The 144,179-nt window shown below is 41.9% G+C and overlaps 3 protein-coding genes, 1 long non-coding RNA gene and 1 pseudogene across 12 annotated transcripts; 2 read left to right on the top strand and 3 right to left on the bottom strand.

Moving 5' to 3' along the window:
- Nucleotides 1–2,489: 2,489 nt before the first annotated feature.
- LOC141372733 (uncharacterized) lies at nucleotides 2,490–7,156 on the bottom strand. The gene is made up of 3 exons (XR_012378134.1): nucleotides 6,828–7,156; nucleotides 5,536–5,604; nucleotides 2,490–4,270 (listed from the first exon to the last, which is right to left on the bottom strand). It is a non-coding gene; the product is annotated as an uncharacterized lncRNA (long non-coding RNA).
- A 41,495-nt stretch (nucleotides 7,157–48,651) lies between these two features.
- RDH10 (retinol dehydrogenase 10) lies at nucleotides 48,652–76,787 on the bottom strand. Its single transcript, XM_025870725.2, has 6 exons — nucleotides 75,722–76,787; nucleotides 73,822–74,057; nucleotides 53,833–53,931; nucleotides 52,455–52,600; nucleotides 50,533–50,664; nucleotides 48,652–50,429 (listed from the first exon to the last, which is right to left on the bottom strand). The coding sequence occupies exons 1-6, from the start codon at nucleotides 76,008–76,010 to the stop codon at nucleotides 50,306–50,308; spliced, it is 1,026 nt and encodes a 341-aa protein (XP_025726510.1). The 5' UTR covers nucleotides 76,011–76,787; the 3' UTR covers nucleotides 48,652–50,305.
- An 850-nt stretch (nucleotides 76,788–77,637) lies between these two features.
- On the top strand, nucleotides 77,638–81,296 carry RPL7 (ribosomal protein L7). Of its 2 annotated transcripts, none has more exons than XM_025870724.2 (7): nucleotides 77,638–77,732; nucleotides 78,508–78,616; nucleotides 78,929–79,095; nucleotides 80,102–80,239; nucleotides 80,360–80,469; nucleotides 80,772–80,981; nucleotides 81,239–81,296. In XM_025870724.2, exons 1-6 carry the CDS (start codon nucleotides 77,719–77,721, stop codon nucleotides 80,978–80,980), a joined length of 747 nt encoding a protein of 248 aa, XP_025726509.1. In that variant the 5' UTR covers nucleotides 77,638–77,718; the 3' UTR covers nucleotide 80,981; nucleotides 81,239–81,296. The 2 variants fall into 2 exon arrangements, with proteins under 2 accessions (XP_025726509.1, XP_025726508.1); XM_025870723.2 differs by lacking the exon at nucleotides 77,638–77,732 and adding an exon at nucleotides 77,811–77,969.
- A 4,119-nt stretch (nucleotides 81,297–85,415) lies between these two features.
- Nucleotides 85,416–112,397, top strand: CUNH8orf89 (chromosome unknown C8orf89 homolog). 8 transcript variants are annotated; one of them, XM_073892699.1, is made up of 8 exons: nucleotides 85,916–86,231; nucleotides 86,897–87,040; nucleotides 101,188–101,354; nucleotides 103,130–103,283; nucleotides 105,244–105,340; nucleotides 106,557–106,611; nucleotides 110,118–110,153; nucleotides 112,104–112,397. In XM_073892699.1, exons 3-8 carry the CDS (start codon nucleotides 101,228–101,230, stop codon nucleotides 112,250–112,252), a joined length of 618 nt encoding a protein of 205 aa, XP_073748800.1. In that variant the 5' UTR covers nucleotides 85,916–86,231; nucleotides 86,897–87,040; nucleotides 101,188–101,227; the 3' UTR covers nucleotides 112,253–112,397. The 8 variants fall into 8 exon arrangements, with proteins under 8 accessions (XP_073748804.1, XP_073748805.1, XP_073748800.1 ...); XM_073892700.1 differs by having other exon boundaries at nucleotides 101,185–101,354; XM_073892705.1 differs by lacking the exon at nucleotides 105,244–105,340 and adding an exon at nucleotides 90,653–90,888 and having other exon boundaries at nucleotides 101,185–101,354; nucleotides 106,556–106,611.
- LOC112823529 (peptidyl-prolyl cis-trans isomerase A pseudogene) lies at nucleotides 96,005–96,606 on the bottom strand (annotated as a pseudogene).
- Nucleotides 112,398–144,179: the final 31,782 nt, after the last annotated feature.

Genomic DNA, 144,179 nt, shown 5'->3' with positions numbered 1-144,179 from the left:
TCTTAAGGTACTACCTTCCCAATTTATAGGCAGAACACCCATCCCAAGAAAACATATCCTTCACTCTGGCTTTGTTGTTGTTGTTATTGTTCATTAATACCCAGGTGTTAGCATATGCTTCTGTAGGTCAGAAGGCCAGGTGGGCCCTACTGGGGTCTATGCCCTGGCTCTCTCTGGGCTGAAACCCAGTTGTCAGCTAGACTTACCTCAAAGCTCTGGAAAAGAATTTCTTCCAGGCACATTCCGGTTGTTCACAGAATTCAGCTCCTTGTGGTTATAGGACCAAATTTCCCATTTTCTTGCTGAAGGTCAACCAGGATCGGCTTCTAGAGGCCATTCACATTCCTTCTCAGGTGGCCCCCTCAATCTTCACACCAGCAACATCTTGAATCTTTCCCTCATTTGGAATTCCTCTGCCTTCCTCTTCTGCCACTGAGCTCAATGACTAGCTTATACCCTCTTTATTGAGATAACCCACTGATCATGACCTTGGATGTTGGGGCATTGTTAAATTGCTATAGAATTGTCTAATGGCTTACTCTCGATTTCTGTACCTAACTCATTGAGGACCAGTTTATTTTCTTAAATGAAAATTATTTTTTTGATTGTGTCAATTACACAAGAGATACATGATAGATACCAAAAACTCAGAGAACTGCTGTGATATGATTTGTCCTTGTCTTTAGTTCTGGCCCAGAGCTCGTAAAACCCTTGGAATTTCCTAAGTGACGAAAGGGATAAAGGTGTCTATTATGCTAATAAGGTGACTTTTGGAAAGCCACTAGGTAACCTAAGGATGGGGGCTAGTTGCCAGGGGAACAAAGCATGTGATTAGAGGGTTGGAACTTTCAGGCCCACCTCCTGACTTCTGGGGAGAAGCGAGAGTCTGGAGATTGAATTCAATCACAAATGGCCAATGATTTAATCAATTGTGCCTCTGTAATGAAGCCTCCATAAAAACCCAGAGGGATAGGATTCAGAGAACTTCTAGGTTTGTGATCCTGTGGGGATCTGGGGGGAGCGGCACACTGAGAGAGCAAGAAAGCTCCATGCCTTGCCTTGTGCATCTTTTCCATCTGCTTGTTCCTTAGTTATACGCTTTTATAATTAACTGATGAACTGGTAATCTAATCAATAAATGTTTTCCTGAGTTCTGTGAGCTGTTCTAGCAGATTAATCAAATCCACGGAGGGGGGTTGTTGGAATCTCAGATCTATAGCCTGACGATCAGAAGCACAGGGGACAACGTGCACTTGCTACTGGCATCTGAAGTTGCAGGGGGGCAATCTTGGGGGTCTGAACCTATGTAGACAGCGTCAGGATTGAATTAATTGTTTGATGGTGGGGAAAACCCCACAGATCGGAACTGGGTGCAGAGTCAGAATCGGATAGCTCAGACCCTCTTCAACCACCTTGCCACAATCTCACTATCCTTCTCTCTCTAGAAGAAACTCCAGTTATGAACCAGTGGGTATAACATCCAGACAACTTTTCACACTCTGCATACATTTATATGCACCCCTGGAAAAAGCATAGTCTTGTTTCATGTAGGAGTTTTTATACAAAAGATTACCAGGCTCTACATCCAATCTGGAAGTTGCTTTTATCAGCAAGTGGTACGTTTTGGGGGTTATCTCTTGTGGTCCATCCATATGGATGTGATTCGTTTCTCTGAACGCACTGTGCAATGTTTTATTTACACACTGTAAATAAAACATTGTGTTACACATTTATAGTTTTCACATTTGCTAGCCATGCCTCACTGGCCGTCTTGCACATGCCTCCTTGTGCTGAGGCACAAGTGTTTCTCTAGAGAAGATACCTACAAGGGTAATTGCTGGTCCAGGAGGAGGACCTCTGAATTGTAAGAGACACAGTGAAATTGCTGCCCCTGAGGGCCAGGTGAGACTAATCTAATCTATAACCCGAGCCCTCTGAGATTTCCCTTGCCCCACATCTTCACCACACTAGATCCCATCCCACTTAAATATCGCCGGTCCCACAGGGATGACCTCAGTCCTCCTGGTTTTTGTTTGTTTTCTATTGAAGTAGAGTTGACACAATGTTACATCAGTTTCACATCTATAACATAGTGATTCCACAAGTCTAATGTTATGCTCTGCTCACCACAAGTGTGCGTTCTCTGTCACCATACAAGGCTATTACAGTATAGGTCCTCGTTTTAATTTACATTTCCCTATGTACTAATGAGACTGAGTAACTTCTTATATGTTTATTGGCCATTTATGCTATATCCTCTTTAAAAAAACTATTGCTTATATTCTTTAACCATTTTAAAATTGGATTATTTGTCTCTTATTGATTTACAAGCATTCTTCATATTCTTTTTACTAATGCTTTGTTTGCTACCTATGTTGCAAAGTATTTTCTCACTGAGTTGCTAATATTTTAACATTGTTTATGGTGTCTTTTGGTGTAGAGAAATCTTAATTTTGAGGTAGAGAAATGTATCATTTTTTTCCTCCATACTTTGTATTTTGGGGGTCTGAAAATTGCTTTTAGCACCTAGCAATAAGTAACTCATCCTTCACCTAGGGTCCTAATGATAATTTCTACATTTTCTCCTCGTAATTTTAAAGTTCTATGCTTTACATTTAGGTCTTAAATCCATCTGGAAATATGGGAAGGTTGGGGGGCTTAAGTGGGTGTATCTGATGGGAGATGGTGAAATTAGTCTCTTTCATATGTCCATTTATTGAATAATCTGTCCTCTCCCCACTGATTTGAAACCCCGCCCCTACCTTCTTCCATATACCAAATACCATATACCATATACCATATACCATATACCATAAACCCTACTGTAGTCCAACTAACGTGAGTTCATCCCTTGGTGAGTTAGAGAAATTGCACCAAGTGGAGTTGTTGCACAAAGGGAACTTGATTTGCAGCAAGTAAGGAGATCACCGGGAATAACCTTCAAAGCCATGACTCCTCAAGCAAGGGTGAATGGGTTCCTTTTATTTAGGGCTAGGATGAATATTTAGGAAGGGGAGCCTTATCATCATATGTAGAGGTGGGCTTAAGGTTGCACATGTGCTTAAAGGAAACATGCCTATTCATATGCTGTGTGTCATGTAAATGAGGCTTGTGCTCCATCTTAGGCGGAGATTTCAGTATTATAATGAGGTAGTCACTGTCGATCCCTCCATGGATTCCTCCATCGCCCATCTGAGCAGGCACGAGTCAGGGGTGAGGCTCGAACTGGTCAGAAGGGCCTGGGCCACTGAAGCTCTTCACCTGGGCAGTCATTATTGCTTGAGGGGTAGTTTTGGTTTCCATCCGGGGATGCTACGCCCGTTGAGAGAAGAGCTCTTCTTGAAAGAAGAGCTTAAGGAAAAATGAGGGACAAAGGTTGGGGGAGAGTCAAAAGAACTTAAGAACTACTAATACTAGGAAGGCTTAAGAGCTACTAATAGCCTACTGTTGACCAGAAGGCTGACCAATAACATAAACAGTCGGCTAAGCCATATCTTGTATGTTATATGTATCACATACCGTATTCTTACAATAAAGTAAGCTAAGAAAATATAATGTTATCAAGAAAATCTAAGAGAGAGAAAGTACGTTGACAGTACAGTGCTGTACTATATTTATTGAAAAAAAATCCGCATATCAGTGGACCCATGTAGTTCAAACCTGTGCTGTTCCAGGGTCACCAGGACATAAAGCAGAGCACAGCCGAGTATCATAATGCCACTAAGGAAGTCGACCAAGGATGCTGAGAGTTTGACTGTGTGCCCCCGGGCAGCCTCGTTGAGCCAAACTGGAGCCAAGGAGCAGGAGAATAAGGAGCAAGGGAGAAGCCCCAGGTCAAAGGCCTTGAGGTGGGAGGGGTGGTGGCCTTAAGGATCCCATGGAAGCCAGCACGGACATGAGGGGCCAGATCATCAGGGGACTGTGAGCCACAGTATGGAGGTCGGGTTTTGTCGTCCTTGCAATGAGAAGCCAGGGAAAGGTGACGGAAGGGAAGAGCTATGTGCTTATTGGAACAGGTTCTTAACAGTAACAAATTTGGAAGTGGGTATCTTCTAGAAATGTCATTTACTGTGTGTTTTAAAAAAAATGGTAAATATTTTACTGTTTCTCCTGTTGCTACCCTCTCCTTTGGTTTCCATCTCAGTCTTTTGTAGGATAGGAATTCCAGGTTAACAGGGATTACTATATTGTCTTTCTTGAAGTCCACTGGTAAATAAGCACCATTCTCTTCATCTTGACAGCCAGGTAGCAGCTTTGCCATGTTCTTTAGCTGACGGGGGGGGGAAAGAAAAGAGTGAATAAAGATTTCGTTTTCCTTCCTCTTGGCCAGGAAATACACTCGGGCTTTCATGTGACGATGGTGAAATCTGTGCTAAAAGTCAGTGGGACCATCATCAGCTTTCAGGCACGCAGTCTCTGCTGTAAATAGAGAAGCGCCCTGGTTTTCAGCTTTGGATCTCCTGCTTCAGTACAGAGACTATCAATCAGTGTGAACCAATTACCAAGGGCTGGGACTTATTTTATTGAGCTTATCAAAACCTTGGCCAGGCTCCACAACAACTGGTAATAAAAATATTCAGTTACCGTAGAAGGGATTAAGTGTAATGTTTTGTTATGGATCAGAAACTGATTTTGAAACAGGAAGCAAAGGGTAAGGACAAGCTCTGGGTGGAAACATACCAACAACGAATCCGCATTACCTGTCACTGGGAGTGGTCTTTTCAAAACCCCTTTTCCAAACCATAAAAAGTACCAAGCAAATCTTCAAGTTTGCAAAGGGCAATGTTAAGAACTCTGGACTCAGACTGGTTCTTGGGCACTTTATTTAACCTGTAAGCCTCATTTTTCTGATCTGCAAAGTGAAAATAATTGTATCTTTTCATTGGGTGATGGGGATAAATAAGGTAACACCCTACACACACACACACACACACATATATTTGAGGTGATGCATTTTAGATTTGTGCCTGGGGTTCCTCTGGTAAACTGTTAGTCTTATTTTTTTTTTAAGATTTTATTTCTTTATTTGACAGAGAGAGAGACAGGGAGAGCAGAAACACAAGCAGGGGGAGTGGGAGAGGGAGAAGCAGGCTTCCTGCTGAGCAGGGAGCCCGATGTGGGACTCGATCCCAGGACCCTGGGATCATGACCTGAGCCGAAGGCAGTCGCTTAACCAACTGAGCCACCCAGGCGCCCTGCTGTTAGTCTTATTTCTGAGAGGAAAAGACCAGCCTGGTGGGAACAAACTACAGAAAATCTCAATGGAACTGTGTCTTAATGGATGCCTGGGTGGCTCAGTTGGTTAAGCGTCTGCCTTTGGCTAGGGTCAAGATCCCAGGGTCCCGGGATCGAGCGCTGCATCGGGCTCCCTGCTCAGCTGGGGGTCTGTTCTCCCTCTCCCTCTACCCCTCCCCACTGCTCGTTCTCTCTCTCTCTCTAATAAATAAATAAAATCTCAAAAAAAAAAAAAAAAAGGAACCGTGTGTTAAGCCTGGAGAATATATGGAATGCATGTTCCAAAACATAGTGACTAACCTTACATAAACTCCAGGCTTCTTCCAGCAACATGTACCTCACTCGCTGGCATCACCTTCACCCAGCGGTCTGAAATTGAGATCAGAGCTCATCCTCAGGGGTTCAGGGCCTCCTCCCCACCCTCACATCCCCACCCCCCCATACACTCATCTGATCTTGTTTCTAAATATTGATCACTTTTTCTCTCTGCTTTCCAGCCCTTGGTTTAGACCAGGGGTTTGCAAACTTTTTCTGAAAAGTGTGAAATAGTAAATATTTTTTGCTGTGCCAACCATACAATCTCTGCTACAACTCCTCAACCCCATGATCCTAGCACAAAAGCAGCCACAGATAATTATGTGAAAGAATAGGTGTGACTGTGTTCTAATAAAACTTTATTTACAAAAACAGTGGAGGGCCAGATTTCACTCAGAGGAGGTAGTTAGCTGGCCCCTGATTTAGACCACCAGGATCTCTTGAAGGTTAGGTGTGTGGCCCCCGGGCCTCCCTGCATGTCTGATCTAATCCTGTCACTCTCCATTTGAAATCTTTCAATGGTTTCCTTTTTTTTTTTCTTTCTTTCCTTCTTCCTTCCTTTCCTTCCGTCCTTCCTTCTTTCTTTTCTTTCTTTATTTTTTTTTTGCAAAGGGTGGTCTTGGACCCTATCATTAAAATCACTTGAGCTGCTTTTTAGAATGCAGAGTTCTAGGCTCCTCTCCAGAGCCACTAAGAGAGCATCTCAGAAGGACAGGCTGGGGGAGCTGGATATTAATGAATACCCCATGGAATTCTAATGCAGGAGTTCTCAAAGTGAGCCCATAGATCCCTGAGTGTACCTTGTGTGCTTTCAAGAGGTCTGTGATGACAGGGAAGAACCATAAAGTGTGTTGAGCACGGGAGAAAAGCCTTTTGGAGAAGGTGACCGCTGAGTAAAGGCCTGAGGGAGGAAGCATATCTCTGCAAGGAATGTTCCAGGCAGAGAGAAAGCTCCCAGGCTGGCATGAATGGTGAGAAGTCCAGTGTGGTTGGTGTGTGTGTTGGGGAGGAAGGGAGAGGGAGCAATGAGAGAGGAGGAGACAGGGCCGCAGAGGAAAGGGGCCAGAACAGATGGAGTAGGGCCTTGGAGGCCATTGAGAGACTTGGCTTTCCTCTCAGAACCAAATGGGAGCCATTGGAGAGTTTCAGGTCAAATTATGCAAGCTATTCTAGGAATTCTAGCCATCTCTTCCTCCTTCCTCACACTCAGTCTGAGCATTTATCTCTCTCTCCCTGTGCATGGCAAGTCCCTTGAGGATCCAGGCTCTCTGTCTTACCTGCTTTTCTCCATAGTGCTGGCCATGCCCAGGATCTTGTGGGGTTCTCCACAAGCAGTGATGAATGTCAAAATGCCTTTGTTTTCCTCCGTGGCTGGCTTCTGATTTTAGTTTGGTAAGAACCTCTTGAGAAAAAACAGACTTTTTCAAATAAACATGAAAAAAATACTCATTTTTCTATGCGAAGCTTAATAAATGACCTATTATCTTAAAAAAAAAAATTCCACCATCAAAAACAGTTCACCAGAGAACGAGAAATCAACATGCTTTTCTTTTGTGATCATAAATAAATCTGAATTAAAAAATTAGTGTTTTCCGGATGCAATTCTGTGGCATTAAGAAAAGCAAATCCCTCTTTTCTGTAGTGGGCCATTAGGGAGTTTCCCAATTCTCTTTTCCGCTCTTCTCAGAATGTGGCTGGCCTCCTGTGTTGACGCATCCCCTCCACCTCCCTGTGAGGATCTTTCTGGGCAGTGTTTTCCTCAGCACCATCTGAGGAAAAATTAGGCAGTCTGCACTGATCACACGAGTGGCACCCCCCTCGGCCTGACACCCCGTCACGGCTGGACCCCAGGTGCCGTGCCGCGTGGCTCCCACTCTTCATTCTGGCCCAGTATGTTCTTCCCCTCGGAGTGAACAGCCAGTCCTGACCCCCGGGGACTGAAAACCTAGGGAGACAAAACACACCTGCCACCAGGAACCGCCCTTCCCCACCCCTTCACCTTCAAGAAGGGGGAAGGAGGAAAGGAAAGGTGCCCACACCGTTTTCCAAAGCCTGAAGCCTAATGAACTCTAGTGGAGGGGATTTTAAGGAAGAAGCACATCTCAGCTCAAAGAAATCATAGTATCCTACCTATATGGATGCAAGGGTACAAAGAGCGCCTTCCCTCTGGACGGAAGGTCTGCGATGTGCTGTACCGCCCCATGGCTGGAGTTGGCGGGGTCAGTCCAGGGGCCAGCACCGTGCCTGTCATGTGGAAGGAGTGCTCTGTTAGTATTTGTTAAACGGAGGAGGCGAGCTGTTACATAATTTGAAATACTAACCTATGCGCTTCCCAATATTTCCTCTATCCTGTAACCCTCGCTCCACCCCGAGGAAGCAGCCACAGGGAGGCCGTCACTGCCCCAGGGAGTGAATAATCAGAAAACCAGGGTTTTTGAGGGAACTCGGAGCAGAAACCACCAATTTGGGCAAATTCCTTATGAATTAGATTTCCTGAGTTAGTGGAGCCTGCGTGGGGAGAGCACTCCCCCGTTGTTCCTAGAAGTCGCGCCCCAGACAGAGAGCCGGCTGCCAGAGCCGCAGGTGCGTTTGAGGAATCCGAGAGATGGGACCGGGAGGTGGGTACCAAGACTCCAGAGGACATAGCTGGGTGGCCTCACCTGGGAGCTGAAGATGGTCCCCATGAGCCTTAGGGCAGCATGGAAGGGGGACAGCCTGCCTCTGTGGGCCCAGCAGCTGAACATCCCTCGGGCCGGAGGGGACACCCAGAGAGCCAGCAACCACTCCAGCAGATGCCTTTCTATTGCTTGGAGCAGAACAGGGCCGGGCACAGAGCAGGCACCCCATAACTATTGAATTTATGTAGAGGTACTCAGGGAATACATCTAGTCTTCCACTCTTCTCTCGACTAAATTGTGACCCATTTTGTGTTCTGTTACTTGTTTATAAAGCAGAGACATTCTTTTTCTTTTTAAAATTTTATTTATTTATTTGAGAGCTAGAAAGAGAGCATGAGCAGGGAGTTGCCAGAAGAATCAAGTGAAGGGAGAGATCAGGCAGGAGGGGGATATTGAAACATGAGTAGGATTGACATGAGAGGGGCAGGGGGGTGTAGGGAAGGTATGGTTGGAGAGAGGAACTGAATGAGCAAAGAAGGTGAAGCAGGAATGACCACAGTGTGCTCCATTACAACAGACTATCAATCAGAAAGGCTGGAGCGGAGAGTTGATGTCAAGATCTACTCAAGTGACTAGAGGGAGGAGCCAGCCAACTGTGATGGTCCCCAATGCCAAGCTAAGGAGTCTGGACTTAGCATGGAGGCAGAACCCATGACCTATTTTGCAGGACCCAAGGCAAAATGAAAATTCGGTCTTCCTTGCTCCAACATTAAAAGTCTCAACACAGGACGGCAGAGCATTCAACCACGCACAGGGCAAGGCCCAGAGGGACTGCCCGACTGGTACCCCCATGACCCCCACGCTGCATGTGAGCGTTGAGAATGCATTGCAAGACTTTGAGAGGAACATGCGGGATTAGTGTGGCGCATTAGAAAGACGAGCTGTCAGTACCTTCTAGGTGGGTGGGGACAGGAAGTGGCGGAGGGATACCTATTAGGAAATCGTTGGGCTTGTCCCGGTGCGGTAAGAAGCGTACAGAGAAGGTCGGTGGTTGGAGGAATGAGACGAAGGGTCACACGTGATGTGTTAGCAGGGGTCACTGTCTCCAGGGGCCGAGTGGCTTGCACCACCTTGATGCCACCTCTTGCACTGGGTACTGGAGAAGGCTGGAATCACGGAGAGAAAGAGGAAGCATGGGAAAGGAGCTGGTTTTGGGGGGGTAGGTTGGTGAGGGGTAAGCAGGCTCACTTCTGCTGAATAGGACGTAGGGCAGGGCCTCCAAGAAGAAATGTCCGGCTGGCCGTTGAAGATGAGGAAGAAAGTTCCCGTTTGGCAATGTAGATCCGAAAGAAGTGAGAAGTGTTGGGTAGCTGTTGAGGTCGTGGGGCCACATACGCAATTTCTTAGGAATCAAGTGGATAGATAAGCAGGGTGCTAAAAACCAGTAGAGTACCTTAAAACAGTATTTTTCTACCTCCACTTAAAGGAATTGGGCAATCAGCCGTGATGTTGGAGCCAGCAGCCTGGTGGAAGGCTTTCTCAGTTGCTATTTCCATAAGGTGGCTGTGCAGAATAACAAATCTATTTTGATCTTTCAGCGATAAAACACGGTAAAAAAAAAATGCTGAAATACTGGTAAAAATTGATCAGCATTAACTGTCAAAGGGCTCTTGGGGCAGGTTCCCCAACCCTGTTCCCCCACCCCACATTTTAATGATCCATTTATTTTTCAGGCAATTCTTTCAGGAATTTGAAAGTTTAAGCAGGGGTTACATAGAGAACTAACAGGAAATGTCTCATCTTTCCAAGTTTATTGTTGAGAGTGGCCAGATGTCATTTGTTTGTGAGTGGGAAATGGGAAGTTAGATCACAGAACGTGAAATTTAAAACTCCATGCTAAAAAAAGGTGGGGGGGGGAGAGTGGAGAGGAGAAACACACACAGGGAAGCCACTTTGCCTCCTGTGACTTATGTTAACAGTGTAGTGCAGCAATGCTCACAAGCAAGATGCTAATATGAGAACATGTTTTACTGTCTGCAGGCATCACTCCCTTCGAGGTCTGTGTGCAAACAGCTGGTCTCCGCCTGGCCGGGACAGGGTGTTTGGGAGCTCTCTGCGGATCTGCTGTAATTATAAACCCCATGAAGGGCCAGGAATGGAGGCCAACGTTCTTATTGGTCATCATGCCCCAGAAAAAAGAATGGGAAAGGAACTTACAAAAGGAGTCCCTCGCTTTAGCGCTTACAAAAGCAATTATACTGATTTTTTTTTTAAATTATATTTTCAGCCTCTCTGGTTTAAACTCTGGGTCAAATACTTCCAGACTGTTCAGGCTGGCTGGCTCAGATCTGGCCCCTTGGTCTCTAATTGCTCACTGCCTCTCCCGGAAATACCCTCTCTGTCCCTTGCTGTTGCTACAGTGGGCTTTGGCAGGCTCCCTCCCTGCCAGGTGTTTTCCCCTATGGTTGCCATGGCAGCAACATTCAACAGAGGTTCTGAGGGGCTCCGAATTGACAAGCCAGAGGTGGGGCCTGAGTTCCTGTCTCCAGTCCACGATTTGCTGATCCATCTGTCTTCCTCAGAGAGAAAGCACATAGTACGGGATCGTGCTTCCTTGGAAGATGACAGGCACCAGGCCAGACTCAGAGACGTAAATTTGGAATTGGTTATTGGATCACTGGGCCAAACATGGGAAACATAGCTGAAGGGGAAGATACAGAGCAAAGGGATCCAAGAGCAGCTCCAAGGCTCAGAACTTCTTGGCCAGTTTTGCAAAGGGAAAAGAAAGCCTGAATCTACTGCTGGGCTTTCAAGGGCAACAGCAAAGATTCTGTTCAACCCCACCCCTCTCTTCCACTCAAATTATTTAACAGTTTTTCTTCCTTGGGTCCTGCCTAAGATCCTGACATCTCCAAGTTAGTCTTTTCCTGGGGTTAAATCATTAAGGCCTCATTTATGCAAATACTGAACTGGAGAAGTGAGCCCATTGGCCAGGCTCCTTGGCCATCGTGGCTACATAGGCATTTACCGTCACAGTGTCCAAGGGGTGGGAAACACAAGAGATAAGTTTTGTTTTGTTTTTTATTATTGTGGTAAAATATATACCAAAATTTTACCAATTTAGTCGCAGCGTTATGCACCATCACCACTACCCATTTCCAGAACTTTTCATCACCCCAGACAGAAACTCTGCACCCATTAAATAATAACTCTCCATTCCCCACCCCCACTCCCAACCCCTGGTAAACCCTAGTCTACTTGATGGCTCTGTGAATTTGCCTATTCTAGGTATCAACAGATCAGTCTTTAAAAATAACGTTGTCTGGCGCCTGGCTGGCTCAGTCAGTACAGCATGCAACTCTTGATCTCGGGGCTCTGAGTTTGAGCCCCATGTTGGACGTGGAGCCTACTTAATTAAAACAACAGCAACAAAAACCTTTGTTGTTTTTGTGAAAATAATACATGTTTTTATATACATGCTCAAGGAACACAGAAAAGTACAAAGGCAGAAAAGCGAAGGAAAATGACATCATAACATACCACTGTCAACATTCGCGGAACGTCATCTGAGACGTTCCGCATGCATCTAGACTTATAGAACCATAGGAAGAAAAATGCACAGTCAGATAAGCTTTATGAAAATGAGATTATTCAATGCATGGGTGTTTTAAGTTAAAAACTCAATTTTTCTTGAACAGAAGAAAAACTAATTGAAGTTATTACCAAATTTTAGGTAAGTGATTTTTTTACAGCAAAAATATTAGCTCTGAAAAATTCCTCTTTTTTAGTGAAAACGATGAAGTTGTTGGGCTCCTTATGATTTCCTGATCATGTTCCTCAACTTTGGCTGCAGCAGGTGAAACCCTCTGATGCGTGGTACTGAAGTGAGTGCTTCCTCTGTCCCGTTTCCCCTCCTCCCCAGCTCAAAATCCCGACTGTTGGTGGTGGATCATTACTCTTACCTGGTTAGGGTGATGACATTTGCATTCAGAACAGGCAAGGTGTGGTGGATGAGGTGAAGGGAAAGCAAGGGGACCCAGGAGGCCTGAAGGCGTGACGTGAGTGGTGGCTTAGCACTGGGGCGGCGTGCTTGAAACCCTCTTCATCAGAGCGGAATAATGGTACTGATGAGGACAGGTGACCTTTTTGAGGTCTTCCTACGGGCCAAGCATTATGCCAATCAAATACCTTCCATGTATTAAGTTCCTCAGTCCTAACACGTGACCTATGATCAATGCTAGTGGCTTGATATTTTTATTAGGTGAAGGGGAAGATACAGAGCAAAGGGATCCAAGAGCAGCTCCAAGGCTCAGAAGCTGAGGTTCACGGAAGGAACTTGCCCAAGGTCACAAATCTGTACGACGTGGAGCCCGGGCAGTCTGACTGCAGAGCTCTTGGGCTCTGTGTTCTCTCCACGTTGGATCTACACCGTCAGCAAGGGGCTCTTTCTAATCAGGACCCCCGAGGGTGAGATAGATGGTAGAGGGAGCCGTCAACCCTTCATGTCAACATGGCACATTCTCATGACTGATCTTGTTAGCTCTCTGTAATGTTTCCTTTTTTTTTTAAATTTTTTTCTTTTTAGATTTTATTTATTTATTTGAGAGAGAGAGAGAGAGAGAGACAGAGATAGTGAGAGACAGCACAAGTGGGGAGGAGAGGGAGAAGCAGGCTCCCTGCAGAGCAAGGAGCCCGATGTGGGGCTCGATCCCAGGACCCCGGGATCATGACCTGAGCCGAAAGCAGTCGCTTAACCGACTGAGCCACCCAGGCGCCCCTCCTTTTTTTTTTTTTTTAAGATTTTATTTATTTATTTGACAGAGAGACACAGCGAGAGAGGGAACACAAGCAGGGGGAGTGGGAGAGGGAGAAGCAGGCTTCCCGCAGAGCAGGGAGCCCCACGCGCAGTTCGATCCCAAGACCCTGGGATCATGACCTGAGCCGAAGGCAGACGCTTAACGACTGAGCCACCCAGGCGCCCCATGATGTTTCCATTTGACAGATGAGGGAGAGAGGCACAGCCCAGGAGTCCGTTCCGGGGCTTGGACTCCAGTACTAGCTTTTTTCTGTTCTGCCCTCCTCCTCACCCAGTGATTTCTGATCTGGACGGTAGTATTTGCCAATTTGAATCGAGGGGGTGTTTCCTTCAAAAACAAAAGAACTTTTGAACTAACATCTTCTGTTAGATGCCATATAAAGACAATTCAAGGGCCTTGTACTGGTTTCTTGAAGCTGCTGGGAACAAATTCCCACAAACTGGGTGGTTTAAAACAATAAAAATGTATCCTGTCTCAATTCTGGAGGCCAGAAATCCCAAATCAAGGTATGGGCAGGCTGCACTCCATGAAGGCTAGAGGGAAGCGTACTTGTTTGCATCCTGCAGCCTTCTGGTGGCCACTCATAATCCTTGCTGTTCCTGGCACATAGAGGCATCCCTGTAACCTCTGCCTCCATCTTCATGTGGCCCGCTCCTGTCTTATAAAGACACTTGTCACTGGATTCAGGGCCCATCCTAATCCAGGATGACCTCATTTCAAGATCCTTAATTTAATTACATCTGCAAAGACTCTTTTTCCAAATAAGCTCACATTCACAGGTTCCAGGCAACCGTATCTTTGGGGGAGGTATTCAACCCACAGGCTTCATTCATGGTGAATGATGGATTCTGGAGGCAGTACTCCCCCAGTTGGTGCTTTTGAGCCCATCAGTGACAGTGGACAGAATAGTCACTTGCTGGTTAAACTTCAGGCCTGCCTTGAATAGGGACATCCTGGAGGTATCAGGTGTTGGAGCTGGCCGGAGGCTAGCCACACCCACAACTGTAAATGTCTTTACATTTCACTATTAGATAAAAATTTTCTCTTTGTGGGGCTAGAAAGGCACAGCCTCACTTAGTTTCTGATTAGGGAAAAAAAAAAAAAAGCAGCAAAGCTCAAACCCCACAAGGCTGTGTCACAAGTCTATACATAATGCTTTCCTGTCTTGATCACACAAACACCCACAAAGGAGTCTCGTTCCATATTTTGAACTGTCCCTAAATTTATAGGACATATTATGAGGTTGGAACATCTGATAAATTATTTTTGGAAAATAAACTGAGGTCTGGTCCAGAGGGTACATTTAAACCTTTATCCTTTGGTCTGAGTTCACTGAGGATGGGGTGGTCTAAGGCTTGAGGGCTGCGCTTCTCAGGAAGCTGGTGCCATTGGATAGACTCTGGCTTTACTCTGCCTAAGAGACCCTTGCTCTGCCACCCTAATCCCTACAGTTCTCCTTTTCTTCTCTTTCCGGTCCTTCTCATACCAAATTTAAAGAGGCTTAAAATGGATTCTTTTTTTGATACCAAAGATCTTCCCTGGAAGGAATCTTCCTTCTTCATCATCCTGTCTACCCAGAGCTTATCCCCTCCTTGAATCCTTCTCTACTCACCTTAAACCCCAAAATTCAAGCCTTCCTCTGAAATCCCAAGGGCTTTATTGACATACTACTTACCAGTACTTGCACACGCCTCATTGCTGTTGCTGGAAGAAGACAGATGATGCAGTGTCTTGCCTTCCTGTATCTCCCATCTGTGCCCAGGACCAGCGTGACCGGATATCAGGTCAATGCTGCTTGAATGACACTGGAAGCCTCTGGTATTCCTGAAATCCCCCAAATCAGCAGGAGGATCCTCCATTTCTCAGGATTCAACAGCTTCATAAGTTTAATCCATTTTGTTTGATTTTTATTTTTTAAAAATTAATTTATTTTCTTAATTCCAGTATAATTAACATATAGTATGATGTTAGTTTCAGGCATACAACATAGTGATTCAACATTCTCTACATTACTCAGTGTTCGTCACAGTACATGTACTTTTAATCCCCTTCACCTGTTTCACCCATCCCCATACCCGCCTCCCTTCTGGAAATCACCAATTTGTTCTCTTTATTTAAGCCTCTGGGTCTTTGTTTTCTCTCTTTTTTTTTCCTGTGTTCATTTGTTTTGTTTCTTAAATTCCATATATGAGTGAAATCATATGGTATTTTTCTTTCTCTGACTGACTTATTTCAGTTAGCATTATACCCTCTAGATCCATCCATGTTGTTGCAAATGGCAAGATTTCATTCTCTTTTATGACTGAGTAATATTCTTCTGTGTGTGTGCGTGCGTGCATGCGTGTGTGTGCGTGTGTGTGTGTGTCACATCTTCTTTATCCATTCGCCAACTGATGGACACTTGGGTTAATTCTAAATAATGCTACAATAAATATAGGGGTGCATACATCTTTTAGAATTAGTGTTTTCGTATCTTTGGGTAAATACCCAGTAGTGCAATTACTAGATCATATGGTAATACTATTTTTAATTTTTTGAGGAATCTCTAATGTTTTCCACAGTGGCTGCACCAGTTTGCGTTCCCACCAATAGTGCACGAGGGTTCCTTTTTCTCCACATCCTCACCAACACTTGTTATTTCTTTTGTTTTTGATTTTAGCCATTCTGACAGGTGCGAGGTGATATCTCATTGTGGTTTTGATTTGCATTTCCCTGATGCTGAGCGATGTTGAGCATCTTTTCATGTGTCTGTTGGCCATCTGTATGTCTTCTTTGGAGAAATGTCTGTTCATGTCTCCTGCCCATTTTTAATTGGAGTATATGTTTTGGGGGTGTTGAGTTGTCTAAGTTCTTTATATATTTTGGACACTAACCCCTTAGCAGATATATCTTCACCCATTCGGTGGGTTGCCTTTTTGTTTTGTTGATTGTTTCCTTTGCTGTGAAGAAGTTTTTTATTTTGATGTACTCCCAATCATTTATTGTTGCTTTTGTTTCTCTTGCTTTGGGAGACATATCTAGAAAAATGTTGCTATGGCTGATGTCGAAGACATTACTGCTTGTGCTCTCTTCTAGGATTTTTATGGTTTCAGATCTCACATTTAGGTCTAAGTTTAATTCGTGTTGTAATAGTTGTCTTCTTTTGATTTTTATTTATCCTGGTTGTAGAAATCCCAGCTTTGCTCTTTTGAGTAGCCTACTGTTAGTTTTATTATTTAGACTTCATTCTTTTTTACAGAAAAAAAATGTAAAGCCTCACATCCTGGGGTTTGACACATTTTTATCTGTGACTAATGCTATAGTCAGAGAATCAGTATGATAGAGACTACCAGTCATACACTGCTTGTACACGGCTCCCTTCTGCTAGGAAATGAAGCAGAATTCTCGAACAACCAGGGTGCTGAGCACACTGCCCATCCAGCCTTACTCATCATTGAGTGCATGACCCTTCTTCAGTGGTCCCTGCTAATAAGCTCAGACTGGACCAACCCAAGTCAGGCATGGTTCACCGGTTTTTACAAAGATTTTTTAAATAATTGAGGTAGAATTGACATGTAACATTAGTTTCAGATGTACAACATAATGATTCAAACAATGTATATATTGCAAAATGATCACTACAGTAAGTCCAGTTAACATCCATCAGCACACATAGCTACAAAAATTTTTTTCTTATGATGAAAACTTTTTAAAAAATTTATTTATTTGAGAGAGAGAGAGAATGAGCAGGAGGAGGGGCAGAGGGAGAGAATGAGGGGAATTCTGCTCTCCCCCTCTGAGCAGGGAGCCCAATGCCGGGCTCCACCCCGAGCCCTGAGATCATGACCTGAGTGAAACCAAGAGTCAGAAGATTAACTGAGCCACCTAGGCCCCTCTCTTATGGTGAAAACTTTTAAGATTTACTTTCTTAGCAACTTTCAAATATACAGTACAGTATTATTAACTACAGTCACCATGCTGTATATTATATCCCCAGGACTTATTTGTTTTCTAAATAGAGGATTGTACCTTTTAACCACCTTCACCCTTTTTGCCCACCCTCTACCTCCCACCGATTGGCAACCACCAATCTGTTCTCCATAGCTATGAGTTCAGGGAGTTTTGTTTGTTTGCTTTTAGATGCCACATATTAGTGAAATCATATGGTATTTGTCTTTCTCTTTCTGACTTATTTCATTTACCATAATGCCCTCAAGTCCATCTGTGTTGTCACACATGATAAGATTTCCTTCTTTTTATGGCTGAATAATATTCCATTAAATATATGTGTAATATATCTTCCATTATATATATATACACACACAAACACATACACATACATACATACACACACATATATCTGACATTTTTTATCCATTCATCTGTCAGTGGACACTTAGGTTATTTCCATGTCTTGGCTATTGTAAATAATGCTGCAATGAACATGGGGGTACAGATATCATTTTGAGTTAGTGGTTTTATTTCCTTTAGATAAATACCCAGAAGTAGAATACGAACCTCCATACTGTTTTCCATAGTGGCTGCACCCACTTTTTGCTTCCCTACTAATTGTGCACAAGGGCTCCTTTTTCTCCACATCCTCTCCAACACTTGTAATTTCTTATCAGTTTGGTAGTAGCCATTCTAGCAGGTGTGAGGTGATATCTCACTGTGGTTTTGATTTGCATTTCCTGATGATTAGTGACGGTGAACACCTTTCCGTGTACTTATTGGCCATCTATATTTCTTCTTTGGAAAAACGAATTTTTAGATCCTCTGCCATTTTAATCGGGTTATTTATTTATTTGCTATTAAGTTGTATGAGATTTTCATATATTTCGGGTCTTAACCCCTTATCAGATATTTGATTTTCAAATATTTTCTCTGATTCAGTAGGTTGCCTTTTCATTTTGCAGATTGTTTCCTTTGCTTTGCAGAAGGTTTTTAGTTTGAAAAAACTTGTTTGCTTTTGCTTTTGTTGCTTTTGTTGCTTTTGCTTTTTGTGTCAAATCCAAACAATCATCATTATCAAGACTGGATGTCAAGGAGCTTACCATCTGTGTTGCTTTTACATGGATTTAATCCTCTCAACAAGCCCATATAGTGAGTGAGCATTTTAAAATGAGAAAACTGGGGCCCCGAGGGATGAAGTTAGCTGCCCGAAGTCACATAGTTGGATCTGGATGCCTGGCCTCAGAGTCTGTGCATCTGACCACTCTTGGCACCAGTGCTTGGCACCTGACTACTGTGTCAGCCTCCTGTGTCACAGGTCTGGGGAGGTGGGGAGGGTCATAGCTACAAGCTATGAGTTAAGAAGCCTACTACTTCCTGGAAGAAGTAGGAGACATCTTAACAACATTCATCTGGGACACTGTGATGTGGGGAGCAAATCACAACACATCTCACTCAGTATGACAAGAATCCCGTGGGTTAGGTCCTACACACTCTTTTTAATCCCCATTTTACTCATGAGGAAATTGCAGGTTCAACTGCCTGGATTTGCCCAAAGTCACCCAGTGGATAGGTAGTGGAGTGAGATTTGAACCTAATTCTTCTCTCCCTAAGTTGACTGTTGTCAACTTGTGTGTTCACACTTTCCCATAAATGCTGGGACAGTGCCTCCTTGGTCTGCCTTGATTGTATTCACAAAGCTCACTTCTCCAAAAGCATCTCGTCGGGCCCCGATGCCCTCTTGTCTGAAATCCCCCAAGCAGCCCTGCCTCTGCTAGACCCTGACCCTACAAGGCCTCCTCTGCCAGGCAGAGCTCACTACTGATTCCCAGCACCTGGCCTGGAGTAGGTGCTCACAAACGGCATGTGGAAAGAATGGTTGGATTTGTTCTGGGTAAGGAGTTTTTCCCAGAAAATCCCAGTTAAAATGCAAATGTGTTGCCTGGAATTTGTTTATTGCTTCTCTCCCAGGGAGCAAGGTTTTGAGGAATGACTTGATAGGACTAACGAATAAAGGGAGGGGAAGCCCTTGAGTTTAGGGAAATGCCCAGGGAAGAGGGGTGGACGCCAGGGAATTAGGAGCAGGATGGGGGACCTTGAACACTGTGGAAGAAAGATGAGGAAGCAGTGCTAGTCCCGGGAGGTGGAATAGGCTCCGCCCTCTTCAGTTGTGCCGGGGGGCTGGCTGGTTCTCGGCGCACAGTGGGTCTGACCGCCTCCGTAGGCAATGGGAGAGCCTCACAGGCAGTGTCTAAGGACCGATTCTTCCCAGTTCTGGAAAAGGGCCCAAAGTTCAGGTTTCCCTGAGGGGGTCCTAGAAACAATCACGTTGCGGGTAGAGGAGCTGGGTTCAAATCTTTTCTCCACAACCTATCTATTGGGCGGCCTTGGGCAAATCCAGTCACTCGAATTGACTACCCACCAGCACTATCCTATTAGGTCAAATCTTGGCTAGATCCTGAAAGGAGAGGGAGCACCATTGGACCCATCTCTCACCACCCCCACCCTGCCCCAAGTTCATCAAGCAGCCCCGACCCACCCACTCCAGCAGGCAAATTTTCTCCCAGACCTTTCTCTAGGCATTGACGGACATAATTATATATAATACATGAAAATTCGATCACACTCTACATATAATTCTGTGGCTTATCTTCTCCATTTACACAACTGGGCGTCTTTCTCTGTCCATTCACATAGATCTGCTATCATCTTTTGGAAAGAGTTTCGTTGTATTTCATCATAGGGCATACCAGACATACCACAATACACTAAGCCAGTCTCCCACTCACGAACAATGTAGTTGCCTCCAACTTTTAGCTGTTGCCAACGCTACAACGAACATCTCCCCACCAGAGCAGTCTTGTTTTTTAAAAGAGATTCCACCAATCCCTGTGCTTTCTGACCGTGGCTTTTACTCGGGAAGGTGCAAAACGGGAGTGCGTTTCTCCTGGGCTGGGGGAACTCAGCGTTCTACCCCCAGTGTCAGGCTGCCTGGCAAGCCGAGCCAGGCGGAGGATGAAGGGTTCCACCAGGGGTTCAGAGCCAAGGTCAGCAAGAGTGGCCAAGCATGAGAATCCGGACCCCTCGGAGTCGCCACCCCAGCTGGCCTCTCCCCTCTCATTCCGGGGAATGGAGGCACCTCTGCATCATTTTCTGTAATGCCGAAGGAAATCCCCAGATAAGACGGACACCCTCATGCTTCACAGGAGGCACTCTCCCACTCCCACGGAGATAAACTCATGAATGCTTTCTTAATCACCACTCCTAATTCTCCAGGGCCCTGCGGAGCTGCCAAAACCTCTCTCAGCTCATTTCTGCTGCTCCCGCACAGACACAGCCCTTCCTAGAAAATCATCATTCCATTTACTGTTTATTCTTGGGGCGGAATATGGTTTCCCATAAACTCTCCTAGCACTAAAGGTGGTTTTTCAGTAAATCTCATGAAACGTCCACACGAAGAGGAAAAGACATTCTTTATTTTATGTTTTCCATTTTATTTTTAATGAGTCAGAGTAAAGGAAACCATTGTCCCGTGTTTAGATAGTGATAAAAGCCAGCAAGAAACAGTTCTGGCTAGGGAACTCGGGACAGTTGGACAATCATTAACTCTAACTCACTAAGAAGTCAGTGTCCGGGCTGGGGTATGAAGAGGACAGAACTGTTGGATTGTGACACATCGGAGTACACAAGTTTGTCATATTAGTCATTTGTGGTCTTGACTTTTGCCACCTCTGAGAACCAGTGCCATTAGTTCCTTATTATCTCTAATGACTTTTTAAAACATAGCTTCATCCTAATTAATAGCTTAAATAATAGGCTTGGTGTGCTTGTATTTTTTCCTAGAGCATATTAAAATTTAAAAAATGTTGAATATTGGGGCGCCTGGGTGGCTCAGTCATTAAGCGTCTGCCTTTGACTCAGGTCATGATCCCAGGGTCCTGGGATCGAGCCCCGCATCGGGCTCCCTGCTCCGGGGGAAGCCTGCTTCTCCTTCCCCCACTCCCCCTGCTCGTGTTCCCTCTCTCGCTGTCTCTCTCTGTCAAATAAATTAATTAATTAAATCTTTTAAAAAATTAATTAATTAAAAATGTTGACTATTACCTACAATGTTCTGGAGTCCAGAACAGTGCCACACTTTAATAAACATTGGACCTGACTGGATCTCAGCTTTCTAGCCTCCTGCTGGGGAGTGTCTTCTAAGGCGAACAGAATACTGTTCAGACATGGAATTCCGCGTTACCATCTGTCTTCACATTTTTGTGCATTTAATGTGCCATAGATCCAGAAATTGGGGTTTGGGAAGGATGGAGAAATTACCTACTTATGAAAGGTAGGGCAGCTGGTTGGAAAGCTCATGAGTTTTGGAATCAGGTACCAATCTTAGGACATGGGTAAGATTCCTCATTTGTAAAGTGGGCATATTAAGAGCCACTTTATGAGGAGAAACAAAGATTACATGAGATAATAAACTCAAAGTGCCTGGTTGAGGGAAGGTATCCATACCCAGTGGTGACCAGCTTGACCATCAATACAAGTCTAGATGTGGCAATCGCCCAAGTGCACCCAAGTGCATATCTGAACCACCGGCAAGGTACAGCCCCCTGAACCAGCAGGACCTTCTCAGGACTAGATGAAGAATCCATAGCCTTTGAAAGAGGTTTCAAGTAATGGGAGGGTCAAGCTTCCTAAGGCTTAAGATAAGGGAATGGAATACAACCATGCAACCGTTAGGCAGTGGTTGGGAGGCATCCTGCATTTGAGAGTTTCCCTTGATTACTGGGGAAGCAGCAGGAGTTCTTCCCAATGTCCAGGGTGCTGAACCTCATGTGGAAACCCACAGATGACTTAGGGGGTTCCAAAATAAGGTGATATTATTTGCTAGGATTAGGCATCCCTCCCTGAAAGGGGGAAAGATGAGGTCCAATGTGAACGTTTTTGAATGGGAAAAGACAGCATGGTATCACAGTGAAGGGCATGGGCTTGGGGCTGAGTGTCAGGGTTCAGCAAAAAGGCTGACATGGCTGGAGTGGACTGAACAAAGGGGATGTGGGGGGGGTGGAGCATCTTGTGCCTGCACACACCCAGGAGACGGCACTCACAGAGACCTCGAAGGGAAAGCTGCCCTCTAGACACAGTGGGAGTGGAGTCAGGCAGAGGAGAGCCAGGAGGAAACGCTGTAGGACCTTGAAAGCCATTATAAGGACACTGACACGTAGCCTGAGATGAGAAGATATTTGAGCAGAAGAGGGACGTGGTCTGACTCACTCCATTTTGCTGAGTTTATATTAGTCATATCACAGAGCTAGTGTCTATTTCTTTAGGTCTAAAGTAGAAGCCATGTATGGTATGGTGGCTTTAATACTGTCAGAGCAGTGATAATGATCTAATTTCTGTGTCTAAAAGGAAAAGGAAACATATTACAAGTTTTCTAGTCCCAAGTAAGAGTATTCATTGATCAAGCGGCCCCCCTACCTCTGCCTGCAGAGTCTGAAAGGGAGAAGCAGATGGAGAACATAGAGGGTTATGGGGACACGGAGACCTGACCTGAGGCAACGATGTGACCTTGGGCCAATGACTTAGCTTCTAGGGATTTTCTACTTCTTCAACTATATAATGGGGATAATAATACTTGTCCACAGGGCTGCTGAAAGGAGCAAACAGAACACCCGGGAAAGCACCCAAGGTACCCAGTAGGCCCGCAACCCATGTGACTATTCTCTGAGCTGTGTGCCGGGATCGGCAGGTGTCTGAGTGTTGTTAAGCTGGGACTTCTTTCTTTGTCTTCTGGGGTTAGGATTAGAATTTGTGATGAAAATATTTCTGTCGGGGGCACCTGGCTGGCTCAGTCCTTGAAGCATCGGATTCTTGATTTTGGCCATGATCTCAGGGTTGTGAGACGGAGCCCCGGATGGGGGGCATGGAGCCTGCTTGAGATTCTCTCTCTCTCTCTCTCTCTCTCTCTCTCTCTCTCTCCCCCTCTGCTCCTCCCCACTGTGCGAGCAGTCTCTGTCTCTCTTTCTCCAAAATAAATAAATCTTAAAAAACAAACAAACAAGACAACCCAAACCCTTTCTGTCTGGTAGTGCCGGTAAACTATGGAATTGACATGGAATGGCCATTCCAGATGCATGAGCACACTGTTGGAGTGTGGCAGGCATTGAGGGGCTTTCTTAAGCTGATGTAAGTTTAAGTGCGGTGGCATTTATTGCCTTTTTGAGCAAGGGGTGGGAGAAACAAAGAGCACTCAGGCAAACCAGGAGAAGTATTAAGCATCCCCCTCACCAGCCTCCATTGCTTTTTGCTGCTCCATGCTGGTCCTCTGTCCTCCTTTACACCCAGCCCGTGGTGTGGGGTCTGCCCTCCCTGGCCCATCGGGTGTGGTGGTGGATGGGGGAGGGGATGGGAGGGCTCCACAGCAGCTGAGCAACTACAGCCCTCACAGAAGATGCGCTCAGATGTGCTGCTGAGAAAACAACTTTGCTTCCTGCAGAGACTTCAAAAGCCCACACCCTGTCTACCGCTGCACATTTTTGCAGCTGAAGGAGAAACTGCTGGAAATAGGAGTTTCCCTGATGTCATTGGGATGATGCCGACTGTGTTCTCCGGGAGACATCAGGGAGTTGGCTCAGGAAGGGTTGGGTGGGAAGTGATGCAACTTTGGACAAAGGCTCTGGGCTCTTCGCAAAGGGAGGTCAGGTGGGGCCCCTGGGTTCTGAGTTGGTTGGGCTTTCACCTGCACCGAACAGCAGTAGAAAGTTCTAGTCCTAAGAGTAGAGGGTATGGAGAGTAGAAATTCAGAGAAAAGGATGAGCAGGGCAGGTAGAGCTGTGCAAGAAGCTCTGAAATCTTCCTTTTTCCTCTCATCTCACCCTCCTTCGTCCGAAAAGAAGAAAACCTTTGTCCTGTTTCTTGGTGCTTCCAATTCCCAATCTGATTCCATTCTTCTAGGTTATGTCATCATCCCAAGGGGAATCCTTTAAAGATGCCTGGAACACTGAAAGGAACCAGGGCTTCTTGGAGAAAGAGCTGATTACTGATTAGGGCAGAAATGTCCAAGATGCGCCTACGGGATTGTGCCAGAAAGCACAATCAACAAGTGCCCGTGAGCCAGCTGGAGAGTCCTACTGGCCAAAGGTGGGACATTTTTAGCATCAAAAAGAATAATGACTGCAATATATTGAAAGGTAGAAATACAGAAAACTATGAGTTCATAATGACAAAAGAGAACACTTCCTGGTCTCCATTAAAGGTAGTTTGGGTACCAGTTCATTTCTCTGAAAACTGATAAAAAGAAGAATAAGCATGCAACCCGCCTTCCCTGTATGAACTACATTTCAGAGAAACCAAAGAGCTGATAAGGTAGAGTTCATCTTTATGTAAGAATTCTTCCCAGTGAATGCAGAAGGAATAATGGAATTAGAAAATCATGACTTTTGCAACCCCTAGTAATATAAGGGATTTAGAAATGACCATGGGTGGATGCTAAACTATCTGGGAATTTCAAAACAGGAAATCTACAACTACAGAACATCTACAAAGTATTCTTCTCCCATAAAATATCTAAAATCGAATCTAAACAAGCTTCTATATCTGCCCTATCCAATATGGCAGCCACGTGTGGCCCTTGAACACTTGAACTGTAGCTATTCTGAATTGAGATATGCTTTAAGTGTCCAATCCACATCCGATTTTGAAAATGCAGTATAAAAAAGAATATAAAATATCTCATAATTTTTTACACTAACCACATTTTGAAATGATAATATTTTAGCTATTTCACATTAAATTATTAAAAATAATTTCACCTATTTCTTTTTTTTTTTTTAAAGATTTTATTTATTTATTTGAGAGAGAGAATGAGAGATAGAGAGCACGAGAAGGAAGAGGGTCAGAGGGAGAAGCAGACTCCCCGCCGAGCAGGGAGCCCGATGCGGGACTCGATCCCAGGACTCCAGGATCATGACCTGAGCTGAAGGCAGTTGCTTAACCAACTGAGCCACCCAGGCGCCCTCATCTATTTCTTTTAACCGTTATTTTATTCCAGTGTAGTTAACATACAGTGTTATATTAGTTTCAGGTGTTACAAAATGGTGATTCAACACTTCCATCTATTATTCAGTGCTCATCAAGATAAGCATACTCTTAATTCCCTTCACCTAGTTTTTAAAACTTTTTTAATGTGGCTAGAACATATGAAATTACATATGTGGCTGGCATTTTATTTCCATTAGCCATCACATTGCTCTAAATCTTACTTAGCAGTTTACGGAACATACCGGCTATAATGGAACTAGCTAATAACACCAAGAGCAAACAATCAACCAAGTCCAGAATGTGGGGAAATTCTACCAGATCTTTTGTTATCTTTGTTAATAACGGCATTATGGTTATGTCTTTTAAAATGTGCTTACCTGTGAGGGACGCATACTCAAGTTTTTGTGGGTGAAATCATATGTCCTGTGGTATTTGCTCTAAAAATGCTGAGTAAAAAAGTGTGAGGGTTAGATGAAACCAGATCAGCAAAATGTTGATTATTGTTGAAACTAGGCAATGAGGATCGGGAGTTCATGATATTCTCTCTTTTTTAAATGTTGAGAAGTTCTAGAATTGAATGATAACTATATAATATTTATTTATAACGTATCTATAAATAATATACAATATTATATTGAAAAACACAGATATAAGTGTATGGTATGTTATTGTATAATAAAAAATTATAATGATTGTCACTGCCTCAGAAGCTGGTTTTTTTTTTTTTTTTTCAGAAGCTGTTTTTATTTTTAATGCCTGGGAAAGGTAACACACGACTGGCTTATCAGGTGAAGGTGTATGAAACCTTAGAAGGCAGAGTCTAAAGAGAATGGAAAGAAGCCTGACAAGAGGCACACCCACTCCTGTGGGTAACAGGTGGTCCCTGGGCTTCCTGTGAGGAACGAATGCAGGCAGGCAGGCCAGAGCCAGCTCAAAGGCCCTGGATTCCTGAGGAGGGGGTTGGCAGGGCTTGAACCATCTGAAGAAGGCCGGGAGATGCAGGCTCTGCTTCTCCAGCAGCGGGCATCCCTGTCTGTCCTGAAACCCCACCCACGTAGCTGTCCTCTGCCTCAGCCGCCTCCTTTCAGAATGGTTATTAATGCCTGATAATGCTTAGTGGATTTTCCTCAAAGGGACGTTCGCTTCTGAGCTCAGCATAGAGCCTAACTTAGCTCAAAGTAACAAACCTTCTATGTCTCGAATCAGAATCTCCAAGCGCCTGGCACCTAGTAGGTGCTCAATAAATATTTAAATGATTAATGGAGGGAATTTCAGGCATTGTAGTGGATTGCTCAGGGACATCCTTTGGGCCTGGGGACTTTCCTAGGACCATTCCAATCACCCCACGGAGGGTGGTTTCCTGTTCCAGTTACTCAGAAGGTCAGCCCTTCGGAAGGGCACCAGACTTTGATTTCTTTAAGGGTTGAGACTGATTACAGGCTGAGCTTGAGGAGCTTTCTCCCTTCACAGAGCTTTAGCCATGTTAAAGCTTCGCTTGGGTGGGTGGGTTCCCAGTGGGAGTGATAGAAAGCTCACCACTTAAGTCATTTAAACTTTGGCTGCCCAGGCCTTGAAAAAATGCCCTTGGGACTGATCCTGAAGTGCCTGAGGAGAAGTTAAATGGCTTAATAGATCCTGGCAGCTTCAGAAGGAATAATGGCTCCGCGTTAATTGGGTACAAAGAGTGAAGATGAATCTCTGAAAAGGTGCTTCAGATTTGCCTGCTCAGCCATCACTGGCTTCACAGCATCACTTCAGTCGACCCGCAAACTGATGCTGATTATTCGCAAAGTACGAATGCTCCATATGTGCGTCAGCCCTCATCCACCTCATACTCTGTCCCCTCAGCAGACATTCATTCACTGAGTACCTGCTCTGGGCCAGGCATTGTGCCCGGGGCTAGAGACAGACGCCATTCATTACTGTCCCTGTCCCCGTGAACCTCTATTTTTGGAAGGCAGAGGATGAGAATTACAAACGAGCCTGGTGCCTTGTTTGCCTTTATTGGAGGAGATTTGAGGAAGAAGCCCAGAACAGGGTGTGGCTCCGCCTGGGCTGGCAGGTGGCAGTCAGTCTTCCCCGTTGCGTGGGAACTGGAGGACCATGCCAGGCCTCCGAGGTGGGCAGGCAGGCGCTCCTGGCACAGGGGGCCCCGAGCTCACAGAGCCGGGGAAGCGTGTGACTCACGTGGGGACTTGCAGGGGGGCACACAGCAGCTTAGAAGAAAAAGAGAGAGGGAGGGGGTGCTGGGAAGGGGGGTCAGAGCCCTGCAGAGGAGTCTCTGCCGCCACTGTGTGTCACTGAAAGGTTGGTTCATGCATGTAACAAATGTGGCTTGGTGTTGTGCAAGAGGCACCAACCAGGGAGCGCAAAACGCCTGTGAGAGGGGACGAGCTCACAAGCAGAGTCGTAGACGCGAAGCAGGGTCTGAAGCCGTGTTTGAATTCTTGCTGCTCTCTCTAGTGGCAGTGGGATATTGCACAGCTCACTTAACCTTGCTGAGCAACTTCCTCAGGGCGGGGGGGTACACAAATGATAAGGTACCTAAAAAAGAGTATCTTCAACACGGGTTGCAAATGACCGAAAGCCTCCTTGAACTAGCTCAGGTTAAAAAGAATTTATAGGAACTCTTGTGTATCCTTAGGGCAGGAATACTTGCTGCTGGAAGCTGTCTCTCCGTTCCTCTCATTTCTGCTCCCATCCGAATATGCGCGTTCCTCAACTTGCCTTCCTCCATGTGGCCGCACACGCATGGCCAGCTGCTGCCCTGTAGCCCAGATCGCAGAATTCCCCCATCAGAAACGTCGGCATCTCTTCTTCTTTTCCTTCCTATTGGACAAATCCTGGAACTTTGCCTGACTGAGGTGGAGCCGGGCGCTGTTCCTTGTCAACAGGGACAAGGACCAAGATACTGTGATGGGCCCCGTATGGGTCTGGTGGCCACTCTTCAGCCGTAGCTCCCGTTCAAAACGCAGGGTTGTAGTGTGGGAAAGCACATTTCCTGAAAGTAAGAGTGTAAGGAGGTACAATTACCAGAAAAGGAGAGAGGCTGAGCAGAGAAAGCATTAAACCGGCATCACAAAAGGCTTTGTAGATGGAAGACAACTTGTGAATATAAGGTGTTGATCATTCCTCTTTGAGGTGGATCTTCTTTGGATTCATCTCCCTAGTTTTGGTGTACAGAGGAGTTACTGACGCAGTAGGGACTTCATAAAAATGGTATTGAGGTAGTGGATAGTTAGCCGACAGCATACACTCAGGGAAGTCAAACTTGATCAGGGATTAGGTCTAAAGTCCACATGTAGAGCAGAAATCTCATGTAATCAATATAACCCTTGAAATCTCCCCAGGGAGACACCATGTTGAAAAACCACATACCATCTCTCAGTATGTTTGACAGAACCGTTTTTCCTCCAAGTTGGAACAGATCACTGTTTCCTTTGGTCAGACACCAGATGAAGCAGTTGGTTTCATTTAAGAGTGATGCTTTGTGAAAAACTGCATTAACATCAGAATCCATTCAGCGTGGGGAGATGCTCAGGTCGAGGGGGCAGATTCCCCTCTCTCGCCTCAGGCTCATTAAGGGGGAACGGTGGGTGCAATTGCTTGGCAGGTGGACTTATTATCTTTCTCTTACTGAGAATTGTTGAACAAATATAGTTGAACAATATAGTTGATATATGGTATATATCAAATGAGTATCTCGCGTCATATTCTCATGTGTATTTATTGTATATTCTGGTATTCATCTACTAGAATGTGTATTCAGAGAGTTAGGAAGCCTGGCTGCCCCGTTCACGGCAGATTCTCCAGTACCTGTGGCTGTGCTTGGCACAGAGAAGGCTCTCAGTAATTACGTGCTGAAGGAACGATTGCAATGCACAAGGCGTCACGCTTGGTCCTGAAGGAGTACGATAAGGAGACCAGTGAAAGCGGACATGATCAATGTAATAAGACAGTAAGCTAAGAGATGCCTGAAAAGACAGGAAAAGACAATAGTACTGAGCAGGAGTACTGAGCAGGATGAGAATTACAAACGCGTTAACTGTCGATGAATAATAGAAGAAAAAGTTCTGGGGGGCTCTCAGAGGAAGTGGGACCTAACTCTAGGATAGGCTTCCCGCCTTTTCCTCTGAACTCCATCCTTTTTGCTTCTCTATTCATCCAGAGAAGTCTCCACTCTCCTGCAGCCCGAAGCAAGTTCAAACCCAAGGACTTAACTTCAAATGCAAGCTGGTGCCTGGAGCCGGCTTCCTAGGGACTTCCCTGCTCAGAGATGTGCCTGGGGCAGGGAGGAATTCTAACACTGGCTGGTCAGTTAATACCAAAGCTGATAGCAGGTTTCTCTTGTCTGAACTTGGGGAAGACTGACATTGTAATGACTGGTCATGACGGTTAGGTCTTGACTTGGTGACCTTCTAGGGGAAGAGGTCTTACATTCTGTTCTCCCCCGTGCCCTCCCCGACACCTTGCTTTGTGGAGTAGAACCTTGGGCTGCCCTGACTGCTCATTTGAGTGTGTGATCCTAATTCCAGAGCAGATCTGTGGGACAACCCCACCTCTGTTCTCACAAACCTGTTCATCTGAGGAGAGACTCCCTCTTCTGTCCTCATGGGTGAGAGAGGGAAAAGGGCTATCTGCCGTGCCTCACCTGCTCTGCTCTGGGAAGGGTTTCTCTTCTGGTGGCTTTAGCCTCATGTCTGGATGCGGCCGTGTACCTGGGATCTCCGGGGAGCTCAGGTAAGCCACAGCACAGAGGGAAGCAGCTACCTGGCTCACTACTTATCTCCCACACAGAATACAAAGTTTATTTCATGTTACTACAGAAAAGTTAGAAAGTGGGCACTGGATAGGGGTGCCTGGGTGGCTCACTTGGTTAGGCATCTGTCTCTTGGGTGCAGCTCGGATCATGATCTCATGGGTCGTGAGACTGAGCCCGTGTGGGGCTCCGAGCACAGAGTCTGCTTGAAGAGTCTCTCCCGCTGCCCCTGCCCCCCCCACTCTCTCTCTCTCTCTCTCTCTCTCTCTCAAATAAATAAATAAATAAATAAATCTTAAGAAAAAAAAATAAAGTATGCACTGGATATAGAAGATACTCTTCCAGACTTAAAATGCTCTATCCATTTATAGATACATGTACAAATACAAAAATATGATCGTATTAGCATTTTGTCACTTTTTTTCACTTTTACTATATCATGAACATCTTCCAATGTTAAGAAATACAAATTAGCTACATTTATCTTTATGGCTACATAGTATTGTACCATAATTTATTCAATAGCACCCTATCATTAAGCATTCATTGTTTGCCACTTTTTGCTATTATTATAGGCCACACTATAATAAAACCTTTTTGTACATTCTATCACACACTTATTTGATAATTTCCTTAAGAGAAGTTCCTAGAAGTAAGATTATGGAATCAAAGGGTATATACATCTTAATGTTGGATCAATTTACATCCTATCAGCAGTGGGTGGGGTTCCAATGGGGTACATACATTGTTTTTTGTCTTTAGCACTCTGAGATCTTGTGTCTTATTTTAGTTTTACTTTTTTTCATTTAAATTCAATTAACCAACATATAGTACATCATTAGTTTCAGATGTAGAGTTCAATAAATCATCAGTTGTGTATAACATCCAGTGTTCATCACATCATGTACCCTCCTTAATGCTCAACCCCCGGTTACCCCACCCCCCATCCACCTCCCCTCCAGCAACCCTCAGTAATTTAATTTTTGACTTCTAGTCATTTTGGCCATTTTTTAAAAAGTTTGATTTATCAGAGAGAGAGAGAGCACACAAGAGCAGGGAGAGGGCAAAGGGAGGGAGAGAGAATCCCAAGCAGACACTGCGCTGAGCATGGAGTCCAACACGGGGCTCAATCTCACAACTCTGAGATCATGACCTGAGCTGAAACCAAGAGCCAGACGCCCAACCAACTGCATCACCCAGCTGCCCCCATTTTGGCCATTTAAAAAATGTATATTTAATGCCTCTTTACATTTCTTCTTTTGGGATTGCCAATTTGTGGGAGATTTTCTTTTTAACATGAAGCAAAATAACTTCGATTCACAAATTCAAACAATTTGAAGCATGTTCGTTTTATTACTTCCTACCTTCTCTTTTCCATCTTTTCCACCTTTTCTGGATCTGACCTATGTTCCCCCCACTCAACCGTCACCGTTGCACATTCAACCATCGGGTTCTGGTCCCCTGGCCTGTTCCTGCTGTGGCTTGTGGTCAGCATGACACCCCCACCCCCAGTTGCCCCAGACATTCCACAGGACAGGATTTGGTCCATATTTCCATCTTATAAACACCGGCAATGAGCCAGAGACTGAGCTGAGATCTGAGAGGTTAAAAATAAACAAAACACAATTACTGTTCTCCAGAGCTGAGCATCTATCTAGTAGTAGACTCAGACATACCATTATTCACTCATGCAAGGCAGACTCTGAGATACACACTAATGGAAGTGAAATGGATCTGGAGGAGGAGATAATAATTCCAACTCTTGGATCTCAGATGATTTTTTAAAGAAATTGAGGTTTGAAAGGGAAAGGTATTTCAGGCAGAATGAACAGTATCAGTCAGAGAAGGGCAATTCAATATCGGGATGCCTGGGTGGCTCCTTTGGCTCAGGTCATGATCCCAGGGTCCTGGGATCGAGCTCTGCATCAGTCTCCCTGCTCAGTGGGGAGCCCGTTTCTCCCTCCCCCTCTGTCTGTGACATTCCCCCTGTTTGTGTGTGTGTGCGCTCTTTCTCTCTGTCAAGTAAATAAATAAAATCTTTAAAAATATATAAATAAATACTACCCCTGAAACTAATAATACACTATATGTTAACTAACTTGAATTTAAATACAATTTTTTAAAAAGAGCAACTCCTTAGTAAGTAACATGCACCAGGCTGACATCTGTAAGTGCTAATTCTTCCCAACACTACTTTACAGCTGAGGAAAGGAAAGCTTAGTGAGGTTGAACAACCAGCCCAAGGCTACCGGGTTATGTCAGAATGGGGATTTGAACCCAGGTCTGTGGACAGTGGCTTCTTGCCTTCCAATCACTGTCTGAGCACCAGTTGTAAGGTAGAGAGTATGCAGAGCCCAGGATTCTTGGGGGCTTGGGGCTGGGGAGGCAGGACTGGTATACAGGGCCAAATAGCAAAGAGCTGTGAATGAGCTGGGTAGCAACTACTGTCTCTACCATCCTGCATGTCTCAGTTCAGGCGTCACCTCCCCCAGGAAGACTTCCAGGCGTCACCTCCCCCAGGAAGACTTCCCTGGCTTCCTCTAGTCACCTCGATGTCCACCCTCACCGACTCCCACTTGTAGGCGTGACCCTGTGCCCTCCTTTCCCATGGACTTATTCATTGTATACGAATTGTCTACTCATTGGTTTCTGCTAGACAGAAAGCACCTTGCGGGTGGGGCCACGTCTGATTGTCTTTGCATTACCAGTTTGTGAGTGAGGGAACGAAAGGCAATGGGGCACTGGGTGTGGAGGAGAGGGCATGAATAGGTTCGAGGCAGCCTGGCAGGATTTGGCAGCAGGTGACGGGGCTGAGGGCAGGGAGGAAATAAAACTCAGAGGATTTAGCCTGACTGGGAAGAGGTGCTGGGTGCGAGAGGAGAAGCAGTGGTGTCTCCCTTCCCACAGGAAAGGGGGGGGCAGGGAGTGGGGAGAAGACATGGCATTTTAAATTCAGAGTATAATGCTGGCAGGGCCAGTGCTAAAGGTGACCTTGGCTCTGGTGTGAGACTGTCTGGGTCCAAATTCCTGATCCGCCACCTGACCCCCTTAGAACCTGTGGCAACTTAAAGAACGGTGGCTCAGTTTTCCTTGCTGGTAAAATGGGGCTATGAGTCTGACCAAGCTCGAAGGCTGAGGATGAAGCTGAGATTTGATGTGCCAAGGCTAACGTCACTGTCCCCCTCTTTCTCCGGGCATCTCCTAGCTTCTTCAAGGCTCTGCCTCAAATGCAGAGTGTGAACGGTGTGTGCACTTCTGGGAACCTGAACCAGTGCAGCCTGAAGCTGAGCTGGTATCCGTAAGCGATCTGTAGCAGAGTTTTGGTTTGCTTGTTTAAGGTTTTGGGCTCTGGGGTCACAGGACCTGGGTCAGACTTACTAGCTCCAAACTTACTAGCTATGAAATCTTGAATTTCTTGCCTAACCCCTCTGTGCTCCAGACTCTTCTCCTATAAACGAGGGATAACAATAACAGTGTGAGTGTCTCGTAGGGTTATTTGTGAGAGTTAAGTGAGATAGGATGTGGCTTCTCGTTAGACACAGTAACTTCCGAATTGCTCGTCCTGGCAGGCGAGTGCTCTGACTTCTTTTCTCCAATCCGATGGTCACCACCGCCCCCCCCCCCCCGCTCCTCGCCCCTCCCCATCCCCACCCCACAGTACTCTGGTTGCTCTCTGAGCTTGCTCTCATCTCGGGGCCTGTGCACTGCTGGCCCCTTGGCCAGAGCCATGTTCCCTTTGGGTCTTTGCCAATCTTTCTCCCTCCCTTCATTCAGGTCTGCTCAATGTCACCTCTTCAGAGCAGTCTCCCCGGATCTCCCTGCTACACTAGCTTCCCTCCAGCCCTATTCCTTACTTTGTTTTCTTGATCAGCCCTTGCCTGATGTAATATTCACATTTATCTGTGCATTGTCTCTCCCTCCTGGAATGTAAGCTTCATGAGCAAGGGGACCTCGCCTGTCTCACTCACTGATGTGACCCATCGCCTACGAAAACAACCGGTACAGAATATAACAAATATTCATGGAATGAGAGAGTAAGCAAATTTCTTAGCACATATCTGATGCACTCAGGACCCAGTAAATGTTGGGGCTCTTGTGACTCTCAACATTATCATTATTGCTGTAGACAGAGTTGTTTGGGTGAGGGTGTGGACTCCAGAGTAGAGTGCTTGGGTTTGAATCCCAGCCTTGCCTATTTCCAGTGTAGTGTGTAAGTTCACCGTGCAGCCCCCGGGCCTCGCCTTCACGGTGGTGAGGAGCCAATGGGTTGATCCATGGGAAGAGCTAGGGCCATGCCTGGACAGAGGAAGCCCACCGTGTATGTGTTAGTCATCATTATGATGGCATCCGTGGCTCACACTTAGCCATAATCCACCAAAGCACTTAGGTTTTCAGAAGAACGGATGCCAAATTATATTTCTCCCCTCTTCTACACTTCATGCTTTGTTTTTGCTTTTTCAAAAAACTGAGGTCAAGTTCCGGTAATTTAAAATCAACCATTTTAAAGTGAACAATTCAGTGGGACTTAGTATATTCACAAAGCTGTGCAAGTGTCACCTCTATATAGTTTGAAAATAGTTTCATCAGCCCAAAAAGAAACGCTGTAATCCATTAAGTAATCCTCCCCAGACCCCTCTCCAGCCACGTCCCTAGAAACCACTCGTCTCTTTTCTGTTTCTACAGTTTGACCTGTTCTGGAGATAGCATATAAATGGAATCAGAGAATATAGGAACTTGTGCATTTTAGCCTCTTTCATTGAGTGCTTTCAAGGTTCACCCACATTGTATCAACCACGTATCAGTGGTTTATTTGTTTTTAATAGCTGAATAATATTCCATTGTAAGAATATAACCATTTTGTTTGTTCATCTGTTGATGGACATTAAGTTGTTTCCACCTTTGAGCTGTCCTAAACAGAGCTTCTGTGAACATTCACATACAACTGTGAACATTCATGTACAAGTATCCGTTCGAATCACTATAAAAGGGCAGAGCTGGGATTCAATGCTTTTGCATGTATACCTAGGAGAGGACTTGCTGGGTCATATGGTAACTTTATATCTAACTTTTTGACGAATTGCCAGACTGTTTTTCATTGCGGCCGCACCACCAGTGTATGAGGGTTCTCGTTTCCCCACAGCCTCGCCAACACTTATTTTCCGTCTTTCTGATTCTAGCCGTCCTAGAGGGTGTGAAGTGGTATCTCTGCATTGCCCCAGTGACTAATGACATTGAGCATCTTTTCCTTCCCTGGATGTTATTGAACCAGAGGCAGGACTTGGTTGGATCACTTCGACTGGGGTTGTACATCACAGGAAGATGCATCCCCAGAATGTGGTTCCTCCCCTTGGGACTCTGGTTCCCTCCCCGGGGCGCGGGGTTGGCTTCCTGCATCCTGTTTTACATCCCTGTGTGCTGAGGAATCGGAGCCCACCTTCCTCTGTTAAACAGAGACATTGGTCCCTGACTTAGTGAGAGCAAGTGAGAAAGGGGAGTGGCCGGCAGTGTCGACTCTGAAACTCGCTTCCAGGTGTTTCAGTCCTGGCTCTGCACCGTGGTGGATGTGACCTTGGGCTAAATGAGTCAATGTCTCTGTGCCTTCGTTTCTCATCTGTAACTGAGTTTATTAATAGTAACTGCCTCACAGGGTAGCTGTGAAGATTAGATGAGTTAATAAATGAAAGCCAGCATGCAGTAAGTGTCTGCTATTATTATCCTCAGCGTTCTGTATTTCGGCTTCAGCCGGACATGGGCTATCAAGCTCACGTTTGTTCTGCTCTGCTCACCAGCCTCCTTGGAGTTCTTTATGGACCGTCTTCCATTTGAACTACATAAGAACTCTCTCATCTGTTATTTGTCCGCCTCAGCCTTCAAAGCAAAAGGAGCATGGTCTCAGTTAATAGCTCCTCTTGGGTTCAAGCAACACTTGGCTGAAACACTTTACAATCTGTGTATCTCTGATCACCAGACTCGGGGCCAGGAATGGAAGGAGAATCTGAAAAGCCAGTTTAGTCCCCCGGACCACAGCTGCCTGGGCACTGCGGGCAGAAAGGAAGACCTGCGTCTTCTTCCACCGTGGGCCTCCCCACACCTCTGAATCCCACCCTGTCCCCCCGGGGGACCTCAGTCCTTTTGGCGTGAGGCTCGGCCAACCTAACCCAAACCCTCCAGAAAATCCTCCCCGGGGAAATTCCCCTGGAACCTTTCCTCAGAATGGCTTCCTCTGTCTTATCTTCGATCCCTTCAGCTCCCTTGATTTTCTCATGCTCTCACTTCAAGTCTGAAAAAGCGTGAAATCTTGGCAGGAAATCTTACTTTGGGGGTGAGAAGAAAGTCACCTTGAACGACTTTATCCATTTTAAAGCCTTTCTTCCAGCCCCACTGAGCAAAAGCTGTTTTAGATGGTCGAAGACAATTCTTGCCTGGGGAGTGGGGGCCTGAGTGCAGGGTGGGCCAGAGGGGCAGCGGGAGCCCCCAGGGCAGTGTCCCCTGTCCTGGTCTAAAGGGTGAACCTGGGCCCTCCGTAGGAGCCATTCATGCTTATGGTGGGACAGCTTCCCCACTTAGGGACAACCCCTTCACCAGCTGCAGGAACTCTAGGCAGGTCCTGAGAGCAAGGGCTCGGGTCCGAATCCCCACTGCATACTTGGGGCTGAGCCCTCATCTGCACCGTGGATGAATGAATGCATGGCACCACTCCGGCTTTGACTGGCTTCACGAGATCCTGAAGCAGCCTGTGCCAACACTAATACCTAACAATCAGAACATTCCCAAATGCCAGAACAATTCTAATAAGTATAATAAATTGAACTTAAAAATATAGTGCATCTCAAGTTCTCATAAACATGCCAATATTGTTTACAAACCTAGTAAAATCACAAATCTAAACAATTACTCAATTCCCCATTTTAAGTCAGAATCATGAGGCTGATAGATTAGATTCTTTAATGCCAGTTCCTCTTAACCATTACAAACACCCAGAATGCCCAGTATACACAAGTTGTTGCAAAACGTAACAGAAAAGTATTAATACTTAATTTGAACCCTTCCCAAGGTCAAAAGACAAGGTCAAAAAAAGCAGTAAAGTTGAACTAAGCAAGTTGTAGTTTGCATTCCAGCAGCCTGAGATGATACAGCGAAAAGGGATTTTTCTGTGGACACAAGATCCAGTTTTCCTTATGACACGTACCTACAAGTTGAACTATGGTCAGCAGGAACTCCGTGCTCTTAGAGGGGTTGGAATCTCCGGGGTTCAAGGTAAATGGTCGCCCCAGTCTCCCACCTGATCTGAGTCTGCAATGCCCCCTGCCCAGGTTGTCCCACCTTATTTATTTAATGCCTGATTCTGTTCAGAAACCCCCACCTCTGTATATTCTTTTGACCTAGTAGAACCACACCCCTAGAGCTATTTTATGACACCTAGTTGGATTCTATGCTTCTCCAATGGCGTTGTCTAGCTCCAGGGGCGGCCCACAGGGGTCATGGTGGAGCCTGACTGTCCCCACTTACGGCCATGGGTAAGGTGGTGGGAAGCCATACAATATCCCTGGGAGAGGGACACAGGCCTCTTCTACACTCAAATCCTAAAACACTGTCTTAACTGTTACCACTTCCCCAGGACTCTGCATGGGGGAGGAGGAAGAGGGATTCTTTATCCAGGAACCACAGAATCTACATTCTCTGTCATGGCTTCACATCCATCTTTCTCCTATGTGTCCCCCAGCCTTGGGAGTATTTTCCTGGTGTAAGGGTAAGTGGGATCACTTTACCCTCTTAAACTCCCTGATCCCAAAGACTTAGTCTATGCCTCTCTGTTCCTCTAAGGAATTTTTTTTTTTTAGGTTTGTAGGGTTTTAGAAGGCAAATACAGAAAGAGATCCATGCGTTTCTTTTCTCTTCTCTTTTATTCACCTTGGACTTTTAGAAAACTAAAGTATTTCAAGCATGGAAAAAAGAATAAAAGGCAAAATAGGGAACATCCAGGTATCTCCTGCCCGTTTGTTAGAGCTTAGCACTTTTCTATACTTCATTCAGATACAGAGCCTTAGAAGGAAATGAAAACATGATACAATTTAAGCCGCTGTATCCTCAGACCCTATTCTTTTTCCTTCTCTGAAATGACCACCATCTTGAATTTGGTGCTTAACACCTCATGATGTTTTTACACCTTTATTTAATATGTGCATCCGTGAAGGAACCTAAAATAGTTTTGCCTATTTTTGAACTGCAAATAAATTACATCATATAATGTATCTTTCTGCAATTTATTTTTTGTGTTCAACAATACATTTTGAGATTTATCCTGTGGGTGCAGATAGCAGTGGTTCATTCTTTTTTTTTTTTTTTTTCACTGCTTTGTAATAATCCACTGAATGAACACATCACAATGTGTCCATTCTCCTCTTGATGGACATTTTGGTTGCTTCTAATTTGGTCATACAAACATCCTACAAGGGCATTCTTGTTCTGATCCTCTTGTGAGCACCTGTGAACTTTTCTCTAGGCTTTCTATCTAGGGAGGGGGTTGTGGGGTAATGCAGCAGGTATGACTTCAGTTTTGCCGGATGTATCAGATTTGTACATGCCCACCAGCGGTTATGAGAGTTCCTGTTGCTCCACACCCTGGACAACGATTTGTAGTGTCAGATTTGTTTCCTTTTTGCCAATCTGATAGACATGAAATGATATCTCTGGGGCGCCTGGGTGGCTCAGTCGATTAAGCATCTGCCTTTAGCTCAGGTCATGGTTCTTGGAGTCCAGGGATCGAGCTCCTCATCGGGCTCCCTGCTCAGCAGGGAGTCTGCTTCTCCCTCTGCCCTTCACCCTACTTGTGTTCTCTCTCTCTCCCAAATAAATAAATTAAAATCTTTTAAAAAATTATTTAAAAAAAGAAAAGAAATGGTATCACTTTGTGGTTTAAATCGCTTTTTCCTGATTACCAGTGAGACTGAGCATTTGTTTACAGACCCTTGATGGCAGGGGAGGCTAGTCTGTGGCCTCCTTCCCCCGTGGCTGCAGGAAGAGCCTATCACCACTGACATCATGTTGCCCCTCACATCTATCCCCACCCTACCAGCCCTGCACTGTCCTCACCAACAAAGCTTCATTCTCCTGATCCTCCCTCGCCAGCCTGGGAGCCTTAGGTGGGGACCACTCTCCTGGGCGATCCTTGACCCTGAAGGCTTGGTATTTGTATGGAAAGTCCTTTTATGTCCAGCCAGTGTGTTTTGTTTGGGTACGGATACCAGGCCGGAGCTGCCTTGGTGGAATGAACCCTCCAAATCTAGACTCTCTGCCTCTAGATTTCTGGTGACTTCCTCTCTCTAAAAGCCAGGACTCCAAACTCACCAGACTCTCAGTATTTCCTGAGGAAACTCAGACTTCCTCATAACTCTAATTAGTAAGCACCATCACGTTTTCATACCTACTGACTTTATGGCTTCCCTCCCCCCTGAGCAGGACCATTTTGTTCACAAAGAAACAGAATGGTATTAGAATTTCTACTATTTCTCTTTTATCTTCATGTGTAAAGAACACTAATGCCACATGAGTGAAGGAATCCGGCTAGCCTCTGGTCTCCCAATAGGCCCAAGGACTCCATCAGGTGTCCCAGCCAGCGTCTTGGCTTGTGGAATTGAAATTGGGCCCCAGCAAATTTGAAATGATGGTATGTCATGGACCACTGGCATAGTGCGCGAATTTTGCAAACATAAATGGAAAACTTGGATGTTAAAAGCTTATTAAAGACATTCATTTATTCTTTTTAAAAATATATAATTTATTATATACATGTATTATATACATACATACAATGTATATACATTATATACATATATAATTTATTACATACCATACAACTGACCCAGTTAAAATGTGTAATTCAATGGTTTTTAGTATATTTTCAGAGTTGTGCAACCATCACCACAGTCAATTTTAGAACATTTTCATCATCCCCAAAAAGAAACCCTGTACCCTTTAGCTATCACACCCCCATTCCTCACCCCCACCCCCAGTCTTAGGTAACTACTGATCAACTTTCTGTCTTTACAGATTTGCCTATTCTGGACATTTCATAGAAATAAAATCATAAGCGGTGCCTGGGTGGCTCAGTTGGTTAAGAGGCTGCCTTCAGCTCAAGTCATGATCCCAGGGTCCTGGGATCGAGCCCTACATCGGGCTCCCTGCTCAGCGGGGAGCCTGCTTCTCCCTCTGCCTGCAGCTCCCCCTGCTTGTGCGTTCTCTCTCTCTCTCTCAAATAAATGAATAAAATCTTTAAAAAACAAAAAGAGAGTCTGCTTCTTGGTCTTCCTCTCCCCTTTTTCTCCCATGATAGTTTGTTTTGTTTCTTAAATTCCACATGAGTGAAATCATATGGTATTTGTCTTTCTCTGACTGACTTATTTCACTTAGCATAATACTCTCTAGCTCCATCCCATTGTGGCTGAGTAATATTCCAGTGTGTGTGTGCGTGTGCGCGCGTGTGTGTGTATCTCACAACTTTACCCTATGATCCAGCAATTGCACTACTAGGTATTTACCCAGAGAATACAAAAATACTAATTCTAAGGGGTACATGCACCCCCATGTGCAATAGCAACAATAGCCAAATTATGGAAAGAGCCCCAATGTCCATCAACTGATGAATGGATAAAGAAGATGTGATATATACATATTTATACACACACACACACAATGGAATATTGTTCACCTTTTAATTGGACTGTTTGGCTTTTTATTATTGAGTTGCATACATTCTTTCAATAAACACTTTCTGAGCACAAATTGTGCACCAGGTGTGAGGTAATGGCATTTAGGAAGAGAAATACAAAGATGGGTAAGGTAAGATCCCCGTCTCCAATTGCTCTCAGGAGGGATGTGAACGGCGAGGGTCCCTAGCAAGAACTCGGGCCTTTGAGAGTTCAGTAGAGGAAAAGAGACTGCACTTCTGGAGGGGTAATGTTGGGGCCCCTGGAGGGAGTAAGACCCAAAGGCAGGCCCAGGAGAAAGGGGGGTGGGGAGTGAGCTCAGGAGCTGATGTTAGGGGTGGGAAAATAGTAGGAATGGCCTGGCCAGAGGTCAAAGATCTCCAGGGAGATAGTAAATCTGGAACGATGTTGGGAGTGGAGGTGGGGAAGGCATGTGAGTGTGAGAAAATGCATGAATGAGGTGATGCACAATCAAAAATGGACAATGCCAAGCAAGAGACAAAGAGGAAGAGGAAGAATGGGAAGTTTCGCTCAGAGATTCTCAGTGTGCAGAACCACAGTAGCAATCTGGCTAGAACTATCCCTGGATGCAGCAACAGGTGGTTGTAGCAATTTGTTGTCAGGCTGCTATGGCTCAGGTGTGTGAGTGGCTGAGAAAAGGCAGCCTGAAGACGGGGGAGCCCAGAGCCATCCTGTTCCTTACTAGGTGACATCTGTGTTGGCCCCAGAGTCTGGGACTATCCGTAATTTGCCCCCTGCCATTGGGGTCTCCATTCAGTTTATCTGAGCTGACAGCCAGCAATGTGGACTGCCCCATGGGCTTTCAGTCCCCCCACCTCCCCCCCACCCCCCAGGGCCTCAGCCTCGTGGTTTCTTGCCTTAACTCAGTCATTTACAACGGAGGTGAAGGATCAGAAGACTTTTGGGAAAATTCATTCTGATCTCCATTACTCTCCACCTCAGTCCAGGTAGAGAGCTGGTTCCCCCCTGGATCAATTCCTTTCTTTGCTCTGGCAGGAAGACAAGTGTCCAGTGCATTCACTCATGTGCCCTGACTGCCTCTGGGTGCCAAGCACTCCAGGAGGAGGGAAAAAACCAAAATGCAAGCCTGATTCAAGGAGAGCACCTGGTCCAGCCAGGATCGAACACACCATGAGGCATAGACAGCAGCTGCGTTCCCAGGGTTGCCCAGAGCAGAGTACCCCTCGGGACTGAGGAGTGTTAATACTGACTGGGAACAGTCTGTGGCCACGGAGCACTTTTCTAGTGACATCTCGACATGGGGCTCGATCCCAGGACGCCGGGGTCATGACCTGAGCTGAAGGCAGAGGCTTAACTGACTGAGCCACCCAGGCGCCCCTCTAGGTTTTTTTTTTTTTTAATTGCGTTAAAACACACATAACATAAAATTTACCATCTTGACCATTTTTAAGCATACCGTTCAATAGTGTTAAGTATATTCATGTTGTTGTACAACCAATCTCTAGAACATTTTTGTCTTACAAAACTGAAACTCTGTACCCATTAAACAATACTTTCCCCATTCCTTCCCTCCCCCCCTTCCCCTCCCCTACCAGTGACCATTCTACTTTCTGTTGTTATAAATTTGACTGCTCTGGGTACCTCATATGAATGGAATTGTACAGTATTTGTCCTTTTGTGACTGGTTTATTTCACTTAGTATAATGTCCTCAGGATTCATTCATGTTGTAGCATGTGCCAGAATTTCCTTCCTATTTAAGGCTGAATAATATTCCATTGTGTGTACATACCACCCTTTGTTTATCCATTCATCTGTCAATGGACATTTGTGTTGCTTCTACTTTTGACTATTGTAAATAGTGCTGCTATAAACAAGGGTGTACAAATATCTCAAGAGCCTGCTTTCAATTCTCTTGGGTATCTACCCAGAAGTGGAATTGTTGGATCATATGGTAATTCGCTATTTGATTTTTTGAGGGACTACCATTCTGTTTTTCATAGTGACTGCACCATTTTATATCTTCACCAACAGTACACAAGGGTTCTTGTCTTTTAAATAGCTGTTCTTTTAAGACTGGGGTATGTTCTCTAAATAGATCTCACTTGGAGTTGGAAATCGAAAACCTTTTCCTTTTCTTTTCTTATCTCCCTACCTCCCAAATTTTCCAGTATGTAACTGGTTTGATTTCAAATGAATCTGATTTTAGGGTTCAGAAGCGATAAGAAAATACTAGCAACCCTAGGCTCATTAAGACCTCGAAGTCAGCCTACTGGCCTCTGCTGCTGGGGAGAGCCCGGTAAGCCCTGACATTTTGCTCATTTTTCTCTAGTCCTCTCCCATAACCTCATCTTTTCCTCTTTAGCTGACACTGAACAGATTTTTAAAATGCTTGATTTTTCTTTCCCTCTCATACATAAAATACTACTTCTTCCCTTCTAAGAGAAATCATTACAAATGGAGAGTTCTTCATGGAGAATAGACCCAAAGTGCCCAAACTGCACAAACTTCTTCATGCGTGGCTCACTGAGCCAAAGCCTAGAGGCAAGCATGAAACTTGCTCCCAAATGCCGGGTCCCCGAGAGGGAAGCCTGGCCAATCCCTCTTCTCCAGAACGTACTCTCCTGCATCTGTAGCAGGTAAGGGGAAATGGTTCCTGGGCTTTCAGCTGGCCGCGGGAATGTCTTCAGGGACAGACTCCAGGCGGTGGTGGAGCAGGAAGTCTGAGCAGCTGGAGGAACTGTGGTTAGGGAATCTCCCCCGGGGCTGCAGCTTTTGCTCCATCTAGTTCCTTCCGTGACAGCCGTATTCATTTCTTTACTCCCTGGCCAGGCTCTGCGTTTCCCAGCTCGCAGTCCTCGAGGGCCTCCCTCTGCTTCAGGAATGCTGAGGGCAGAGCACTGGGCTCCAGAGGCCCTCATGAGAAACACATCTTAGGTCCACTTCCAGGGATATTGCAAAGACCCTTCAGCATCCATCCTGCAGTAAATCCCCTAAAATCTGACAATGCCATTGCCAAAGTCAGAGCAAAGGGGTAGAAATTAAAGGGCAGCTTCTGGGGGTGCCTGGGTGGCTCAGTCATTGGGTGTCTGCCTTCAGCTCAGGTCACGATCCCAGGGTCCTGGGATCAAGCCCCACATCGGGCTCCCTGCTCTGCGGGAAGCCTGCCTCTCCCTCTCCCACTCCCCCTGCTTGTGTTCCGTCTCTCACTGTGTCTCTCTCTGTCAAATAAATAAATAAAATCTTAAATAAAAAAATAAAGGGCAGCTTCTGGACAATAGAGACTTCTATGTATTTATTTTAATTTAATTTAATTTTATTTTACTTTCCCCAAAGGACAGGCTTTCCATTGTCAATTGAGCCAGAAGAAAATGGTGTTATAGGGGTCAGATTAAAGTTCTCGGTGTCTGCATCAACGCTCATCCTTTTCAGGACCCAGCTAACTTTTGTTGTCTCTCTTGCTCTTTCTCTCCAAGACTGGTCAGATATCCTGAAGGGCTGGAGGACCAGCATCTGTAGGGGTGCCTCACAAATTTTTCTGGTCTTCAGGCACCTCTGCATACAGGCAAGGCTGATCAGAGAAAAGACTTGAAGGGCACATACATAGAAATTGCTTTTGTCCTCGCAGTTCCTTCAGAAGCAACAGAACAGGGAAAAAAAAATCCTTTGGAGCACAGAAGACTTGGGAAAGTCCCTTTCTATTTCCCAGATGAGACCAGCAGGTATTATGCGCAAAGGTCATGCAGGTCAACATTTATTAGACATCTACTGTGTGCTTAGTATTATATGAGTAGGACTAGAACCACATGGGTTGAATGCAATAGGACACTTGTCCTCAGATGTACAAGTAAGTCATTGCAACACAGTAGGTGTTTGTGGTATAATAAAAAATACGTATAATTGATCTTTACCCCCAGTTCCTGGCACAGAGCTCCCAAAACCCTTGGAATTTCCTAAGTGATGGGAGTGCCTTTTGTTACTCATAAAAGCCTTTTTCTACCAGACCTGAGTTCCTGCTACAGAGATGACACAGGGTGGGCATGTAGTTCCAAGGGACGGGCCGGCCACACTTAGAGGGTTGGAATTTTCGACCACCCCTCCTCCCAACTTCCAGGGTAGGAAGAAGGGATGGAGATTGAGTTCATTCACCAGCCACCAATGGTGGCCAATCAAGCAAGCCTAGGTAATAAAACCACCATAACAACTCTTGACCTCTGAGATTTGGAGACCCTGTGGGCGGGTGAAGACATTAAAGTGCTGGGAGGGTGGTGTGTCCCCAGAAGGCATGGAAGCTGTGTGCCAACTCCCCTACCCCCTCCTTGACCTACGTACCTCTTCATCTGGCTAGTCATGTGTGTCCTTTATAACAAACTGTAATCGTAAGAACAGTGTTTACCTGAGTTCTGAGTTGTTCTAGCACATTATCAAACCTGAGGTGGGGGTGGTAGAAACCCCCCAATTTCTAGTCAGCTGGGCAGATGTGTGGGAAGCCTGGGGCCCTCATTAGCAGTTGGCGTCTGAGGTGGGGGCAGCCTTACAGGACTGAGCCCTTAACCTACGGGGTCTGTGCTGACTCTGAGTAGTGCCAGAATTGAATTGAATGGGACACCCAGCCGGATGTCAGCGAATTGAGGACCCTTGGAAAAACCAAGCAGGACCATCCACAGGGACTCAGATAGCAGCACTGCCCCCCTGCCGCCACGGCCCTCATTGCTGTTGGGCTCAACTGTCCAGTGGGGTATGGCCCTTGTTTAGGTCCAAGATGGCTGAATAACAGCAGGTTCGAGTGATTCCACCCCATGCCATCTCTTCATGCTTTCTGTGCATCCTCTCACATAACCCTCACAATATCCTTGAGATGGGGCCTGCTATCATTGCCCGGTTACACACCAGAGACTTCTGGAGGCAAGGCTGCAGGCCCCGGGTGTGTGTATTGCCTGGGGCTGCCTTCACAAAGTATGGCAAACTGGGGGCTTAAAACAACAGAAACGTACTCTCTCACAGTCCCAGAGGCTGGAAATCTGGAATCAAGGCTTCCACAGGGTTGATTCCATTTTAGAGGCCCCGAGGGAGAATCTGCTCTTTGCTTCCTCCTTGCAGGCACCCCTTGGTGCCCCTTGGCTTGTAGCTGCATCACTCCAGTGTCTGCCTCTTTCTTTACATGGTGTTCTCCCTGTGTGTGTCCATCTCTCTTAGATGCTGGGGCTGGACGCAGGGCCCATCCTAATTCAAAATGACCTCATCGTGATTACACAGCAAAGACCCTATTTCCAAATATGGTCACACTGCCAGGAACCGGGGGTTAGGACATCAGTGTTATCTCTTCGAGGAGGACGGGATTGAATCCACAACACTGAGCTCTCAAACGGGAACTCTACAGCTGGGGCACACTATGTGAGGGTGTTGGGGCCAAGACCCCCACCTGCCCGCTAGTCTCTTGGACCAGGCAGGCCGTGCACAGAGCCAGGCTGGCCGGGGCCAGGCTGAGAGGAGCCCAGCGCCCCCGCCGTGAGGGAGGGGAGGCCTGCCGACTGGTGTCCACGTGGACCACCCAGGACGTGCGGGCAAGGTGAGGGGGCATTTTTCATGGCTGGTCTGAACACTCAGCATGGTTTAAATCACCTTGTCAGGAAAACCTCAAACTTAGAATCTGGGCTGAAGGTGCTTTGTTTTTCTTGCTAATCATTGCTCTTGCTTTTGGCTAGTAGGTTAGAAAGGTTTCAACAATTACACCTAAAAAGCTTGTTAGAAGCTCCTGGAAGACACTATATACATGCTGTACAGAAACGGAGCAAGTGAGAGGAGAAATGATTACTCAGCAAGTAGGATTCTGGACGACGCAAGTGAACATTCCCAACAGTTCCCCAAAAGATAGTCAGGAAAGCATTCAGTGCTCTGAAATATCTGAGTATGATGCAGGAACCGCGAGCGCCCGGAGTCCTCCCAAAGAACTCCTAGAACCGTGGTCGCCCACACGACTCTGTCTCATCCTTCCCAGGGAGAGCCGGGGAGAGCAGAGGATGTCCATCCTGACCTAGGGACGTGCCCGGAGCAGGCTTGGATGGTGCTGAGTTCAGTACTTGAGGGAAGCCCCTAGGAGACATAGGAGACTGTCCCGTTGAGCTCTCGGATGGAGGCAGGTCCTGTCCCATCTTTCTGGCAAGTAAAAAGAGTTCATTCGAGCTAACATGTATCCATTCGATGATACTGGAAATGTACTTTGTTTTTCCTCTAGGGTTCTCATGAAACGCTGCCTGCACATTTAAGCAAGTCATGCTTCCGAGGCCAAGCAAACAAAACTGCCCAACAACGGTTTCCAGGTTTCACCGAGGAAGAAATTTTCCTTTGGTCATTTAAACAATGGATTCAGTTACTAGAAACCCGAGTGCTCGTTTAAAGAACCCATGTGCTATCTGTTAACACTGCCCTTCACCTTTTGCGTCTCTGCCCCAGGGCTGGCCACACAGATGCTTTTTCTTGGGCCAGACTGGGGTTTCTTAAGTGTGACTCAGGCTGGAGATTAGGTCCAGGCAGAGGAGATAATTGTTTCTAGTCTGGTTTCTTCTAACTTTTCTCCAACGTCACCTCTTAAGCCTTTTCCTTCGGCAGCTCCCTCATGTTCCCCAAGTTGTGGTCCCTGGCCCTTCTCATCCTGTGCTCCGCCCCCCCACACAACCCCCCACGCCAGCTCTACTGCATGGCACAGCCTCTTTGCAGATGTCTCCAGAATCTTAGCACCAACCTCCTTCCTGAGGACCAGATCTAGATGTCCACCTGCCAGAGACTATCACCCAGCATCTCCAAGATGCTGCTGAGATCAGGTTCACTGTTCTGCTGATGCCGCTTGAATACAAGCCGGCTCATGAGTCGTTATGAAGTCATTAAGCTCCAAAGTGGGACTCAAGCAGCCATCTCTTCCTTTTCATGCTCATCGCTTCTTACGCCTGACTTTTGCAATAGCCTCCCTCCTACCTTGTCTCCCAGCTTTCCTGTATTCCTAAAGTCTTTATAGCAACTGAATTGATTCTATTAACTTCACAACTCCGCACATGTCCTTTCCTAGGGCTTCTCTCTTCTCCACCCTCAGCCTGAAATGGAGGCTATCCTCAAGATGGGATCCACTTAGGGGACGCATGGCATTCTTCTCGTGTGTCCTATGTCAGGCACGATGAGTATAATTTTTTTCACCCTCTGAGCCTTTCCTGACCTTCAGTTCCTTGGAACGCCCAAGCTCCCATTCTCATCTCCATCTGCTACATCCTCAATCTTCAAGGCTTCTCTCAAATGCCACCTCGCTGAGAACTCGTCACACGCTGAGGCTCCATTTGTAGCATACTCACATAGTTACTGGTATTTGAAAGGGTGAGTCAACTGAAAGCTACCTGAGTCCCTCGGCTAGGCCCTCGGGCTTAGTAGATGCCTCTCAACTGTGGGTGGTTGCCGACTCTCCTCCTGGCCCCCTGGCCCCGTGTCCCAGCCTTTCTGGCTCAACACAGCCCCGCTTTCCCTCCTCCTCTTTTTAATCAGACACAGGCAATAAATTTGGCATGGGAAGAACTACCCTCCTCCTCCAAACCCCACTGATTTTAAATTTTGTTGGAGGCAAAAGCAAATTTCCAAGATTCAGATCAACACCAATTTAGAATTATTTCTGCCAGTTGGAAAAGAAAACTTTGAAAATGACATTTGACTTTTTTTTTGAACTTGGGAAAAATTTGAAAGCTGTAGCCTTTCAAGGAAACAGGATACTTAAACACACACACACACACACACACACACACACACACACACACACACAAGCACGCACCCCAACTAGGCTGGCTTTATGTAGTTCAATCCTGTCAAGCTAATCTAATCTTTTGTGACAGAGTGGCAGACCTGGTAGATCAAGGGGGAAAAATAGTTGGAATTTATCTTTGCTGGCTTCACAACTTTTGATTCCACTCAATATGATTATCATTAAACTGGTTGAAAGGCTGGGGGGTGGGGAGAAGGGCACAAATCAGTTATAGATGAGGGACAGAAGTGCTCTCTGGGTGCTAGCTTTGAGCACAGTGGCCCTGAATGTTGGCCTGAAGGGGCCAGATGACAAAAAAAGAGAACAGAGAGTCAGCACGAATGACAAGGTGGGGCGGGGGGCAGGGAGCGTAGATTATTAATCAGCAAGAAAAGTAACTTTGGCAATACTTATGTGATCAACACTAGTATGTAGGTTTGACGAGGGGAGAGTTCATGTTCAGAGAGAACAGCAATCATCGTCAAAGTAGCATTATATTAAGAACGTGGTACTTCTTAGAGAAATTCAAACATAAATGAAGCGATTCCTTAAGACCAGCTTTGGGGACAGTCACAGTGAGCAGGACTTTCCTGTATGTGGTTACAGTGCTGATTTGCTCTGGGGGACAAACTAACCGAGGTAATGAGATGGTATTTTCCCACTTTCAGGATAAACAAGCCCCTGATACAGCATCTCATCTAAGTAGATGGTTAACAACGGGAATTTGAGTGTATGGCACCCTAAGTTGTTAATGGCTGTTCCTGAACATTACTCCATTCAAACATTTTTTTTAAGGTGTGATATGAAAAAAAGGGAACACAATGCTTTTCTCTACAATACTGGTGATCACTAAGAATCACACTGTCAGTGGCATGTAAGTTAACTCTTTAAATTTAATCAGTCCTTTATAAAACTTCCCAATTAATTAGTAAAAGATGGCTTATTTTAATAGCCTTAAACATTGGTCGCTATTTAAACAAGACATTCTAAAAAAAAAAAAAAGCAATCACATAATAGTTTATAGTAATTTACAAGTGGATGGTATACATTTAGATACAGAGGTAGAAGTCCACTTTAACAACATTTCACTAATACACATTTACCAAATTCAAGGCACAAAATAGTTTGCTTTACAAAAAAATACTGTAAAAATGTCAATTGCTGTTCTACAATGTGAATAAAACTTTCAAAAGAATCTTTACAACCTTCCATACGTACTCCATAGAATATGATTTTTCCCCCTCACTAATCATAGTTGGCACAAAAATGGGGACTTTTTTTTTAATGCAGAAGCTCCCATTTTTAGAAACTGTTCCTTTGCAGAGCTGCTATGTATTCTAGATAAAAGTCCATTCAAATAAATGAAGCACAGCAACTTCCTGAGGAAAGGGCACTTTCTGTATGCAGCAAAATTCACAGGTAGAAAATGTATGACCTTTGTGGATAACTAGGTCTCCAGAGGAATAGAGCCTTAAGGAAAGATTTCAGAGACAAAATTAAAAATTTGGCTAACACTTAGTCCTTATGACTTTAAGAAAGAGACCTGATCCCCGCTACTGTAACAATCAACATCATTTACTTTGAATTGATGGAGATTTCAAAATTCCTTTTTAAAAGAGCTGTACCCACAAACACCATGAACAGCCACATGGGCTTTGCAAAACTGAAACTTAGAAAACATGAGAAAATATAGCACTATCAGTCCTTGAAGTTGCAAGGGTGTCAATTGGCTAGAGTTTAATTACAAGAATTAATAAACTCTATGGAGATCTAAAAAAACACAAACCACCACACAGGTGAAACACACTGACGTTACCATCTCTAGACTTTCTGCTCTTTAAGAAAAATAATGGTAGCCTGGAGACGTCACACAGTGCTTGTCTTAAAGATTTGACTGGTTTTAGGGTTTTGCCTCAAAGGACCCTGTTGGCAACAACGTTAGCTCACTTTTGCTGATCACATTTTCCAAGTAGTCTAGTCAGTTAATTTGCACTTTATTTATTTTTTTAAAATTGATTTAAAAAAAAAGTCAACATGGGTTTAGAATCCAGAGAATGTCAGTAATGCTGATGTGGATCGGACAAACACCTTGATCGTCTTCTGATAGAAATGATAATCCGTACAAAAAAGATCCTTAGATGCCATTTTTCGCTTCATTATTGTTTGTGGCTTGTTTTCTTTGAGCAATAAACGGGTACATACACTTGTCTGCTCCTAGGAACCGATACATGCACACAACTGCTTCAAAAGGGAGGATGCTGAAAAAAGAAAGGGGTCTGTTAGCAAGTGCATGCTGGCTCTCGGTAGGTTCTGGGGGTGGGCACGGGGACACCCGAACTAGGAGGGAACCCACAGAGTTACCTTTTCATGAAAGTCACGATGTACATGAGGCGGGGGGTGCAGATCATGGGCTGGTCTGTGAGGATGGCCTTCATGGCCTGCTTCACACAGTAATCAGGCTTCAGAGGGGGCAGAAAAGGCTCAATTTCTTTCCTGAAAGTTAAATATTCAAAAAATGAAATTAAGAATAAACACAAAGTAGGGAAGACTAGAAATACATCCAAACATTAACAGTGAGGTTATCTAAGTGTCAGGATCTTAGGTCCATTTTGTTTTCTGCATTATATTTTCCAAATTTTCCTACTATGAATACATTTTATTTGCATAGTCTAGAAAACGGGTTAAAAAAAAAAGCAAAATTGGTCTGCTTTTCTGTAAGGTGAGACAATGTTTTTATTTTATTTTTTTTTGAAGATTTTATTTATTTATTTGACAGAGAGAGACACAGCGAGAGAGGGAACACAAGCAGGGGGAGTGGGAGAGGGAGTGGAGCAGGGAGCCCGATGCGGGGCTAGATCCCAGGACCCCGGGATCATGACCTGAGCCGAAGGCAGACGCTTAATGACTGAGCCACCCAGGCGCCCCGAGACAATGTTTTTTTAAAATGCCTTAAAATGTATTTCATATTATTTTTCTATTTTTTTTCAGTAGAAAAAGAAGAGGGTGTTTGGCATAACAAACACTAAACCCAAACACAATACGAGACTTTTAGTGCTGAGTGTTATTAGAATGACGGTGTGTAACACCGGCATAACTTTTCTAAGTGAAGTAAGTCAGCTATATACTTTCCTGAATGCCCCAAGAGGGAAAACCAAGGTATTTTCTCTCAGGGGTCTCTGAAATGAAGTGCATATAGACATCCCAGCTTCAGCTGAATTCATTACATGACACGTTGAAATAACCTAATAGTATAATTTATTCCTTTCACTTTTCATTGTCCCACCACAGCTTTGGACACCTGTCATGCTAAATAGGAAACAGGGCTCCTTAGACCCTAGGCAATTGGCTCTTAAATATACAAGACGAAGAAAGAAACCAACCAACACACACACACACACACACACACACACACACACACACACACACACACGTGTGCGTGCGCTTGGGAAAAGTGGCAGAGCTTGAGTCCATTCCCAGTCCAGACTTGGAGTCAGCCAGAGATTGGAATGACTCAAATGGAGCTCCACCTACTTCACAGTGTGGCCAGCTTCAGGATGTGTTAAGAACGGCCCTGACCAACGGGGAACTGGTTTGGTTATCTGCCCTTGCCTTTCAAATTCATCCAAGCAAAGATCTCAAAGTAAGCATGTCTTTACAAGTATCCTTTTAACGATTCCTGGTTTTGTTTACTCTGCTAGTTCAAGTCAGACATGACCTGACATTTATATTCCCATACGCCTCCTTTCAAAATGTGTGGGTATTTTATGTCGTTTTTAGTAAATCTAAATAGTTTTTCTCATTCTGTTACAGTGAATCTACCTACATATACTCTCTGCGAAGAGAAAGCTCCCAAATCTGGAGGGCAAAATTCAAAGGGCTTTTCAGAAGAAAGGCTTACTCTTTTGTGACAGTCACATTGTTTCATATCCAAATCAAAGTCACATTCATTTACCAACACTAATACTAAAGAAACAAAATAACTCCTAAGGAAGTAGCTTCTAAGGGAAACCCTGGATATTTATGTTTCCTCCTTGACGGTGCAAAGAGGCCAATTCCTGTCTGATGCTTCCAGATTGACTTCCTCACATTAGTATCAGCGTGGTACCAGACCCTCACTCGTTAATCTTATTCACCTGAATTTTTCAAACCTTGATCAGTGAGGTTTGTAACAGGTTTAATTGTCAAATGATAAAGTGCAAGATACAATTCTACGTATTCTCCCAATATGGAAAGATGGTTTCTAAAACAGTTTTTTATCAGTAATAAGATAGGTTCTCACTGACCTGATTCGGCAGCCTCGGAACATGCCCGTGTCTACAAGGTAAGGGCAAACCAACGTTGTTTTAATTCCATCCTTTTCAGCAGCCTTTAACTCATGGCTCAGGGATTCGTGAAAACCCACCACTCCAAATTTACTGGCACAATAATCCTGAGTTAGAGGGGAAGAGAACAGAAACACTAAGTATGTGCACAGATCTCCCACCAAATCGACCAAGCCCAAGCTTCCCTGATCCTATTACTCTGGTTGTATGTTTGATACAGAAGGTTACAGGTGACTAAGCAAAGAAAAGGAAAGCATTTTCAAAGACAGATATCTGATGTGGTTCAGTGCAGAAATAATATTTTCAAAGCAACAGCAGAAACAGACGAACACTTTTTGCCACATCGACCAAGTATCATATTACTTTGTGGAAGTTACCACAAAGGATTTTATAAAAGCTAACAAGCTGGAGCTAAAAATGGAGAGGTTCACTTTGAAGTGTCTGGAAAATTCACAAATGGTCTCTTGTTCAGTAAAGGAGAATGAAAATCCAGTTTGTTTCATTATCGCTAGGAGAGAAAGGCAAATCTAGCTTAGGTTATAAGTTATTATGATCTGATTTTCTCTTTAAAGTAAAAATGGAAATGGTAAGTATACCTTGTAAACTGAAGCCAGACCTTAATCTAAGAACACATGGTATAGAAAGTTCTTATCCCTTACCCCACGTTAAATGTAGGAATGGAAATGCAGAACGTGGAAGCCATCTACTCTGTGTCCTTTTGCCTATTTGCATGGGGGTGAGGTTTTCAATTTTATGCTAGAGGCACCCAGAGGACAAACAGCACAGAATGATATATATATATACACACGCTTTACTATTGGAATATGGTAAAGAATGGGGTTTGGTTAAGCCCAGTTCTGCAAACTTAACAATGAAAGACACCTCACATCCGCCATAACCATCTCCTCTGATGGACTGACACAAGATAGTTCACTTTTAGCAAGTCGACCCAAACAGGACGTCAACCTTTGGCCTCACGTATCTGTTTCCCGTGGTACTGCCACTGCCCTCCACAGTTTCACTCTTGACCCTGTGCCTCCCCGCCATCATTACGCAAAACTGCTAATGAAAAGGGGGCATACCAAGGACTAGCAGTCCACCTACTTTTCCTGATGCTGCGGCTTTGTCAAACTAGTATAAGTGATTTTATGGCAGAAGGTATTAGAGGTACACTTTAGCAGCTGGCCCTGGGTTACTGCAGAACATTCCACACACAGCACACAGGTCGAGCAGAGTGCTTTCATGAATGTATGGGCAGCAGGCACTCTTCAGAGGACTTTGGTATACTTGACACAAGATAAACTGATTGAATGAAGGAAGTGCTTTATATCTCACAAACCTCAACTCCAGCAGTACTGAACAATCCCAAGGAACTTGCAACTGTCACAATATGACCATGATTAATCTCCAGCATGGTAGGAAGAAAAGCCTTTGTGGTCTGAAAGAAAAGTTAAGAGTCAAGCTTTAGAACAGACACTGTGAATTTCATTTAAAAGCCAATCCTACCTAATGTTTTAGCCAAATAAAATCAGTTTTACCCACATAATGGTACATTTTCCAATTTGTTTCAAAATCTAATTAGTAAATCTCATTTACTAAAAGAGAAGATCCTTTGATTGTCTGGTTAGCATAACACCATATCATTGGTGTGGCAGGCCTATTAGAAGCCGTGACCAACAAGACCGTAACACAAGAGCTTTTGGGGACAATCGCCAGAGATGAAAAGAAAGCCATTAGTCGAAGGCTCTTTATCACCTTTCAAGTGATAGTTATCTGCTAATCTAAACTACTCCCAGGTCAGGGATCTTTTTATGCTCATGACATTTTAACACAGCTATCTCACGGTCTGTGAGGGGCCTCCAGCTTACCCACAAGTAAGTGCCTTGTATTAATGTCTCCCTTATGGCTATGTCTAAACAGGAAGAGACCCCCAAATGAAGAGATCGTCCAGCATCATCTTCCAGCATCTAAAACTTTACCGAAGTGTACTAACAGGAGGTATAGTATTTCAGGATGTAAAAATGCAGGATAAAAGTACAGGATCATTATAATGAGAAATGTGTCCAATGCTAATGGACAGGAGCTTCCAGCATTCTAAATGACCACACTCCACTGGGGGGCTTACAGGGCAGTGACTTTCCCACAGAAGCAGGTACCCGGCCACTCAGTATAGCTGAGCATGTGGCAGTTCCAGGGCAATAGACCCTTATTTCTTATTCGCTAAACTCTTTCTCCCCCCTCTGGCTCTTTCACCTTCAAGACACAAGGCTGTATTTAAAAAAAAAAAAAAAAAATTACTTCAAATTGCTTAAGATGATCTATTAACTACTCTACCAGGCTCCCAACAGTTTTATAACCTGCTTCTTAAAAGAAAGCAGCAAAGAGTAATCTGTCTACTGTTGAGTTATATCCCATTGCCAACACAGTTTCCCCATGATTTATGAAGTTAAAAAACCCAAACAATACACAGTGGACTTAAAGAAGACTTGCATGCCCCTTCTCTGAGGATTTCCTGGCTAAGGGATCACTGAATTTTTGCATAAATATCTAATTTGTTACAATAACTTTTGCACGTACAAGATCAAAAACAGTCATTCCATTTATTTTGAAGTTTCTCCGCATTCCAATCCATGATGCACACAGTTGCCAGATGAACATCTGTGAAGTGTCCCAAGGTCTTTCCCAGTCTGACTCCTGATCATCATGTAATCCCCCCCACCCCCGACTCATACCCCATCTGTCTGGGCCTCCTCACTGTGGTTACCCAGGGCACACTTATTCTCACCTGTGAGGTTTTACCCATGAACTCTTCTCTTCTCTGACAGTCTACTCCCAATGCCCTCGTACGTAATTAAAAGTATAATATTAATCACAGGTTTACAAAGCCTCTTGCGCTTTTCAACGTGCTTATGTTACAGGAGCTTTCAAATAATTATCTACTGAAGGTGTTGAGCCTTTATGTAATTCTACACCACCTTGTATTTCTTTAAGACGTGGTCAGTACCATTTGCAATTATACGTTTTGTGGTATTTTGATTTTAATTGTTTATATTTATTTGCCCAGCTGCCTCAGACTAAGCTGGAAGATATTGACTATTTTTTCAAAGATTATGGCAGGACTACTACCCTGTGATGGGCACTGTGGAGGAGAGAATGTGAGTAACGTTCCTTGTGAACTTTGGAGACCTGGCTTACTGCTGGAGTGTCTCTCTTCCAAGAAGCAGATGTTTCAGCTGGATTTTACTTCTTTGCAGAAGTGGGAATGGTTAGGGTAATTAGGATAGTAATTATTAGTTTGGTGTGCTTGTCAGCCAAAAAAGGCAAGAACTGGTACTTTAGGTCATTATATGTTCAATTTTAAGCTCTACAACTTATATATGGCCATATCACAGAACTGCAATAAAGTAACATCATAAAGAAGGATATATATTCCAATCTAAATAAGAAAACATATCTTTAAGTAATCAAGACTATAAGTCCTCTTTTAAGTATCTGGTTATGATTAATCGTTCCCAGATTAGCTAAAAAAAAAAGTGTAAGATGTATTCTTGATGCAACTCAGAGATAATTTCTCAGTATTAAAAGTTTGCCTAGTCTTGAAACACAGGGACAGATTTAGTACAAAGGACCCTACCGTTAAGTTCTTAAGTGGGGAGTCTCAATATTAAATCCCAAGAAATTACACACAATATAGAACACCAGTAAGAACTTGCTGCTTAATTACCTGGCGAGTCCGCATCCCTGATCCTGTTTTTTCACATCGCCAGTGACCACTCGCTCTAGCTGGTGGCTGGCCCTGCCTGGAAACACATGGGCACCAAGCAGGTTGGCGCTAATGACTTCCCTGGACTCGTGTGTGATGCTGTTGCCTGCAGGTGTTAAATGACTAATCCAGATCCCCAGCACCACATAAAGGCAGGTGATAGAAGATTAACAAGTTCCTAACTGTTTTTTAAGTTTAATTTGTTGCATGGTTCTGAAACTGATTAATGACCCCTCCCCTTTTCCTGAAATTAGTCTGTGGTATTAACTTACTCCTTCAACGATTATTTCTTGAACATCTATTACATGCAGGTACTGTTTTATGATCTGGCCAAGCAATGACGGCTAAAATGGGAGCTGATTCTGTACTTGTCTCTAAGCAGAATTTACACTTACCAGCACTTAATTGTGTTAAATCAGTATATCAAGTATATAGTTCTAGTTTATGCACAGGGTACTCTGGCTGCATATTCTAAAAAATGTGACTTGGGTCTGCTTTCCTCACTCCCTGCCCTCCCTCCAATTAGTTTGGAGGGACATTTAAGCTACTGGTTTTGTACTTAAAGGAAAAAAAGAAAAAAAGAGAAGGGAAACAAAAGAATCCAAATATGGCTTAGTGACCAAAATCTTCTCCAGTTGTGGGTTGTAAACATTTTTCTGGGAAATATGCTTTACTTTGAGTAACTAAGTAAAGTGTGACACAGTTTTGTTTTAATATAAAGCTTTCTTTAGAGAGGGTTAAAAAAAAAAAAGGTAGTGGCAGGTCAGTGTCTAGTTTAAAATATGTGATTTCTTTGCCTAATAAGGGACAAACACAGCTTTCTGTATAAATGAAATCCAATGCGTCATTGCATTTTCTACATCCTAAGACAAAGGCCTATATTCTTTGTTTAGGAAGTGCACCGATCATAGGTCTAATACCACAATTACAACCGCTATCCATGTTGAGCACAACAAACAAGGTTCAGGAAACTAGGAGCTGAAAAAAGCCATCCAAGGCCAGGGTCAGCCTGGGAACCCAGACTCACTGTCTTCTAAGGCTGGGGTCAAACACTCAGCTCTTACTGTGTGCCAGGCAAAGGTAAGCCTGGGATAAGAGCATTCACATCAGGACCATTCGGGTTTCTTTTTAAACTTGGGTTTTCAGGGCTCACCCTGGAGCCGGATCCACGTGACTGAGCACGAAGGCTGTTAATCATTTCCTTTGCTGCCTGAATGCAGGCGAGCAATTATTGCTCGCGCCTTACTTCCACAACCCCAAGTCCTGCCTTATGTCTGGGGCACATTACCAAATAAACTTTGATCAACACTAATTCTATCCCTTACTTTACAGGAAAAATGCTATAAATGGGTGGCTAGAAAAGCATCACATTTTCAGGAATTTTCCCAAGAAACCTGACTAGTTTTCTTTTCTAATTACTCTTGCCCTCAACAGTCTGGTAGATGACATCTGAGATACAGCATATTCCGTCCCTGACACAGTTTGACAGCACAAAGAAATCTGGCACTTTGCAATGAATTATTAATGCGCACAAATATTGCAGCATGTACAAGATGGGGACCAGCAAAAGGTGAAGTGCTAGTTGCCATGACACCAGTCAGTTCAAGTTAAGGTTCGTGATCTTTAACTTTGTCTCAAAGAGTCATTAAAAGAACATCAAGGGCAAATCTAAGAGCACACCCAAATGGCTTAAGTATAAATTCACGCATGTGCCGCCGTCAGTGAATCTGAGAGGGGCAACTCAGATCACTCACCGAACACCTGGACTGCTGTGTTATCTTCACTAGAAGGATGGATTACTTGGATCACAAGTGACCACCTAGTACAATGACCTCTAAAGTACAGAGTTAGTTGGTGCCAGAGGTGGCTGGCAAGGTTAGCTAGATGCTTAACCTAAGCCAGAGAACTGCACTCCTCGCTATGTCCTTTTGTTCAAATGTCTATGAAACAGAGGTCTTGTAGTTCTTCACCAGGAAAAAATGGCTGACTCTTGATCTGGGGGGTCTCAGAGTCAGCAACCCATATGCACTAATTGTTATGGTCAGTGGGAGAATTTAAAGCTGGAATGGACCTAGGGATCACTTTATCTGCAAAAAGAGAGCACTCTTACTAATGAACTCTGGCTAAAAAGTGTGGAGATAGACCTTTGCACACCCATGAGTAATTTTATCATAAGACTCCCAATACCATAATTGGCCACCAGCTGACTGGGTTGCTATGTGACTAAAAAGAAAAAAAAAGAAGGGGGGAAGGACACTGAAATGGACCCTGACATTCTTATGAAACATACTTAAGTCTAATGTCGCTATAGCTCCTCAGGGTTCCTCTTCAAAGCCCTGGGCACTTTGAAAGATAATGTAAAGGTCATATTTCTAATATGAACAAGAATTTCTTAAAGAGAAGTGTGACTGGACATAGACATGACATGTCCTATCTCGAGAAATCTTTGAAAGTTAGGTTTACGCCAAATTAACTTCCAACAGTTCTAACCCTCTAGATCATTCTTGGTGCTTTTAATGACACACTGGGATGCAGGGCCTGCAGCTGCACTGTCAGGGCAAATTAGCCTAAAGTTAAACAAAAGAGAATGTGAAGAAATGTGGTATCCGGCAAAGTCTGGCTTTGAAATGTTCGAGACTGATGACATTTTAAAGGTGTAGCTAAAACACCCAGAATGTGTTCTCTGTATTTGTAAGCCATTCCAGGTTAATGGACACCAAGGAAAAAGCCAAGTTAATTTCTCGCAGAAGGAAAAGGCCGCATACTGTATTTTTGTGTGTTTGTGTAACTGTTTTATGGTCAATTCCAGAAAAGACATCCTTTAAAAAGAATCCTTTTAAAATGTTTAGTTCTCATTTGAACACCCAAGAAACAGGAGACTTTTGTTTCTAAGGAGGGCCATAAATCATATTATGATGGGAAAAGGATTAACACCATCAGCACATGTATAATAGTTTTCTGATGTGTAAGGATTTTCAGAATCTCCAAATAAGAGCAGTATATAAACGATCTGAGAAGAAAAAAACAAAACAAAACAAAACCCAGAAACAACAATCAAGACTCCATTGAACAAAGAACATCTAACTGGACATCCTTATAGTACCCCTCCAAGTAGTTCAATAATTCTACTTGGTGTTTTGCTCCTTCTGCCTCTGTTGCTACCAGAGTAACTTATCTTTATCAGAATCACAAAGGAACATACTGTTTATTTACAAGGCTAAAATGACATCTGGTGGCACTCTTCTCCGAACACTCAGTCACTGCTCCTGGAAAACTGTGATTCAGTAGTACAAACTATTGCAGGGAACGGTGTTAAAAAGGCAAATAGGGTAGGGGCACCTGGGTGGCTTAGTCATTGAGCATCTGCCTTCTTCGGCTCAGGTCATGATCCTAAGGTCCTGAGATCAAGCCCTGCATCGGGCTCCCTGCTCTGTGGGAAGCCTGCTTCTCCCTCCCCCACTCCCCCTGCTTGTGTTCCCTCTCTCACTGTCTCTCTCTGTCAAATAAATAAATAAAATCTTAAAAAAAAAAAAAGGCGAATAGGATAAATCATTAGTGTGTTTAAAGATGGAAAAATGGTGACATACCCCCAAGCTAACCTGGGAAAGGAACATATGGCTAGATAAATACTCTTAATTCTGTAGATCTAAATGTTATCTGCTTAGTAAACATACTGACCACCAAACTAAGAAATTTCACTTTGACCACAGAACGTGATAGTTGAAATTTTTCACTACAAAATTATCTTTAATTAGGAAGTAAAAACTAAATCTATACTTGCTAGCAATGCACTGACTTTAAATCTTGTAGTTGCATTTGACAGCACAAATTCTGAAATTCATGTAACTGAATGACAGCTTTTTTTCCTTTTTCCCTAGTTGGGTGTGTTTGTGGAGACAGAAAAGTCTCCCAACAAACTGCAACACAGCCCCAAGATAGTGAAGCCTGGAACTACTCTTTCAGACTTCACAAAATCTCTTATCAGATTGACACATACTGCTCTGTCTTTAGCCATAGAGGAGAGACTACAGAGTATGTCCTAACTATTGAATTCTTACCAATGTGACATCTACCATATTTTTATTATTTTGAGGCTACAGGGATTAGTTTAACATTTGAAGGCATCAGCAGTTAATGCTTAACACACATGCACTAGTACACTCCTACAGTTGCCCTACAACCAAGAAGCTAATAAAAGAGCTAGGCTTTTCAAAGGAACACCTAGATGATGACACCATTAGTTATTCAGCAAAAATAAATGCTTCATTAACTTGCCTTCCCACTGCTAACGCATGGGATGAATCTAGCCCAAGGCAGCCACTCAGACATCAACATTCCCCTGAATTTTAGGGTTTGCTATGCAGAAACACTGGAAAGGAGGTGACTGAAAACTCAATCTGTCTGGAAAGAACACTGGTCTTTGGAGTCCAAAAATCACATGGTCCCAGCTGCCAATCAACTAACCATCCTTGTTACTTGACTTCTTTGAATCTTGATTTTAACTCATTTGTGAGACAAAAAGAGGAGGTCTCCAAGGTTTCTTTGTTCAAAGATGTTATGACGACTTCTGTCCAATAATTCTTTCTTCGATTCCTACCACGCGTTGGAAATACAAGTTGTAACACTGACGTGTACCTTGCATAAGACTCTCGTAAATGACTCAGCAAGGTATCAGGTCCATTATTAGTGCAGAGGCCAGCAGCTGGTAAGCAGTAAAAATCTGTTCATTAAACATTTATATGATGTCATGACTCTGCCTTTTAGAATAAAGTAACTTGAATTCATGCCTCTTACATATTAACGAAATTGCACATTCTCTGCAAAATAATCATATTTCTGTGTTTTAGAGTTCATGGAAGTTCAGGATGTTAAAAGAAACTGAATGCTGAACACGGTTTCTGAAGTGCTGTTTTCCTGGACCCTCCCCCTGGCTGAGTCCTAGATCATCAAAGGAGTGTTCCATGATCTCCTTCAAGCTCAGGCCCCTTTCCCTATTTAATAATGCTTTATAGAATAATGAAAATAACCCACAAAATTGCAGCCAAATAGTCTGCTAAACAACATGTTGTCATTAATCCCTTTGCTTTGCCCCAAACTCAACTCACATCCCAGAAACTGTAATAAAGACAGATCTTCCAAAGGGCAGAGGCTCCGGTTCTGCTCTAGTGACTAGTAACCACTTTCATGAGGAATAAACACTGCACACAAGCTCAGCCACTGCTCAGGCCATCTGAAGGGGCAGGACTCCTTTGTCCCTCCTGCCTCTATTCCAATAGCATGGCCCAACAGTGTCCTCAAGATCATCTTCCATCATCCTTTGTATTTCATATGTCTAAACAGTTTAAATTCTCCCTTACTTCCTAGTTTGCTTACTGTGGAGTCTTTAAAAAAAATTAAGATTGCGGGGTGCCTGGGTGGCTCAGTCAGTTAAGCATCTGCCTTCGGCTCACGTCATGATCCCAGGGTCCTGGGATCGAGTCCCGTATTGGGCTTCTTGCTCAGCGGGAGCCTACTTCTCCCTCTGCCTGCTGCTCCTCCTGTTTGTGCTCACTCTCTGTCTCTCTCTGACAAATAAATAACATCTTTAAAAAAAAATTTAAAAATTAAAATCTTTACCTAAATGAAAGGTAAAATAATCAAGCGGTCACTCCTGAAAACTTTACTCTTAAACTTGCATGGTAGTGACAAAGAATTTACTTATTATATATAAGAGTCTGAGGGGTACCTATATTGTATTAGGCACTGTTAAAGAGAAAACTTTGTGAACTTCTGAAAGAACATGCACAGTAGCAAATCAAGTTCCATGCAGTCCAGTGATGATTTTTTCTAAGCTTTAGTTCTCATAGCATAATGACATTTTTCTAGGTTCGGAAGGCATCCTGGGCTTTAAAAAACTCACAACTTAAATTTGGGCTCAAAAGCCCATCAGTTTTAGTTTGTATGTCCATACCTTCGAACTACCACTCCACTACTAAATTAAGAAATATCTTCAAGGACAATAATTGCAGATCCAGCAACTAGTCTGGTAATATTCTAGCTTCCTCATGGGAGAACAGGACTAAAGTGGAATAGAAGACAGCAATAATCACTTGTCAATCACAATTCTGGCTAAACCACCTAAAACATTACTAAATTGTGAAAACTAAAAAGGAAGACCTCCCCTTAGGTATCGCAAGTATATGAGACACCATGCCCTCCGTTATCCAATACTAGAAGCCAACAATATGCCAGGGGCCAGGAGTGGAGGAAGAGGGTATACACAACAGGCAAGGTGGTACTTACTTCCTGGGTGGGAAGAACGTAGTCTTCACTGCAGGGTCTTGACTTTGTTCCATGATGCTTATGGCTTTGGAAACTCCACCCTGGGCATAGCCACCAAGGGGAATAGTGAGCAAGATAGCACCTGCACTCTCCCTTTTAGATACTGGACCGGAATCCAAATAAAAAAAAAATAAATAAACCTAGACTAGGATTGGAACACAGAGTGTGTGGTCTGGCATTTTTCTTGTCTACGAGATTCCTAAAGGGCTGATTAGCTCAGGAAAGAAAAACAAAAAGGCAGCAGGAAGGAGAATATTGAGAAAGTGGAAAGGAAAATGCATATTCAAGATCAGTTCCTCTTCAAACTTTGATGTGCCAAAGAATCACCTGGGATCTGGAATCAACTACAGATTCTGATCCAGTAGGTCTGGGAGGGGCCTGAGAGTCTGCTTTTCTAACGTGTAGCTTGCCTGGTGATGCTGTTGATGCCGCTGCCCTGGCCCACAGACTGAGCACAAGGTTCTAGGGTGGGCTGGGGAATCTGTCTACTTTAAACCTTAAGTGGCCTCACATCAATTTCTCCTAGAAACTCAGCAAAACTGCAAGATTTCGCTACCCTCTAGCCTACCCGTGTTCTCTGAACCAGCATATTAGAGGTTGGGAAGCCCCACTCTCCACACCCTTTCCCCAACAATGTTTATTAAGCTAAGGGCTGGTTCAAACCAACGTCAAGCTCACCCAGAGTCTTCTATGGACAACTATGAGAGTTTACGGACAGATTCTCTGTATATTTGCACTGGATCCATTTTTAGCACTAGCAAGCCCCTCTGCTGTGGTTTGAATGCTTGTGTCTCCAAATTCATGCTGAAATCTAATGCTCATTGTGATGGTGTTAGAAGGTGGGGCCTTAGGGACCCCTCAGGAATGGGATCAGTGCCCTTCTAATAGAGGCCCCAGAGAGGCCTCTCACCCCTTCTGCCGTGTGAGGTTTCAGCAGACAGCAGTCTACCAACCAAGTGGGTCCTCACCAGACTTGGAATCTGCTGGCACCCTCATCTTCTTGGACTTCCAACCTCCAGAATAGTGAGACATAAATTCCTGTCATCTGTAACGCAGCTAGTGTCCAGCATTCTGTTCTAGTAGTGCAGATGGACTAAATGGACTAAGATACCCCAGAGCCATTAGAACAAGCTCACAGACGCAGATCGAGGAGGCTTCAATGTCCTCTCCCCACATCCATAGAGGCTTTGAAGGCTCAGCTTTCAAGACAGGGCTTTCAGCCTTAGCCTTTACCTGTTCCGTTTTTCTCATTTACCTTTCTGAAGCTTTCATGCTTTGGTAAGCCTGTGAGGAAATCATACCTAGGAAAAACTTAGCCCTTTACAAATCAGATGCTTGGGCCATAAGTTTGGACGCCATCAACTGGGCAAAAGTGCATCATTTTGAAAATCCATGATTAGCATTTCCAAAGGAAAAGCTTATGGAGTTATCTGGAATTCTAATCCCATAAGATTATTATGTAACAGAATAAAGGTTTTACATTTTCTAGGAGATAAGCTTTTAAAAAAAAAAAAACCAACAGCAAAAAACAAAAAACTAAAACCATCCTGTTACTGACATTTTGGTACCAAGTATTTATAGAACTTTGTGCAGCCAATCCTTGTTGAAGTGCCTTGTTTATTCGCTTTTTGTGTCCACCTTGTCAGTGCTGACATGTGAACTAGGAAAAGCAAGGAAGCTAAGTGACCAAGGATATCCTACAGTCTTCTCAATGAAGTAACCATCTCGGATGTGAACCATGGAAAGTTACAGAAAAAGCATGGAAAAACACATGAATTGGCCTTTAGTAATAAAATTCTAATGTGGTATTGGCTCTTTAGTCTAGAATGTTACATTCTTGTCTAATTTATGGAGCAAACTTTCTGGTGATATTAAGCTAGGGTTCATTAGTCATTGCTAAATGAACTATGCTAGTAAAAAAAAAAAAAATCAACATTTGAAGGTGGATTCTTTCATTATACCAAAGGGCAAAAGCATAAGTGACTCATAGGAAAATCTACTAGGAGCTTTGAACATGTAGCCCAGGTGAATATTTGTAGAGATTCTAAACTACAGTCCTAGGATAAGGGACTGGGTCCTAGCTTCTTCTTTCCCCAGGGGTGACCTTAGGCAATTCCTATAACCTCTCTCGTTTGTTTCCTCATCCATAAAAATGGGGATAATGGCTCTACTTAATTCATAGTTGCTTTGAGGCTCAAATGAGAGAAGAGTGTTTATGAAAGGGTCTGTAAAATTTAAGTGCTATATAAAAGTACGGTAAATGCACTCCAGGCTCATTAAGCATATATTTATAGGCTCTTTTGGTTATAAGTGCTATCTATTTTTGGTTATGTTGTTTCTTCAAGTTCCTGCAATTCCTGATTCTTCTTTTGTATGGCTCCCAGGCCTCCCTACCCTCCAGGCAGTGCCAGACTCGCTTCCGGCAGAAACCTACTACCTGACAACCAGAAGCCTCAAAACCATAGTGCTGAGCAGCTGCTTCGGCTGCCTGACCCCTTTCATCCAGAATCCTAGCTGATGCTGGGAAACAATGCTTTCCAGTAACACCTCTTCTGTAATCCTTTCCTTTAGTCCTCTTTTACTGGGAGCAGACAACAACAGTTTTAAAATATAAATTATAACGCTCGACAGAGAAGAGTCCAGCAGACATAAAAATACTAAAAGTTAGCACAGAACTATTTTAAGGTAATTTATTATACCTGATGTTTCTTTTTCCCAAGATACTGTAGAAATATCCCATTTTTAAAAATCCTTGAGAAATCAGTAGGGGGCAGTATGTTAAGAGCAATTTGCAGGTGGGAAAATTCAAGCTTTGAATTTTAAGTTTCACTTGTCCTCAAAATACCCATGTGCTTCCATAAGTTACACCACAAATATTTTCCCAGTTACATTGATTTGGGAAGTGTTATTTTGAGCCCCATTGTTTAGAATAACACTAAGAAGCTGAACCTTGTTAATATTTAAAAATTCCAGTACTAAGCTATTTGAAAGGCAAGAAACTCACATTTTACGCAAGCAGCAAATGAGAAACACCACTGTTTCCCCAAACCAAGAAACCAAAAAACCCCAAACCAAAACCAAAACCAAAACCAAAAAAAACACACACGACAACAAAAAAACAACCTTTACAATGTTAACATGGTTGCCATCTTTTCACACATAACTTTGTGTGATCTTTGAAAGTTTCACAGACCAAGTAATGTTTTGTTTCCAAATGTGAATTCATTGTAAGTGGCTTGTCAGTTGCGCTAATTTGACAGCACTCAAGGTTGCGGCAGTAATTGCCCTCACTTGTTAAATATTCTAGCAGCATTTGCTGCAGTGTTGAAAGTTTTATGATCATTATGAGAGGATATTCAATTTTTCCCCGTGGTTCACTTAATTTTAGTTTCAGAGCATTTAGGAAAATGGTCCCTGACAGGTGTGAACTTGAGTTTTAAGAGAATTGACAAATAAAAAGAAAAAGGAATTCAAGAATGGGCCTTGCTGGGTAAAATCAAGTAAATGATGTTAGCATTCCTCGTGTTGAAAGGCATACCCTCCAGTGCTGGGATGGCGTAAGCCTGCAAACCCAGGCGGACGGGGACTGACTGGCGGGCCAAAAGCGTCAGGGTAATCGTGATTAAATCCCAAGGCCATGCTCTGACAACCTTTACTCTGCACAATGGTATCTTAACAGTGTTAGGTCACAACACAGGGAAGTTCCCTAAGGCTGCCCTACCACAAGGGCTGGCTGTATGCTCTACCTGTCCACTCAGTATTTTCAAAGAAAGAATTACAAGATTCCATCCTCTGGGTTATTTTCCCATTATGTTTACAAGAGGTCGCAGCCTAAAAGGAATTTTTTAGGTCAGTTAATAGAAACTATAAGAAAGGGGTAGTTCCGTGAATAGCTAACCCCTATAGTAACTTCTGAGATAAAAAAATCACTAATTAAACCAAGAGATTAACACATTTTAATCTGATCCCTAGAGTTCCAGGCTCAAAACATTGGATTTAACTCATTCAGTTGAGACAGGGAGTAGTTCCCTATTTCTTAAGGACTATCAGAGTTTGTCATACTCCAAAGATTAGCTACAAAAGGCCCTTTATCTTGGGAAAATTATTGCTTGTGAGTGCAGAAGGAAGAAAGATACAAATCCACCCTGCCAGGACACCCCCTAGTGGAAATTCAGCATAGTACAATTTGGGGTTCCAAAAACATCCTGGGTATTTAGGACTTAAAACAGCGGCTCAAATTGGCTTTTACCAGTCTGTTGGCTATAACTGCACCATAGTAATGAGGCTTTTATTCATTGAGCATTCCAAAACAAGCAAACAAACATGTCATCTACACATCTATCCATATAGGCCGGTATCTGGATTAAATGGAGGCAAACAGGCTATTTATCATAAATGAATGAGGCTTAATTTTAGTTTCTGAAACAGAACAGAAAGTTTAGATGAGTCTGCTATTAATATTCCTTAACTGAAGGAACTTAAAAAAAAGGGGTTTCCTACTTTATTTTTTTAATTTAAATTTTAGCTAGTGAACATACAAGGTGTTTCCTACTTCAAAAAATTATTCTAAGTCCCAAATGAGGTTATTAAACTTCTTGAAAATAATTTTATTCAAGTTAACTGAATTCACTAGAATATGCCAAAGATCTTAAAAATCTGAAAAATGGTTAGGGTAAAAACAAATTTAAGGGCACAGAATAAATCGGGAGAATGTGAACAGTTCAGTATTTGGCCATGGGGCTTGTAGCTCTTCTCTAGGCCCCTGTCACCCAATCCTGCAATAAATGGCTGAGGACCCCACCTGGGGAACACTCCTCCCCATTCAGCCTTTCTGAAAAAGCTATTCAGTGTTAGCACAGTTGTTAAAGAAGGCTTTCACTTTGACGTGTCCTATAGGTTAATTTCTACTACGTTATCTACAGATAATGGATAAAGTCCTAGATGTAGAAATAACAAGGGAGAAAAGAACAAACACCAACTTCGCTTCTAGGAATTGAGATAAATAGCACATAATCAAACAAGAATGGGCCATTCCCTGAACTGGAACTTTTAAACTTTTAAACTACTCTACAGGGACCGCCCCTTTAATCCATAAAGATACTATTAAGTCAACATGAAAGTATTTTGAATATTTTTTCCCCTTCCCAGAGGTAGTGATACATTTTGTTTAAACTATTCAACTTCTTTTGTCTCCCAGTAAGACAGGTCTCAGGTGGCAGAACAGCTGAGCGCACAGGGCTCCATCATGGCACAGTGAGGTGTCCAGCCCAGGGGGAGTTTAGGGTTGACCAGGAGATATAATAGGTGATGAATTTGGAAGGCAGGTGGAAATCAGCTTTAGAAGATCTAAGCTGCCATGCTAATGAGCTTGGACTTCATGCTGTGAACAATATGGCTACCCAAAGGTTTGGAGTAGGTTCTTAGCATAATCCTTAAGCATGCAGGTAATAAATTCGAGTCTGCTTGGATAACCATAGGTTGAAGAGCAAAAGCTGGGAACAGGGAAAAGAAGTTCAGAGACTCTTTCCAAAGTCCAGGCAAGAGGTGATGGAAGCACAGGGGAGGACACAGGACTGGGAAGGAGGGGATCAAAGTACATGGTAGCAACACAACAGTCAGGACCCATGAATGTGGGCAGGATGGGGAATTAAAGATACTGCTGATGTTCCCAAGCCTGGTCCTGGCCATATCAGGGGATTCAAGAAGGGGCAAAAAGGAGTTAGTTCAGTTTTGAAACTTGTTGATTTTAGGGAATGAGTGAAACAGCAAGACAGTTGTGTGAACTTGGGAACTGTCTCAGAAATCAGATGATGCCACTGAAATCAAGAGATTACCCCTCTAGGGGTGCACAGTGAGAAGAGGTTTGAGCATGTAGTACTAGTCATTCCATCTCAGAAGCAGGGAGGCCGAGAGGACTGGGAAGACAGAAGAGAAGCAGCAGAAAGTGGGCTTATCATGGAAACTAAAGGCTGGAGTTTCAGAGATGGTTAACAGGATCACATTCTGTAGCAAGTTCAAGCTGCACACTGGATTTGGCAGTGAGGGGGGCACTGCTATTTCTTCATATGATCTTGGTTACTTAGTAATATTTTCTAAACTGAGGTAACCAGACACAGGTTCCAACACACATCAAAGATGTTGCAAGGATTTTAATAGGATGGTGCCCTGCTCATACCAGTTACGTAAAGTGACATTGTATCATGTCATAGATGTTGATTTCTAGTAGCAATAGAAGCAATTTGGGCCTACCATGTAACATACCAAATATAGAAACGCCATGTTTAAGGGGCAGGTGATCTTATTTTGTGTTAGGAAACAAGGCTATGAAAAGACCCTGTTAGGGATACAGTCCCAAGTATCTGAGTAGTTGCTACCTGAGAGATGTTTTTAAATGGGACCACAAGAATTAATAAGATAAAGTATGCTTACTCCATGTCAATTTACAGTTCAGTTCAAGACCTAGAGAGTCTTCCTGAAGCTTGATTTTTATGCATATATTTATTTAACAACAGAAGCCAGTTCTAGTACAGACTTAAAAACTGGCCGTGAATTCCAACTTTTTAGTAGCTATCCTAAGATAGGAAAATAACACTTCATAAAATATATGGTATAACAATTCTTAATATTATGGTTTGAAGGAGGAAGTACTGGCCAAGTAGTTTTATATGAATACTTAAGAGTCTAAATCTAAGAGGCCGCGAACAAAACTAGGTTTCTCTAACCAGAGAACAATACGGCATTTGAGATTAAAACCCAGTAAATCACACAGGAACTTAAACATTAATGATTAGGGACCATTCATGAGATATTAGGTACCATAGCACTAATGTCTTTAAGTGCTACATTACTCAGATCTAGCTGGTGGGCTTTTACTTTTCCTGGATGGATTTTAACTAAATAGACTTTAGACATTTGGATATAGATAAATGCCTAATTCAGTAATTAGTATTTTAAAACTGTGAAACCTTTTAAGTTAAGTGGTCTATTAATTAACTACCAATTATCTTGTCTGACTACCATATCAATAGAAGTAAATTACCGACTAGCTATTTGACAGATTTAGCCCTTTACCATGCAAAATTTCTTCAGAACATAAAAGGCCTGGAGTTAAATGCTTTGGCTTCCCCCCTCTGGTTAATCAGGGATCAATTTGCTGCTCACGTATAAAGGCCAAATGCAGCTCTTTGGTCAAAAAGGATCTACAGATAAACTCTTGTCTTGTCAAAATAGCAAGCTAAGATTCTTAAAAAATAACAAGCGAAGCAATATTAATGTTTTGGGGAAAATACAGGCTTGCGAATTGCAAGGCCAACTTGCCACGTTTCAAAGGAGACGAGCAAGGTATTTTCAAGCTTTTGTATCGCACAGAGCCACAGAGAGCGCCTAAGTGAATGGTTGCTATGATTATGCCAACATTAAAGTGCATCGTGTTGCATATATTCTTCTTGGTCTTGTGCTAACCCTGACGTGAATTTGCACAACAGATTATACTAACTACAGTCTACCCTAAACTGCTGGTGATAGAAGAATCCTGGAAGGTGGAAGCATCGCATCACAGCAGACCAGAGGGCTGTGTAGAATAATGCTGAGCACAGCCAAAACTTTCAACGTGCAGGGAAAGAAATCGTATGAGGTTAAGAATCGAGGAGGGAATTGCAGTGGGAATTCTCTCCTTGAGCCCCAGCCATTGGGACATATGAATGGTTGCCATACATTCGATTTGAGCTTGATTCCAACCAGGTTATCAACACCGGCCTTCTCAAAGTCGCTAGCCTCGCATCAATGCGCAGAGTTAATACACCATAGTAAATGGGAGCACGCGGCAATGAGCAGAGTTAATACGCTACAGTAAATGTGAGCACACGGGTGGGGCAGAGAGAATGGAAAAGTTGTGTAGCAAAACAAAAGGAGATACAAACCATTATGAATGTGGGCCAGCCCCATTTTGAGATCTCCTCAGTCTTGCACAGCGTTGAGTTAGTCCACCATAAGGCTTACCTTTTGAAATTTCACAAGACAGGCTTCTGTGAGCATCCTGAGTAGGTGATCTTCTGAATCTTTAAGCAGCAGTCTAGCCTATTGAACACTCGTTTATTGACTGTTGAGTCTTAGGAGTGGAGTTTAGTCCAAGCAGGGGAAAACAAATAGGAAGAATAGAACAAACTGCCTTCAGACAGCTTGCCATCTATTTTGGAATTTCACGGCACAACGCATAAAAAAAAATTATACCAAAGAGCACATACTATGCCACAGAGGGTGGGAATGAACAGATGCTGCAAGAGATTAATGGCAAGAAGAGAGAAAGTTTTAGACAAGCCATTTAACTGTAGCTTCATCAGAAAACAAGGGATGTGACAAAATTAACTCTAAGGATCCTTGCAGCTCTAATATGCAAAAATGCCAGAAAAGGGCTGCAGTGGGGAGGCAAGACCGTATTAGGAAATGTGCTAGGCCCTAAAAGGTACAGGAGTGAAGGAAGAGGGTCTTGAAGGCAAAGGCAGTAGTAGAAGGGTTTGGAAGTAGGAGCGCCCTCAGCTTTTCAGTGGAAGTCCACACGGTTTTCTATTTCATTGCACAGGACTTTAACGCTGAGTCAGGATCAACATACCATTCAGTATTTTATGAAAACAGATAGCAACTGCTGCTTACAAGTCTGGCTCAAGACTACCCATTCAAATGACTAAACAACTCTTTGCTCAGCTGATATACTTTTTAAATAAAATGTATGGGGCAACTTCTTGTTCCCACCCATATACAGTAAAAAGACACACTGGTTATTTTCTTTGGAAGGAAAACAGCACATGCTAATATATCTTTAGACAGTTGTCACAGACATTTTTGCCTAAGAGGACTACTGGAAGGGAAGCTGAATTCAAGTAGTTCTTACATTATTTAACACCCCCCACCCCACCAAATTGCTGTAAAAATTATAGTAAGTCTTCTTCTAAATTTTAGTTGCTAGATCTCAATTTCTTAAAGGGTTTGTCAGGCTCGGCAAGAAGTCAGAAATTCCAACTCTAAAATGAATTTTCTGACTCAATATTGAAAATAAATTCTTCAGTTTAGATGCTTAGGGGAAAAACAGCTGGAGTATTCAGGAGCCTCCCATATTTTAATATGAAGTGACGTCATTACTGTCAAGGCTTCCAAGAACTCCCTAAAATGTGTAGTTAAGCAACATCTCAAAGCAAAGTAAGGACTCTGGGAAGGTGGTATGTTCCTCCTTACTATATAGATTCAATTCCACAATAATTTTTCTATTGGAGATTTGATTCAATTTTCTCCTTAGGTTAGAAAGTAGTCTAATGTTAAGATACGGTTTATCAATTGATGTGCGTTTTCAAAGTCAAAGCTATGGCTTTTCTGTGCTTAACACACTCTCAATTAGCTCTCATTTTATAGAATGTCTAATGAAGAGAGGTTGCTTTCCTCTTAAAAGTCTTTAACTGCAGATGATTGTATGGGATTTCTTTAAAAGTGTGGTTACATTTGAAATTTTATAATTCAGAAAAATAATCAGGCAGAGAAAGTAGACAAGATGGCTAAACTTTAGAGCATCGTATAGGTAAAAATTTACAGTTCAGAAACCGAGGATCATCTCCATCAAAGGTTATTGGAAAAAAGGTGGTCCACAACTAGCCTGCCAATGGCTGTATATCTATTTAAAGATGACGGGTTGACCGAAATCAACTGGAGTTTCTAAGGCAGCTTCATCCTTACCACTCCACTATGAAAACTCCAAGTCCACCTGCAATTCACATGTCTTATTTCAAATGGTGGTTGGTTTACTCAGAATTAAAAATACCTAAGATTCTTGATAAACCATATTGCCAAGTTTATTCATTTGTACCGGACTTTACTCACCTGATCCACCCCCTTGCCACTTGCTCTTATGGACCCCATGGTAGCAAGGACTTCTATTCAGTTCCCCACCCCCACTGCACACAACACACACACACACACACACTCACACTTTCTTTCTCTCTCACACCTATGCACATGCCCACATGCACAGGCACACTTAAATGCCCCCAAACTGTATTTGGTAATCACCTTACTCATTTAAAACATCCATATGAGTTAGCTCATATCACTTTTGTGTTCATTTCTAGAGTTTGGAAATGAATTAAATAAAGCTCATGTTTTAAAATAAAACATTAAAGTAAGCTTCTTTCAGGATCAGAGAAATGGTTTGATGTTCAAGGAACAGCATTTGAGTAAGTACTTCTAAAACCAGATTAAGTTTTTAAGCAGTTGCTAAAAAATTAATGAGGTTTAATGTGACCTATTTAGAAGAAACAGTTCTTTGTTGTGTTCCATTAGAAGGCTAATCCGCCTATGGAAAATACAAAAACAAAAATCCTATCTCCTTACCCTTTCTTTATTGGCTCTTACCTGTCTACAAAAGTAAAGGGGAATTACTATGGAGGAAGAAGAGAATAAAGAAGGTCAACAGTGTACAGTTATAGGGGAGAGCTTCACACCTACCATTACTGAAGTTTAGCTGAAAAACTGGGATCCGTTTGGTCCCCAGAGCAAGAAGGCCCTCCTTCCCTCTCATCCTTAGATGTTGTAGTAGCTCTGATGGTGAGAAGCTGATGTGGTTTAAGTCCCTGGTTCCCCAAGTCTCACAGTCCTCCTGCCCCTTATATAGTGACTCTGTGGTCCTATCAGGGTGACCTCTGTTCTCCTAAGAGAGGCATCTTGTAAACTGAGAGAGTTCTGAGATGTACTCCATCAGGACAATGCCACAGACCCTGTGGATGGTCAATGGATGTTAAGTGACTGCCAGGGTGGCCTGACCACTCCCAGTGGACCACAAATGCTGATCTCAGAATCTCTGGCACTTCCTAAAATGTGGCTGAGCAGTAATTTGGAAGCCTAAACTCTGACTTCAGGAATTCATAAGAACAACCAATGTTTTACAAACTCAACAGAAAGTAAAATAAACAAACCCAGGGTTTTATGCTCCCTCTTGTTATTTTTATGGCAATCTTTCAAAACTAGTTCAAAATGTTTAGTCCTTCACCCTCTTCAGAAAGACTGCATGGGATACGGTAGAAAATAATTATTTGATAGTAACTGGCAATACAGTGTAATTCACCATGGGGAAATAACAAATTAGAAGGAAGCTTTGTGGTGAAACAGTACAGGTGTCTTTCAGGCTGGTACTGAAGTCTGGCTCCTTCCCAACCTTCTCATTGAGGAGGGCCTAGTAATAAAAACAAGGATGTTTATATTTACCCAGAAGTGTGCGTGGCAATTGACCATCATGGTTCTCTCAATGAGCTCATCGGGACATTCCAGAAGGTGATGCCCAGAGACCACGCCGGCATTATTGACCAGGACTGAGACCTCGCCGACCTCCTTGCGGACCCTTTCTGCCGTTAGGTAGACATTTTCCCTCTTTCCCACATCACAGGTGTAGGTAAAAACCTGCAAGTTACAGTGGGGCAGAATTTCTTCCTCACCATTCCCAGCTGTCCTCAGAAGTCCAGATGAAGGGGAAAAAAAATGGAACAGAGAAGGGGGTGGGGGGTGCAAAACGTGAGTCACATGGCAATCAGTAGGACAAAGATCACACAAAACAAAAATACTACAGTGAGCTTCAAATTTCTAACACCCTGAGGCTTGCCAATGACTGAACTTACAGCTGCCTTCCTCCCCCAAAAGTCTTTGGGAATTACAGCAATTTACTGGATAACTTTGCTTAGGGGAAAATCATGTAATTGTGACAAGCCCGATACAAGTCAGACCTCATGGGATCAGCTTCCTGGAGCTAAAGACACCTGGAAAGAACTGATCTCAGCCCAGAGAGTAACACCCTCCCCCCGCCCCCCAAACACAAACACTACACACTCCTGTCTTTTTGGAGGAACAGTGGCCAGAACCGGCTTTCACTCTTTTAGTACCAGCACTCTCAAAATGGAAACTCTCCTTAAGGGTCACAAATCAAAACTGTAGTTAGCAATCGCTCACAAATCAAAACTGTAGTTAACAATCTGAAGTCAGCCAAAGCCAAGAAATGAACCTAAAGTTTCTCATGAAAGAATGGAGATCACTGATTTTTTCTAACTGGAATAGCTGAGCTCTCCTAAGAAGCACCTCACATAAATCAAACTTAAAGGTAAATATGCAATTTTACCACATAAGATCTCAATTTAAAAACCAAAATTCTCCTTCCTGGTTTTTGAATACCTTTCTCTCTTAGGTTTTGGAAGGGAGCACAAAAATCTGTATTTGCTACCCCTCCATGCCACTGTTGAAAATGTAACATTTTTGACCTTTGATTTTCTGACCTAAAAGGCAGGTGCCAATAGTTTTGGTGAAAAATGATCGATATGGGGCAGGGGTGGTGTCCCAAGTTAATCTTCTCGGTATAGTTCATATGTTTTCTCCGGAAATGAAAAACTTTACCAAAGAGTAAGAGCCATTATCAAATTTCTTAGACCAATATTTATGGTTGGTTATGGTCTCCGCTATGGCTTTAAAAAAAAAAAAACCCTCAGATTCAGATTATTTAATAAATACACAGTGAGGCAGATTTCCTGAGGTTATCAAAAACATGAAATAAATTTACAATGAGGCTTAAATCTTCCAAGCGCTTTGAAAGAGGTAGGACATCTTTCAATCAGGCTGAGTATATAACTAAAGCACCTACTTGTCTCTGGTGAAACAATGTTAATTATTTTCTTGTGGTTAAAGTTATAGTGAAATCATCAATGCTGCCCGAGCCTCAGCGGTTCAGACCACAGTAACATAGATACAGGCATCAGTCGAGGGTGAGAACAACTTCCGAGACACTTTAGTCCCCCACCGCAAACGGGAGTGAGGGAGGCATTTCTTTAGGATTCAAACCTGTGCTAGCAAGTTCCCTCTGCCTTCCCTATCCTCAAAGGGTTTAGGAAACCCGACATTCGTCCCCAGAGAGACAGGACCTCCGTAAAGACGGTTCGCCACACCTTCCCCCTTCTAAAACAGAGGTGACCGTGTTCCTTTCTCACGGGGCAAATTCCACTCGCAGGAGACGAGGGGGTGGTTCTCTTCCTCGAGAGCGGGGCTGACCCGGGCAGTGGGGTTTCGGGCCCTCCCGGGGACGGCTCGGGGGTGGGGAGAGGCTTGATCCGGCGCAGGTCCGAGTTACCTTGCAGCGCCGCGGCGTCGGCCGCCTCCAGGTCGCGGTAGATGTGGCGCACCATGCCCGCCGTCTCCTCGTTGCTCTGAGTGTTGATGTCCCAGAGCACCAGCAGCGCCCGGCGCCGGGCGAACTCGAGCGCGAAGAGGCGGCCCAGGCCGCTGCCGGCGCCCGTGATGAGGCACACCTGGCCCGCCACGCTCTTCTCCTTGGGCCGCACCAGCCAGCGCGCCGCGGCCAGCACGAACGCCCAGAGCACTTTGAAAGTGACCACGAAGAACTCGACCACGATGTTCATCGCGACGCCCGGAACCCCGCACGAGTCCAGCGTCCGCGTCCGCGCCCACCCCGCTCAGGGCAGCCCGGCTCCCGGCCCCCCGGGCGTCTGTCAGAGCCTCCGAGACCAGAGGGCTGCGCCCCGCGCCCTCCCTCGAGGTGCCCTCCGGGCTGGAGTGCGCGGCGCCGCTCCCTGCTTGCGCGGGGCCACTCCCGCCCGGGCTCGGCGCGGTGGCCCCGGGCTGTGCCCGCCGCGGCAGCCGCCCGGCTCGGCGCCTCCTGCCGGCGGCCGCCTGCCCGTCCCGCAGCGCCCGTCCGGCCGGCCGGTCGGTCGGTCCCGCTGCAGCGGCGGTGACAGCCGCGAGTTAGGCGGCGCGCGCTGCCCTCATGGCCAAGCCGCCGCCGCCCGAGCGTCCCCGGAGCCGGCGCGGCGGCTCCCTCTCACCCCGGGGGAGGGGCGCGCAGCGGAGACCGCACGGGCCCGCCGGCCGCCGCGGGAGTTGTCAACTTGACCCAAGTTGCGAAAGGGTGGGAGAGTGGGGTGCGGGGCAGCGGGAGCGCCAGGAAGGGGCGACTCCTCGCGTACAGTCGAGCGCTGCCCAACGGCTTGCAGCTGCCCCCGCGGTCTCGTTTCCCCTGCCCTGCACTCCCCACGGCTGTCACTTGGGCACTGGGCTCCGCAGCGCAGCGCCGCTTGCAAGTCGGAGCGCTCCCGGCCGCCTCTGAGCGGGATCCACGCTCCGCGCTATATAACCCTCGACCGGGAAGAGCCGGCGGCGGCATCGGCCCTCCCTCCGCTCGGCCCTCCCCGCCCCCGGGCGCACCCCGCCCCCGGCCCAGCCCCCCGCCCGCCGTCCGCCGTACCGCGGCGGGGCAGCCCCTCTCACATGGCCGTGGCCGCAGCCTCCAGCCCTCGTCGCACCTCCCTTCATAGCTTACGCCCCTGCCGTGGGGTGTCCCGGCCTCCGCCTGCCAGGCCTGGCGGTCGGCAGTGTCCGGGCCATCCTCCTCCTGCCGTCGAGTCCTCACTAGTCCCTATCTCGCCACTTTCGTTGAGCATGGGACTCGGGACGGCCCCTCCTGCGATCAGGCGCTGAGGAAGACAGCCCGCAGGCTGGAGGAGCCAAGAGAAGGACCTCGGCCGCGCGGCAGTAGGGTGCCGGTTTATGGCTAGGGCTGGCAGAGAGCCGAAAAGGCCGTCAAAAGCCGGATCTTGGCAGCAACTTAGAATCACAGCTAGTCCTCTGGAACGTGGGCCGAAAGGCTCTCATTTTCCCTGGCTGAAATCACCACCGCTGGTTGCCTACAGTCCAAGTCAAGCGTTGCCCTCCCTCCCGGCTGGCAATGAAAGTGCTGCATGCCGGGATTTGTAGTTCGCGCTGGTGCGGCGTGTCATTTGCGTACATTACTGGGTGGAATTCGAGAAGTACCTAGTCAACACAGCCTAGGGACTAGGACCCCGAGTAGTCAAGGTGTCAGCACTCTTTGCTCTTGTGATATTGATTAAAGAGTCTATTCAATGCATGCATTTTCTCATACGAATTTTGCCCGAAACTTGACCGTAAGGGGCAGAATCAGGCAGTACTTAATTTTGCGTCTGCAAGACGAGTTCTCAGTTCCGAGTTCTTTTCTGGCTTACCCTGGGACACCTATGAATTGTGGGGCTTCGCTCTTGTCGTCTTTAAGTGGACCGCGCGCATGCGCTGACTTCCTCTTTTCCGGCTGGAACCATGGAGGGTGCAGAGTAAGTTGCTCTTCGTCCGCTTGAGAATCCTTCTCCATCCGCGAAACCAGAGATCTTTTGTCTCATTTTCCCTCGATCCGGCGGTAGCCTGTACCTTTACCCATTTGTTTGTGTGTTTGTGACGCTCTGTGACACTAATGGGGGCGCCAGGCTAAGATGGGATGCAGGCGGCCTTGGGGCGGAGGTTCTGGAGATGAACCGGGAACGAGGTGTGAGAGCCGAATATGTGCGGGACCGGTGGGTATTCCTGTCTTTCAAGAAAGGCGCAGAACGTCTCAGTTGGGTTTATCCTTAGTTGGTATTTGGCCCAGTCGTCCCTGTTGTCGGGTCTTTGCTTTTAGCATGTGGAACTTCAGACCTGAATCAGGGTGGTAGTTGGGAAGTGTTTTAAAATTTCTTTTCCTGAGAATCTTAAGTCCCCTTACGCTCAACCTCGTTAAGAGTCTAGAGATAGTGTCTTGCAGCAGTTTCTCAGTCTGTACGTTCTGTTAACTTTGCTGTAGATGTTCTAGTTATCGGAGGCCGGGGCTGATTGTGCCTTAGATGTGAACTTACTGTGGTCTCCGACTGCTGCTTAAGTGAAGGGGTCAGTATTAAAAAGCGAGGATTCCTGGCAGAAACTTCCTAAAATCTGCTAGAGCAGCTAAAGATACAAACTTTTAGAGCCAATGACAGTAGTAGTGCTAAATGACAAAGCGTGCTCAGTACAGATTAGGAGTAATGTGGTGGTGTGTGCTCTTTGAACTGTTAATAAAGTTCAGTTCACTGATGCCAGAGAGAAGAAGAAGAAGGTTCCTGCTGTGCCAGAAACCCTTAAGAAGAAGCGAAGGAATTTCGCAGAGTTGAAGATCAAGCGTCTGAGGAAGAAGTTTGCTCAGAAGATGGTAAGTAAACTTTTGAGGCACTTTCCATGTAAAGGCCTTGTGGTTCAATTGGAAAATAGGTGTTCTTTCTCAGCAAGACTTGTTAACTTCACCCACTGTACCAGTAAGCTTGTTATAAGCTCTTTAAAGTGATATTAAATGAAGTAGTATCTGCACTTTGAAATATTAATACATGCTGTGGCAAGGAAAAAGTTTCAAGGGAACATTTTTTAATAGAACTGGTGTTGCAGTAAATAAGACAGCTAAAAAACTGGTATTGCTAATTGGGTTTGGGAGCTAAAAATGAGATTAATAACTGGTATTGGTTTTCAGCTTCGAAAGGCAAGAAGGAAGCTCATCTATGAAAAAGCTAAGCATTACCACAAGGAATATAGGCAGATGTACAGAACTGAGATTCGAATGGCAAGGATGGCAAGAAAAGCTGGCAACTTCTACGTACCTGCGGAACCCAAATTGGCATTTGTCATCAGGATCAGAGGGTAAGTTCAGTTTTAACTGCATTCTGGTTTTGAAGGGAAAGCTACATGGTCTCAGCAAGACTTCCCATTACTTCTGGGGGCTTTGGTTCTGAAGCATTGGAATAAAGATATTTTGGGTATAGCTAGAACATGGACGGCGGTGTCTTAATGGTTTAGTTGCAAGGTCTGTGCCCAAAGCCCCTATCCATTCTCTAATTGAGCATTTGAATTCTAATTCAGTGTCCTGGAGATTAAGTTCAAAAGAAGATGAGGTGTAGGCTCATAAGTGCTCTTACAAAGATGCATACAAAACAAGGAAGTGGTAAAAGGGTCAGGGGATAAGACAGCAAGTTGCCAGTGTACTGAACACGGATGTAGCTATGGTCAAAGCAAGAGCAGCTGAACCAAGCCAGAAACCCACAGAAATTTTATCTTTAAGCTAATAGAAATAGGTTCCAACGTTGAATTGTTACTCAGGATATCTGTTAGACAAGGTATTCACACAGACCACAGTACATTGAAATTGGTTCCTAGGAAAGACCGCCTTATAGAAAATGTGCCATATTGAGATGCACCAACTCAGAAGCAATGAGTTTTCTAGGATAAAATCAAGTCTTTGTAGTTTTTAATCTTAAATAGATTAAATCTAATCTTAAAAGTTTTGGAAACGCAAGTATTTCAGAACCAGCCTATTGAAAATGAATGAATTAAAGTGTCACTTCTAATTAAATTTCACACTGAAAGGACATTGTTTAAAACTGCAGAACATAGTTAAATATACATTTGCTTTGAAAATCAAACTTTATAAATAAAATAAATGCTCAGGAGGTAAAAAAGGGGGTGGGAAGTTTTAAATGTCAAAGTAGGTACCTAAAGGAAAAATGCCAGTGGTCATTGTAACATGAGAAGATTTCTATTTATTTAGGTGGGACTTGTGTTGTCCAAAATTTTATAATGGTTAGTTTCCTATTCTTAATAAAAATTCTGATAGAGCTAAGTAAATTTTGTCTTTTTTTCCCCACTGCAGTATCAATGGTGTGAGCCCAAAGGTTCGAAAGGTGTTGCAGCTTCTTCGCCTTCGCCAGATCTTCAATGGCACCTTTGTTAAGCTCAACAAGGCTTCAGTTAACATGCTAAGGATTGTGGAACCTTATATAGCATGGGGGTAAGTCTGTCCTTTTCTAAGAGTTCCTTTTAAACTGGCTGTTAGCAAGATGGATTTTAGGTGTTCTGATGGTGATAACCCTATTCTTTGGTCATTCATGTCTGGTTTTTCCTATTTCAGGTACCCAAATCTGAAGTCGGTGAATGAATTGATCTACAAGCGTGGTTATGGCAAAATCAACAAGAAGCGAATTGCCCTGACAGATAACACATTGATTGCCCGATCTCTTGGTAGGTTCTGCCTATTTTAGGAGAAATTTGATATTAGATAAAGTTGACATCTTCTGGCATCTTGTGGCCTTAACATTCATTCTGTTATGAATCTTCCCATATTCCCTACAATGCACACGTCTGTGGAAAATGTAAGTTATGATTTCATTGGCTCAAGCCTCATCTTTGTAAATACAGCCATGAGTTTCCCTCTCTGTTGCTTTACTCTTGATTTTAAAGTCTCATGGCCTGTAATTGTCCTTGCTGAATATCCTAAAATCTGTAAAAACAGCTAACGATTTTAATGATCTTAAAATGTTCAGGTAAATATGGCATCATCTGCATGGAGGATCTGATTCACGAGATCTATACTGTTGGAAAACGTTTCAAAGAAGCAAACAACTTTTTATGGCCCTTCAAATTATCTTCTCCACGAGGGGGAATGAAGAAAAAGACCACCCATTTTGTAGAAGGTGGAGATGCTGGTAACAGGGAAGACCAGATCAATAGGCTTATTAGAAGGATGAACTAAGGTGAGCAGCTAAGTCTTGATAGGATTTTACTTCATAATAGTAAAAGTGGTAATCTTTAAATATTGATAAGGGTTGGGTTGGGTTCTAATATTTTTAGGGGGGGCAGTCATCTGATTACAGCTGGTTTGATTACTCCTTATGAGGGCATTCATGGAGGAAAGAAAAATCTGGTTTTTAAGAATGGAAACTGAAGCACTTAAGATTTCTTGATTTACGTTAATTGTAATCTATTAAGGTTTTTTTTTTTTCCTTTTCAGGTATCTGCCATGATTATTTTTGTAATCTGGCCAGTTAATAAATGACTACTCATGGAAATGTTCTGTTGTCTTGGTGACTTTTTGCTAGCCTGACTGCTGTCCCTTAACTATTAAAGCAAATCTTGGTGTGTGATAAAAGTCATCAGCCTTTGCGTGCAAAACTAGGGTCTAGTTTGTATCTTGGTGGAAAACATTCCTTGGGTTTATTAAAGACTCTTCTGTACAAAGAATATATCTTAATTTTTCACTTTTGAATTGTGCCACTGAGTTAGCCAAGATGGGTCTGTTCTAAGAAAACCTATTTCATAGGCCTTTGCATGATTTACAAATAAAAATACTGTTGCTGAAATTCTGTCCTCTGAGGCTTTGGCTTTTTTATAAAGTACTGTGTGAACATGTTTTCCTTGCATTTCCATTTTTGGTTTTTTGTTTTGCATCTTCTGTGCTTATTTAGGTGAGATTTTAATAATTCCATTATACATTGTTATACATTATACATATGTTATAAATTGGTGCCCATAGATGCAAGTTGTTTTGGAGCACCTATAGCAGTAGTGAGCAAAACATGAAATGTTTTGTTACTTGTAAATAACATTCCTATGTATTGTATGTGTGTCTCACTTAGATGAGTGAACTGACAGTTTTCAGTGTAGAACATAACACGAAGTACATATAAAAAGTTTTTGTGGGCGCCTGGGTGGCTCAGTTGGTTAAGCGACTGCCTTCTGCTCAGGGCATGATCCTGGAGTCCCGGGATCGAGTCCCGCATCAGGCTCCCTGCTCGGCAGGCAGTCCGCTTCTCCCTCTGACCCTCTTCCCTCTCGTACTCTCATTCTCTCTCTCAAATAAATAAAAATAAAAAGTTTTTGTAGTCCCCATTGATTGTGCCAGTGGTGTGATGCAGTATGAAACAGGTACCCTGTTAATTCTTTTGACACTTGCACCAGAATCATTACAGTTAATATTTGAAAGCTGCTAGACAGATATATTGAACAATTTTTTAAAATTCTCTAGTCTTAGAAACTATCTCTCTGGGTTAGTGAGTTTATTGTCAATGAATTCTGGAAATATAGAAGGTTCTTTATGTAAAGTCAGTGTTACACACTGAGTGCCGGTGTTTTGCAAGAAATTTGGTGTTTTTAGTAAATGCCCACTATCAGTAATTAGTGGTACATTTGTTTATAGCCCACGAATGGACACATTACCCAAAGAAGCAAAGCTTTTGAAGCTGGTGAGGGATAGGAGCATCTGGGAATACTTAGGATAAAGTGTATTGGCAGTACATGTCCTCTGTGGACGTGTTTGCTTTCAGTCTGGGAAATTCAGTTCTCCATATAAATTACTTGCAGAGTGGGGCCAGGGGCCCAGAGGATGGGGAAACAAATGGGTGAGAGTTTGGGGGTAGGGAGGAGTTGCAGACATTTAATATTGCCATAGAAAAGTCTAAAGCACTTGCTTCAGAGTAAAGGAACCTAGGCAGTTTCAAAGAGTGGGAATAGAGGAAGGCATGTCAGAGTGATAATTCCCGCTGTTAGATTCTAGGGAATAAAGTAGGGTAATTGGTCTGCCTTCACAGGATTGTGAGGACTAAAAGGGTGTGAAAAGGTTTTGTGAACTGTTAGAACCTACTGAAATGCAGGTTAACACCTTGTTTAGAAAACCCACTTCCTAAAAGATGGTGTCACCTATAAGGTACTGTCCCCCTAGAAGGCTAACCAACCTTTGTAAGTCTGGGCCCCAACCAGCTGGTTCTACAAAAATTCATCTCCTATGTAAATTTACATTTGTGTCCTTCAGTGTTCCAGCACTATATAAGATCTTACACTAGCTACCCCAGTTTTCAAGTCATGAAGCTTAGTTATTGCATTCACTGATCTTTAGCAGGTGTTACCTCATATTGCTTACCTTTGGAAGTTCCTTTACCATAGGCTGGATTGAGTGCTGACTCGAGCCAAAATGGGTTGTATCCAGCCTTCACTTAATAGCTTGGGCCAATGAATCTTTATCAGCAAAATGGGGAAGATTGTTGCACCTAATCTAGGATTTTGATGAAGATGTTAGGTGTTCAGAGCAGTTCTGGCTCAAAGTACTAAGTAAATACTATTTACTACATACTGTAACTTGAGCATCTAGCAGGGTCGTACAAAGGAAAAGAGCCTATGCTTTCATGTGTCGATCTAATTGGTAAGCTAGACATAACACAAATAGTGTGAGATAAGTGCTACAGGGATGTCTAGGATGTGTCAGCTTTTTGGGGTGTCTGGGAACCACCTGTAGGGGAAGACGAACAACATTCTGCCCCCACTGCTTTCCTTTACAGATTGGTATTGAACCAGGCAAAACATTGTTTTCATACAGATGTCTCCCTTTGCTTGGGTAAAACTTTTTAAAGTCAGCTTTTTAATCCTTTCAACCTAGTATTTTATATGGAGTAGGCACTAGGTTTTTGTTTCCTATTGCTGTTTTAACAAATTACAAACGAGTGACTTAAATCACAGATTTATTGTTTTTAACAATTTCAGAGGTAAGAAGTCCAAAATTGGTTTCCCTGAGCTAAATCAGGGTGTCATCAGGCCTGCCTTCCTGCCCTCTGAAGGCTCTACAGGAGAATCCATTTTCTTTTTTTTTTTTCCAGTTTACAAACCACTTGCATTTCTTGGCTTATAGCCCCTTCTTCCATCTTTAAAGTCTAAGGATCCTTGTGATCAAATTGAGCCACCCAGATAATCCAGGATAATCTCCCCATCTCAAATTCCTTAATTTTAAGTACGTCAGCAAAATCCCTACCTAGTAGTCCCTACTGTAGGCAGCATATTCCAGGAATAATGGCAGGGAAATGTTAGGGAGGGCCATTCTTTGATCGTTAATTTATAGTTCCCAGCTATATTTGATCTTGTTTCTCAAGAATGACAACCTTCTGTTGTAGGGTCTTGGCCGTTGTGATCTTGTGTCTGAAACACAAGGCCCTCAGGTCTGTGTATTTCCCTTAATTCTGGAAAAATGTTTTCTGACACATCTCTTAATATAACACTGTATTTTTTCATAGCATCTCTTACTCCTGGAAATACTTTTTCCATTTGTTCTTGTTGCTTTTCACAGCCACTCCTCAAGGTTTTGAGAATATGTACTGAAACCGTTATGAGGTCTGAGCGTTTGCCTTCTCTGTTCTAGCACCTAGAATAACGCCTGGTGCATTGCAGTCCTTATTTTGATTGAGTGAATCAAGCCTCTTAAGAGCAATAGGAATTTAAATTTTTGATTTTCCAGTTGCTGGCACATCGTCCTTGGTGAATGGGGAGAGGATTTGGCAGCACTGTGGTGGGTTCATGGAGATTGTATGTATGTATGTATGTATACACACATTACTGTAAGAGACTCAAAGATGAGTTTTACTGTGTAGGAATCTATTATGTGAAAATAGCATGTTAGGGGAATATAGGAGATGGTTCATGCTGTGCGGATTGGGAAGTTTCAGAAAGGAGGTAGAATTTGGACAACTGGTGATAGAACGCAGGAGTCAAGAGTTGGGAGGCAGTGTCATTGGCAGTTGTGATAGCTCAGAGGAAAAGAGCAGACTCAAAAGCAGACCATTTAATAATAAACATTTGATCACACATTGACTGCTAGTGTACACTTAATCTACATAATCCTTGGTTGGTTCTCCACTTTGAGAGCAATCCCAGAACCGATTAATTGGGGGGATGGGTCCCAGGCCTTTCTCTTTAAACTCTCCATTGTCATTTTTAATGTGTAGCCTATGCTATTAGGTAAGTATACCACTATCCCCATTTTTTAGATGAGGGGTTAACTTTCCGTCCCCCAGGATCACACAAGTGGTGGGGCAAGTATTAGGTTCCAGATCTAATTTGAGTTTTCTTAACCAGAGGAGCTAGGAAATGTGAGTGTGGAGCTTGATGAAAACAGAAAAGAGCAGCTTCAGTTTTGTCGGGGATCTGAAACCATCGTTACTAGGGCTAAACTTGCATCCCTATTTGGGGTCATGAAATGGAGGCAGAGGGTTTCGAACATAATTTGGCAAAAGTATAGATGCTAAGGTCCTACCACACAAGTCAGGGTGCTAGGCTTCTTTACTGGGGAGGGGACACGCACCTAACCTTTCACCAAAGAACCCAGACAAAGGAGACCTAGAACATGGAATTCGGGCGGGCACGGTGAGGGAACTCGGGGATGACAACCTAAGATTGGGATAGGCAGGTATCGCTGGGCTGTTTGAAAGTTCCAGACTCATCAATACTCTGGAGAACCTGGTTAGTTTGAATCTTAAAAATGCAACCCAGAGAACTGAACATCAACCTTGTCTAACTACCCACCCTACAGGCGCATGGCATAACTTCCGTACCCCACTGAACTTGCGCCACGTCTGACTCCTATACACCCAGCCTCTAAAGCACCCTCCCATCCCGCGCCCCCCCCCCCCCCCCCCTCCCCCCCGCGTAGCAGTGACCCCAAAGGTGGTGGCACCTATACTAGTTGTCGAGTGAGTCCTAAGCGGCCTTCTGGCCGCCCAGGCGCCTTCCTGGCGCGGCACCCTAACCGTCGGTCCCTGCTCTGGGAAGACTGCGGCAGGTGACCGCGCGCGGAAGGCGGTCCGGAAGCTCCTGGAGCCTGGCAACGCGCGCGCGTCGGGCGGGCGGCGCTGCAGCCACCGGAGCCGCTCGCCGGGCCGGGCGGGGCTGAAAGGCGGGAGCGCCGCGCTCCCGAAAGTCGCCAGGCTGCCGGCAGCCGAGCATGTTCGCCTCGAGAGCGGCGCCCGTACGAGCGCCAGGCCGCCCTCCCTGCCCCGCCGCCGCGGCCAGCCCTGCGCCCCGGCCAGGCTGGGCCGGGGGCTCGGCTCGGCTGCGGGCCGCCCCCGGCTCCCGCGCTGTCCGCTGCCCCAGTTGACCCCGCTGCCGGAGCCTCAGACCTGGGCACCACCGCCACGGTCCAGGCACTCGAAGAAGCCCCTCTCCTCCGAGGTGGAGCTGCGGGGACAGTGAGTGCGGGTGGTCTCTGGAGGACCCCCGGCCTAGCGCGAGCGGGGTGGGGGGGTAGGATGGGGCGGGGGCCAGGGGACTTTGCAGGGGCAGGGCTGAAGGGAAGGTGGGGCCCAGAGGTCAGCTGGTCAGGCCCCCTTCCAGGCAGGGGAAACTAGCCCAGTGAGGCAAATGGGTCACTCCAAGGATTCTCTTGACGCACTTTGAGGGGAGCTGCCGGGCGGGGTCGGGTGAAGCAGAGAGATGGGAACAAACCCCGGACACGAGGACCTGCCTGCCGGATCTGTATGTTTCCGCACTCCTCAAGCTGGGTACAAGGCTAGCACGCGCATCCCTGTGTCAAATGGACACGCCCTTACAGGGTCTCCCCTAAAACCTGCCCAGGGTTTAAACTGAAGGAGGGTGTGGGCTAGGTGTTTCCCCTCTACCTTTGACTGCCACTATACCTCACTCTTGCACCCAGCCATATGGAGCAGGACTTGGGACACTGACCGTGTTAATTAGCTCTGGCTCCGTTTTCACAGCCAATTTAGCTTTGTGCTATTTCTGATTTACCTATAGTTTGTGTGTTTATTACTCTTTTCATGAGGGGTTACAAATACTAGAAAAGATTTGTGTAATACAGGTAGTCTGTTCTATTGTATGGATCATTCTACCCCTACAGCTTTTTGGGGGCCATAGACATGAAAACTGGAGCCTCTGTCTAGAGAAATGCAACTTTGCAACCATTTTCAGGGTATTGTACTCTCTGAAGCACAATAATCCCTGCTCTTCCATCTTCATTGGCTTTTGATCTACATTGCTAATGGTGAGTTTAAATCCTCTGTTACAGTGGCATTTCTTCAAAAATACTTTTGACATTTCTTTTTTTACATTTTTAAAATTACATTATAACACATTAGTAGTTCTCATTCAAACACAAGAATATAGAGTTAGAAGTGAAAGCCCTCTCTTTACCTTTTTCTCCTTTCTTTCTAACACTTCTTAGAGTTAATTTAGCGTTTATCCTACTCTTTTTTCATTTGTTGTTTTTATTATTATCATTGGAATCATATCTGGATTCTTTTGAGAAATTGTCTTTTTCACTTAAAAGGATCTGACAAATAACTTCATATCAGTTTACTTAGGTCTGCATTGATATAGTAGATGTATCATACAGATGTATGACCATATGGTATGGATGTATTGTAATTTATGTAACCATTCCTCATTAAGATTGGTTCCAGTTTTTCCTCATTGCAAACAATGCAACAATGAACATTCTTATACATGGGAACAGTTCTATAAAATGAATTCCTTGAAGCAGAATTGCGGGGTCAGGTGTGTGTATGTGAAAAATTTTTGATAGAATCTTGTGTTCTGAAAAGTCTTTATTGATTTACATTTCCATCAACAGGCTGTGTTGAGAAAAATCTGTGTTTATTATTATTTAAAGCAAAATAATAACTTCCACTCATTGAATGTTTATTACATGTCCAGCACCATGCTGAACACTTTACATGCATTTTGAAATTGAATCCTCACTAACCCTATGAGAATCAGAGGCACTGTTATTTTCTTCATGACCCTATGGTTATGCAGCTATTGAAGGGCAGAATCAAGATTAGAATCCAGGCTCATTTTACTCCGATGAATAAAATGTGTTCTTTGTTGGGTGGGAATTCCTGGTCAGTAATTGACTGGGAATTGTATTTCATTGGGTTCTTTGAGGATTAAATGAGATTGTGCTTTTGGTGTTGCTGTGTTATTAGTAGTTTCTTCCACTACCAACTTCTATAGAATTGGACACGGGCCAGTGCTCCCTGTGATTCTGGTTCCTCTGTATTCTCTGCCTCTCCAGTCACCTCTCAGCCTCTTCTTTATCTTCCTGCTTTGTGGACATTTTAAAGAAATCTGGCTTTCTTCTCCCTCTCAAGTCTTCTTTGGCAACTTTAATCTAGTCTCTGGCCTTAATTCTCACTAGTGAATAGATGACTCTTAAAATTTCTTCTCCCAACCGAAGCTACGGTCCTCAATTCCTACAGCTTAGATCCAGGTTCTATAGCTCCACCTGGGTGTCCTCCACTCATTTTATCTCAAACTGAGCTCTTTGTTTCTCTCCACCCCCAGACTAGCAATTTCCCTTTGAATGTAATTCATCATTCTCTTAGTCACCCTAGTTCACAGTTTCAGGCCTCTTTGATTCTTTTTTTCTTTGCTGAACCTCCTAAATTCAATCAACTGTTGTATTCTCACTGCTGCTACCCTAATTTAAGCACTCTGGACTATTAGAATTATAGTGGCTTCTTAACTTGGTTCCAGTCTCTGCCAGATTAATCTTCCTAAAGCATACCTGTGAATGTGCCACACCTCGGTTCAAAACCCGTGTCAGTGTCTTCCCATTGCTCAAAGAAGTAAGTGCAAACCACTTTGACTAGCATTCAGATTTGTCTGTGATCTCGCCCCAAACTGTCATTTCGTTATCTCTCACAGCGCCATTATCTGAACCCCGCTCCATTCTCCGTGTCATCTTTCACATCTATATCTTTTCCTGGAATGCCTATACCTGCATTTCTGCCTGTCTAAATTCTATTTGTCATTTTCTGGTTTCTTCCAAGTCTTTTTTGAACTTCCATGTGAAAATAACATCTGCCTTCTTTTAACTCCCCTGATGTGAGACATCTCTCTCTCCTTGGGCTGTAATGTCACACTTTGCCTTATATTACAGTTGTGTGAGCAGCTGCTCTTTTTCCTTTTGCATTGGAAATTCTGTAAAGGCAGAATCTCTGTTTAGTTCTTCATATGTGTCAGGCACATGGAATATTGATTTGCATATAGTACATGCTTAGTGAATGTATTTGAGTAAGTGAGCTAATAATCACCCTTGGAAATAAAAAATTGCATGTATTAGTCTGTTCCTAGGTGTAATGACAAATGGACCTCAACATCTTAGGGACTTAACGTGTAACAGTTTCTTTCTTGCTCACATAACAATTCCAAAGCAGATAGTCCTGGTCAGCAGGCAGCTTTCTCCCAGTTGGTTGTAGGACCAGGCTCTACCATTCATTGACACTTCCCTATTATCTAATTGTAGCAAGGAGAAGAAGATCGGAAAAAGCAGACTTGCTTCTTAAAGGCGTTACACATTACACTCACTCACGTTCCAATCACGGGGAGATAGGCACTTCTTAGGAACACTGTATTCTCTGGAGGAGCAAGAATTTTAGTAAACATTCAGCCTACTGACCGTCACAGCCAATTTCTACTTATGAAAACCCATGGGACTTGGCTTGAACATCCCTCACTGAAAAACAAAAGCAAAACTCCTACTTCCCCCATCTGGCTAGGTTAGCAAACCCTCTGTTATACACAGAATTGAAACATACCTTTATCACTAATATTTATCATAATGAACTCTAATTATTTGTTTACTTTGTTCCCCCCCAACATACTGTACACTTTTGCATCTTCATCATTTTTGTATTTCAGCTCCTAGCACAATGACCTGCATTATGGATAAATAAATAACTAGCTTTCTCAATGAATCCACAACTTGTCTTTATGTTCACTTGATAACTATTTTGCTTTAAACAAAGCTAAAAATAAAGATAATATTAGCAACTGCTCTTTGATGTTTGGGTTATTTTCAGCCTTTTTTCTTTTCTACTATAAAAAAATACAGGATTTAACATCCTTGAAGATAAATATTTGTGTGTATCAATGATTATTCATTTAGGATAAATTCCTGGAAGTGGACTTGCTGGGTCAAAAGTATATAAAATTATTAGGACATATATATTGCCAAATTGCTTTCTGGACATATGTTATTGACATATACACTGAAACCTTATGAGAGTGCCTATTTTCCTTGAACCTCATCTTACATTATCTAGTATTAAAGAAAAATCCTTGCCATTTTGATTGGCAAAATCATAGCTCATTATATTATTTTGCTTTTATTTGAGAACTAGTGAGGATGAACTTTTATTGATCATTTGTATTTTTTTCTGGAATGAATTATCTGTCCTTTAATAAATACATTTTCTATAGGGTTCATTCTCTTTTTTATTTTTAAGTATATATATAAAAGGAATTAAAAGCATCAGTTTTTTATGTCCTCATTTGAAAAGTTATGGGAACTTCTGGATTGTGTGGCAGAAGAAGCTGACACGGATGGGACTCCATTCTACTTTGGTATATTTCATATGCTGGGTAAAATATAATAAGATAATTTATGGAAATGTGGCTGAGCTAGGGACCAAGAGAAGGAAATCCCCAGGTGCCAGAAATGAAGGAACATTCACATAGGAAGCCACTGTTGAGCATCTGCCGAAAGCTGGAAGTCACAAAGGCGTACTGTTTCCAGTTACTATGACTGCATCACAAATTTCTCCAAAACTTAGTCATGGCAAACAACCATTTATTGTGCTCTGTGGGTCAGGAATTCGGACAGTGCACAGCAGGGACAGCTTGGCTCTGCTTCACGATGTCTGGGGCCTCGGATGGAAGAATCACAAGCTTGGGGCTGGAATCACCTGCAGGCTCATTCATTCCCATGTCTGGTGGTTGATGCTGGCTGTGGACTGAGACCTTAGCTGTGGATGTCAGCTGGATCCTTTGTGTGGTGGCTTCTTCCTGTCACCCGCTTCCTCACAAAATGGTGGCTGGATTTCACAGGTGAGTTTCCCAAGAGAGAGCCAGTGGTACCGCCTTTTATGCCCTAGCCTTGGAAATCACACAGTGTCACTTCTAGGGCACTTTATTTACTCAGGAAGTTAGTTTCAGGGAGAGGGAACACAGACCTCACTTCTTGAAGGAGTGTCAATAGTACATTGAAGGAAGAACTTGTATGGGAATGGATATGTATTAGTGCATCCTTCTTTGAAAAATACAACCTGCTACAGACACTGAGGTGATAATAGAAAAATACGCCCCCATTGGCCTGAGGAGACTACAAGGAAGCTTGCCATCCACTTGGGACTATGGCAGGAAAAGAGTTAGCTGTTAAATCCGGCACATAGACTCTGCACAGCTGCATACACATACAGCTCAAGTCTGGGGTCTGAATTCACATGACTACATGCTTTGGGGACCACCATCCAAGAAACTGACATACTAACTGTGCTGGCACCTCCAAAACCCAGGGTCAAGCAGAGACCGATGGAAAAGTCTGCATAGCAAAGTTTCCAGAGCTCAGGGAGTACTGGACTCCCATAGGTGGCAATCTCTCTAAAGATGAGCTCACAGTCAAAGTTTACAAATTATATGAGGAAATGAACACGAAGAAGGAGACTTGGCAGATGCAGCGAGTGGGAGATGAGTACCACAAAACTGAATAGAACATCATGGGAAAATATTTAAATTTGTACTATGCAAGGAGATGAAGGGTATGGAAAAGCATAAGGCAAGAACAGGTCAGTATGAAGAAAAACAGGAGAGTTCTAGGAGTGCACCTTTCCCCTGAAAGGAAAAGAGGAAGAGAGGAAGAGGCATTGAGTCAAGCTGTACCTCGTGTACCTAGCCATTAGCTGATTCTTGGCCTAGGGTAATAATCATGATGATTATGATAATAATAGCAGCCATCATTTGTCTCTGTGTGTAAAGCTACCTTACTGCAGTCTGAACTGAAGATTCTTGTTTGAGTATTAAAGCAGCATACTAGGCATTTAGCTAGATGCTTGTCTTAAATCACCTTCAGACTTCATAATAACTCTGTAAGACAGAGCTTATTAGTTCCCTAGGTAGGGAGACTGAGGCACAGAAAGGTTAACAAGAAAATAAATATTTTGTCCCATCCAGGAATGGGCGACAGGAAAGGGGAAGTAACAAAGGGCTCTGGGATGTGTAGGTGGATGGGATGTATTGTAGGTGCCATTGCTCCTATATTTCATCATTTCTCAATTCACAGCCTGGGGGGTTCTTAACTTAGGGACTGCTTCCATGTAATTCTTCCTGTGAATTGAATATTTAAACACAAACTGGCAAATTGGCTGCTTATGGATTTTAGGATATGGGAAGTCCCCTATTGTCCAGATGGGAAATTTGCCTATAGTTTTTAAAATTGTTGTTCCTAATATTTTACATGCTTAGTTTTAATTTTGTTAGAGCTCAATTTTAACACTTCTTTAATTGCTTTCCTTTGTTCATTTCTCCTTTCCATTAAGAGAATTTGATAAATTAATACTCTTGTTGTTCCTTGTTGTATAACATTAGAGGCAAACCATTTAATAACCCTGCTAGACCTCAGTTGTTTTATTAAAAAATTCAGAGATCAGTTCTCTTACAGGCCTATAAACCAGCAATTTCTGTTGTACTCAGGCATGAAAACAACATTAATCTCCTTGTCCATCTCCATCAGAGCTCTTGGTTGACCAGGTGCATTGTCAACGAGCAGTCATATTTTGAAAGGAATCTTTTTCCTGAGCAGTAGGTCTCAACAGTGGGCTTAAAATATTCAGTAAACTATGTTATAAACAGATGTGCTGTCATCCAGGCTTTGTTGTTTCACTTACAGAGCACAGACAGAGTGGATTTTAGCATAAATCTGAAGGGCTCTAGGATTTTGGGGATGGTCAATGAGCATTGGCTTCCAATGAAAGTCACCAGCTGCATTAGTCCCTGACAAGAGAGTCCAGCCAGCCTGTTCTTTGAAGATTTGAAGCCAGGCACTGATTTCCCCTCTCATCTCATCTAGTCCTAGATGGCATCTTCTCCCAGTAGAAGACTGTTTCATCTCCATTGAAGATCTGTTGTTTAGTGTAGCCACGCTCATACCTTAGCTGGATCTTCTGGAGAACTTGCTGCGGCCTCCACATCAGCCCTGGCTGCTTCCCCTTGCACTTTGATGTTACGGTGATGGCTTCTTTCCTTAGCGCTCACGAACCAGCCTCTGCCAGCTTTCAGCTTTTCTTCTGCAGCTTCCTCACCTCCCTCAGCCTTTATAGAATTGAAGAGAGTCAAGGCCTTGCTCTATATTTGGCTTAAGGGACTGTTGTGGCTGGTTTGATCTTCTATCCAGACCTCTCAGACTTTCTCCATGTCAGCAATAAGACTATTTCACTTTCTTACCATAAGTGTGTTCACTGGAGTAGCACTCTTAATTTCCTTCAAGAACTTCCCCTTGCATTTAAACTTGGCTAACTCTTTGGCACATGAGGACTAGCTTTCAACCTGTCTCAGCTTTTGACTTGCCTTCCTTACTAAGTGTAATCATTTCTAGTGAGAGACATGTGACTCTTCACTTGAAAAATTAGAGGCCATTGTAGGGTTATTGATTGGCTTAATTTTGGTATTGTTGTGTCTCAGGGAATAGAGAGGCCCGGGGAGAGGGAGAGGGGTGGAGGAACAGCTGGTCAGTGGAGCAGTGAGAATACACACAACACCTACTGATTAAGTTTGCTATCTTTATGGGCATGCTTCATTGCCCATCAAAACAGTTACAGTAGTAACATCACAGATTACTGATCACAGATCACCATGACAAATATAATGACAATGAAAAAGTTTGAAATATTGCAAGAATTAGCAAAATGTGACAGATGTGAAATGAACAAATGCTGTCAGAAAAAATGCACTAAGAGACTTGCTCCACGCAGGGTTGCCACAAACCTTCAATTTGTAAAAAACAAAAAACCCGAAAAAACACACAAAGAAATCCTCAAACCACCCCCAAGCCACCACCAACAAAACAATTATCTGTGAAGTGCAATAAAGCGAAGCACAATAAAATAAGATATGCCTGTACATGTATGTGTGTGTGTGTGTGTGTGTGTATTTAATACATTTCAATTCATCGCAGTTAATGTTTTTATTAATGTTTGTAACTCTCATTATTGGGCAGCTTGGAGCCTTTTTAAGTTGTTGACTACCATGGTTATAGTCTTCATTGATAGATTACTAGATCTCTGGAATGACAAAATGTTCTAGGCTCATCTTGTACATTTCCTTCGACAGACTTGGAATCAGCTATTTCTGGTTGGTTTTTGTGGTTTTCTTTTTCTTTTTCTTTTTTAACTTTAGTTATTATGTTTAGTAAACAGAGCTAGGAAACACTTTTTTTTTTTGGTCTTTTTTCTTTTTTAGATGAAAGTCTTATACTTCCAATTCATAGTTAGGACTTCAAAGTCTTTGTTTACTCTTTATTGGTGTGAAATCTGTATCTTTTTCTCTCTCAATGAAAACCCTGGTTCCCATCAATGCCAGTACAAATGTTCATTTACTCAATCAGCTATCTTGAACTATAGATAGTATGTGTTCAGGGCAATGGAGCAGTAGAGTAGAGAAGTAGGTGAGGTCCCTGATAGCTTAGCACCAGACTTGAGGTGTCTGGCCAGGCTTTTATTTGAGGGCAAATCTTGTTTAAGCACATATTTTGGATTTTCTGTCCTTTGAAGCCCAAATAATACAGGGAAGTACCATGGATTTCCAATTTTTAAAGGATTAGTATATGGTAAATGCATTTTATACCAAAATCTTACTGAATTTATTATTGTCTTTGATACAGAAGGATTTTCAGAATATTTTTCCCCTCAAATATTACCCAGAACATCAACAGTTATTATTGTGCTGTAGAATTGTGTAGGTCTCAATTGTTGTATATTATCCTTTTTTCGATTTTAGAAATTGGTTTTAAGAGAGTGAATAAATTTTTATTCCACTTATTTAAATAGAATTTTAAAAATTACCTCCAACACATATTTTATATAGGCTATGATGTAGTGTTATGTATTAAATTTTGCCCCCCACCCCCAATTCATACATTGAAGTCCTAACCCCAGCCTCAGAATATGACCTTACTTGGAGGTAATCGAGTTAATATGAGGTCATTAGAATGGACCTTAACCTAATTTGACCAGTGGCAAATTAAGTAAAATACATAATTATTTTTCTGTGTTCATGTTTAGAATAAAAGTAATGGCTATCATGAGGACATATTTATTTTCCATGGGACATAGAAACTATCTTTTTCTTTTCAGGCACAAACGCATATTATCATGGAAATAATTTTTAAAATTTTTATTTTTTTGTGGCAAGAACACTTAACATGAGATTTACCCTCTTAACATATTTTTAGGTGTACAATCCAGTACTGTTGTATATAGGTACAATGTTGAACAGCAGATCTCTAGAACTTACTTGTCTTGAAACTTTATACTCACTAATTAGCAACTCCCTGTTTCCTCCTCCCTCCAGCCCCTGGAAACCACCATTTTATGCTTCTATGAGTTTGACTGTTTTAGATACCTCATATGAGTGGATCTTCAGTATTTGTCTTTCTGTGATTGGCTTATTTCACTCAGCATAGTGTCCTCAAGGTGCATCCATGTCGTTACATATTTCAGGCTTGTGTTCTTTTTCTATAGCTGATTAATATCTCAGTGTATATCTATACCACATTTTCCTTATTCATTCATCTGTTGATGGACATTTAGATTGTTTTCACATCTTGGCCATTGTGAAAAGTGCCACAGTGAATATGGGTGTGCTGGTATCTTTTCGAGATTCTGATTTCAGTTCTTTTGGATAAATACCCAGAAGTGGGATTGCTGGATCATATGGTAGTTCTATTTTTACTTTTTTGAGGAACCTCCATACTTTTTTCCATAGTGCTGCACCATTTTGTATTTCCACCAATAGTGTACAAGAGTTCCAATTTCTCTACCCTCATCAACACTTGTCTTTTTGTGTTTGTGTGTGGTTTAGGTTTTATTTCATCATCATAAACTGAACTCTGTAGTCCAGCTAGACCTGGGGATAAAGAACCTTGGAGCCCGCAGAACTGCAGTGAGAGCACAGAGATTCTGGGGTATTTTGAGCAGGTGGGGGTGGAGGGGTGTTCTCCCGAGCTACAGAAGGAATGGTCTGGTAGTTAAGATAAAACACAAGTCAGATTTATTAGATCTGTCCACAGTCAGCAATGGTGATCTTCTTGCTGGTCTTGCCATTCCTGGACCCAAGGTGCTCCATGGCCTCCACGATGTTCATGCCTTCTTTGACCTTGCCGAACACCACATGCTTGCCATCCAACCACTTGGTCTTGGCAGTGCAGATGAAGAACTGGGAACCGTTCGTGTTGGGTCCAGCGTTGGCCATGGACAGGATGCCATGACCCATGTGCTTCAGGATGAAATTCTCATCATCAAACTTCTCCCCATAGATGGACTTGCCTCCAGTGCCCTTATGGCGTGTGAAGCTCCCCCCACCCCCGCCCCCCGCACATAAATCCCGGAATAAGCCTGTGAAAGCAGGAACATTGATAACCAAATCCTTTCTCCCCAGTGCTCAGGGCACGAAGTTCTCTGCTGTCTTTGGAACTTTGTCTGCAAACAGCTCGGAGGAGACCTGGCCCAAGGGCTCCCTGCCCACGGCGATGTCGAACACAGGGGTGTTGACCATGGCTGGGCGTTGTGGGTGGCTCCAGGGGAGTCCAGTCTGCCCAACACTTGTCTTTTAAAAAAATTTTTATAATAGCCATCATAACAGGTGTGAGGTGATATCTCACTGTGGTTTTGATTTGCATTGCCCCAATGGTTAATAACATTGAACATCTTTTTACAAAATTTTTATTTAAATTCTAGTTAGTTAACATACAGTGCAATAATTGATTTCAGGAGTAGAATTCAGTGATTCATCACTTACATACAATACCCAGTGCTCATTACTTCAAGTGCCCTCCTTAATACCTATTACCCATCTAGCCCATCCCCCACCCACTTCCCTCCATCATCCCAGTTTGTTCTCTATCATTACGAGTCTCTTATGGTTTGTTTCCCTCTCTCTTTTTATCCCCCCCCATGTTCATCTATTTCATTTCTTAAATTCCACAGATGAGTGAAATCATATGGTATTTGTCTTTCTCTGACTTATTTTGCTTAGCATAATACACTTTAGCTCCATTCACATTGTTACAAATGGCAAGATTTCATTCTTTTTGATGGCTGACTAATATTCCATTATATATATATATATATATATATATATATATTCTCTCTCTCTCTCTCTTTCTATATATATATATATATATATATATATATATACACACACACACACACACACTATCTATCTATCTACACCACATCTTCTTTATCCATTCATCAGTTGATGGACATTTGGGCTCTTTCCATAGTTTGGCTATCGTTGATAATGCTGCTATAAACATTGGGGTGCATGTACCCCTTTGAATCTGTCTTTTTGTATCTTTTGGGTAAATACCAGTAGTAAAATTGCTGGAGTACAGGGTAGTTTTATTTTTAACTTTTTGAGGAACATCCATACTGTTTTGCAGAGTGGCTGCCCCAGTTTGCATTCCCACCAACAGTGCAAGAGGTTTCCCCTTTCTCCACATCCTTGCCAACACCTGTTGTTTCTTTTGTTAATTTTAGCCATTCTGACAGATGTGAGGTGGTATCTCATCATGGTTTTGATTTGTATTTCCTGATGATGAGTGATGTTGAGCATCTTTTCAGGTGTCTGTTAGCCATCTGGATGTCTTCTTTGGAAAAGTGCCTATTCATGTCTTCTGCCCATTTCTTACCCAGATTATTTGTTTTTTGGGTGTTGAGTTTGATAAGTTCTTTATAAATTTTGGATACTAGCCCTTTTTCAGATAAGTCATTTGCAAATATCTTCTCCCATTCCATAAGTTGCCTTTTAGTTTTGTTGATTGTTTCCTTCACTGTGCAAAAGCTTTTTATCTTGATGAAATCCCAATAGTTCATTTTTGCTTTTGTTTTCTTTGCCTCTGGTGGTATGTCTAGTCAGTTAGAAGTAGACTTACTAGTCTAGTAAGTTGAAGAAAAGTTAATACCTATTCTTCTCAAACTATTCCAAAAAGATAGAAATGGAAGGAAAACTTCCAAACTCCTACAAGGCCAGCATTACTTTGATTCCAAAACCAGACAAAGACCCACTAAAAAGGAGAACCACAGGCCAATATCCCTGATGAACATGGATGCAGAAATTCTCAAGAAGATACTAGCAAATTGAATCCAACAATACATTAAAAGAATTCTTCACCACAACCAAGTGGGATTTATTCCTGGGCCGCAGGGTTGGTTCAGTATTCACAAATCAATCAACGTGATACACCACGTTAATAAAAGAAAAGGTAAGAACCATATGATCCTCTCAATACATGCAGAGAAAACATTTGACAAAATACAGCATCCATTCTTGATAAAAACCCTCAGCAAAGTAGGGATAGATGGAACATTTCTGTATACCAATAATGAAGCAGCAGAAAAAGAAATCAAAGAATCGATCTCATTTTAATTGCACCAAAAATAATAAGATACCTGGGAATAAACCTAACCAAAGAGGTAAAAGATCTGTACTGTAAAAACTATAGAACACTTATGAAGGAAATGGAAGAGGACACAAAGAAATGGAAAAATGTTCCATGCTCATGAATTGGAAGAACAAACATTGTCAAAATGTCTATACTACCCAAAGGAATCTACACATTTAAAGCAATCCCTATCAAAATACCACCAGCGTTTTTCACAGAGCTAGAACAAACAATCCTAAAATTTGTATGGAACCACATAAGACCCTGAATAGCCAAAGCAACTTTGAAAAAGAAATGCAAAGCTGGAGGCTTCACAATTCTGGACTTCAAGCTAAATTACAAAGCTGTAGTCATCAAGACAATATAGTACTGGCACAAATATAGACACATAGATCAATGGAACAGACTAGAAAACCCAGAAATGAACCCACAACTATATGGTCAACTAACCTTCAACAAAGCAGGAAGCATCACAATTCTGGACTTCAAGCTATATTACAAAGCTGTAGTCATCAAGACATTATAGTACTGGCACAAAAACAGATGCACAGATCAATGGAACAGAATAGAAAACCCAGAAATGAACCCACAACTATATGGTCAACTAACCTTCAACAAAGCAGGAAAGAATATCCAATGGAAAAAAGACAGTCTCTTCAACAAATGGTGTTGGGAAAACTGGCGAGCAACATACAGAAGAATGAAACTGGACCACTTTCTTACAGCATACACAAAAATAAATTCAAAATGGATGAAAGATCTAAGTGTGAGACAGGAAACCTCAAAATCCTAGAGGAGAACACAGGCCTCTTTGACCTTGGCCAGAGCATCTTTTCATATACCTGTTGGCCATTTGTATGTCTTCTTTGGAGAAATGTCTATTCAAGTCCTTAAGCCTATTTTTAAACCAGGTTATTAGGGGTTTTTTATTTTTTTGTTTTGTTGTTGTTTTGTTTTTTGCTCTGGAATTATATATTTTGGATATTAACCCCTTATCAGATATATGATTTGCAAATATTTTTCCCAGCGTATAGGTTTCCTTTTCACTCTGTTGATTGTTTTCTTTGCTATGCAGAAGCTCTTTAGTTTGATGCAGGTCCCACTTGTCTATTTTTGCTTTTGTTTCCTGTGCTGTTGGTATCATATCCATAAAATCATTGCAAGACCAATGTCATGAAAGTTTTCCCCTATGTTTTCTTTTAGGAGTTTTAACTTTTAGGTCTTAGGTTTAATTCTTTAATCCATTTTGTGTTGATTTTTGTGTACGGTGTAAGATAGGGTTCAGTTTCCTTCTTTCACATGTGGATATCTAGTTTTTCCAGTGCTGTTTGTTAAAGAGACTATACTTCCCCCATTGTGTACTCCTTGGCATCCTTGTCAAAGGTCAGTTGACTGTGTATATGTCTATTTATTTCTGGATTCTATTCTTCCAGTTGTTTATGTGTCTGTTTTTATACCATTATCATATTGTTTTGGTTACCTTAGCTTTGTGATGTATTTTGAAATTAGCAAGTTTGTTGCCTTCCAGCTTTGATCTTCTTTCTCAAGATTGTTTTGGCTATCTGGGGTCCTTTGTGAATCCATATGAATTTTTGAATTTTTTTACTATTTCTGTAAAAAAAATGCCATTGGGATTTCAATTGTATTGAGTCTGTAGATCATTTTTGGTAGTATGGTTATTTTGACAAAATTAAGTTTTCTAATTTGTGAACATGGGTTATCTTTCCGTTTGTGTCTTCTTTAATTTTTCATTGTGTTTTCCAGTGTATAAGTTGTTCACTCCTTAGTTAAGTTTATTCCTAAGTATTTCATTCTTTTTGATGCTATTGTAAATTGGATTGCTTTCCCAATTTCCTTTTCAGGTAGTTTATTGTTAGTGTATAAAAGAGCAAGTGATTTTTTGGAGTCTGTAGGATTTTCCACATGTTTAAGATCATAACATTTGTTGAAACAGGGACAATTTTACTGCTGCTTTTCCAGTCTGGACTCCTTTTCTTTCCTAATTGCTCTGGCTAGGACTTGTAGTTAAATAGAAGTGGTAAGAGTGGTCATCCTTGCCTTATTCCTTATCTTAAAGGGAAAACTTTTGATTCTTCACCATTGAGTGTGACGTTAACTGTGGGCTTTACGTGCCTTTATTATGTTGAGATAATTTCTCTCTATTCCTAGTTTGCTGAGAGTTTTTATCATGAAAGAGTGTTGAATTTTATCAAATGCTTTTCCTGCATCTCTTGAGATGATCATGTGACTTTTTAATCCTTTATTGTTAAAGTGGTATATCACATTAATTTTTGTGTGTTGAGCTAACCTTTCATCCCAGAGATAAGTCCCATTTGGTCATTGTGTGCAACGGTAATATATTGGAGAGAATCCTAAACATTTTATTGTCTTGTGCACCATAACTTGCTGTTGGGCTTTAATTTTTTTTTATATTCCTAAATATCTGTGACCTGGGATTTGAAAGAACTTATTAAAATATTTAAGAGAAAAAACTCTTACTACCAATTTTAGCTCTATTATTAAAGGCCTCTTACTTTAAAATCCCAAGAATATGTATTTACATGTTATAAGTGAACTTTCCATGTAAGCCTATGTTAGTATTTAATCTATATGATGGAAAACAAATTAGAAAAAATATCTATCTCTGAAATACTTTTTTTTTTTCATTTTGTGTCCTGAATCTGAAGCAGCATCTCACTTTCATCAGCACTGTTGAAAGAAGAAGAAAAAATGCCAGTCCTCTCTCCAGAAATCAAATTTGCTACTTCTAATGTCACCAGAAATTCCCTTAACAGTTGTTTTCTTTTTGAGAGTAGCTGGAGGAAAGCAGTTTTAGAAACACAAAAGATGAAGAAAGGTAACTTCATTTTTACAATTATTTTACTGAAGAAAATATAGAAACAGTGCCTTAAACTAACACATGTACTTTTTTAAACAGTCAGGAGACCATCTTATAATTTCTGTAACATTTATGGAAGGATAATATCCTGAGTTTATGGAAAATAAAAATGGAAGCAAGTTAAAATTAATTTACTTAATGAAATTCTGTAACTCATGATGGAAACAAATTTTAAAGAACTACTTCTCTTGGTATCAGTGCAGTGCTATCTCTGTTGGGTCATATTACTTTTCACAAATTGTGTTTGTTTTTAAACACCTCAAGTTGGTTTTTATGTTTTAAGAAAGCCAAATCTTTAACAGCATCTTTTTGTATTCATAATTCTAACCAAAACTTTATGTGGAAAGTGTCTTATATTCTACCATTGCTCAATGAAGACTAATTTGAGGACTTTTGACATGTGTATGAATATATTAATAGCTTAATCTCAATTTATATTTCAAATTTCAAATTATAATTGTATTTCTTGTTTATGCTGAATTCTGCCTTCAGCTTTATAAATAGAGGTGTAATTCTTGAAAATAGTAAAATCCAAACTCCCCAACACATTTCATTGCTCCTGGTTTTGAGTGTGTTGCTTTATTTTTTCAACTTTTCACTAGATTCCCATTAAAGACACTTAGAAGACATAAATTTATCTGTCCTTTACCCCCAAATATACTTGTGGAAAAGAGAATTTGTATGTTTTTTGATCAGGAGAAACTTTTTTTTTTTCCCAGAAGAAGAAAAATTAAAGGTTGCAAAATAGCATTTGGAGCATTTAATATAACTCCAGTCCCATACTATTTTTATTACTATGTTAGACTTGCTTAGCAGAGAAAGCTTAAGAAACAATTCTCTAAAATTAGTTTAAAGATCACCTGAACCTTTAATTTCTAAATCTGTTTTTGCCCATTTATTGCCTTCATTTTGAAGTTTTGTTTTGTTTTTAAATAATTTGATAATCTCTTTTATGTGAGGTCAGTAGGAGAAGCAACCTTGATGCTTCAATGTTAGTGTTTATAGATTTGTGTGAAATTTTGCAGAGAGAAAATTATTATTATTATTTTTAAGATTTTATTTATTTACTTATTTCACACAGAGAGAGAACAAGCAGGGGGAGCAACAGAGGGAGAAGGAGAGAGGGAGAAGCAGACTCCCCACTGAGCAGGGAGCCCAATGCGGGGCTCCATCCCAGGACCTTGGGATCATGACCTGAGCTGAAGGCAGACACTTAACCAACTGAGCCACCCAGGCACCCCTGAGAAAATTAAAATCAATGCCTGAAATAAAATTCTTTTATGTCTCATTGCTAACTCAATAATCAAGTATTTATACCTCTTATTTACATAAAAGCAGGAAGGTAGAAAGGTTTAAAATAGCAGATAATACAAGACTGTTAAAAGAGCTTTTAAACTCTTTCAATGTGAATTTCTCTAATATTCTGGAAATTCTAATTATATAAAATAATGAGGGCAGAGGACAGTGACAACTATGGGAGATCTGTGAAGCTGTCCTTTTTTCTTATTCTACTTCTTAATCAGACCCTGAATCAACTCTTCCCTACAATCCCTATGGTAGGAATTGAAAGGTATTCTCTTGGGAAAGATACTAGATAAATTACAATAGCTTTATTTTCTTTACTTAATGACTGATTAACTGTATTGTATTATGCATTTTAGTATATGGTAGAAGAAGTTATATACATTTCATCAAGAAATAATACCATTGATTATGATGCTATTTTTAATTAGAATACACCACAGCATTTGGTCTAGAAGAGTTCAAAGAATGTGTCAAAATGCCATATTTACCAAGACTGCAGAATTGCCCAAAAAGTGTAAGTTCAACTCCACTGGAAGTTCATCCAAGACTGCTTCATGCTAACACCGAGATGCCTCCAGTCAGGTAGACCATTGCTCTTCAGTTCTCTTGTGTTCGACACGTATCTGTAGTAATACTGCTAAAGGTAGAGGTTTTCTTGCCTAGTGAGTTGAAGTCTTTCTTGCCCACTGATATTTTTTTCATAAAGGATCTCACGTTTTAGTCTAGGTAGCAATTTTGTTTGGTTTGACAAGTACACCCTTTTCTCAGTTTTCAAGGGACATTGCCAGAAAGGACTTAAGGACTTCCTTTTAAAAATATTTGTTGCCCTAGTATGGATTGCCCATGAGAATATTGGAATTTTTAGCAATAAAAATAAATGAACTCTCTGCAATATTAACAGGTTACTGTACGCTGAATATAGTACCTTGGGTTTTGTTTCTAGTCTGACTGACATAGTGTGAGGGGAGGTTCTAAATGAGATGACAACCTGATGAAGACTTGCGCTGACAATTGGACAAGGAGTCTGTCAACCACAAAAGTCCCACTCACTTTGAATATTGGCATTTAAAACCATTATCATAATTACCTTCCTTTTTATAAATCAGACTGGCTGACATACTGTTAAAAGAAAACCCCTTTCTCCAAAGGGATCTATAAGTTAGTAAGACAGTCTCATATTCTATTTGGTGGCTGCTTTGGTTTATTTATTTATTCCTCAGGGATTTATCGAATGTCCAGGACTTGTTCACTTTGCCAGCCTTAAAAAAAAAGATGATGCATTTATAGTAGTCTGAGTTGCTACTCTCCTTAGGGGAAAATTTGTATTTTCATATTCCCTGAGCTTTAAAGTCAGCCAGTTACACACAGCACACAAATATAGGAGTTTTAAAATATACTTATCGAGTTTTCCACTAGTATTATTGTTCTTTTTAATTACTCTTGAAATAAGTTTTGGTCATATGAAAATACACTAAAAATGAAAAGTTGTGCATAATTTATGAAATTATGAAAATAGATAAGAACTTTGCAGAAAATTTGGAGAAAAAAGATAAACAATATTTCGATAATTTACCCATCCTAACATATCCATTTTTATTGTTGGGTGTTCATTCTCTTCTTCATTTTTGGGAACTTTTGTTTTCGCTATGATTTTAGTGTACTTACAATTTTTTATTTTGCCTTTTTGACTTATTATTACACATAGTCATTCTTTTCATGTCGCTGCATAATCTTCAAACAGTCTTTACTGGCTACATTGTATCTCATTAATGTATCCATAGTTTATTTAACCACTCCCTATCATTCTTAGTATTATCTGAGGACAGATTTCCAAGCTGTAAAAATATAAAAAGCAAAATTACTCTTTCTTCCATGAGATTATAATGAAATAAGGCAGAATCAGGGATGGTGGAAGAGAGCAAGCAAGTTGCTAGTGGAGTAGATGGTAACAGGTACAGAGGAGGGATGGCAGGGATGTAGAAAGAACAGAGAGAGTTGGGAGCATGAATATAAAACCTACTTAAGGACAGTGACTTTCCATCCTTACGGAGACACCTTTGTCCCTAACAGTCCCCTCAACCTTGTCATTTTAATTGGGAGTCTCAGGGCCCTCTGAGGAGGGTGTAGGGCTGAGTCTGGCAATGGACTTGTCTCAGTACAGCCCAGGCTTGTTACCCTTCTTTCATTGCATATGCTCATCTTTAAGAAACTGGAAACCCAGAAAGCACCCCCTAAATTAGCCCAACTACCTCTTAATGTGCCTTTTGCTTCCTACTGTTTTTGCTCTATTTCAGTTTTTTGGTTTTTTTCATTTGCAATTTGGCTGTTTGTGAATGATTCCTCGCCATTTTACATCGACTTGAGTGTGAATTTACCTAGCCAGTGAAGGATAATTTGAATATATTAAATTCATGTTATGACAAGTGTTGTTCATATACAAAGTGGAAGAGCAGTGGCTATGTGCCATAATGTTTATGAAGTGCTTGGCAAATGTAAGTGTTAGTTCTTTTCTCTGTTTTTGAAACAAGTGTCTTTATTTTAGCCAGTCTAGTGAGAACATGTCAAGTTGCGTGCAAGTATTTTATTCTCCTCTGCATATTGCACAGCACTCCATGAATGAACAGCCATGGCAAAGCAGGGAAGTAACGCATTTTTGTTTGTCTTGTGTACAACCCCTTAGCCCCTCTTTTCCCTCCATATGTGAATATTTGTTTTTAAAATGCTGATAAAAGTTTGTTTTTTCAAATTTCTTTTTTTTTAAGATTTTTTATTTATTTATTTGACAGAGAGAGAGAGAGGGAGAGAACCCAAGCATGGGGAGTGACAAGCAGAGAGAGAGGGAGAAGAAGGCTCCCTGCAGAGCAGGGGCAGCCCAATGCGGGGCTTGATCCCAGGACCCCGAGATCATGACCTGAGCCAAAGGCAGATGCTTAACCAACTGAGCCATCCAGGCGCCCCTCAAATTTCTTTAATTATAATCACACACTTTCAGTGACTCTCAAGGCACACTCTGGTAATATAACTATAGTAGTAATCCTAGAAGCGAAGGGCATTTAAAAGTTCCACCTGACTTCTAAAGTTTATTTATTTATTTATTTATTTTTAAGATTTTATTTATTTGACAGAGAGAGACACAGCGAGAGGGAACACAAGCAGGGGGAGGGGGAGAGGGAGAGGGAGAAGCAGGCTTCCTGCGGAGCAGGGAGCCCAGTGTGGGGCTCTATCCCAGGACCCCGAGATCATGACCTGAGCCGAAGGTGGACGCTTAATGACTGAGCCACCCAGGTGCCCCTGACTTCTAAAGTTTAATATAGTTACAGGAAATTTGCAATTCTTATAGATTATCTCACCTACAGCAGGTTCGGTCAAGACATACTTCCTCTAATAACCCACTTGTTATGTAGGTCTGTTCCAGTAGGAACAAAAGTTAATTAAGATAAAATTCAGATTGTGGTGGTTAATACGCAAAATGAGCACAAGTACGGGGATAGTTGATATTGGCCTATCTAGATACCCTCTTAATCTAATCTTGATTCCCTTCCTCTTAGCATTCCCTGAATCATACTTAGAGAAAGTTAAGATAAAGATAAGATAAATATGGGAAAAGTTAGATATAACACTTATCTACAGGTAAAATTTATTAGCAAAAACTGAGATGTTGAGTTGTTCCTATCTGCTTCTGATTGGATTAGTTATGATGGAATGAGTTTACTTTAATGTTAATTTACTTTCCATGTGATGTCCTTCACCAAGTGAGTTTTGCTGAAAGCAGCTTCTTGTCTCTTATTGTATTTTTTAAATTAATGTACCCTGGGTTTATGTAAAAGTGATTTTATGATAATATGTAATTTTAGGATAAGGAAGACTAAGGAGGCCTGCACCATGGTACCACTTCAAGAGAAACCAAAGAGTAAGTTGGCTCATTTTTTTTCTCCTGCCACGTGTCTTATTAGGTTGTCTCATACTTATTATTTTTAACTTTCTTTCTTTCCACTGATTTAACTGCTTTGTTCTTTTTAATGTTTCTTTTAAGCTTTGTTTATTATATAAACATAGTGGATGTTATGTTCACTATACACACACCTTTATTATCTCAGGACCTTGGGATAGTCCCTCATCATCTCTCATGTGGGCCATTGCATGGCCTGCATACTAGTCTTGCTTTGAGTTTCTGACCTTTGAAATTTTTCAAAGCTGTGGCAGCTTGATGCTGAGATGCTGAGTGTAGTTCAGGAAGGAGCTTGATGGTGCCACCCTCACTGTTCAGGGTGCATGCTACCTCTCTAATGGCTCGCTGCAAAACAAACACTGAACACTATTTTCAGTTTTTACCTTTTTAAAATCAAAGTGAAAAATCTTTATTGGATTTCTTGGCAGTTAGCAAAAACAGATACTAATGTAGGTCTTTCATAGAAGTAAAATGGCCAACGTGAACTTTTGAAAAGCTGGGATACCTATATTATATAGCAGTAAAAAAGGAAATCTGTTGTTTGTGACGATATGGTTAAACCCACAGGGCATTATGCTTAGTGAAATAAGCCAGACAGAGAAAGACAAATGCTGCATGAGATTTTGTTCCTAATGGAATCAATCACTTATATGTGGAATCTTAAAAAAAAAAAAAAAAAAGTTGAACATACAGAATAGAATGGTGGTTACCAAGGTTTTGAGTGGGGCAAATGGAGAGATGTTGGTACAAAATTATAGTTCTAAGATGAATAAGTTCTGGGGATCCAATGTACAGCATGGTGACTATAGTTAATAATACTGAATTGTATACTGAAGTCTGCTAAGAGAGTAGGTCTCAAGTGCTCTCATCTTCCCAGATGAGAACCCAGTTACTTTCCCAGAAAAGATAACTTTGTGAGGTGATGGATGTGTTAATTAACTTAATTGTGGTAATCATTTCATAATATATATGTATATCAAGTCGTGTTGTAAACCTTAAATATATACAACTTTTATTTGTGAAATAAACTGAAATAAAGTTGGGGGAGAAAAGGAAAGCAACAGATGAAAGGATTTGTAAAATGAAAGATCATTAGACAATACCCAATTAAAGTGAAGGGAGAAAAAAGATAATACAGAAGAGAGTGTGCAAGTCATTATGTGACAAAGTAAACTTGCTTCACACATGTGTACTTCTTTTTTTTAATAAATTTTTTATTGTTATGTTAATCATCATATATTACATCATTAGTTTTTGATGTAGTGTTCCATGATTCATTGTTTGTGCATAACACCCAGTGCTCCATGCAGAATGTGCCCTCTTTAATACCCATCACCAGGCTAGCCCATGCCCCTACCCTCCTCCCCTCTAGAACCCTCAGTTTGTTTTTCAGAGTCCATCATCTCTCATGGTTCATCTCTTCCTCTGACTTACTCCCCTTCATTCTTCCCCACCTGCTATCTTCTTCTTTTTCTTTTTTCTTAACATATGTTGCATTATTTGTTTCAGAAGTACAGATCTGTGATTCAACAGTCTTGCACAATTCACAGCACTCACCATAGCACATACCCTACCCAATGTCTATCACCCAGCCACCCCATCCCTCCCACCCCCCACCACTCCAGCAACCCTCAGTTTGTTTCCTGAGATTAAGAATTCCTCATATCAGTGAGGTCATATGATACATGTCTTTCTCTGATTGACTTATTTCACTCAGCATAACACCCTCCAGTTCCATCCACGTCGTTGCAAATGGCAAGATCTCATTCCTTTTGATGGCTGCATAATATTCCATTGTGTATATATACCACATCTTCTTTATCCATTCATCTGTCGTTGGACATCTTGGCTCTTTCCACAGTTTGGCTATTGTGGACACTGCTGCTATAAGCATTGGGGTGCACGTACCCCTTCGGATCCCTACATTTGTATCTTTGGGGTAAATACCCAGTAGTGCGATCGCTGGATTGTATGGTAGCTCTATTTTCAACTGTTTGAGGACCCTCCATACTGTTTTCCAGAGGGGTTGCACCAGCTTGCATTCCCACCAACAGTGTAGGAGGGTTCCCCTACACATGTGTACTTCTAATTCCAGTATAAACAAGGTAGGACAGAAACAATATTTACATACTGGCTGATAAGTTCCCAATTTTGATGAAAAATACAAAGCGAACAATACAAGAAGTTCTGTGAGCCCTCAGCAGGAGAGAAACAAAGAAAACCACAGCTAGGCACATGATAATAAAAAGACTAAGTTAAAAAAAAAAACAACACAAAACAAGAAAACAGAGAAAAGATATGTTACCTTCAAAGGTGCAATGGTAAGACGTACAGCTGACTTTTTAAGTGTAGACAATGGAAGCAAGAAGAAAGTGGAATAGCATTTTCTTTTTCTTTCTTTCTTTCTTTCTTTCTTTTTATTTATTTATTTATTTATTTATTTATTTATTTATTTATTTATTTGACAGAGAGAGACACAGCGAGAGAGGGAACACAAGCAGGGAGAGTGGGAAAGGGAGAAGCAGGCTTCCCGCTGAGCAGGGAGCCCGACATGGGACTTGATCCCAGGACTCCGGGATCATGACCTGAGCCGAAGGCAGACGCTTAACGACCAAGCCACCCAGGCACCCCTGGAATAGCATTTTCAAGGGCTAAAAGAGATAACTGCCAAACTTGAATTGGATACCCAGTGAAAATACCCTTAAAAGTAAAAGTGAAACAAATACATTTTCATTCAAATAGAAGTTGAGAGAATTTATTGTCTGCAGAGCTTCACTAAAAAATACTAAGGAAGAAATTATACAAAAAGGAAGTACAACAACTTGGAAAAGAATGAGAAGCAGTAACTGTATTATTATGAAGTTTAAAATCTGTGTAGAAATAAAATACTTGACAATAGTAGCACAGAGGTAGGATGGGGCATACGTGGAGTTAAAGTATTGTAAGATACTCGCATTATTTGAAAAATGGTAAAATAACTAATGTAAACTAGATTGTAATGTGTCAAAGAGACATGTGATAATCTGTATGGTAACCAATAAAAGAATAACAAAATAATACAAGTAACAAGCTAATAGAGAGGGAAAAATATAAAATGAGAAAACACTTGATCATTTCAGAAGAGGACAAGAAAGGAGGAAAAAGGAAACATAAAACATATGGGACAAATAGAAAACAATTAGCAAGATTGAAGATTTAAAATTAAACATAACAATTACATTAGATATAAGCAGACTAAATATTTCATTGAAAAAACAAAGTATCAGACTGAGAAAATTAACTGTATGTTGTTTGCAAGAGGCATACCTTAAACTTAAGGGCAAGAAAGATCAAAAGTGCGAGGTTGGAAAAATACAAATCATGTAAACATTAATAAGAAGAAAGATTGTGTAGCTACACTAATATCAAACAAAGCAGACAGCAAGGCAGGAATTATTTTAATATTGATTCAATCATTTTAATTTTAGGATTTTTAAGGCATTCTAATTCTTCAATCAATTTTGGTAAGTTATATTTTCTAAATTTTTTTGCATTTTGTCTAAATTTTCAGATATATTGGCATAAAGTTGAGTTTTTGTTTTATCTGTACTTCTATCCCTCTTCTTCTTTTTTTTTTATTAAAGATTTTATTTATAAGTAATCTCTACACCCAATGTGGGGCTAGAACTCACAACCCTGAGATCAAGAGTCACACGCTCTATGTGTCCCTCTTCTTTTAGTGTTATTTATTTGTGCCTTCTGCCTTTTTATCTTAATCAATCTTACCAAAGACTTTTCTTCTTTATTATTATCTTCAATGAAGAACTCATCTTCCAAAAAAATCTTTCTTATTGTAAATTTGTTTTCTACTTCATTGATTTCTTCTCTTTCCTGTATTATCTTTTTCTTCTATGTTCTTTGGGTTTATTATTTTCCTAATGTGTATCTTATACCTAACTTATTAATTTTTAAGCCTTCTTTTCTAACATAGGAATTTGGGGTATAAACCTCTCTATGTATAACTCTTGCTGCATCACAGAAGTTTTGTAATATTTTCATTATCATTTAGTTACAAACATTTTAATGTTTCTTATGATTTCTTTTTTGACTGATGAATAATCTAGAATGTGTGTATAAATTTCTAACTATTTGAGGATTTTAAATTTATCTTATTGTTAACAACTTCCAACTTAATTGCATTGATTTGTATGAAGTTTTGAAGTTTTTTGAGGCTTTTTGACATTTGCTTAATATCTAGAATCCAGTTAATTTGTAGCCAGAGAGTTTTTCTAAGTGTCAGGGTCATTGTACTGCTAAGAACCGGTATCCCGATCATATTCTTTCCCTCTACCCTCTCTCTTTCTCTGAACTTCCTACTTATGTTATGCACTCAAATAACAAACCAAACCAAAAATAACCACAGTGGAGAATTGTAGATAGCTTTTTTTGACACTTGACTGTTTTGAAATTAAATAATATTTTAAGTTTGAATCAGTACATTATTTTCTAAGTTTTATATGTTTCAAAATAGAAGTATTTATACATCTTTACATATTTAGGGCACTATGTAGTGATTGCATGGGAAGTTTGAATATGAGGAATCTGGATTCAAATCCTTTGCCCTTGGGCAAGACTTTAACCCCACTAAATCTTCTTTTTATATCTGTGGTCCAAGATAGTACTAATTGCCTACTTCATAGTGTTGTGTGGATGAAATAAATGTAAGTACTTGGCACAGAGAGATCATTTGATATATGTTATCTATTACTATTATTACTACCACTCTATAATAGAAACTTGAGTAATGCTGTTCAGTTAGTGAATGATTCATTTTCCTTTACAGTTTTACTATTTTACTAAACTTAGCATTTATGAGAAATGGTATATTTGGAGAAAATAACTTGATGAACATGTAAGGTATGAAACAAGTTTATTATTTTGGGGGACTGTTTCTTTTGCTTTGGAATAAATTCCACAGCCATCCCATGTTTTAAAAAGTACATTATAGACTCAGATATAGTTTTATATAATTAAATACAAATATTATAGGATTTTTTAGTTACATTTTTAAAAAAGACTTATTTATTTATTAGAAAGAGAGCATGAGTGGGGGGAGAGGCAGAGGGAGAGGGAGAGAGAATCTCAAGCAGACCCCTCCTGCCCCCTGCTGAGTGGAGCCCTATGCAGGGCTCGATCCCATGACCCTGAGATCATGATCTGAACCAAATCAAGAGTCAGACTCCCAACCGACTGAGGCACCCAGGCACCCCTAGTTAAATATTTTTGAGATGACTTGACATCACAATCACTTTAGAAAGTAAATATTTTCTATTTTTACTTCAACTAATGTGATATATCAAGAACTAGCAGTGTTTAATGGTCATTTGAGGAAGAGAGATTTTGTTTGCCCTGTATTTTAGAGAATATAATTTCAGTGTGCTTAATTTTAATAGCTGATTTCTTTTTCTTCACAGGTTCTGGCTTCAGCGATCCTCTTGCTGGAGCATCATCTCAATACTTACAGAGACTTTCCAAAATGGCCATATTGGAGTATGATACCATTCGTCAAGAAACTACTAGAAAATCCAAAAAGAGCAAGAAACGATACCTGCGAGACTGCTGATAAGTATCACATGGTGCAATGGTTTCTTCACTGACGTCTAAGGTTTATATATCTTTTCCTTTCTTTTTCTTTTTTTGATATGTAATATGTGCAATGATTTACATAAAAATGGAAATGTAAATAAGAAATAAATATTTTATGTAATATACAGAATCATTTGCATTTCTTTAACATCTACAAAAAGACATTTAAGTTATGTTTTATGGGGACATGACATAGGAGAAATTACATTCCATGAATTTTATGCATATTGATTATACCCTTTGATTCAATTTGATACATGTGTTTTGAGTGCCTCTCTGTACAGTGAATGACTTTGCTAGTTGCTGCAGAGGATTCAAGGCAGTGAATCATTATTGGGCTTAGAGATGTCCAGTGAGAACACCTCCTTTTCCCTGCTTGAGTTTGAAAACAGTTGTGAGATAAGGATTCAAGCAGATGAAAATATTAGCTTTGTTTGCTGGTAAAACCTGGAAGGAAAATCCTGTCTTAGATGTGTGGCAACAGTGGGCCTCCTAATCCTGAACTTCAGAATTGGGCAAATGTACACATTCAGTCATTCCTGACAAGCTCACCCTCCAGGGCCTTTCCTGCCAAGTAGAACAAGGCATTTCTACTGTGTGGACAGGAAGATCCCCAGAGGGGAGAGATGGAAACCTGCTCCATCTCTGTAGGGAGGAGAAAGGAAGGTCTAGGTCAAGAGGAAAACCCCTCTTTCAGAAAGCTTAGAGGAGTGGGGGACAAGCACCCATCAATACACCTCCCTGAGATATGGGAAGAAATCAAGGATACCAATGACTGATCCAGTGAAGAGTGGGATACAGGCCATAAGAGAACCACAGAGTGTTACAAACCGGGCAGTAACATCCATTGGGGTGGTCAAAGAAAGCTTCACAGAAGGTAACAGTGTTTGAAATGAACCTTAAAGACAGGAAAGATGGAAGGAGAGGGCATTTCTAGAAAGATGGAATAACATAAGCAGAGACATATGCTGTGCATGTGGGAGTGATGCATTTGGCTGGGGCACTAGGTAGTATAGGGCAAGTGTCATAAATTCACGTGCTTACAGGTACCCAGCTGGGACCAGATCGAGTGATAGAGCACCAATCAGATGAAGGCTATGGTGAACCAGGGCATGTTTTTCCATTTAAGAGGCCACTCACTGCCTAGCTTTGTGTCACATGGCAATGTGTAAACGTTAGCAACTAAGTGAAATAAGCAACTAATTCCAAATGTATAGAATCATGTGTGGGTCAAAGAAAATTACACGTGCAAACTAGATCTGCCTTTGTGGGGCCATTCATTTATGCACCCTCGGGGTCAAAAGAATCGAGGACGCTAGGGCTCAAAAGATAACCTGATGACACCTGGTAGGGAACCTCAGATGCCAAGCCCGAGTTTCTATTTCCTCTTTCACAATGGCAGATTTTGAGAATGAAAGTAAATTACTGCGTTTGTGATTGAGGAAGGTTCATTCGGGTTTAATGTGTTGGTAGACCAGGTTGTAACGGGAGGGGGCTGGAGTAGGGAAAGCATTTAGGAGGTTGTTATAAAAATTGAGGTAAGAATCTCTCAGTAGAAAGGTAGAAACGGGAATGGGAAGGAGAGACTAGGTAATTAAGACATCATGGCAAAGGACTTCAAATTAACTGATTAGCATAGGGTATCAGGAGAGGAAGAGTCAAAACCAGCTCATTTCCAATTTTAAGCATAAGATTCTCTGAAGGAGGTCCTATTTGGGGGGGGGAATAAGATAATGAATGCAACTTTGGGTATAGTCAGTTTAGGGTGCCATCAGGACAGAGATGCCAAATAGGTAGTTGGAAGCAGGTGTGTAGTTCCAGAAAAAGATACTGACAAGAACTAGAACTTGGAGAAACATTTGCCTAGCTAAGCCTGTGTTTCTCCTGATAAAAAAAGTAGAGAGAGAAGAGAGCCCAAATTCTTAAGGGATGGGAGGAAATAGGAAGAAGGCGAAAACAGATGCAGGAGAATGAACATGTTCCATGTCCTTGAATGCTTTATATTAATGTGCAAAATACATTATGAATATGTATGTGTTTGTATGCATTATCACAATGCATTCGTTCCTGGAAGATAACCAAGTAAACGTACGTGGATATGTTTGTGCTTACTTCTGAATTTCAAATGAGAATGACTTAGATATTATCTGTACTTTTTCTGTCTTCTGACCAACTACTCCAAGTGTGGTCAGTGATTTGAGAAATGGGAAACAGGAGAAAAGCTACTCTCAAACAAAAATTTGATGAACTCTTATTTGGATGAGCACTTCTAAACATCTTTGATTATCAAATGGATTTCATTTATTGAGCTCCTAGTATGTACTCTCAACGTTTAATATTACTTTGCAAGCATTAGGAAAACCCTAAAAAGTAGGTAAGTGATGTTTTTGCTGTTTTATAAATGAAGTAAATAAAGGGTTTTTGTTTTACACTGGGTCTCTAGCTAGAAACCAGGAGAGCTAGAATTCTATCCTACTAGGATTCAAAGCCCATATACATAAACTTAGTGGAATAATAATTTTTAAAAAACTTAAATTTATTTGATACATCATAATTTAGTTACTTAAAATTTAGAGGAAGACCGTCCTTGCCCAGAGAAAAATATCTCCCGATCTTGAGTTGAGTTTCTAAGTTATGACACTAACACATCCTGCAGCATTTATATTAGTGGAGTGGAAAATCTCTGCCCCCCTCTCCCCCATGAAAGAGTTCAACCCAAGTCAATGCAAGAAAGGACTGGAATGTTTATTTCTTTTTAATAAAGAAAGATATGAGATATACTGACAATAATTAATCACTTTTTAAACCTTGGATTGAATTTAACTTATGTTTTTCATTAAATTTTTAAAAAGAAAAAAAAGCCCCACAGGCTCTACTTCCTTACATTGCATGTACTCTTTTTGTTCCTCATGAACAGGACATATTCAGTACCCAGAAGGCTCAAACAACCCCCTAGTGAGATAAACCCAAGGTTGCAGAGATAAGTATGAGATGCCAACTTCTGATATCATAGCTACCATGGATGTTAAATTTATGTTTGAGTTGAAGACGATCTTGTCAGAAATGACCTTTTTGCATTTGTAATTTGGAAAGTCCTCCAGTGTAAGCAATATCAGTCATAATCTTGGGAAACTGTACCTTATAGTAAATACTTAGGATGGGAAGATGGAGTCTTGATTTTAGGGTGAGAAAACAGTTCTTGACAAAGGATAATTCGCTTCAGTGAAGGACAAATCTTTAGCCAATGATAGTTTCAAAGAAATTCCCTAAAAAGATCAGACCTACTGTCTTTTCTCTAATTCTATGCTCTTCTATCAAGCAACCCTCTAATACGTAGTTTAGAGTCCTGAGTAAATATAGTCCCAGAAAAGTAGGTTCCTTCTCTGGATGACATATCTTAGATCTAGGAGTGGGTATGTTAATTAATGTATTGCAATTCTGATTCACAGTCTCTGTGAATCTGGTTGGTGTGGGCTGGTACACAGATCCTGATTATCCTGGTCAAATTAATGAATTGAGGATTTGGGTTTGTTTTGTTTACTAAAAAATCACTTCAATATTTTTGGAAAAATAATTTACATTTTCAGGAATTTCAACAGTACAGGAGAAGAAAATTCAAAAAGTACCTCAAATCGCACCAGTCATAAATAACATCAGATGAGCATCTTTCTCTGTATATTTGCAGATAGATACAGAACTACTTTTACTGTAATGGGTTTATTCTATGCATGCTATATCCAAGTTAATCAACTTAATTTTACTCAGCTATAAGAAAAATAAACTTAAATGCGACCGAAGACATTGCTAAAATCCAAATGTTATTAATTTTAAAATATTTTATTAATCTATACTTAGATCCATCTTTAGATTTATCTCTGAATCTAGATCTAAACCTTTTTTCCTAAAAGAGATATTCTTTCCTAAAAAATTCCTCTGCAAGAAACTTCTGGTTCTGATCTAAAACATTTGTCAACTTAGAAAAACCTACATGAAGTCTTCTAAAGATGAGTGAACAAACAAAAGCTTCCACATATGATCTTTGTTGCAGGGGAAACTTGAGCATAAGTCATAGAGAGAGACCTTGAGACTTGAAAGGCATTCTCCACTAGCGTTGGCCTCTGCTTCATTCGGTCACTTACACAGAAGTTATTCCCTGGTCTTGTAAGAGACAGTAAGTCACGACACCAAAAGATAATGAACACTTTCACAGAACCACTGAGTCTTTATAACAATAAAGTGAACAAAATGTTATGAGAGAGAGAGATTCTTCTTCGAGGCTTTTAAAACTTAAGCAGGCATCCAAATTTCCTGGAGAACTTGTTAAAATACAGATAAATCTGTATTTATTTCTATAGGTCTAGGGTGGGGGTTGACACTTGGCATTTCTATCAAGCTCCATGCTTGTTACCGCTGAACCAGGGTCCATGCTTAGAGTATCCTGCCCTAGAATCACTTGCACTTAGAGTCACCTGGTGAATTTTTGAGAAATACCCTTGTCCAAGCTCGATTCCCAGAGATTCTGATCTAGCTGGTTTGGGGAGGGGGGTGGCTCTAAACATGGAACATTTAAAAAACTCTCCAGAGATCCCAATGTGCAGCTAGGTCTGAGAACTACTGTTGTGAGGTTGAAAGACTATGAAAAATATTAAGAATATTTTCTTCCCTTCAGCGCTTTATGAATATTATTCTATCTTGTCCTGGCATCACAATTCTTTTTTCATCCCTTGTGGATTATTTACAATTTCTGCCTGGATGTCTGAAGATGTTCTTGATTCTTGAAACTGAATTAGAATATGACTCACTATGGGTTGTCCTAGATCAAGACTTCCTGGAACATGGTATGTTCTACACATTCAATTCGTTCTGCATTTTTGGAAATTTCTTGGATTATATCTTAATTCTTACTCTTTCTGTTCCATATTTTTGAATTTTCTACATCAGGAACACCAAATATCCTTGAGATCATCTTCAGCTGCTCTAAATTTCTGGAGAGTTTGAGAATAAGATTTGTCAATATTTTTCTGTTTTCCTTTGGATTGCTTTAACCCGTGAGTTCTTTTTCTCCCCTAACTGCATTGGCTATTGATGATTTTAGCAGTTACCTCTAGGTCAGCAATTCTGTTTTTAGTGGTATCGCTTTTCTTCCTCACTGTTTCTAATGGATTCATTCTATAATGATATTATTTGGTCTCTAATTTATTTTCTTAGGTCCACAGTCACTCGTTATCTAATTCTATGTTCAGGGATCAACAAACTTTTTTTTTTGCTAAAAAGCTAGGTAGTAAATATTTTAGGCTTTGCAGGCCATGCAGTTTCTATTGCAAATACTTAACTCTGATGTTGTAGCATGAAAACAGTTATAGACAATCTGTAAAAAAAAAAATAAAAAGGACATCACTAAGTTCCAATAAAGCTTTATTTACAAACAGGTCACCAGCTAGTTCATTCTCAGTAGCTGTAGTATGTGTGGCACATAGTGTTCTTTGTTACATTATTCCTTTTCTCCTCATTATGACCAACTCTCAATTCACTGCCTCTGGGGATAGCTCCCCAGCTCCCCTGGAAGGGGTATTTCCTCCATGTTCTGAAAGTACTTTGAGGGATATGATGGTCATCCCCCACCAGACTGACTCAATAATAACTATTTTTAAATATGTTCACTATGTACAGGGCATTGTGCTAAACACTTTTCTTTTATTATCTAATCAAATCATCCCAACAACCCAATTTACAAGCCCTGGTCAACTCTTTTGGCCTCCATTCCCCTGAGTGACCATGTACTTCTTTTCTGTTCAAATCACTAGTGTCTTTCCCCAACTTCTCTCACTCTTAGCTTATGACCATTCTCCTTATTTCATTGAGAAAATGGAAGCAATCAGAAGGGCAGCCTCTCATCTATGAACCTACTTGCCTCTGTCCTCCTACATTTGGTCTCCTTGTTCCTAAGAACAGCAACCCCACTTGCGCACCAGATACATCTCTCTCTCCTCTCACTCCAGCAACCGTATCCCCAAATCATTGAAATTTCTCCTCTTGATCATTTCACCAGTATAAAAACATGCTGCAAAATCTCCTGTCTTAAATGTACAAATAAACCTCTTATGGTCTGCCACTGCATTGCTTTGTTTCCCTTTAAAGCAAAACTGTATCTCCACATCATTCACTCTATCTCCACATCACTGACCCCTTTCCCTCTTGAACCTACTCTACAGTTAAGCCGTTGCCCCACCATTCCACTAAAACTGCTCTTGTCAAGCTTTCTGGTAACCTCCATGTAGCCATAGCCATAGCCAATGAAAATTCTTAGTCTTTATGTTGTTTGACATATCAAGCAGCATTTGATACAACTGGTCTCTCCCTCCTTCCTGAAAAAGTTTCCAGAGCACCATTCTCTTTGAATCCTCCTCCTACATTTCTAGCCACTTCTTCTCAATCTCCTTAACAAAGTCATACATCTAGTAAAGTGGCATATCTGGGATTTGAATCTTCCAAGGCAGAAACTACTTCTTACCAATTTCTGTGTCCCTAGTACCTGGCACTGCACCCAGCACGTAGTGTGAACTTTATTATTTTATGAGAAAGAACATCAGTGCTAGAGGTCAGTTGGCAATGAGATGGTTCAAACCAGAGACAATGGACTTTCTAGTTACAGAGGGAGAAAGGACCAACTAATTGAATTTCTGAGGAGTGGGGAACAAGTGGGAGATCCAGACAGGTGAATGGCAAACTGTGGTTAGGACTTGACAGAGGGAAATCTGGTCTAGTCTGGCAGGCACTGTTGTCAAAGGCTAGCAGCATGGAGCCGAGAGACCACTTCTTGGTCTTCAGTCAGGAACCCATTGTCTCAGGACAGATTCTTAGGAAACAGACACTGTGATGGAGGTATGTGCTCAAGAAGTTCACTGGGGAATCAGGAACAGCACTGATGAGGGGAAGCAGGTAGAATGAAGAGCAGAGGAGTTGAACAACAATACAGTGTCATTGAAATCTTCAGCCAATCTCACATGGAGTGCTGGAGCTGGAAAGGCCTTTCAGGGTTGTACAACCCTGAAGCAAGGAGATTTCACTTTATAAACCTCAACCCTCTCCTTACTGATCAGCCATTGGATCACTGGATGTGAACCATGTTTGGCAAAGGGTGTGACCCTGGGCAAAGTGGCTCTCCTGAAGAAGGACATAGCCATGAGCACTGTCAGCCATGAGCACCACCAACACCCCTCCCCCCAACAGGGGAGTGAATACCGCAGTTCTAAAAGAGAGCTCTGGGTGGTACAGTCCAGTACCCACTACCCCTTTCCCCAGAGACAACCAAAGTAACAGGTAGGGAATGAAGATGAGCACCTAAGAAAGGAGAAGATGACTTGACCACGCACTGGTAAGGCTCCTCCTAGGAGAATGTTCGAATGAAGAGATATCATGGTCAATGTGCAGATAAGATCATGAAGTACCCAGAGATAACCAACCCTGGAAGGCTGTTACCACCCTTATGGCTGAAGGGCTAAGGGAGGGAAGTAGTAGACCTGAGCCCAGTGGGAGCTGAGCTGTAGAAGAACAGCTGTCTGGCAGGAACCATAGTCATGAGGGATGCCAGAAGGTGTGCCATGGAGCAGGTAAGTCCCCAACCTCTTTTTACTACCACTCTCCACCTCCTGCCAGTGCCTCTCATCAGTCAAACCCAGCTGAAAATCATTTGGCAATGGAGCCTAGGTAAGGCATTCCAGAGGAGTCAGCTTCTTGGTACAGAGCAGGGTGGACAGAGAGTGGATTTGGGGTAAGAAAATGGGGAACAACCAACAAAGGCCACAGTTAAAAACAGTCCAGGGATTACAACCAGGGACAAAGGTTGAGATGCTGCTCCACCCTGCCTTCCAGACTTTTCTATTGATGAAGACTGAGGCTGACCTAGAGTCTGGGAGTGGGACTGAGTTTTGTCTGGGTTCTCTGATGTGAAGATTGGATCTAAAGCAAGGGAGCAGGGTTGAACAAAGGGTGGTGGAAGGATCGAGGGACTGAGGGAAAGAAGGTATGGAGAGTAATGTAAAGCCCAAGAAATCAACAAACCTCACAGAATTCAGAGGCCATTTGACCTTGTCTCCACTCCCACCAAGCCCTGTTGTTTTTGTTTGGTCTCCAACTAAGGTCTCCCAACACAGGGATCATATGGAGGACCTTCCAGATGCATTTGAACAAGTGAACTTGGGGAGGGAAGCTTGAATATATCATGTAGCCTGAAAAATCTGAGCTGTAGAGAGGGGAAGGAAAAGCTATAGAGAGATAGGAAAGTTTTAACTGGATAGGGAGGAGGCTCGGGGGTGCAGCTGCAGTCCATCATTATAAAAATACTTGCCAGGATCTCATAATGAATGCATGTGAAGTCCACTTCCTCTTTGAACATTATTGTTAGTGTCCCTCCAGTTCAAAAAGTGCTCTTCTGTATTCCTGGCTCATGGGCAGGTCATTGTTTCCTCCACTCAGACTCACTCATGAACAACTTGTAATTGATGGGCCATCCACTGGATTAAAGCTGTGGATACAAATTTGATTATCACTAATTCCTCCTTCCTCACCCCATTTAGGGCTTGATGCATCAAGGGAGGGAAAGTCTAGCTTCCCCATCTTGGAAAATAAATAGACATATTGTAGAAACCTAATTAATAATTTAAAAATTTAATAATAACTGGCTTCTGTACAGTGACTTATGGATTACAAAGCCCTTTCACTCACACGATTCCACTAGAGCTTTGGAAGATAAGGTCACACAGGGACATTACATATGAATGATTTCATGGATGAGGACAACAGAGGGTTTCCCAAGCCAATGGCTCCCTGACGGCCACACAGTTACTGAGAGGCAGCTTACCACAGTACCCTGTCATCAGGAACACTTTATAAATCTCCTTTAGGTCCATCATAGATTCATATAATGAGCCATCTAATCTTAAGTACTTAACATTTATTTAGTTTTTCTATCTGGCTTTTTCTCTTTTAGATATAAGAAGGGAGATGTTGCCTCGTGGCTCAGTCAGTAGAGCATATGATTCTATATCTCAGGGTTGTAAGTTTAAGTTCCACGTTGGGTGTAGAGATTACTTAGAAATAAAATCTTACTACACTGTGGAAGGAGGGGAACTAAGATGATAGCGTAGTAGGACCCTAGGCTCATCTAGTCCCACAAACACAACTAGATAACTATCAAATCATTGTAAATATGCCAGAAATCAACCTGAAGACTGACAGAGCAAACTCCACAACTAAAGGGAGAGAAGAAGCCACATCAAAGAAGTTAGGAAATGCAGAGACATGGTTTGGGGAAGAAATGGATCATGGGTGCTGTGGAGGGGAGGGAGCCCTGGTCATGGAGAAAGGTAAGAGAGAGTAGAGTGCACAGGGACATGCACAAGGAGAACATTTCCCCAAAGCCACTGGCTGGGAAAATGAGAGGGGCTGATTTTCATGAGTTCTTGAAACCAGCAGAGACTGGAGTTAAAGGTCAGTGGGGGCAGGGGCGCGCCTGGGTGGCTCAGTCATTAAGTGTCTGCCTTCAGCTCAGGTCATGATCCCAGGGTCCTGGGATCGAGCCCCACATCGAGCTCCCTGCTCTGCGGGAAGCCTGCTTCTCCCTCTCCCATTCCCCCTGTTGTGTTCTCTCTCTCACTGTCTCTTTCTGTCAAATAAATAAATAAAATCTTACAAACAACAGTAAAGGTCAGTGGGCTTGGCTGGGATAGAGACCTGGGGCTGCTGCCCTACTCCTGAAGAGAAGGTAGGCAGGCAAGCAACACTGGGATAGATGGTGTAGAGAGAGCGATCTGAGGAATGCTTGGGGCACACAGTGGGGAGATTATTTGCTCTTCTTGGAGCATGTCCCTAAGAGGTAGTGTTCACAGAGATGCCTCTCTAGGGACAAAGGAGCCAGCAGGTGCCATTTCCCTCCCCTGCCCCTCAGCATAAAGGTAGAGCCACCTGTGGGAAGCAGCACAGTGCTGACACTGGCTTACACCAAGTCCCACACCGCTGTGCTCTGGTGGTATTGACCTTTTTGGTCAAGTCTGCCTCAGGCCCAGCATGTCAGGCCCCTCCCCCAGAAGACCAGCAGGAACCCCTACCCACACCATGTCTCCGGACCAGAAAGTTCTACAGGGCCTCAGTTCTAGTGGAGGTGGTATCAGGTCTCATTCAATAAGCAGACCAGAGCACACCTAATTAAAACTTGCCACACTCTGGCCAAGGACCAAACACTGCCCACTATAGGCCAGGGGAGCCTCCGCAGATGACTGGTCTGAAGGATAAAGCAGTCAAAACACAGCAGCAGAGTGCACGCAGCACACACCGAGACACTCCCTAAAGGGCCAGGCTCTGGACACATGACGCATTTCATAAAGCCATTTCTTTCAGGGGCAGGAGACATAATGGACTTTTCCAATACACAGAAGAAGGCAGAGACTTAGACATAATGCTAAGGTGGAGGAATTCATCTGAAATGAAAGAACAAAATAAGGTCACAGCCAGAGATCTAAGTGAAACAGATACAAGTAATGTGCCTGATGGAGAATTTAAAGCAACAATCATTACAATACTCACTGGGCTTGAGAAAAGAATGGAAGACTTCAGGGAAGCCCTTACTGCAGAGATAAAAGGGTTAAAAAACAAATGAAAAATACAATAACTGAGATTCAAACAGGCTTGATGCAGTGAACACAAGGATGGAAGAAGCAAAGGAACAAACAGGTGATGTAGAAGATAAAATGATGGAAAATAATGAAGCTGAACAAAAGAGAGAATAAAGAACTATGCAACACGAGAATAGACTTAGGGAACTCAGTGACTCCATCAAACATAATAACATTTGTATTATAGGAGTCCCAGAAGAAGAGAGAGAAAGGGGGGCAGAAAATTTATTCGAGGAAATTATAGGGGAAAACTTCCCTAATCTGGGGAAAGAAACAGATACCCAGATCCAAGAGGCACAGAATGCTCCCATCAAAATCAACAAAAGCAGGCCAACACCAAGACATATTGTAATTTAATTTGCAAAATATAGTGATAAAGAAAAAAATCTTAGAAGCAGCAAGACAAAAGAAGTCCCTAACTGACAAGGAAAAACCCATAAGTTTAGCAGCAGACCTCTCCATAGAAACTTGGCAAGCCAGAAGGGAGTGACATGATATATTCAACTTGCTGAATAGGAAAAATCTGTAGCCAAGAATAGTTTATCCAGCCAGGCTATCATTCAGAGTAGAAGTAGAGAGGAGAAGTAGAAAGATAGATAAAGATTTGCCCAGACAAACAAAAACTGAAGGGGTTCATGACCATTAAACCAGCCCTGCAAGAAATATTAAAGGGGACTCTGAATGAAAAGGAGAGTCCAAAAGTGACAAAGACTAGAAGGAACAGAGAAAATCTCCAGAAACAATGACAAAACAAGTAATAAAATGGCACTACATACATATTAATAATTACTCTGAAGGTAAGGGGACTAAATGCTTCAATCAAAAGATAGATGGTGTCAGAATGGATAAAAAAGAAAAAAAAGAAGACCCATCTATATGCTGCCTACAAGAGACTCATTTTAGACCTAAAGACACCTGCAGCTTGAAAATGAGGGGATGGAGAGACATTTATCATGGAAATGGATGACAAAAGAAAGCTGGAGTAGCAATACTTATATCAGACAAACTAGACTTTAAGCCAAAGACTGTAACAAGAGATGAAGAAGGGCACTATATCATAATAAAGGGGACTACCCAACAAGAAGATCTAACAATTGTAAATATTTGTGCCCCCAACATGGGAGAACCCAAATATATAAAACAATAATAAACATAAAGGAACTCATTGATAATAATACAATAAGAGTAGGAGACTTTAATATCACACTTACATCAATGGACAGATCATCTAAGCAGAAAATCAACAAGGAAACAATGGCTTTGAATGACACACTGGACCAGATTGACTTCACAGATATATTCAGAACATTCTTCTGGGGCGCCTGGGTGGCTCAGTCAGTTAAGTGTCTGTCTTCGGCTCAGGTCATGATCCCAGGGTCCTCCCCCAGCCTGATTCTCCCTCTCCCTCTGCTGCTCCCCCTGCTTGTGCTCTCTTTCCTCTTTCAAATAAATAAATAAAATCTTAAAAAAAAAAAGAACATTTTTCTAAAGCAGAAGAATACACATTCCTTTCAAGTGCACTTGGGACATTCTCCAGAATAGATTACATACTAGGTCACAAATCAGGCCTCAACAAGTACAAAAGAATTGAGATCATACCATGCATATTTTCTGACCACAACACTATCAGGCTTAAAGTCAACCACAAGAAAAAATTTGGAAAGATCACAAATACATGGAGGTTAAACAACATCTTACTAAATAATTAATAGGTCAACTAGGAAATCAAAGAAGAAATAAAAAAATACACTGAAACAAAAGAAAATGAAAACACAATGGTCTGAAACCTCTGGGATGCAGCAAAAGTGGTCTTAAGACGGAAGTATATAGCAATACAGGCCTACCTCAAGAAGCAAGAAAAACCTCAAATAAACAACCTAACTTCACACCTAAAGGGGCTAGAAAAAGAAAAAAATGAAACCTAAAGCCTGCAGAAGAAGGGAAATAATAAAATTTAGAGCAGAAATAAATGACACAGAAACTAAAAAAAAAAAAAGCAATAGAACAGATCAATGAAACCAGGAGCTGGTTCTTCAAAAACAATTAATAAGATGGATAAACCCCTAGCCAGACTTATCCAAAAGAAACAAGAAAGGACCCAAATAAATAAAATCACAAATGAGAGAGGGGAAATAACAACCAACACCACAGAAATACAAACAATTTTACATGAATATTATGAAAAACTATATGCCAACAAATTGGACAATCTGTAAGAAATGGATAAATATAAATATATAAACTACCAAAACAAACAGGAAGAAATAGAAAACTTGAACAGACCAATAACCAGCAAAGAAATTAAATCAGTAATAAAAAATCTCCCAACAAACAAAAGTCCAGAGCCAGACAGCTTCACAGGTAAATTCTACCAAACATTCGAAGAAGAGTTAATACCTATTCTTCTCAAACTATTCCAAAAAATGGAAATGGAAGGAAAACTTCCAAATTCAAAGCCAACATTACCCTGATATCAAAACCAGATAAAGACTCCACTAAAAAAGAGAACTATGGCCAATATCCCTGATGAAAATGGATGCAAAAATTCTCAATAAAATACTAGCAAACTGAATCCAACAGTACGTTAAAAGAATCATTCACCATGATCAAGTGGGATTTATTCCTGGGCTGCAAGAGTGGTTCAATATTTGCAAATCAATCAACATGATACAACACATTAATAAAAGAAAGGATAAGAACCATATGATACTTTCAATAGATGCAGAAAAAACATTTGACAAAACACAACAACCATTCATGATAAAAATCCTCAACAAAGTAGGGTTAGAGGGAACATACCTCAACATCATAAAGGCCTTATGTGAAAAGTCCACAGCTAATATCATCTTCAAGGGGGAAAAACTGAGAGCTTTTCCTCTATGGCGAGGAATGAGAAAAGGGTGTCCACTCTCACCACTGTTATTTAACGTAGTACTAGAAGTCCTAGTCGCAGCAATCAGACAACAAAAGGAAATAAGAGGCAGCCAAATCAGCAAGGAAGAAATCAAACTTTCACTATTTGCAGATGACATGATACCCGGAAGACTCCACCAAAATATTGCTAGAACTGATACATGATTTCAGTAAAGTTGCAGAATACAAAACCAACATACAGGAATCTGTTGCATTTCTATACACCAATAATGAAGCAGCAGAAAGAGAAATCAAGGAATCAATCCCATTTACAATGGTACCCAAAGCCACAAGATAACTAGGAATAAACTCAACCAAAAAGGTAAAAGATCTATGCTCTGAAAATTATAAAACACTGTGAAAGAAATTGAAGATGACACAAAGAAATGGAAAAACGTTCCTTGCTCATGGATTGGAAGAGCAAACATTGTCAAAATGTCTATACTACCCAGAGCAATCTACACATTTAATGCGATCCCTATCAAAATACCACCAGCGTTTTTCACAGAGCTAGAACAAACAATCCTAAAATTTGTATGGAACCACAAAAGACCCTGAATAGCCAAAGCAACCTTGTAAAAGAAATGCAAAAGCTGGAGACATCACAGTTCTGGACTTTACGTTATATTACAAAGCTGTAGAGATCAATGGGACAGAATAGAAAACCCAGAAATGAACCCACAGTTATATGAAGGACTTAAATGTGAGACAGTAAACCATGAAAATCCTAGAGAAGAACACAGGCAGTAACTTCTTTGAGATCAGTCATACCTTCTCCTTACTAGATATGTCTCCTGAGGCAAGGGAAACAGAAACAAAAATGAACTATTGGGACTTCATCAAAATAAAAAACTTCCGCTCAGCGAAGGAAATAATCAACAAAACTAAAAGGCAACCTATGGAATGGGAGAAGATATTTGCAAATGACACATCCGATAAAGGGTTAGTATCCAAAATATTTAAAAACTTATAAAACTCAACACCCAAAAGCCAAATAATCCAGTTAAAAAATAGGCAAAAGACATGAATAGACATTTTTCCAAAGAAGATATACAGATGGTCAACAGACACATGAAAAGATACTCAACATCACTCATCATCAGGGAAATACAAACAGAACCACAATGAGATATCACCTCACACCAGTCAGAATGGCTAAAATTAACAACACAAGAAACAACATGTGTTGGCAAGGATGTGGAGAAAGGGGAACTTGGTTTCAAAGCTGGTAGGAATACAAACTGGTGCAGCCACTCTAGAAAACAGTATGGAGGTTCCTCAAAAAGTTGAAAAGAAAACTACCCTATGATCCAACAATTGCGTTACTAGTATTTACCCAAATGATACAAAAGTACAGATTCGAAGGGGTACATGCACCCCAATGTTTATAGCAGCATTATCAGCAATAGCCAAACTATGGAAAGAGCCCCAATGTCCATCAACTGTTGAACAGATAAAGAAGATGTGGTGTATACATATACAGGTACACACATGATGGAATATTAATCAGCCATAAAAAAGAATGAAATCTTGCCATTTGCAATGATGTGGTTGGAGCTAGAGAGTATTATGCTAAGCGAAATAAGTCAGAAAAAGACAAATACCATATGATTTCACTCATGTGGAATTTAAGAAACAAAACAGATGAACATAGGGGAAGGGAAGGAAAAATAAAATAAGACAAAAACAGAGAGGGAGGCAAATCATAAGAGACTCTTAACTATAGGAACAAACTAAGGGTTACTGGAGGGGAGGTGGGTGGGGGGATGGGGTAACTGGGTGATGGAATTAAGGAGTGCACGTGTGATGAGCATCAGATGATGTATGGAAGTGTTGAATCACTATATTGTACACCTGAAATGAACATTACACTGTATATTAACTAACTGGAATTTAAATAAAAACTAAAACTAAACTAAACTAAAATCTTAAAAAAAAAAGTAAGAGAGGACTGCCAACTGGAATTAGGAGGAGCTGGTTCCTGTTTGAATGGGTTTGGGATGTTGAATAAATGGCTGATGTCAGCAGACAGCCTGAGTCAGAAGAAAGCTAAACTAAGACCTGCTTTAGAATAAATATTTGTGATTTCTCGAGCAGTTCTTTCCTCTTAATATATGTCTTTTTCAAAGTGCTTATGGTCTGTACTCTGACTGATGCCTGTGTTTAAAGAAGTATAGAAATTGCCACTGGTACCTGGTGATTTAACCAAGGTATTCGGCTAAACACAGAAAGTGTATGCGTGCCCAGCTGTGGGCACAATTCCTTTCCTGGGAATGCAAGTTGATATCTACACAAAACAGACAGTAATGAGAGACATTAAGAGTGTTTTGCTTGTGCCATGTTTCTATCTGAAACTAAAGAGATAATCAGTGTGTAATTTTCAACAACGCTATAAGCCTTGGTGTAATCTGAGACAATGTGCACAATGAACAGAGATCAAAAACCTATCTTCCAAAAACTGGATCTGGTGAAACAATGCCTCAGGGGACCTCATCCTAAAAGTGATGATTTCTGAGGTAGGTGACAGACTTAAAGTCTATGCTTATGGGGTGTTGTTTTGACGCCAACAACAAAAAGAAGAAAAGACAAGACACCTCTGGCTTATGACAAGTCAATTTCACTCAATGTCAATGTATTTTAGCAGATTAAATATATTCACAAGATGATTTACACATTAGAAGAAATGCCACACACGCTTGAAACAATTTCTGACAACTATCCCTCCCCCACTACAGGTTTTGTTTGTATAATCCTTTTGTGTGTTGGGTGAAATACACATAACAGAACATTTACCACCTTACTCATTTTTATGTGTACAATTCAGTGGCATTAAGTACATTCTCATTGACAGTCTTAAATTCTCTTGTTTTGTTCAGGACTAACTTCCTTTCTTCTCTCCTACTTTACTTTTCTCTTCTTGGCTTGACTCCTGCCATCTCAACACATAGGCAAACAATTCTGAAGCTTTGTACAAAAGGGGAAAAAGAATGATCCAAATGGCACCCACGGCAGGATAGCGCAGCAAAACCACAAGTCATGGAGTGAGCTGTGAAGGCCTTCCTTGTGTATTATTTTCCACTGCCATGGTAAGAGGCCCCCTCTTCTGGGCAGGGATACAGTGATGGGCTGGCCAGTAGTGGAGAGGAGGGGAAGATACTAACTTCCCAAGACAGAGTGGAAGGAATTTCTGTTTCTAAGGTCAGGTCTTCCTTAATCCTGGGGAGGCCAACCAGACCTATTTATGCATCAGGATCCTTCTGTTGCCAAACTCTAGCTGATGGGCTGTCAGGTTCTACGGTGGCAGAGGAGGAACAAGCTCTTTTGTGTTGTGGAGGACTCTGATCCAAACAGGTGGGAAGGAATTAAAAAAAGGTCTCTGTGTCCTGAGGATCAGATGTTTGAGCCCCAACAAGACACCTGAGAGTCAGTATAGGTCTCAAGACGTTTAGGGCTGGTGGATGCTTGTGCTGGTGCCTAGAAAGGGTAGTTTCCAGAAGATCCATCTATCTCAACTCCACAGCTTGTGGAAAGAGTAGAATTATCATGATGTCAACAACAACGGAAACTGGTCCTGGAGAAGGAGTTGCAAACTCTCAGGGAAATATAGGGACTCTGGTATTGCTTGTATAGACTAGATAAGGCGAAGGACAAATAGAATCCCAGTCATATACTGAAATGAAAATTCAACCCAAGTGGTACGATGTGGCAAGCTTATGCTTTGGACATGGGGCCCCCTAAGTAGGGAACAAAAGATATTCCTGTTACAATGTAGTTGAACTCTGTGAATTCCTATGAAAGCCGTAATAGCTCAAGGAGTTTTTCTTGTAATTTGGCAAAATTAGAGAGACGCCTACTCCTAAATTCTTTTTTTTTTTTAAGACTTTATTTATTTGAGAGAGAGCAAGAGCAAGAGAGATCACAGAGGGAGAGGGAGAAGCAGACTTGCTACTGAGCGGAGAGCCTGATGCCAGGGCTCGATCCCAGGACCCTGGGATCATGACCTGAGCCGAAGGCAGACGCTTAACCAACTGAGCCACCCAGGGGCCCCACCTGAATTCTTTAGTAGAAGTTGTAGATGGCCTTGGGTGAGTATCTCCATCTAAGTGTATAGTTTCTGCTTATAGAGAGATTTTTTTTTTTTTTAGAGAGAGGTTATTTAAATCAACTCAACAACCACTGAGTCGACCATGTGCAAGGCAATGCAGCGGACATTTAAAGGTAAGGAGGATACAGTTCTTGCCTGTGGGCAAGCTGCCTGGGGTCAAATCCCCACTCTGACACTCGCTAGCTGTTTAACTGTGGTCTGGTTTCTTTGCCTCCCCAAGTATCATCTAGCAACTGGAGTTGTAAAAACACCAAAGTACAACACCTACTACTTTGGGAATATGGGGAGAGTTAAGTAAAATAACGTATGTAAAGTTTTTAACACAGTGGCCACCACATGGTGTTTGATTGTGTTATTTTAATCCTTCAGGATGGTTCCCACCTTTTGGGGGTTGAGCAAAACACTTGGAGTGTTGGGGTGGTGTGGGAAATGGAAGCATGGCGTGGATGGTAAGGCAACCCGAGAAGGACGGATCAGCCACGTCCCCCTTCTATACCCTTGTCCTGGAAGGGGTTGACTGGGATACAATTACCAATTCCTGGTTTTCTCTTCTATCTTAGCAGAAAGGGTGTAATTTTAATAAGATGAAAGAAGGCTTGCAGGCTCCTGACAACAATGAAAATCACAAGCCTCCGCTGTGATTTCTCTGCATCTTCTTAAGGATCAGATTAAGGAATCTGAGGTGGAGGGCTGACACTGATGCCCTCCACTGAGACTCGGCATTCCCTCTTGGGGGCATGGGATGGGAGGGGAACCCAGCTCGAGTCCTTTTTCCAGAACTGCTATTGTTAAGGTGGGGGTGGGGGTGCAAGTGTGTTTAGCTACACATTTCTGAGCATTCCTGAACTCTGTCCCATCAGGGTAGAAGCTCTGATTCCTTAAATTACCTGGTGACAGTTGGCAATTCCAACTTAGGGGAAAATGACATTTTTGAAAGATAATAAGTACATGCTCGTTAAATGTTGATGCATATTCTCTTAAATAAACCTTTACACTGGCCCCTTCTTTTCCATCTTTATTTTCCAAGTGAAGGACACCAATATCCAATATTTGATTCAAGAAAAGAGCACACAATCTAGGATTCCCTTCCACACACCCACCCCTGCCAGCCCCATGGTGGTTTTCCCCTCCCTCCCAGTGGTTTTGTCTTTATTCACAGCCCTATTGTCCAATGCTCAACACTGGCACAGGAAAAGACATTTATGAATCATGCACTTGAAATAATCCGTGAGTGAGTGGCTTACTGTATCATGCCTCCGTCTTGAAAACAGCAACTTTCACTGTCCCCTCCCTACCTCTGCCCCCTGGTTGTCAAGGAAGTAGTACCCAAAGTCAGAACACTAAACTGTAAGAGTTGTTAGGTTGCTAAGAGGGAGAATGACATCTCCATGGAGACCCGTGAGACGAGGATAGACCAAAGCAGGGAATGTTTAGAGGATGCTCAGGTTAGTAATGATCATTGTCGTCTGCCCAGTCTGTGTCAGGTCCTATACCAAGTACTTAGCAAACATTATTTTATTTCATTGATTCTTCACAATGACCCAATGATCCAGGTATTGTTACTATTATTCTATCTATGTTTTGATGAGGTGCAAGCATTTAGGTAACTTTCTTGAGGTCCCATAGCTAGTTAATGGTAGAACTGAGATTCGAGCCCATGTCTGTCCTGTGCCAAAGCCCATGCTCTCAACCACTCTGCTGCACTCCAGGATATGGGACCCTGTGTGAGATGGTAGAAAAGACCGGCTGCTCTTCTCAAGTAACGTATAGCCTAGAATGAGCTGCAACATGTGTAATTATATCTTGATGCAGTATTTGAACTTATATTCACTATTTGTTTATCAAAAAGAACAAATGGAGGGACACCTGGGTGGCTCAGTTGGTTAAGCGTCTGCCTTTGGCTCAGGTCATGATCCCAGGGTCCTGGGATGGAGCCCCGCATCAGGCTCCCTGCTCAGCGGGGAATCTGCTTCTCCCTCTGCCTGCCACTCTCCCTGCTTGTGTTCTCTCTCACTCTCTCTCTGACAAATAAATAAATGAAATCTTAAAAGAACAATTGGAGCATCTGATTTTGCCACGTGAGGGAAGAGTCACACGGATCGATTTGCATCCCAGTGTGTGGTTTAGACTCCCTTTCCCCAGCACCGATCGTATAGAGATGTGAATATTTACTCTGTAGGCACAAATGGCAAATTCAGTGCAGTGCCACTAGGTGAGGATCAGGCTGGGGACTGGAGTGGCTGTGTATGACGGGATGATTTGGCAATGATTATGAAGGGTTGCAGACAAATCCGAGCATTTTTATTGAATGAAAATTATAGTCTTCTCCAGGAGCGTCAAAGGTTGGGCCCACAGTATGACAGAAAGACGGTTTCCCCTAATTATCACTGATTTACTTCTGTCAGGGAATCATTAAGCACTGGGATAGAAATTAGGAATACAGAGATAATTTGTCCCTTTTGTTCTTCACTGAGGAAAATACAGACCCACAAGCCACCAGTTCTAACACTGAGGTTCAGGTGCAGCAATGGAAGTGTGTGTACAGTCCTGCGTGAGCACAGAAGTTAGAGGGGCTAATTCTGCTCCTGAGCCTACAGGAGATTCTCAACATTGGGAGGAGGATTTGCCAGGCAGAGAAGAGAAAAGAAGGTCAAGACAAGGAGATGGTCTATTCAGTGGTTTGGAGGTAGGAGCGTGTACGTTGTTATTATGGGGGAATGAGGAATTTGTGACAAAGGCATGAGATGTGCCTGGGGAGGTGAGGAAGACAGGACCCGCATAAATAGGGTTTATGACAAAGACATGCAGCAAAACTCTTCCTGTTATATTTTAGGGTCAGCTTCATATCTATAAAAGGGGGAAAAGAAAGCTTTGCAATATAATTTTCACAACTGCTCTTTTTAGAAAAAGATCCACATTTTCACACATTCAACAGCATAATAATTCCTTTGGGTCACGGTCAATTTTTGGCCACTGAGTTTCCCATTCTAGTAGAACTTGAGAAAAGTACAGTTACTCCTCTTACAATTACAGAGGGCAAGACTGAGGATAACTTATTATGCCTTAAGAGACGTCTCTGGCAGATGGGGGTGGGACTTTTGAATATTTTCTTGATCTTGCAAGGAAAGAAATTAAAAAAAAAACACTTCATGATAAAATAAGACAGAGTAAACCCACAGGAGTTTTCTTCTTTACTCTTATCATCCAAGTGTAAGTGCAAAGAATCCACTGGAGAATTATTTGTAGCTATTTATAAGATTGCTCTAATATATATAAGATTGCTCTATTTCATTGTTGTAAGCTTTCACATGCACATTGATAATGAACTCCAAATACCAACTTAAAGAACTTGATGCATATCATGATTCACACGGGGCCTCCAGGCCATTCCAGTCTTTACATCTGCTATACAATTAATGGTGATACTTAAGCCAGTTAGAAACTGAAGTGAAAAGGGGATTTACTTTGAGAATGCTCTGCGAGATAATGCTGAGGCCGTCAAAACTCCCGAGGTGGAATTCCTGAAAGCTCCAAGACACCTCCTCACAGAGCTTGAGGGATTTGGTGCTTTAATTTCAGGTTTGGGTCTCTGAGCCTCTCCCAGAGGATGAGTTTCATCCAGTCCTGGCTCCTGCTCCACTTAGAAAAGTCCTCAGAGAAGAAGTTTCTGAAACACCAAAAAGAAACATCAACCTTTCTTCTTCAGTTAACCAGAGAGAGGTAGAACACAATAATCGTAACAGAATTTTCAATGATAAATTTTAAATTATTAAAGGAGAGTGTGAACAATAAATATAAAAACAAAATTCAAATTCCAAGGAGGGAAGAAAAGGAGCAGCAATTTCCCACTTCCAGGCTTTGTGTGATGATGGAGTCTATACGACCCATGGCATCACAGGGCTGCCCATTATTTTAGAAAAGGAATTTGTTATTAGCATATCGATGAGTCTTCTCAAGCATTTTGTGGATTTTATTTTTCAATGCCCCTCTTTCATGTTCGTGAGTGTTTCTGGGACAAGATCCCTCCATCATGCAGGATTACACATGGCCAAATTCATTTTATATTGAATGACAAATTGCATTTGAATTTGTAGGGTTGAAGGTCAAGGCTGTTCTCTATTAGTCAGCCAGGCTCCCTCAAAGTGTCTCAGTCATGAGAATGTGTTGGAATCCCCTCTATGCTGCTGCCTGCTCAAATCCTCATGAATACTGAATTCTGCACTGACTTGGATGCCTACTAGCTGACTGCATCCAAAGGAGGAGATCATGTCAGGGGACTGACAAAATGAACAGCATCGTGCCCAGCACCATATTATTCATCCTGGGGCAGTCCATAGTTAATGATAACCCAGAACTCTGAAAAGGATCCATTTCCTGAGCCCTAAATAAGAGACATATCTTGAGGGCTCAGCTCCAACCTGTCAACCAGAGAAACGTTCTGTGCCAGAGATATGTCCAGAATTGTCAGAAGGGGGAACAAAAAACATAGTTCTACACTCCTAAAATGCGAAATAACAAAGAATTTAGAAGTTACCGGTCTTAAAATGGATGAAGGATGTTTCTAATCTGAGTAGCCCACAGGCCCACCAGCCTTTCACACATGCCTTTACCTAGTGGAGGTTTTTCTTGTGCTAAGTTTCCACTAATTTGAGTAAAAGTGACTGAACCCAAAGGCTTGGATCTCCTGTGAGCACTCTTGTTCACGTCTCTGTGTGTGCTATAGATAAATGTCATGCTGCACGCTTACAAACACACGTAAGGAGAAAACCCCACATTAGTTCAGACCACTCATTTTCAATTTCGCGCCATCCACACAGATACTAGTTAGAATTTAATTTTGTAGTCTCTGTAATAAAATGAGTTCTCCCAGACCTTTAGTAGCATATACTTATGTACAAGTAAAACATTATTTTACTTAGGAAAATATTTTTCCCAGGTACTTATAAGCTCTAGCTGACATACAAACAACTGAAATGCTAATTCAAGACATTTTTACATAGTCATTTAAGGACATCTTTTCAAGATCTTTACTAGGTTATAATAAGACCTATCTCTTCAACTAAATAATTATTTACCCCTTCTTTTCTCTAGCCCAGGGCCCTGGGTGCCCTGAATTAAATAGGTCTTCAGAAATGTCTTTTGAGGGGTGCCTGTGTGGCTCAGTCGGTTGAACGTCTGACTCTTGGTTTCGGCTCAGATCATGATTTTGGTGTCATGGGATCAAGTCCTGTGTCAGGCTCCTGCTCAGCAGGGGATTCTCTCTTCTCCCTCTGCCCCTTCCCCAGCTCTCTCTCTCTCTCAAATAAATAAATCTTAAAAAAAAAAAGAAATGTCTGTTGATAATTATGTCAAAAATTATGATAATTAGACATCGTGTGTAATTTAGTTACTAAATGTATATTTTTTAAGAAGATTTTTTATTTATTTTTTAGAGAGAGCAAGAGCGAGCACAAGCAGTGGGGAGAGGCCAGGGAAAAGGGAGAAGCAAACTCCCCACTGAGCAGGGAGCCTGATGCGGGGCTCTATCCCAGGACCCTGAGATCATGACCTGAGCCGAAGGCAGACACTTAACCAACTGAGCCACCCAGGCGCCCCATTACTAAATGTATATTAAAGTAATAAATCTGTATGAAAAATTCCATAATTCAAACTTTTCCCTTCATGAAGTATTTAATCATAGCTATCATTTATTAAACCCTTATTTTATTAGGATGCTAAATGCTTTATATCCATTACCTTATTTAATTTTTTCGCAGCCCTATGAAGCAAGTATAAATACGATATTTACATTGCAGATGAGATTTGGAGAGGTTAAGTAACTTGCCCCAGCTCACACAACAGGTGAATGGCAGAACTGGGATTCAAATTTGAATCCTTCTGATTCTAAACCCAAAATGTTTAGCCACTATGATGTACTGTATTCATGGCGTGGTTAAACTTATTCCCCATGTGTCTGAATTGGGTGAGATTTTTACTGGCCTTCTCTATGGCAAGGCCTGGCCTTCATGTAGTCATTTAGCGAGCATTTGTCCTGCCCTTGTGCACACGCTGGAATGAATGAAGAGCCAAGGTTAAAGACAAAACAATAGGTGATATCTACGATGGGAAAGGCTTGCTAGCAAAATCATAAAATTTGATATTCTTGTATAAAACAAAACTCGAGATCCTGCTTGGTTTTTTTTTGAAACATGAATAGCAGTCTTTATTCATACTTTTGTAGAAAGCAAAAGACTTTAGTTAAATGATCACTGATGCTAAAATAGAAGTGCATACATCTTATTTATTCATTTTTTTAAATTCACACTTTAGTTCTTTCAAAGTGAAAGAACCTAATCTTCTCTAAAAAGTTTTCAAGTGACAGAAACTAATAAATAAATTTTTACTGATTATAATTTGTTCATTAGTCTTTAGATACATTCCGTACTTAAAGATGTTGGAAATATGGTTCAGTTCTCCACATATTTATCGATAGCCTCCATATGGCATTCTCTGAGATGGATGTTGGAAACACTTTTCTTTAGGGACTCATAGATAACAAGTCAGGAAAATGTATGTGCCACAAGTATGGAACTGAAGCTTTAAAATTATGGTTAGGAATATTACAAATCACATAAAAATACTGGCCTAAGCACTACCTCCCCAATATTTAGTACAGGCAAAAAGAGAGTAACAATAAAATCATGAAGCAATTTCAAGAGAGAAGCAGAAGCATGGTTCAAACACCACCAGTATGCTTGAAATGTAATCAAAGTATTCTCAGCTAACATCTTTGGATTTGTCTAAACTAGAAATTAGATTTTCTCCACATCTTAACTGACCAATTTAATCTTTCTTGCAAAGGAACAGGCTAATTTTACCTGGGCAAACAGTTGCCAAATAAACTAGCCTGATGCTTTACATTCAGAATTGGTTACATTCATACGTTTATGGGTCTTAAGTTTCTGGTGCACATGAGCTTTAGATTTCACCAAATGAGGAGTGACATTTTGCTTTACAAATTAGAGTATCAGTCAAAAATACCAGTGGGCCATTCAGTCTGATACACATGCAAAATGTTGATTGGGAGATTAGGTAGGCTGTTGTTCACAGGGCTTTCTCACAGGTCAAGGATGGACCCCGAGGTCCCTAGATTTCTTTCAATAGTCCATTATACATCTGTTACCCAGAATGAAGAGGCATGGTACGTGGCCTCTGAGTCAGACAGATCAGACAGACTTGGGGTTGGCCCCTGATTTTCTACCTTGTATCTATTTGTTATGGGCTGAATTGTGTCCCCCCCTCCCCAGATGTATATGTGAAAGCCCTAACCCCCATGCCTCAGAATGTGATCTTATTTGGAAATAGAGTCAGGTATATATAATTATTTAAGATGAGGTCATACTGCAGTAGGGTGGGCCCCTAATCCATTATGGCTGGTGTCCTTATAAAAGAGGGAAATTTGGACGTAGACATGCACACACCCAGAGAACACCCCGGAATGAAGGTGAAGGCAGAGATCGGGGTGATGTTTCTACAAGCCAAGGGCTGCATAGATTGCCAGGAAACCAGAAGCTCAGAGAGAGACATGGAACAGATTCTCTCTTAAGCCCTCAGAAGTAACCAACCCTGCTGACACCTTGACATTGGACTTCTAGCCTTCAAAACTGTGAGACAATAGGTTTCTGTTGTTCATGCCACCTAGTTTGTGGTACTTTGTTATGGGACCCCTGGCAAACTGGTCTGCTTTACAATTCTGAGCTAACTCCTTAATTTCAAAACATTTTGGCTCATTCATCTATAAGAGAGTGATAATATCACCTACCCCACTGGGTTAAGGTGAATTTAATAGTGCTTATCACGTTAGAATGACTTCTGAGTTCTCCACTTATTTGTTCACTGCAAACTCCTCGAGGGCAGGGACCAAGGCTGTTGTCCTTTGTTCTGTTCCCAGTGGCTGCACAGTAGATGCGTACTATTTATTGACGATGAAGTGAGCTATTACATGAGGAAAGGTATACAAAGTATGAAGCACACGGTGATAATAATAGTGCATGCTGATGCGGTACCAGGTGTGCAATCTCATCTTTCTGGTCCACAGTTTTTCAATTTACTCCCCCAGCATCTCTACGAGTTAGGTGCTATTTTACCTTTTTCATTTTACTAAAGAAGAAACCGAGACAAAAAGAGATTAAGAAACTTGCCAAGAATAATATTACCCACAAGCTGAGCTCTGAACCAAGACAACCTGATTTCAAGCGTTGGTATTTTAACATCTACACTGTGCTGCTTTTTGGTGGTTGCTGTGGTGTGGCTGTGACTATTAGTTTCCTCCGCGACATTTTCCTTGTCACTGGGATGGCTCTGTGGTGGGAGAGAGACTGGCTGGGCTAAACTATGGCCATATCCAGAATTCCTTCTCTAGGATGCTTCTAGTAGAGCAGGTTACAAGAGATATTCTCTCATGAGAGCTGGAAAATAGAAGGGAAACTTCTGTAACACACACACACTTCTCCCCAGTTATTCAACCAAACCTAATCAAGATGCTACTGTGAAGAGATTTACTTTTTTATTTTAACTAAAAATATTTTTCTTTTGGTGCACAAAGGTGGTTTTACTATAGCACGGGACAGGACCTGTGCACAGAAAGAGCTGCTGTGAAGAGGTTTTAAAGATGCAATTAAAGTACCTCATCAGTTGCCTTCAAGTTAGAGTATCCTGGGTGGGTCTGACCTAATCAGTTGGAAGGCTTTTCAAGAGAGACCTGAGAGAGATAGAGAGAGACCAGAGAGAGAAAGAGGGAGGGGGAGAGACACTGAGGAGCTTGTCTCTGTGACGGTCTCCAGCTTCACATGTGGCACAGGTGTGACCCATGACTTCTCTCAAGGATAACTATGTGTTTTCTGCTTGGTTTCCTAATGTTCACCTCAGTTTGGTTCAATACCATTTATGAAGTGCTTGTTATATGTCTGTACTGAGATGGGCCTGAGATTTGATACAAACCCTCAAAAAGATAAATCCGTAAAATTGGAAGGAATTTTAACCAGCACCTTGCCTGATCCTTCTGTTCTGTATATTGATGAGTGATTTTCTCAAGGTCATACAGCTTGTTAATTATGGAGCCAAATCTAAAAAGTTGTCTGATTCCTAATGTTGTTACCAAACTACCTCTCCATTGTCATTAATTTTTAAAGGTAGTCTTTTAGACATTAATAATTTCATCAGATATGATGAGGGCTTCCTTTTTAGATCATCTTATCCTTTATACTTATTTAGAATTCACAAATCCTGGTTAGAAATGACATCAATTCACTGTTGCCCATTGTCTTGTTGGTCCACACATTAGGAAGTAAAGTTCAGATGAGTTAGATCCCTGTTTTATGAAAGGGCCACAACACATTTATCACCAACATTATCAAAGCATTAGGATTAAATTTAACTGTGACTCAAAGACCAAGAGGAAAGTAATGTGATTCTCGCTCTCACTGGACAGTGCTCCCTCCCTTGCGTTGAGGTGTCTCTGAGTACACTGGGAACACAGGAACAAAGCTTCCAATGTACCACTCTGGTAAGGACTTATGGTCATCTTACGAGCTATGGGCTGGGTTCTCAGAAGCCCTGATTGGATTTCTCCTTCTGCAGCATCCCCAGTTTCAGCCTCTTGTCCCTTATACTCCTTGCAAGTGGTAACCTGGAGTCAATCCCACCCTCACCCATCGTGTTCTTTGGGAAATGTGGGGTGTACAATGTGATAAGTTTGATGAGTGTACATACGTCACATAATATATCACCACAACCAAGAGATATATTTCCATTGCCACAAAAAGTTCCCTTGTGACCCTTTGTAGTTAATCCCCTCTCCCCAGCTTCACCCTTGCAACCATTGTAATCTGGCTTTTTAGTTTTTCCTTTTCCAGAAAGTCCTATAAATGGAATCCTACAGTATGTCACCCTTTGTGTCTGGCTTCTTTGACTTAGCATAATGCTTTTCTTTTTTGGTAAAGATTTTATTTATTTATTTGAGAAGAGAGAATGAGAGATAGGGAGCACGAGAGGGAAGAGGGTCAGAGGGAGAAGCAGACTCCCTGCTGAGCAGGGAGCCCGATGTGGGACTCAATCCCGGGACTCCAGGATCATGACCCGAGCCGAAGGCAGTCACTTAACCAACTGAGCCACCCAGTCACCCAGCATAATGCTTTTCATCCATGTTGTTGCATGCTTGCCCCTTTTGATTGCCTAGTGGTATTCCATTGTATGGATAGGGCACAATTTGTTTATCTGTAACATAACTCAGATATTTTTGTGAACATGTGCTCTCCATTCTCTAGGATAAATACCTCAGACTGGGATTGCTTGGGCATATTGTTAAGAGTTCATTTAACTTTATAAGAAACTACCAAACTTTTCCAAAGTGGCTGTACCATTTTTCATACCCACCAGCAAATAAGAAAATTCCAGGTGCTCACATTCTCATCAGCAGTTGATAATCACATTTTAGAAGCACTTGGTAAGATTTTTGTGTGTAAGATTTTTAATTTTAGCCATTCTGATAGGTATATAGTGGTATCTAATTGTGTTTTTAATTTGCATTTCTCTAATGACTAATGTTACTGAGCATATTTTCGTGTGCTTCTATGATGTCCATATTTGTTCTTTGGCAAACTGGGTCTTCAACTCTCTTGCCCATTTTGATTGTTTCCTTTTTATAGGGTGTTGAGAATTCTTTATATATTCTGCATACAATTCTTTTATCAGGTGTAGATTTTTCCCAGTCCATGGTTAATCTTTTATTTTTTATTACCAGTGTCTTTTGAAAAGCAGTTCCTAATTTTGATAACATTCAACATACCATTTTTTTTTCTTTTATGGATTATTTTGGTATCATATCTAAGAACTCTTTACCTAGTTCAGGGTTGTGAAAATTTTCTTCTATGTTTTCTTCTAGTAGTATTACAGTCTTAGTTTTTACATTTTGATCCATAATCCATTTTGAGTTAATTTTTGTATATGATCTGAGGTGTGAATCTAAGTACATTTCTGCATATGGATATCCATTTGTTGAAAAGACTATCTTTTCTCCACAGAACTGCCTTTGCACCTTTGTCAAAAATCAGTTAAACATATATAGCAGCCTATATCTAGAACTTGTATTCAGTTTCATTGATCTATTTGTCCCTGTTGACACTGATACCACACTGTCTTGATTATTATAGCTTTATAATAAGTCTTGAGGTCAGATAGAGTTAGTCCTCCAACTTTGTTCTTTTTCAAAGTTGTTTTTGGCTATTCTAAGTACTTCAAATCTCCATATAGATTTTAGAATCAGCTTGTCAATTTCTACAAAAGAAATCTGCTGGAATTTTGAATGAGATTGCATCAAATCTATAGATAATTTGGGATGAATTGACATCAATTTTTTTTCCAATCCATAAACATGTCTCTCCATTGGTTTATACCTTTTAAAATTTCTCTCAGCAATACTTTGTAATTTTGAGGTTACAAGTTTTACACATGTTTTGTCACATTTATCCCTAAATATTTCATTTTGGGGGATGCAATTGTGAATGATTTTGTTCTTTATAATTCTGCTTTCTGATATTCGTTGCTAGGATATAGAAATACAACTGACTTTTGCATATTGACTTTGCATCTGCCACATTGCTAAACTCACTTATTCTAATAACATTTTTGCAAAAGGACTTTTGCTCCTTCTTTTCCAATCTTTTATATTTTGTCTTGTTTTATTGAACTGGCTACAGTGCAATGGTGTGAGAAGACATTCTTGCCCTGTTCCTGACCTTATGGGGAGAACATTCAGTCTTTCATCATCCATTTTGGTGTTAGTTGTAGGTCTTTCACTGATACCCTTTATCAGAATGTGGAAGTTCCCTTCTATTCCTGGATTGTTGAGATCTTTTCTCAGGAGTGAGTATTGGATTTTGTAAAGTGCTTGTCCCCTTTTTTGGGTGCATCTATTAGGATAATCATAGATTTGTTTTAGTTTCAGTTTTCTTTTTAATATTGCATTGATTAAGTTGATTGATGTTTTTATTGTCAGACCATTCCCTTTAACTAGGGATAAACCTTAGTTGATCATGATATATTATCCCTTTTATATATTTTTGGATTTGATTTGCTAAAATTTTGGATTTATCTTCATGAGGGATACTGGCCTGTAGCTTTCTTTTCTTGTAATATCTTTGTCTAGGTTAGTATCAGGGTAATTCTGGCTTCATAAAGTGGTTTGGGAAATATTCTTTCCACTTCCTTTTTTTTTTTTAAGATTTTACTTATTTATTTGAGAGAACGCACACGAGAGAGAGCAGGAGGAGAGGGAGAAGCAGATTTCCCGTGGAGCAGGGATCCTGATGCGGGGCTCGATCCCAGGACCCCAGGATCATGACCTGAGCTGAAGGCAGACGCTTAACAGACTCAGCCACCCAGGAGCCCCTCAAGGACTTTATCAGACTTTTTGATATGTAGTTCACAATATTTAATTATCTTTTTAATATATTTAAGATCTATAGTGATCTCTCCTTCTTTCCTGATATTAGCAGTTTGTGTTGTCTTTCAAAATTTCTCTGTTTTCTCTTAATTGGACTGGTTCAAAGTTTATCAATTTTATTGATCTTCTCAAAAGGCCAGCTGTTGGTTTCATTGATGATTTCATTGATTTTCATTTTACTTGATATATGCTCTTATTGTTTCCTTTCTTCTGCTTGCTTGAGCTTGATTTGCTCTCCTTTCTTTAGTTTCTCAAGGTCAAAACTTACATTATTGATTTGAGATCGTTCTTCTTTTCTTTTTTTAACAATTTTTTTTTTTTTTTTTTGAAAAAGAATGTGTGTGGGGGGGAGGGGATGGGGAAGGGCAGGAAAGAGGGAAAGAGAGAATCTTGAGCAGGGTCCACACTCAGTGTGGAGCTGACACAGGGCTCAACCTAACAACCCTGAGATCATGACTTGAGCCACAATCTAGAGTCGGATGCTTAATGGACTGAGCCACCCAGGCGCCCCTCTTTTTTATTTCCTAATGTAAGTGTTCAATGTTATAATGTTAACATTATATATATATAATTCATAATATAATTCAATGTTATAAATTCCCCTCTAAGAATGACTTTAACTGCATCCCTTAAATTTTGATATGTTTTCTTTTTAATCGTATTAAAACATTTTCTAACATTTCTTGTGAATTCCTCTTTTAACCAAGGATTATTTATTTTTTATTTTATTTTATTTTTTTAAAGATTTTATTTATTTATTTGACAGAGAGAGAGACAGTGAGAGAGGAAACACAAGCAGGGGGATTGGGAGAGGTAGAAGCAGACTTCCCACTGAGCAGGGAGCCCGATGTGGGGCTTGATCCCAGGACCCTGGGATCATGACCTGAGCTGAAAGCAGACACTTAACCAACTCAGCCACCCAGGAGCCCCTAACCAAGGATTATTTAGAAGGATATTGTTTAATAATATGTGTTGTGTGATTTTTCTAAATATGTTTCTGTTACTGATTTCTACTTTTAATTCACTGTGGTCAGAGAACAGACAGTTATATGATTTTAATTTTAAAAAAATTGTTGAGGCTTTTTTTATGACTTCAAATATGGTCTGTCTTGGTGAATATTTCCTAAGCACATCAAGTGAATATTCAGATGTTATTAGTTAAAGTGTTCTCTAAATGTAATTAGGCCAATTTGTTTAGTAGCATTGGTCATTATAGCCTTACTGATTTTCTGTCTACTTTTTCTATCAATTTTTGAGAGAGGAATGTCAAAATCTCCAAGTATAATTGTATACTTATCTATTTTTTTCTTTTTTGGTCAATTAGCTTATGTATTTTGAAGCTCTGTTAGGTGCATGCGTATGTGGGATTGTTATACCTTTCTGATGAATTGACCGCTTTGTCATTATGCAATGTGTTTCCTTATTCCAGGTAAGTTTCTTTTGTTTCTGAAATACTGATATTCTAATAGTAACGTAACCACTTCTGATTATTTTGAGTAGTAATTTTATGGTATATCTTTTTTTCCATCCTTTCACTTTTAATCAGTTTGTATTTCCCTGTTTTTAAAGTGGGTTTCTATAGACAGCATATAGTTATCTTAGCTTTTTGGTTGGGACTTCAGCTGTACTCATACCACAAAGAGGGTCTGTTTCTGGTCCCTTGCTCTTTCCCCAATTTTCCTCATGAGCTCAGTGTGGAGCCCAGTGGTAAAGAGCTTGTGAGTGAGTGTCAACT

Source organism: Callorhinus ursinus, unplaced genomic scaffold (genome assembly GCF_003265705.2).
Source record: "Callorhinus ursinus isolate GAN/ISIS: 27379988/994484 unplaced genomic scaffold, GSC_fseal_2.0 scaffold5, whole genome shotgun sequence".
Lineage (NCBI taxonomy): Eukaryota > Metazoa > Chordata > Mammalia > Carnivora > Otariidae > Callorhinus > Callorhinus ursinus.
This window is presented reverse-complemented; position numbering and strand designations above follow the sequence as displayed.

What these genes read in the sequence shown, in the direction of transcription:
- RDH10 (XM_025870725.2), bottom strand. Translation starts at nt 76,010, where the DNA reads ATGAACATCGTGGTCGAGTTCTTCGTGGTCACTTTCAAAGTGCTCTGG. An exon ending in ATTGCCACGCACACTTCTGG is followed by an intron (nt 53,932 to 73,821) that starts GTAAATATAAAC and finishes CTTTTCTTTCAG; the next exon opens with ACCACAAAGGCTTTTCTTCC. An exon ending in ATCGTGACTTTCATGAAAAG is followed by an intron (nt 50,430 to 50,532) that starts GTAACTCTGTGG and finishes TTCTTTTTTCAG; the next exon opens with CATCCTCCCTTTTGAAGCAG.
- RPL7 (XM_025870723.2), top strand. Translation starts at nt 77,926, where the DNA reads ATGAACCGGGAACGAGGTGTGAGAGCCGAATATGTGCGGGACCG. An exon ending in AGAAGTTTGCTCAGAAGATG is followed by an intron (nt 78,617 to 78,928) that starts GTAAGTAAACTT and finishes ATTGGTTTTCAG; the next exon opens with CTTCGAAAGGCAAGAAGGAA. An exon ending in ATTGATTGCCCGATCTCTTG is followed by an intron (nt 80,470 to 80,771) that starts GTAGGTTCTGCC and finishes TAAAATGTTCAG; the next exon opens with GTAAATATGGCATCATCTGC.
- CUNH8orf89 (XM_073892703.1), top strand. Translation starts at nt 101,228, where the DNA reads ATGCCAGTCCTCTCTCCAGAAATCAAATTTGCTACTTCTAATGTCACC. An exon ending in AACAGCCATGGCAAAGCAGG is followed by an intron (nt 105,341 to 106,556) that starts GAAGTAACGCAT and finishes TGTAATTTTAGG; the next exon opens with ATAAGGAAGACTAAGGAGGC. An exon ending in TAATTCTTCAATCAATTTTG is followed by an intron (nt 110,154 to 112,103) that starts GTAAGTTATATT and finishes TTTTCTTCACAG; the next exon opens with GTTCTGGCTTCAGCGATCCT.